General features: G+C 34.1%; 1 protein-coding gene across 1 annotated transcript; it reads right to left on the minus strand.

The window, feature by feature from the left end:
• Window positions 1-23,618: 23,618 nt before the first annotated feature.
• LOC143256068 (uncharacterized) lies at window positions 23,619-112,605 on the minus strand. The gene is made up of 7 exons (XM_076512743.1): window positions 111,365-112,605; window positions 107,749-108,430; window positions 31,597-31,722; window positions 30,627-30,825; window positions 29,701-29,908; window positions 29,039-29,218; window positions 23,619-25,309 (listed from the first exon to the last, which is right to left on the minus strand). Exons 1-7 carry the CDS (start codon window positions 111,965-111,967, stop codon window positions 25,025-25,027), a joined length of 2,283 nt encoding a protein of 760 aa, XP_076368858.1. The 5' UTR covers window positions 111,968-112,605; the 3' UTR covers window positions 23,619-25,024.
• Between the last annotated feature and the right edge of the window lie 31,574 nt (window positions 112,606-144,179).

Consider the following 144,179-nt stretch of genomic DNA (forward strand, 5'->3'; position numbering starts at 1 on the left):
AACTGTGTTTTCATTAGAGGTATATAAGTATCTATTAAGATCATCACCAAACAGCGTCTCCGTTACTCTGATATGTTCTTAAAATTTCAAGTGTCTGCTAAAAATATGTAAAAATAAGTTGTAATTATAATCAACGAAAATAATTTCGATTTATTGTGAGGTTAAACGGAATAATAACAATAAAATGAACAATGTAGGAATTAGTAGACGGTAATTTTATTCCACATTGTAGTCATTTATATTTGTTTGCAACGCAACACTAAGATTTGGGGTTCGATTCCCCTCGGTGGAGTCAGCAGATAGCCAGATGTGGCTTTGCTATAAAAAAACACACACACGCGCACATAAATGTTAAACTGTGTTAATTGTTTGGTCCAAGTTTTTCGAAAATTGTCAAAGGTATATTTCTGCAGAGGGCGTAAGACATAATAGTTATAATATTTTAGTACCACTTTGGTGTAATATAATTTCCACGCTTGAGTTGAATTCAACTTTATCCAGATTCGATGGAGAATTAAGAATCTTGGGTGCCAGATAACTTTTGAGATAAATGGAGAAAGGCAAAAAACTTTTAAGGTGTTACAGCTATCAGAACAGAACCATTGCTATATGGTGATAAGAATGTGGCCGATATTAAGCCTTATCTGAAAATAACGATCTAATTCTCGATGGACCAGCATATATCCCAATGTGGTTTTGCTATAAGAGAATAACACACACACACGATCTAAGTCTTCTATGCACTCATGTGTAGCTTTTAAATAACCCTAAGTCTAACTTTGACACAACACATAACACATATCAGTTTATACTTATATTTCAGTTTAAATTTCGGAAGCTCAATACAGGTTACAGTCAGTAAAAGGCATTAATAAATATAGATTAACGTCGGTAGGTTACGCATGTGTACGAGTGAAACTATGAACTAGCTGTAGAGTTTAACAACGTTGATGTAAGTAGAACGCCAAATGATAAAAACAACATTAAAGTGGGTGTTAACAGAACATATAATAATAAAACAGCAACAAAGTAGGTGTTAGTACAACATCTAATAATAAATAATTACTTATTATACAAAGAGGGAACTTTACTATTGGTTAGCCATAGTAAAATAATTTTCGTTGTTTTCCAAATGACTTTTACTCATTTCAATTAATTAGTGCAAAATTATCCTGTATGAACTTAAAGTTAAATTAAAGAGAGATTATGATATACTAAGAGTGTTGGAAATGCTAACATATAAGTGTAATACAACGTATTATCTGTGGTTGTTGTATAAGGTTACTTTAATACGTTTCATTCGAGATAAATTTTTTTGTTCTACAGTATTACGTTATTCTGTTTTGACTTCATTCTTATAATGTTGTATTAATTTGTTCGCAGCATAGAATGACAGCTAAAAGTAGAAAAACCTGATTGTAAAAGAAGTAAAACTGGAAACATCTAGTTGTAAAGAAACGAATTTGTTTTATATGATTATGTCGTACTGAAGAGATTTGAGTCTCGCATATCTAGTTCTTTTGATAGATGGCGTGTCTCATGATGAATGTGTATAATAGTTAGGGTTAGACTAGACTTTTTCAAGTCCACATAGTGTTGCCTCTCGTGAAGCACGACATTTTTAGTTTTTGTAGTGGTGGTTGAGTTTTGTTTTTCTCTTATGAGCGTGAACATTCATACATCATATTTGAAATATTACAAAACAGAAAAGTGTCATGAACAAGACTGCAAGTGTCATAAACAAGTTAGAAGAGTTTATTCATTACCAATCGAAGCGGTCTTTCATGCACTAATTTCGTCTGGCTAAATGGATTGCAACGCATAGAATTCTGGCTTAAATCATATCTATATCCATTATTTATAAAGTATTAAGTGATATAATAAATAACATGGAATTGTATTTTGTAAACTAGGGTTAAACACCACAAAACTTCCTTTCATAAGTAGGCTTAAGCGATATATTAACACGATCTTGAAAACACTGCTTAAACCATCTATGAAAAAATTTCATAGTTATTAAGTGGCTACTGCTTACTTCAAAGAAACAAATATAGAATTATCTTAAAGAACTAGGGGCTTCTAGTGGCCAAGCAGTATGTCTGTGGTTTCATACTTCTAGAACCGGGTCTCGTTACCCATAATGGATACAATATAGATCGCCCAATATTTAGCTAACTTTGAGCTTAATTCCAAACAAACAAACTTAAAGAACAAATCTACAAACGTACCTTCAGGCTAACCCGGTATGGCCAAGTGAGTTAAGGCGTTCGACTCGTAATCTGAGGGTCGCGGGTTCAAATCCTCGTCACACCAAACATACTCGCCCTTTCAGCAGTGAGAGTGTTGTAACGTGACTGTCATTTCCACTGTTTGTTGGTAAAAGAGTAGCGCAAGAGTTGAGGTGGGTGGCGATGACTGCAAAATTAGGGATGGCTAGCACAGATAGCCTTCAGGTAGCTTTGCGCGAAATTCCAAAACAAACAAAGCTTAGGGCATTCGAAACTTCATCCCTTTTACCAAGACTTTCTTCAGTTGGTTGTCCATTTTAACATTGTTTGTTTAATATAAATGAACTATTTTTGCCACAGCTTTCCCACTAAAATATAATTTTAAATCTTTATTATGTCAATTCTAAACTTCATCACCGATTTTTTTACATAATATTGTTTCTTGATTGATAAAGTCATTTTTCCACCAGAGGTGAATTCCAAAAGAGAATTTGACACATAGAGGCCTAATACATTTTTTGATTAGCCGTACCCTGTCCTATAGACAACTATTTCGCCTATTCAAAACTCATCAGCACAACTTGGATCACGAAACTAAAGAAACAACATTAGGTCTCACATTATAGTGAGTGTATATGAAATATATGGGGTTTCGACTCGGTTTAACTCAATAATTGGCTTCCTGTATAAGATCGAGTAATGAATTTAACAAAATACCATATCATTATTCACATTCTTAAATTAATAAAGGTTACTGTATAGTTAGGTAAAACCACGCCGATAGAAAATCCCTGAACTTTCAAACAATTATCTCGCGTGCCATTACACCAGTCATATAACAAAGGTAATTGCTGTAGCCACAGTTCTGATTCTGGGGTAATTTTGAGTTCACAGCACGCTGTGTTATTAACATGAGTGATAGTTTACCGGTGTTTCACCTTCTGTAGCTCAGACTGAGGTAATCAAAACTGTCGCATAGTTTCAGTGGATGTGCTATAACTTCACACACCAAATTTCAAGTCAATTCATTAAGAAATAAAATGAGACATAAAATCTCCAATCTTGAATTTCTTCCTATTTTTCTTTTCTATTCTTCTTCGCACCGAAAATACGGAAATTTTATTTTAAAGCATTCTTAACTTTCATGAACTGTTTTCTCAACTTTGGTACATTGATAAAACGTTACAATCTACAATTACGTATCAAATCTGGTCTAGCGACAAACCGCTCTATTTTAACCGCAAGTTTTCTGCACGCCCACGCAAGAAGTCACGTGTGATCTCATTATAAAAGTTTTAATACAACATCTCCTAAGAGAAACACTGGACCTTTTATAAGTTTTTTACAGTGGGATTAAAGACGGCTGAGAACAGCAAAACTATAGAGTGAAATGATGTGCAGATACTTAAGTATTGCTAAACTAAGCAAACTAGATTAACAATTTCTAGCTCAACTTTTCAAAATAATCTTACGGATGAACAGTAATTATTCATTACCTACTTTTAAGGACGGGTTTTCTAAATTTTATGATATTATCGTAATTAAAGAACGTTTAACGACACATGATATTACATTAAGCAATTAGCGTGAATAATGATGGTTGATACAGCTGTTCCGAGTACATGCGGGTGATGACATGAAACTGTTAATCTAGATTCCATGACGTTACTATAAATGAAGTTATTTACATTATTTTAGAAAGAAAAACTACCACCATATGTTTTGAAGAAACTAGTTAGTTCTGTAAGGTTTGCACACTCTCTTTCTTAACCTGAAGATGACCTAAGAAGGTGTAAATGCTGTTATGCACTTTATTTTAATTAAAGTTTTACCAGTCGGCTTGAGAATACAGTTGTTACTATTGTCTAACCAAATGTTTTTTCAACAATGCATAAATTAATGTTGTAGGTGTACAATATAATTGTCTAACGAAGTGTTTTGCCAACTATGTGTAACTTGAAATTGTAAGGGTAGAACATAATTGTTACTATTGTCTCAGTAAGTATTTTGCCAATAGCGTGTAAATTACAGTTGTAATGGTATAGTACAACGTAATTATTATATAAAGTTTCAACATGTACGATCCAAGATGGAAAACAAATGCTTAAAACGCCCTTTGTAAAAACTCAGATCTTCAAAAAATTTCTGGAAACTCTGACCATTTCTGGTAAATATTTAGAAGATTTTAAAGCTAATAGAACAGTGTGTAGGTGTTATACAAACAAGGTGAAAAAATATGTAGCTTTTATAGTAAGTAGAACAGTGTTTAGATGTTATACAGACACGGTGAGAAACCTATAAGTTTTATAGCTAACAGAACAGTGTGTAGATGTTATACAGACACGGTAAAAAAACCTGTAAGTTTTATAGCTAACAGAACAGTGTATAGATGTTATACAGACACGGTAAAGAAACCTGTAAGTTTTATAGCTAACAGAACAGTGTGTAGATGTTATACAGACACGGTAAAGAAACCTGTAAGTTTTATAGCTAACAGAACAGTGTTTAGATGTTATACAGACACGGTAAAGAAACCTGTAAGTTTTATAGCTAACAGAACAGTGTGTAGATGTTATACAGACACGGTAAAGAAACCTGTAAGTTTTATAGGTAACAGAACAGTGTTTAGATGTTATACAGAGACGGTGAGAAACCTGTAAGTTTTATAGCTAACAGAACAGTGTTTAGATGTTATACAGACACGGTAAAGAAACCTGCAAGTGTTATAGGTAATGGAACAATGTGTAGATGTCATTCAGGCACGTTGAAGAAATCTGTTAGCTTTGTAGCTAATAGAACAGTGTGTAGGTGTTATACAATCAAGGTGAAGAAACCTGTAAATTTGATAGCTAATAAAACAGTGTATAGATGTTATAAAAAGAAGGTGCAGGAACCTGTTTTAACTTTTACAGTTAATAGAACAGTGTGTAGATGTTATACTAACAAGGTGTAGGAACCTGTAACTTTTATAGCTAATAAACTATCCAGAATTTAGTTAATATTGCTGTAATAGGGCAGTTCATGTTTGTTTTCGTATTTTGTAATCGAAACTGCCACGCTGATAAAAATATTTTGACTAAATTCATAATTTCTATATATGGTTTAAATGTGACTTTTGTTTGTTTGTTTGTTTGTTTTGGAATTTCGCATGAAGCTACTCGAGGGCTATCTGTGCTAGCCGTCCCTAATTTAGCAGTGTAAGACTAGAGGGAAGGCAGCTAGTTATCACCACCCACCGCCAACTCTTGGGCTACTCTTTTACCAACGAATAGTAGGATTGACGGTCACATTATAACGCCTCCACGGCTGGGAGGGCGAGCATGTTTGGCGTGACTGAGATACGGACCCGCGACCCTCAGATTACGAGTCGCACGCCTTAACACGCTTGGCCATGCGGGACCATGTTTAAATGTGAAACGTATTATACTGTATTTCATTTTACTTGTGATAATAATAAGCTGCAGTCTTAAAACACATTTAAATGTTTTATATAACAATAACGATGGTAAACAGCTTTTATATATTTTGTTTTAAGAAAATCTAATGTTGCCAAATGGAAACACAACAACATTGTAAAATTAAAAATAAAACTGATCATGCTTATTTGAAAAAGAAAAGAAATATATATATAATAATATAAGTTCGACTACACAATAAAGTAAGATGTTGGAAGTGAGAACATTGCAACAGCTGCTCTGTAGTCAGCACTTATTTTCTTGGTAAGTTAGAACAAAACGCACAGAAATTTCAAGTAGATATTTTACGTTCCATTAAATATGGAACCACTAGGTTTAAATGTGATTACTTATTATTATTAAACTTCGTAGAGAACAATGCTTAAGCACTACAAGTAATGAAGACTTAATTTGATGTATGGTGTAGAATGGTTAGAAAGAAAGATCCAACAATCAGACATTGATTTTTTTAAAAAGAGAAAACCCCTGTGATTAAGGTAACGTTTTTAAGTGAACCATTTGTTTAAAATACTTGAATCGTCACAGAAAGAGTTCAGGCATTTGTAAGAATAAACGAAGAACTGTTGTAGAACTTTACGAGCAAATAATCAAAACGAGGAATTATTTCATATAAAACTATACTAAATAATTACTAACTTAACTCAAAATACAGGAATATAACACCACATCAGCATTGGTTGGAAACTTGTAACAGAAACATATCTAATATTCTTCATGTACAATCTTTTGAGACTACACAGACCATTTACAGGAGCTCTGAACTTTTCATCTCGCGATTATAGAAGTTGTATAAGTTAATACAGGGGGAAGGAGGCGGGGTAATGGAAAAGTGAAAGTTTCTGGGATCTGTAAGGACAAGAATATCCAAGAAACACAACATTAGAATTCCATGTTCACAGCTGAATAGTGAAATCTTGTAATGTTTTTTCAAATGAATACTATTAACTGGAATACATATATTTTAGTTCAAATATTTACTTGCCCACCTTGGTTCTTCGTAGATAAAACCACAATAGAACTCTTTAATTTTGATAAGAGTATTATTTGTCCCGGAATGTCCAAGCGTGTTTAGGCGTTCGACTCGTAATCCAAGAGTCGCGGGTTCGAATCCCAGTCGCACCAAAGATGCTCGCTCTTTCAGCCGTGGGGGCGTTATAATGTGACCGTCTATACCACTATTCGTTGGTAAAAGAGTAGCCCAAGAGTTGGCGATGAGTAGTGATGACTAGCTGCCTTCCCTCTAGTCTGACACTGCTAAATTAGGAACGGCTAGCGCAGATAGCCCTCGAGTAGCTTTGAGCGAAATTCAAAACAAACAAGAGCATTATTTTTACTGGAACTTCTTTCAGTGGAAAACATGGTTAACTAAAATCATGATTTAACCCTAAGAAACTCTAGCTAATTTTTAATGTTTCACATTGAAAACCGAACGGTATAGTGTTAATTTCTGACGTATTATTTACATTTAAACCATTAGAACATGTGTAATAGACTCACCTATTTCGGCCGAGATGCCCATTAAAACACCAGTCAAACAAACGAATACGTATATGAAGTTTTATCATTTCATCCGTCATGATAATGTTTGTTTATTTACATTATTAGTTTATCTTTTAACTCTATGTAATTATAATTACAATTTCTCATTTACTATTATGCTTTTGTTTTATTTTAGTTATATATATATATATATATGCATGTATGTGTTGTTAAGTTTTATAGATTAAGGTAATAGCAACGTCATTTGGATATTATTCTTTTTAACTTCACATATTACATATCTTATGCGCGTCTTGTTCTTTTCAGTTTTTATTATGAATACTTCATTCGTCGTCTCACTTAGCTCTAGTCTAGTTACAAACTCTCGAAAATCTAAAACTATTTGACGTGTGGAAACTCCAAAGAAACTAATGAAACTTTAGTAAACTTTTTCTACGCATATGTTAGAGTATATGTGCTTATTTACTATGAAGTAAAATTTAAGAAAAAATTTAGTGCAAGAAAATATTCTCAGCAGCCTTTTATAAAATGCTTACCTGAAAAGATTATTGAAGATTTAAAGTCAAAAACAATGCCAGTGCCTTCATTTATATTATAAAAGACTTGGATACGTGTAGCTTTAGAATAACGTGAGATCCATAGCGACGAGTCGCTCACGAACTAAACGTCTTCATCCAATTGTACTTCTATTTTATCACGGATCTATGGCAGATAGAAAAAAATCGATGAATTGAGAAGCCTTCATTTTTGACCAGTAAACGAATATTCGTCTGTGCTGCCCTCTAATAGCGACTATGGCATCTAATATAATTCACTAAACAAATCATGCTTTAGCTTCGAAATAGGAATTGTTTTTCTGTTATAAAAATAAAATAAAAACACTGCATAAAATATGAGAATTATATACTACAAAAGTTTAAAAATATTTATGTGTAATTACAAAAGATAACATTTGTTTTGTTTTGAAGTAGCTTTTCTAGTTTCTTCAGCGAATGACCCGGCGTAAAAATACTTCTTTATGAGAATGCACCCTTTGTCTTATCACAATGTCAATAATAACACTGTTACATTTTTCAAGCTACTAAATAATAAAAACGCCTTACTTATCCTTCGTAAAAAAGCTAATTATGGGAAGATTGTCAATTTGTTTTCCCTCGAAGAAACAAGATTTAGGGGGGACCTGATTGAGGTGTTTAAGATTCCAAAGGGAATTAATAGTGATGATACATTATCTTTCTTATGTTTAGCATAAACTGTGATATTAGTAGGACTAGAAGAATTGGCAGAGTAGAAGTCATCTTCAGCTAAGAGAGTTTCAGTTTTCTAACAAAGTGCTTGGAATTTGGAATTGGTTGCCTTCGGATATGTCGGATATGGTGGATTTAAGCAAGGTTAAGAAAAGGTTTAATAAGTAAAGGGATGACTTTGGGAGTTCTTTTAATTGTCGTCGTTTTAGTTTAGCCTAATGGATGGGACAGCCGAGATGGACGAAGAGGTTTAACGTTGTCCTCAAATATTACGTTATGTTATATACGTTTACAGATAATTAGTTAGTTCATCGTTTGATAATTTTAGGTTCTCTTCCTGTTTCTATAGAAATACGCTCCGCACTTTGAAGCCGTGGGTATGTTATAAGGGAGAAGCCGTCAAATCTTACCATTCAGTTAGATGAAAAGAATTAGGCCTTAGTTTTAGAATATTTTCCGCACTTTGAAGCCTTGGGTATGCTTATAAGGGGGAGGCCGTCAAATCTTATTATTCAGTTAGATGAAAAGGATTAGGTCATAGTTTTAGAATCTTTTCCCAAAGCTACACAGAGGTCATCTGCACCTACCTGTCTTTATTGTTTAGTTGGCAGACTAAAAGGAATGCAATGCATCTAGTCAACAGCAGTAATCACCGACTCTTCGGCTACTTTTTATCTCTCCGAATAGTGGGATTCGATAGTCTCCCTTGCAGCCCATCGACGGCTCCAAAGTATGGATCACGATCTTACGCTAACAGGAAACGAACCTTGGATTCACAGTCTGAGCACACTAACCATTTAACTACTCATGGTTACAAGTACTGATTAAAAAATGTAACCTAGAACACAAAATGTCTTATCTGACGGAGCAATCTTGAATAGGGTGTTAAAATAATTCAACATTAGACGAAAGGTTGACCTGTTTACGTAAATTTTGACCAAAATCATTATTTGTGCTTGCATGTCTTCTTTCGACATAGAAGCTCGTTTTGAATGTTAGGTGATTTCAAGATATAAATTCATCATCGAAGGTGTTTTCGGTGAAAACAAATGGCTTGTGGAAAGGATTTCATATTCCAAATGCAAATCCTTGCACCATCGTATGTCGTTTCGCCAACTCAACTAACAACCATTTTGTACCACTGTATGGAATACGCTAATAGTTTCGTATGCCTGCTTTCGCTTCGTCGTTATAATAACAAAGTTTGATTGATTTTAACATTTTACTCATTCCAAGTACCATTACCGGAAATTAGTTTGAAGTAATGAACGTTTCGACGTACATTTCACCATAATCACATTACTGATAAAAATAACGAATCTCTCTTTGTGTCAGAGCCTAATTACTTATTTCCTCTTCCGTAGCAAAACAGCTTTGAAAAAAAAAGTTTATAATGTTTATATTTGGAAGAAACAGAACAACATAGTCTAATATGCCACGAACTCAGTTTTCCTCTATTAATAATCTAATCTCCACATAAACTCTGTATACATAATCGTCAATCGACTAAGCTCTGTGTAAATATGGATTTAACTTTTATTAAAATATCGAACAGCTGTAAAATTCATAATTAAGGATGAACCACAGGAAATTGTTTGATGATTGAATTGTGTTGACGTGTTCCCTAAAACTTGTTAAATTAGCATTATAACAGTGTCTGTTTTAGCTTTTCTTAAATCGGGTTTGGTGGAGGTGGGGGGAAATGAACTATATACTGAGACCAAATGTAAAATTAATCTGACAACTGAGGCCAACGACATTTCAGGGGGCCTTGTTCCTCTTGACCCTACATTAAACATTTTTTATTCGTACCACGGTTATAAGAGCATGTATGATATGAAAATCCTTGTAACAGTCCCGTGAACTGAAAACTAGGGCCAGCATTATTTCAGGGGGAGGTCCAGGTCCATCTTGACCCTACATTAAACATTTTTTTTATGTGTACCACGGTTATAAGGTCATGTATGACGTGAAAGTCCTTGTAACAGTTCCCGTGAACTAAAGTACAATTCATATCCTTAATTAGTATTTGTATCAGTGGGGATTCGCTATAGCCACATGTGTACTAACTTATACGGAATATTTTTTGCTGCTAATGAGCTTATAATTAAAACACTTAGCTCAACCAAATTTTATAACGTCGCTATTATTACACATTGAAAGACATACATAAACGTGAACTGTTATTAAAATATGTTGATGATATTGAGGATTTTAAGACCGTTTTATGTTAAACGTGAACAAATTCTGAAAACCCACAAAATCTTCAACGTTTTGTCCCCCGCTGGTACAGCGGTAAGTCTACGGATTTACAATGCCTAAAATCAGGCGTTCAATTCCCCTCAGCGGACTCAGCAAATAGTCCCATGTGGCTTTGCTATTAAAAACACACATTCAACGTTTTAATTAACAGCGTAAATGAAATTTACATAAAAATTAATCCACAAACTATAATTAATTGCCACAAAACCAAGAACCGGTAAATACGTCAATGCATAAACTGTATTTGAAGGATTTTAACGAAATCGAGAGTCGCTATTGTTACGTTAACATATTAGAAATGTTATACAAAATATAAATTAGGAAGACCGAGTAATATTTATTTTTACGATCATATGACTGATGCCTTTTGTTGCAAATTGGGAATATGTTTCGAACATGAATCAAGAGTTGAAACGAATTTCAAACTTATTTCGTTTTATTTAGAGACATGAGAGGCTACATCACGACACATGGCGTTGTTAATGGATGAGTTACAAAATAACTTGTGTCAGTTTCATTCTTAACATGACTTCACAACAGAATTACCGCCCATCTCATTTGCCATACACACATATGGGTTAACTCAGCACTTCTTGTTTTCCTGCGTGGTAAATGTTATGGTTACGGTGGGAAAGAAGCTATTATTGTTTGTTTGTTTTTTGAATTTCGCGCAAAGCTACACGAGGGCTATCTGCGTTAGCCGTCCCTAATATTGCAGTGTAAGACTAGAGGGAAGGTAGTAAGTCATCACCACCCACCGTCAACTCTTAGACTACTCTTTTACCAAGGAATAGTGGAATTGACTGTTACTTTATAACGCCCTTACGGGTTAAAGGTAGAGCATGTTTGGTACGAGAGGGATTCGAACCCGCCACCCGCGGATTACGAGTCGAACGCCTTAACCCACCTGGCCATGACGGGCCGAAGCTATTATTAGTGACCATAATAGAGACTGCTATCTGGTTGGTGCTTATGATATTACGGTTAGGAAAGTGAACGAATAACTTCCACGCGTTAGCTTCAAGAGACAACAAAGAACTGTAATTCTTGATATATTTGCCTTACGAAGGCACCTTCTTTTCTTTGTTAGTATTATTCTATCTGGTCCGTTGCTGTGCGATCGTCTTTTGGAGTGTTCGTGAACTTCTCTGCTTCACTTACCACACTTCTAGAGGTATTGTGAAAAATAACTTTAACAAATTCCAGACCAAGAAGATGGTTTCTGTTAAATCGTGTTAACTGTATAAAATAGTTTTATAAAGTTCGTAAGTTTTAACGAAGAAAAGGTTTTGCTGGGGGAGATGACTGATGTATGAAATTAAAACAAATGAACCGCTGTTGTTTCTAAAGGATTTATCATTTTGTTAGAAACGGCACTTGAAAGTTGTAGTATTAACTTTACAGTAATAACACTAGAGACTAAGATACTGCGATAGAAAAAATAAATGAAATACTCAAAATTATATAACTTGTTTTTATATTTTATCGTGTTCTCGGCGTCCGTTATCTGTCATACCATTCTTTCACGAACAGTAAGCCTAACCCAAGAAAATGAGTAGATAGACTTCCGTATACGTTTGAAGAAAACACAATTATTTCTAGAATTCTCAACATTTCATAGGGAACGAATTTCAAAATGTATATAAATACATATTAGTATACCGCGTTCTAACATTATAGATTCTTTTTTAAGTTGGAGGCTAAAAGAGGCAAAAGTAAGATAAAAGAGTCGTATCTTTAACGAACATCCAATCATTGGTTAATTCAAGACATTATTTTACACATTTACTGAAAATGTTGATTGTGGTTGGCCTTGCAGGACTTGAACAACAACAACGAAAAGTTCAATCAATTAGCACATTTAACCGCACTCTTTAAATAATCAGCAATTATCTATAGCTAATAAAAGGCACTAATCCATTATTAGGTGAAAACGTTCTATGGAAGAAAACATGCATAGTACAGGCACTAATCCATTATTAGGTGAAAACGTTCTATGGAAGAAACATGCATAGTACAGCTAACTTTAAGATACTCAAGCTTATGGCCCGGCATGGCCAGGTGGGTTAAGGCGTTCGACTCGTAATCTGAGGGTCGCGAGTTCAAACCCTTGGGGGCTTATAATGTGACGGTCAATCCCACTTTTGGTTGGTAAAAGAGTAGCCCAAGAGTTGTTTGTGGGTAGTGGTGACTAGCTATTTTCCTTCTAGTCTTACACTGCTGAATTAGGGATGGTTTACGCAGATAGCCCTCGTGTACCTTTGCGTGAAATTCAAAAGAAACAATCCAAGCTTATTGTGAAATAAAATACGCGTGAAGTAGATAATTTTAGTACTTTACAATTCAGCTTATAGAACGTGCATATAGTAGATAACTAAATGCAATATACACAAGCTTATGAAAGAGATATTCGATTGTCTTCACTACAGCCAAGCTTATTGTGATATAGATTCAGGCAAAACGTAGTAATCTAGATAGCATGTAGTATATTTACAGCCAAGTAAATAAATAAGTAAATTAGTCGACAAAAAATTACACTACAAAGTTTATCATAGTGAAATACCCGATGTAGCTAACTGTTAAACCTTAAAAGTATATTGTTTGTAAAGTTAAAAGAAACGCAGTATAACTCATTAATTAGGTCAATTAAACAGATCCAAGTCTATAGGCAGTCTCAACAAGTAAATAGATCCAAGTCTATAGACAGTCTCGGCAATTAAACAGATCCAAGTCTATAGACAGTTTCAACAATTAAACAGATCCAAGTCTATAGACAGTCTCGGCAATTAAACAGATCCAAGTCTATAGACAGTCTCAACAATTAAACAGATCCAGTTCTATAGGCAGTCTCAGCAATTAAACAGATATAAGTACATAGGCAGTCTCGACAATTAAGCAGATTCGGGTCTCTAGGCAGTTTCGACAATTAAACAGATTCAAGTCTACAGGCAGTCTCGGCAATTAAACAAATCCAAGTACACGAGCAGTTTCGACAGTTAAACACATTCAAGTCTATAAACAGTCTCGACAATTAAACAGAACCAAGTACGCAGGCAGTCTCGACAATTAAACAGATCCAAGTACACAGGCAGTTTCGACAATTAAACAGATCCAAGTCTATAGGCAGTCAAGTATAGTATCGGTTATGAAATTTGTAATTCAAGTTTTCTTGGACTGCTTTAATGGGGAAGATCCTACCGTTATCGAAAACAAAGTCTCCGAAATCCAATTTCAGCTAAATTTGGAGCAACGTGCACATTAATAAAGTGAAGACTACGGTATCAAAAAAAGAGCCCTACAACCCATTAAGCCATTGCGAGAAGTTGGTAAAAATTAAGACAATGAACAAGGATTTCAAAAACTTTGGTGTCGATAACAATAGGATCTTCGTAATGTCCGTGCCCTTTGACTTTACATGATTTGATAACCTTCCCCGTAATTCCACAAAATAAATAATATGCATTATTATTGTACTGAAGAATGATCTGAAATCTGCTAAGAAACAAATACATAGGAATCAAACTCGTCGTATATGGTGTCATCGCTCTTACTTGTGAGATATAATATTAGCATACAGCTCTTCCCAAATGTGCTTACTATATACATTCTTTGGAATCACTTGTTGCTTATGAAGTATAAACAGGTATAAATATTATCCTAAATGAAGCAAACAAAAACAGTACTATAACAAGTAGGAAAATAAAACATACAAGTTAACAACAAAGAAAATAAAACTATTTTCTCTGAAAATCCTGTATTTGCAGCAACAGTATATTTACCTTTATTCACAACTTAGTGATCTAATACTCGAAATATTCCAAATTTGTAGGGAAATTAAGGAAGTAAGGCATGAATAAAAACTGTCATAGAAACTGAGGGGGTTAAAAAATTTGGAGGTCAAACCAGTTGATAAGAATAACTACTTAACATGAATTACGTATATGACTAATGAGCTGCGTGATTAACTGCTACTCAAATTGTGTGTTTAATATACTGAGTTTAAAGTTGTATTTTTATTTATATTACCATTATTCGAAACTGTTTAACTGTCTAATGAAGCGTGACGTTCTAACTTCAGATATATTTTCCTAGCTGTTTATGCAACCAATTCTCGTGGGTCTATGACTTTACTAGTTACAGGGCATCTACTAATATGTGAATTGCATTTACAAACTAAAACAAAAGTACCATTTACGTTCACCAAACATGCTCGCCCTTTTAGCCGTGGGGGCGTTACAATGTGACGGTCAATCCCATTATTAGTTGGTAAAAGAGTAGTCCAAGAGTTGGCGATGGGTGGTGATGACTAGCTGCCTTCTCTATAGTCTTACACTGCTAAATTAGGGACGGCTAGCGTGGATAACCCTCGTGTAGCTTTTCGTGAAATTCAAAAAACAAACCATTTACGTTGTAGTTAATGCCACTAATTCCTGTTGGGATTTCATAAACAATGATTGATTTAACCCATTGTCTGTGTCTGTTCATTACACTGAGCGTTGTGACAGACATACTACGCATATATATAGTCACATTGCACTTGTATTATAGGCTGTTACTTCTAGCGCGAAATTCATTTCAGTTTGAGCTTTCTCTAACAAGTTTGCAGCCAGAGAAACGAGTTACAGAGCCAAATGTATTGTTGATGACAGGTACTGACAATTCTGAAGGTGTCTTAATATTAGCGTTGATTATATGACAACAGGTAGTGAGAGTAAAGCTCATTTGTTTGTTGATGAGAACTCTGAAGTTTCAAACTCGGTTGAAAGTGAGGCTCACGGTGAAACATTCACAAGGAAATGGGAATGTATTGATGAAAAATAGATTCGATGTTGTGAGTCACAAAGCTATACAATGACCCATCCATCTGCTGTGTGCCCAACACGGGTATAGAAACATGATATTTAGCGTTATGAGCCTACAGATTTACAAATGAGTCACATGTGGGCGGTGCTATAAATACAGAATTGGTGAAGTGCAACAAAATACAGTAGCCAACTGAAAAATCTTCTACACATGATTGAAAATACATAACAGGTCTAACGAGCTAAGGAAATAAATAATGGGTCTATCTAGTTAAGGAAAAAATAATGGGTCTAGCTAATTAAGGAAATAAATAAGGGGTGTGACTACTTAAGAAAATAAATAACGAATTTAACTAGTTAAGGAAATAAGTAATGAGTGTAACTAGTTAAGGAAATAAATAATGGGTGTGACTACTTAAGAAAATAAATAACGGGTTTAACTAGTTAAGGAAATAAGTAATGGGTGTAAGTAGTTAAGGAAATAAATAATGGGTGTAATTAGTTAAGAAAATAAGTAATGGGTATAACTAGTTAAGGAAATAAATAATGAGTCTGTCAAGTTAAGGAAAAAATAATGGGTCTAGCTAATGAAGGAAATAAATAAGAGGTGTGACTACTTAAGAAAATAAATAACGGGTTTAATTAGTTAAGGAAATAAGTAATGGGTGTAACTAGCTAAAGAAATAAATAATGGGAATAACTAGTTAGGGAAATAAATAATAGGTGTAACTAGATACGCAGGAAGAAATACTCATGGAGAATTACCTGATTTCATGAATAAACTAACTATAACGGGATAAGAAACAAACAGTTTGGATTCTAACAAACCGCTATGTCTTTTCGGTGGTATGGTGTCAATAAATAAAAATATTAGCTTTACAATTTTCACAGATTTTTTTTGTTTTTCAAATTCAATGACATAAACAAAAGATATCATTAGACTTCAAGATGATTTAAATGTGGTACTTCTTCTTTATCTGGATTCTGTTCATATTTTGGTCCAAACGGTGACCTCTTACCCCCTCTAAAGGATTGTTAATTTGTTTGCGCCGTTTCTTCGAATCCGCGACCCTCAGATTGCAAGCAGAGCGCCCTAACCGCCGAGCCATGCCATGTGCAAAGAAAGCAAACAAAGGAAAGATTTATCCTTCAAAACGTGTATTCAGTGTTATGTACCATTACTAAATATAACCACTGATGAGTATCTAGCCGTATCTTATGGCATATGCTCTTTCATACTACAAATATCAAGCAAACTTGGGCTTGTTGTCGTATTGACACATCTTGTAACACGCAAATGTAAACAAGAAGACAAGAAAAGAAATCCAGATAAATGAATACAATTGAGGAGATACAGTATTGTCCTGGACATGATTAAAGGGTTCGAAAACGATATACACAATGTAACTAGTGATAGTATCTTGAAGATACGACGATGGTCATGAAATTAAAATAGAAGAGTCTGGCAATATATGATACAATAAGAAAAACTATGGTTTAAGGGTCATCTGAAATCGTGTCATAAAAAGGACGTGTTCGCCTTTCAATTAAATTAGCTTTCAATGAATTTTGCTGCCTTAACTCCGTATTGTCCGAAAAAGAAAAAAGTTGTTGTACTAAATTTTGTTGTACGTATTTTGGATGGCTGGTCAGAAATTGACATGACAGAAGTTATAGGTCAGAATCTCCCTAGATTACAGCGATATAAATAATAGAGTCGATACTTTTGACAAGGAGTTAAGGAGCTGTTTAGTGATACACCATTGACGTATGATGTGTAAACGTTTTGGTTTCCTTGATTCCTGATCCAGAATGGAACAGCAAAAAAGATTGCATTGGGACCCTACAGATAGTGGACGATATAAAACAAGTTGGTAATTTAGGAGTTAATAGGTTTACTATGGTTGATGCTGAATTTCCATTGTCCATGAGAATGTTTCTGTGAAACACAAAGATCTGATATATTTAGCATCTTTTTTTTTTTAATTTCGCGCAAAGCTGTAAGAAGGCCATCTGCGCAGTAAAATTGTGGTGATTAAATATTAATCTTAACATGATTAATAATCTATACGATTATTGAAGTGCAAGTGCTAAATTACAAGCCATCCTTTTATTATCATTTTGTTGGTGTCCTTTAGTTCACAGCTACACAATGGACTAACTGCATGATGTTCGCCATGGTGAATCGAACCTTGGATTTAAGCAACGTAAGTCTATAAGTCACTGGATGGGAGGCACACCCTGTATATCATTACCACTTAACTTACGTCATATGTTCAACGGCTAATTTACTGCTGTTTTCAGATAAATTTTTCAAGGAAACTTATGTGGTGTAAGTAAGCCGGTATTCGATCCCTAGTCTTCTCCTTAAAAAGGGCAGATCTGTTATTCATCAGCCAGGGCTCTCATCTCGTATCTTCAGATTAGCTAACTCTATGAATTGTTTCAAGAGCTGTGCCCAGCTCGAGCGGACCTCTTAGTCAGGCTAGCTGAGTTTTCTGTGAGTTAGACAAACACTGAATGCTTCTGCTATCTTTTTTTTTGCCCTCATGTGTAGCTCATGCCTCATTATTTCATTATTATTCAATTTTAATATGTGATCTTCTCCGACATGACGAGCTATGTGAGTTTTAACATAAATTCCACAATGCTGCTTAGCTTCAGAAGGGTAAATTCCTATAATTAATGCCTTTGAGAATAGTGAAATCCATTTTAACTATATATTTTATTTAGGTGAAAAAAACATATCCATTCAGTCAAACAAAAGGTAGAGAGCCTTAGATCTTAAAAAAATTGAGAAACATAGTAGATAGAATATGTCTTTCACAACAACCAATCTGCAAACTCAGTTTAACAGAAGAACGCAGAGAAACAAATTTAAAGCTCCATCTGTAACTTGATTTATCGCTTGTGACTGAATTATGTAGATTTTTGGGAATTACGCCTCTTACCTTTATTTCTTCAAATAAAAACGCAATAAATATAACATTCATTCCACTTATGTATAAAGTTTGGTCTTATTCTTTCGCTGTGCCCTTGTAGAAAAACTCAATAAAATATATATGGTGTGTATACCATAGGTATCAAAACCCAATTAGATATCTAGCTTTAAAAGCTCTCAACTTACTGAGGAGCCAGCAGGGCACTACTGCCTCTCTGCATATGCTTATCATGGTTTTAAGGGTGAAAATGGTGTAGCTATTTCAAGAAGTTTCGTGTGTTTTATCCTATTGGACATTACTGTGTCTGTTTTTGGTTTTAAATACGCTTTGGTTATGCATTAGGTGGATTCTAAGCTGGTTGGCACAGTTTAAGCAAACAGTGATTTTTGAGAGATTTTTGTAACGAGGAAAGGAATATTCCTCAGTACATTACGGCTTATTTGCTATGCTAATAATTTCCCAGTCAATAAGTAGCTTTGCGTCACTATTTACTACACCCAATTTTCAGATGGCGCTGCTTATATATTTATTTAGCTCTACAAGTAATTAGATTGGTCAATGAGTACGACATGCTCAAGTGAAGTTTTGTAAAACATGTTTAAAATTAAAGTTAAAATTACTTTCCTAAGAATCACTCTTTGAGTAATTTCAGATACCAAACATTATCAGTTTTTATTTATGTTGATAAATTGATTTTTAGATAATAAAAAGAAAATCACAATTTTCTCGTATAATTTTTGTCGTTTATGACACAGAACTATTTAGCATGTTCTCAGACATAGATTTAACCAAAACTTCCCTAAAACTGAGTATACTGGTTGGTCTTATTAGAGCAAATTTGAGCGTGATCAGAGCTTTATCTTTTAGCACTGATGAAACTGTTTGAAGTCAACATAAGATCGTGAATATCTTGCTATTTGGGAAAACCTTTTTTCGAATGTTAATAAACATTTTGTTATGGAAAAATTGACGATTAAGTTACTAAACATTATCATAATATTTCTGCAAAAGTCTGTGTTGAATTTTAAGTGTTTGTTCTGACAGTTCTATGAACATCTGTGACAACAATTTTTCGTTTATATCTTGTGAATAATATGGTGACAAACGCCTGTCACTTGTTTAAATAATTCAGTCTTTCTTTCAGAATGTTTGGAGCTGAATATTGGAAATATTCAGAAACATGACAGTTAAGTTTACTTTTTAATGAAACCAGACTAAATAAGATTCAGTTTATTCGTGTGAGACCAAGAGTAAATAATCCTAAGGAAGTAACTAAACCTTTAAGTGCAATTGCTTCAGTGCTACATTAGAAGCACTTATTATACGGTACCAGTAGGATCAACTTGGTGGATAGGGAACTTGATTCGCAATCTACGAGTCGCAGGTTCTAAACCCATCAACGAACATGCTCACCATTTCATCCGTAGGATCCGTATAATATAACGGTAATTCCATTTCTCGTTGGTAAATAGTAACCCAGTGTTGACTACCTGCTTTCTATCTAGTTTATCACTTCAAAACTAGGGAAGGATAGTTATCGACAGCTTTGCGCAAATTTCAACAACTACAGTAGTGAAAACTGTTTGTGTAAATTCAGTAGTTTTAGTCGAGATGTAATGTCTAAGGTGTCTCCCTTGAACATACTATCTTTCTTAAAGAATTTTGTAGTTTTAGGTTATATATATATTATTTTTCTATAGTTTAAAACACCATCTGTGATTTAAAAATTAATTAATTTTTTCAACTTTAATCACGTTTCAGAAGCGAGCATTCTTCATCGTCAAGAGAAATCAACTGATTCAGTGTTTTATTCACATAAAATCGTGTTTCTTATTATGCCAATAGCAACTAACATGTTTCGATAAATAATATGACATCTACAAATGAAACAGACTCTGCATAAAATGATTCGTCAGAAAATGACAAGAGAATGATAATATTACTGTTGCATTGAATTTATTGGCTACATGTCCTGTTGCTTTAAACCAATTAGAGAATAATATATTTTAATAGCTTTCCAGAAGTCCGGAAATTTACTGACTTACATCGCTAGAAACTAGGTTTCGATACTCGTGATATGCAGAGCCCAGATAGTCCATTATGTAGCTCTGTGCTTAACTACACAATGGACTATCTGTGCTTTATCCACCACGAGTATCGAAACCCGGTTTTTAGCGATGTAAGTTAGTAGACATGCTTTTAGGAAGTAATAACACCGGATATAGAAAAAAATAATTGTTAAATTTTAACCGAGAGTATGGGTAAAAATCCAAGACTTTTCTATCAGACTAACTTGTGAGAATTTTCTGGTGAACATCCACTAGTCTATCAGACTAACTTGTGAGAATTTTCTGGTGAACATCCACTAGTCTATCAGACTTGTGAGAAGTTTCTGGTGAACATCCACTTAGTCTATCAGACTAACTTGTGAGAATTTTCTGGTGAACATCCACTAGTCTATCAGACTAACTTGTGAGAATTTTCTGGTGAACATCCACTAGTCTATCAGACTAACTTGTGAGAATTTTCTGGTGAACATCCACTAGTCTATCAGACTAACTTGTGAGAATTTTCTGGTGAACATCCACTAGTCTATCAGACTAACTTGTGAGAATTTTCTGGTGAACATCCACTAGTCTATTAGACTAACTTGTGAGAATTTTCTGGTGAACATCCACTAGTCTATCAGACTAACTTGTGAGAATTTTCTGGTGAACATCCACTAGTCTATGCAAACTGAACGTAAAACATCCAGTGAAACTAAACACCATCGAAAAATTACTTTAAAAGAATTATCGAATGATTATCGCTATAGCTACGCGTTATGTCAGATGTACGGAGCCTTTATGAACTAAGTGAAGCTCGAGTTCAATATAGAAACCTCTAAGGAATTTGAGAAGATAAAGAATTCCTCCCCGTCAATCACATATATTTAACTTCGTATTATCTTCTTTAAGGCTTATGCACTTTTACGTCAATTACGTTTTTTCTCGTGTTTTCGAAAAAGCTCGTGAAGTTTAGTACCGTTTTATGAGGAAGTTATTATTCCAGTTATTTTACTCAAATGATATCCTCATAAATTCTTGGCACATTTAAACTTTCGGTCTATTGAGCTGAAATATAGGTAGTCCATGAAGAGGAGAACGGTATAGTTTACTTCATTTCTTGTTGTAAATAAGATTAGGTAAAAATGTATATAGTTATGTGTAAAATTTAAAGGGAAAGTTGCAGTGATAAGGTTGGGTAATAATTAAAAATACACCATCCTAGTTTTGAATATATTCCTTTTCATACTTTTTAAATACGTAGTAATGAAATTACAAAATATTATAAATGAGACATACATTAAGTAGCTTATAAACACAACTACCACTTGTAGACATCAAGATTAAACACAAACAGTTATTTGACAAAAGTTTGTGTGCGTCCGCTTAGAAATGGCTAACCGCTGTACCGATTCTCACCAATCCTGGAATGTGTCCTTAGCTCCCAGTGGCTCAGCGGTATGCCTGCGGACTTACAACGCTAAAAACCGGGTTTCGATACTCGTGGTGGGCAGTGCACAGATAGCCCATTGTGTAGCTTTGTGCTTCATTCAAAACAACAACAATGTACCCTTAGGCTTCCGCAAAATGACATATCGGGAAGGGGAATCATTCGTTTAAAACATCCCTTGTCCCTCTCGGGGGCTTCTCGGTTTGCTTACAACTGACAGTTTACTAAACCGATTGTCAACAAACTTGCCATATAGTCATATAAATAAAATTTAAGATTGTTCGTTTCATTATAATGCCCCAGGGCTGAAAGGAGAGCATGTTTGTTGGAAGAGAGATTCGAAATTGCAACCTTCAGATTGCGAGTCAAGCGCCTTAACCCACTGCCCAAAATGCACCAAACGTGTTCCCCTTTCAGCCGTGGGGCGTTGTAATGCGTTTGTCAATCTCACTATTCGTTGGTAAAGAATAGCCCAAGAAATGGCGGTGAGTAGTGATGACTAGCTGCCCTCCCTCTAGTGTTACACTGCTAAATTAGGGACAGATAGCGCAGATAGCCCTCGTGTAGCTTTGCGCGAAATTCAAAACAAACCAAACTTCCTCTTACACATCAAGTGGAATTTCAAAGTTAGAAAACAAACATAGAAATCACTGTTAGAACAAAATTTATTTGTGAAACGCATAGGTATACATTAATTACCTTTAACTTAACTAACAGAGCAGTAAAAAGTTAAAAGTAAAAAAGATAATATTCAAAGATATGTAAACATCACCTCAAAACTTTGTAAAATATTCACCCGATACCTCTTGCTCACCATTACAAATATAAAATCAACTCGTTTGTGTCCAGTACTTTAAATGTATGTGCATAGAAAAAAATTAATTCTAAAAATATATATATATTACGTTTGTTATATACACAAATAATAGATTACAGTAAATCGGTGGGACGCAGATTACATATAGTGCTGCACTCTTTAAGCATCATTTCGAACAACTCACGAGCTAAAAACACAAATCGGTCCTGCTATGGTGTTACACCTATATAAACCAATTTTCCTATATATATATATGTGTGTGTGTGTGTGTGTGTATGACGCCAAGTAAACATATTTTCTTATAACGGAAAATACCACTCACACAAAATATATATAAACATAATAAATAAATTTAAATACGATATGGTCGATATATCTACTTTCATTATTTTAATCTCCAAACCGGGTGAAACTCAATATCTCATGTTAACATATATTTGTTACATTTGATTAGCACAACATAGGGGACCAGCCAATATTCAATCTTGGAAATAAATATATACATTCATATAACAAAATAGTATTATGCAAAACATTAAATTGTTAGATTTTATCTTTAAATCTACAACTAAGCAAATGTTAATAGTTGAAATGCATAAGTTAGAAATCTTAAGTATATGAAGACGAAAGAAGAGTATTATTTGGACTATTTATAAATAGGTGTCATTTCTTAAACTCTAAGAGAGAGGGCGCTTATTTTAGTGTCTGTCGTTAGTGTTGCAACTAAATATTAAAATTAGCGGAATTACGTTTTAGTATCAAAACAACAACAGAGCGTTCTTGTAACACAAACAAAATATTTAACAATATATATATGATATGTATATATATTTGATTATATAAGATTTCATAAATAAATAAAACAGGACATATGACACTATATATATCTGTCACCAATTGAGGAAACTGCGAAATGAATAATTTCCTCAAAAGTCTTAATTTTTGAAAATACTATGTGGAAAAATTAGTGTATAATAAATCATTTTTGTAAATATTTCAAACTTCTAAGATACAGTGTTGAACAATTAAAGTGCGTAGTAGACAATTACCGTAAACATTCAAAACGTTTAAAACACAAAGTCGAGTAAATAGAATTTGAAATGAACAGTTTTCGTATACATTTAAAACTTCTCAAATATAGTGTTAAACAATTAATGTGAGTGTGAAATGAACAGTTTTCGTACACATTTAGCAAGTCTAAAATACTGTGTTGGACAGTTAGGGTGTGAAATGAACAGTTTTCGTACACATTTAGCAAGTCTAAAATACTGTGTTGGACAGTTAGGGTGTGAAATGAACAGTTATCGTACACATTTAGCAAGTCTAAAATACTGTGTTGGACAGTTAGGGTGTGAAATGAACAGTTTTCGTACACATTTAGCAAGTCTAAAATACTGTGTTGGACAGTTAGGGTGTGAAATGAACAGTTTTCGTACACATTTAGCAAGTCTAAAATACTGTGTTGGACAGTTAGGGTGTGAAATGACAGTTTGCATAGATATTTGGAACCTCTAGAATATGTTTGACAAACAAAATGTGAAATTCGCAATTTCCATAGTAATAGTGTGGACAACAGGCACAATCTTGTAACAAACATAATGATGTACTTATGATGTGTATGAATGCTTCATATGTTATATAAATTAATGAACCATTCGCTACTTTATTTCACTCTCTGTTTAGCTATCAAAGGCCAGATTGTTTTAAATAGATTGCTAATATTTTATTAAAAATATATGTCATTCAATGGTCTTCAGCATTTTGTTCGGTGACAGCTTAAAACTTTTTATGTGTTTTAGTGGAAAATGTTTCGTTTTTCTCCACATGATCAGGTGAATTTTGTTACATCCTGTAAAAGATAAAGTTATGAAAGTCGGGAAATAAGTTATAATATTTACTTTTGTGACTTTTCTCGAAAACTTCTGACTGTGTGTAAACAAATATCTGTTTCTAGTTTGTTGTTGAGAAATGGTTTAAAGAAGAAACAAACAAACAAAAGGATAGATGTCATAGGTGAATGTCCAACTGTTTGCTTTGATAAGAAGATACTTTTATGGCTTGTGTTTTTAATAACTATACATCGTTTACTAGCTTCACCAGACTACAAATTCACAAAGTGCACTATTCTCAGATTATGTGTCACTGTATTTATGCTAGAACGAAACTCTGATATTATCTAAATGTTAATCGGTAACAACCTCTGTCTCCAATTAGACGTGAATACAACTAGCAAACTATTTATACAATATGCTTGATCAAGTGATAACCACTCCTTTATGAACACATGGCCCACTAACGCCTTCTAAGAGGGATGGCCATAGGTAGGTCTTCACCTGGTTTGATTCTTGGTTAGATGAATGAAATCTCACGTGCATATCCCTTCGGAATACTCTGCTTTCGTAGTCAATGACGAAAGGTGGTGACTGGGTACTCAAGCCCCATGCTAGCCGGATACAGTCCCGGATGTACTGCATGAGGCCCTCACAGTTCTTCAGACACGGGTAATCGTACAGCGTAGCCCAGATCTGAGAGCAGACTTCCTGAAGACAAGCAAAAAACCGAAATGTTAGTCGTGATTAAGAACAGCTACGATTACACTGAAAAATAAATTGATTTATAAACATTATTTTAGGTCTTATTAGGTTGGTATTGTTGTCATATTTCGGAAGAACAAAGAGAGTCTTTGTCAGTTTAGTCAAGTGAAATTTCAAAAGCATGTTACATAGTGTTTGACATGTTCACGAACATTTGCTCAATACTACAGTTACATACTCTCAAACACATGCATGGAAAACACGTATACCACAAGAAAGTTAAGTCATTTTATAGGTATATGTAAGCTGAGGATAATAAAAAACTAGCTTATTTAAAGTTTTGCGTAATTTAAATGTTAATGGAATATAATCGATACTTGAAACCGTCATTGTTTGGGGAATATCCTTAGTTAAAGAACTGAGGAAAACAATACAATTGTACGTTTCGTAAACACACCATTTATCATGGCCACGTTTTTGCCAGTAAAAACATTATCGGATTCAGACTGAAATAATTACATCTTGCTACAAAACGTATCAGTCTGTACCTCATGATGCCTTTACTGGCAGAAGCGTGGCCGTGATAAATGGTGTATTTGTGAAATGTACAGCTGTACTGTTTTCTTCAATTCCGATAATAGGATTACGGCCCAAAAGGTCGCTAGTTATTATGAGTTTTTCCTTTATGACATCACAATCTTATAATTATGCCGGTATATCAAATTAGTTGTGTTGATTATAACATTATTTGCTTGGTTCTGGTTTACATAGTAGCTAGCTTTGATTAGGAGATATGTATATATATATATAACGTGAATCTAGTTTCAAATGGGAGCATACCCTACGTTAACTTATGACCTACATGAAATTCATTCCTATCAGGAATAATTATATGACTAATTACATTGTGCATCAGACCTTAGAAGCAGTTTAATTATTAGGTTAGTATCAAAGTGCCCAATACAATTATAAGTGGCCACTGTTCAATGTCTTAGTGAAAGCCGTATTTGATTACATATGAAGTAAAAAAATAACTACTTTACGATGGTCTATTTAAAGCTAATAGGTCAACCAAAAATTAAGAGCATGAGAAGATTCATCCCACACTAAGTTAATATGTTTCAATAATTGTTTGTTTTTGCGGTGAAGTACAATGTAGTAAACTATAAGTTATCTGTGACACACTGTTTTGAATGAAAACATAACATTCAGTTTTAAAGTAGTGCAACTAACCCGACTCATCATCAGGTTACTTCGTTCTTGTTAATCTACAGAACACAGATTATTGTTAATCTACAGAACACAGATTACAGAGGTTGGGTAGGTTATATTAAAATTACTTAGGCTTGGCACGGCCTGGTGCTTTGGGCGATCAATTCGTAATCAACTTGTCGCTGTTTCGAATCCCTATTACAGAACATGGTCGTCGTTTCAACTGTTGGGAGTTATAATGTACTGATCAATCTCATTGTTCGTTGGCAAAAGAGTAGCTCAAGAACTGGCAGTAGGTGGTATTGACTAGATGCCGACCTGCTCGTCTATCACTGCTAAATCAGGGACGGCTACCGCAGATAGCTCTCGAGTAGCTTTGAAAAAAAATTCAAAACAAACCAAACCTTAAAGGATATTGAAATCTCTCCTTATAGTTACGTCTGGCAAAACTCTATGATGATCTTGTGTCTTGAATATGGTCCAGAGCGTATTTTCTATGACAAAAGGCTCCGTATTAGGTTGTCATGTTTCAAACAACATCTCTTAAACGCTGCTTTCTCATAGGATGACGGTTTTCTTTAGCTCTTTTCAACAGTTTTGTCGCGCAGAAGTCCATAGGCCAGATGTAATGCCAACTGAGTGTATACAAGCTAGGACACATCTATTCTTGTCGCTTTTACAGGTGAAAATCTTTTTTGATTATGTTATGTTCTATTTGAACGGCTTTCGTCATTGACTTTTGTGCTTGTAAATTCTCACCTGTTGTAAGATATGTCTCTTTGCTTACCACGGTTGGGGTACGACTTGTTGCAGATATCTCTCTGGTTAGTCTTGTTACCCCAATTTGATCCATATTCCTTTGCTTTTTTATTTTTAAACGCATGATCTGAAGAGACCTTTCTAGTCTGAAAATATGAATATTTTGCGTTGGAAACGGCTGATACATACCATCCCCAAGATCTGGAGCACTTGTACTCTGTCTTCGAAACACCGAACAATATCGGTTTGTAGTTTTCATGCAGGAAATTAACTGCGACTTTAGATCAGATATGGTTGTTACGTGACTTGCTTATTTTCACATTCAAAATCGTTTGAATATAACATATTCAACCCTTTGTATACTTCAGTGGAAAAAAAACTTAGAAATAAAAAACATGTACTGAAGTCACGATGGAAAATACACAGAACTTCCGTATTACTTTTACTACGAAGTTGAAAAGCACAAAGGTTTATACTGTGGACGACAAATAGAAAGTTAACAAATACTTAAGAGCTACAAATTAATGTTAAAATGTGAAGTGGAAAGAAAAAGTTAACACAGGTGTTTGAGTTATAAGTGGGAGAAAAAAGTTAAACACAAACATCTAAGTCAAACATTGGATGATAGTTGTTAACACGTACGCCTAAAATACGTGTGGGAGATATTTTATTGTACAAATAAATCACAACACATTCGTGCTATTAATAACTAATTTAACCGTATTTGACTTGTGCTATTAATCACTAATTTAACCGTATTTGACTCGTGCTATTAATCACTAAGTTAACCGTATTTGACTTGTGCTATTAATCACTAATTTAACCGTATTTGACTCGTGCTATTAATCACTAATTTAACCGTATTTGAAGATGAGCGTTACTTTAAAGCTGGAACGTGGTAACATTATATATATATTCGAAAATCTGCAGTGAAGTGTATTGCTATTCACTGGAAGAATAGATACGTGAATTTTAACAGTGGGCATGCATCATTTATGTAAAAATTACAGATAGATTAGACCTATCTTTTGTAACCATTGGTATATAGGGTTTTACAAAGTTATTGAACACAAAACAAAACACTGTAAAACATAAAAGATGAAAACAACGACACCGAAACTTTCGATGGTTGTAACTAATGACATCAGGTTATCACAGGCTTATTTAATTCTCCAAACGTCTACCGTTTCGAACATAATAAAGGACAAAGCGACAAAACAACACACGAAATTGTCGTAGAGAATCACAATCTTCCTTTTTTCATGCATGGACGCCATGTTTTGGTTAACACCAACGACGTGCCACCTGGCGATAAGAAATCCAATACCGTTGACTACAGCTATGCAAAGTTTTGCTGGATTATTAAGTTTGGTGCGTACTGTATAACTTTATATGTAGTAGCGAGCTGATGTACATATATATGTATGCATTAGATATCTTACTACTTATAGTTATTAAATGTTTTATCCATCATCTGTTCATCCAATTTCATTCTTGACCTAATATCAGATAAGAAGGTTTTTAAGTAAACTCAATGTACTAACCATGGGTTTCAGCCCATTATAACTACAAAATTAAAATATTACATTGCTTTAAACAAAAAGCATATTGGTAATTAATACTTGATGCGCCATAAAGTGTGAAGTTATTCTTTTGCTGGACAAACTGGATGTAATTGCTGACATATGGAGGGATTCTTTAAATTACTACGTAATCGTCTTATGTTGAAGCTTTCAAAGGTATCAGGTAAAAGCAAATTCATACCTCGACATGTTTTCTTAAGTCAAACCTGTCACTTGAACTTCGGAGATAATTACTGATGCTCATTTCTACGTCGTCTGATTCCCTGTTTCCATCGTGGCTTATCAGTTCTGGGATTTGTAGAATATGACGAATGCTGGCTTTAATTTCCAGCAGTGTCTTTTGAACTGAGCGAAACGACAGCTGCAAGAAAAATGGAAATATTTTTGTACATATATACAAAAATCAAGTGATGTGAAAAATATTGCAATTAATGTTTCAACTACAATCTGTAAAATGTCTTTCCAGTATGGAATTTTATTTGAACGAATACCAACAGTAAACACTGCAGTAAACAAATCGATTCGCAACAAATATTTAATAAAAGTAACAAGAAAGTCAATTTGGTTTTGCTTAATTATTTGATCTAAATTAATTTTCTTATCCCACGTTTTTAGCCTGCAAACAATAAGTTTCTTAAATAACTGGGTTTTTAGCATGTAATCAGAGAATAGGATTAGTAATAGATTAATGTTGTCTTAACATCAATGCACAATTATGGGACAAAGAGAAGAATCATCTTGTTGAATCAACTAAATACGTCTCGAACCATGAGACTAAACCTATTAAGTTCTGCTTACTGTTTCAAGTGTTAAGACTATTCCTCAGTTTGATTAACTTCTTACCACAACAACTGAGAATAACAACTTCGACTTCAGTTCGTCGCCATCTCGCAGCTCTGGTAAACTGTCCAAGGCGTCCAGTGTGTCTACTCTAGCTTGAGCATAAAGGTTACCATAACGACGAACCAAGGCCACAGGTCGATTCTCCTTCAGACATACTTCTTCAAATCTGACACCTCTGTCCAACAGCTTCTGGGCTTGCTCTGTTAGTCTGTTTCAGAAGAAATACCAAGTATTGTATGACGTCACGCTCATCCATAAATAGTTGCACTAGAAGATAATTAAGCAGATGCACCTTAAACTAATAAAACTTGTAGAATATTACTAATGGTAAAATGTATTAATATTTGAAAAACTTCTACAAATTGGTCTCTCCAGTAGGACGTTGAAAGATTGATTGGTTTGAATTTCGCGCAAAACAACACAAGGGCTATCTGCGCTAGCCGTCCCTTTTAGCAGTGTAAGGCTAGAGGGAATGGAGATAGTCATCACCACCCACCGCCAACTCTTCAGCTACTCTTTTACCAACGAATAGTGGAATTGACTGCCACATTATAACGCTTCCACGGCTGAAAAAACGAGCATGTTTGGTGTGTCGGGGATTCGAGCCCGTCACCCTCAGATTACCAGTCGAGTGCCTTAACCACTTGGCTTAGAAGGACGTTGAAAGCTTCTTAGAGAATAGATGACTATTTTTTTAAGATGTACTAATTAAGAACTGTTCATCTATCGTGTTTTCAGATACATATTTATATTTTCTCTAAGCCTTTTGTGCAATAAATAATGATCATTTAGAAATTTTTAAGATTTTGAGTTCATACTTTGTATTTTAGAGATTGACAGGTTTCAAAGTCATCATCAAAACGCATAATAACCAAGTGAATAAGTTGATACTTATGAACAATGAGGTTTAGAAAACTTGGAATTACCTTTCCTTCATATTTTTTTCACGCTCCTCCAGTGCAGCGATGGTTTGTCTGGCTTTGCTCAATTCAGAACGGAGGAAATCCACTTCTTTCCTAAGGGAGTGCACTTCCCATGGATCACCAAGGTTTTGGATGCTGTTTTCCACCTCCGAATTGATGACGCTTGTCGTGGATATGTTGGTTTTGGTCGATTCTTGAGATCCTAGTGTGTAAGACAATTAAAATAATGAACAATCGTCCCATTTTAAGTTACAGATTACACTACACAGCCCTTAAAAATAGCTTTTACAATACAGTCATTCAATATTATTTTAAGTTACTTCAAAGTTCATAAAATAATTATTCCAATACAATCGTTCAATGTTTAAGTTACAGACTTCAAAGTCCATTAAAAATAGTTCTTGCAATACACTGTTAAAAAGGATTTCACAAGATATAACGTTTATTTTATTGGCAATGATCTTTAGATTTTTTTTTCTGTCATTATGACAGTACGACTGACAATAAATCTGAGTATATTTTACTTTACTGTCCCTATACAGACTTCCGGTAAAAATAACATATCATCTCGGCTGCTCATCTAGTATGTTGCTTTCCGTAGTTGACGAGGCGTTTCATTCGATAACAGAGTTTATCTGGTCGGTTATGTGTGACCAATGCTTTTTTGCGTTCCATATACCGACGGTTTGATGAGCACTGGTATTTAGCTAAACGCATCGGAGGTGACTGGTATGCTTTTATGTTCATCTTACTAGAAATCGGTATGGGGTCAGCAAATAAAAAATTCGTCGTACATTTGTTTTGCAAAATCCTCTAAAGAAAGTTCGAAGCATTTTGGAATAAAATCATAAGACATCTTGAAAACTTTAATATTATTGGAAGTAACACACTGTCAGAAAATATAGAATTGGTAAGCCTATTAAACTACTGGGGAAAGAAACTGGCTTAGGAAGAATAATGGATTACACTTAACCATTAGAGACTGTTTCCCTGATCTCTGCTTTCTTGTGTTTATTTCTTCGGCTTCGATCGGATTTCTCCTCTAGGTATATGCTGTCTGTGCTGCTACTTTCACTACGAGAAGTTCTACTGGTTCGAGCTGATGAAATAAACATGTTTTAGTTCCTTTTCTGTAGATCAAAGCTTATAACAAGATTGTTTCTCGAATCAATGCTTTCTACTCTGATCAAATGCATTTCAAGGTTGTTTCCCGAATAATTTCCTTCTACTAGAGATTAAAGAGCATTACAGAATCGATACATTTTCAAGGTTGATATTGATATTAATATCAAAATCCTTCCAAAGCTTTTAATACTGCACTGCTTTGCAGGCTACAAAGTAAATAATAGCTAAAAACAGGAATGAATTCCAGCATAGTGAATAGAAATAGATGATAGATGTTATAGATTTCTTCTAGCTAACAGTTTTGAGAACATTTTTACAGTTATGCCTTTCGTATGTTTATACTTTACATAATAGGTACATCAGGGTGACTGTGTTGCACCCATAGAAGAAAGAAAATACATAAAACAGATCGTTTAAAATTCCACAGTCTTGAACAATTTGTTAGCTATTGAACATGGGCTTACTTAAATATCCTACATGTTGTCAAATGGGCTTAGTTACTGTAAACAGCAGATGTACAACTTTACCAGATTGTTTAATTTTGGGGAGAAAAGATGATTAATCGTCTGTTTATTTTTATTTTCTTAAGTGGTGATTTAGAAAACTCAGAATGTTTGACTTAACAAGTCAGCTGGGACAGACATGCCAGGCTTTAGATTATTCCTGGATACGCGATACAGGCTTCAATTGTTGTTGCTGTTGTTTTTTCAAGTCATGAATACCAAAACTAAATGAAAAAGCGAGAATATAACAGTAAAACTACAGCTGTTAATTGGATGCTTGAAAGAACACAAAATACGACACAGAAATCATGAGGGGAAGAGAAGAAAACATGAATTTTGAGGGGATAGCCTAATAACAAACAAATAAAAGAGAAAAAAGTAAACAAATTTGAGAAAAATGAAATAGAGCTGCAAAAGTTAGCGATATAAAACTGGAAAATACGAAGTATTAAAAAAAAAAAAGCTTGAGAATAAATGTGATAAAATAGTATAAGAAATAACAAGATCACAAGAAAATAACAGCTAAAATGATAAATAAAACACAAGGATTATTTGACAATAACAAGAGATGCAGATAGATGTTACAAGAAAAAGTTGTTAGCAAAGAAGAAGATGCAATGAAAAAATTTGTTTTGAATTTCGCGCAAAGCTACTCAAGGGCAATCTGTGCTAGCCGACCCTAATTTAGTAGTGTAAGACTAGAGGGAAGCAGCTAGTCATCACCACCCACCGCCAACTCTTAGGCTACTCTTTTACCAATGAATAGCGGTATTGACCGTCACATTATAACGCTCCCACAGCTGAAATGGCGAGCATGTTTGGTGCGACAGGGAATTTAACCCGCGACCGTCAGATTACGAGTCGAACCCTTAACCCGCCTGGCCATGCCGGGCCCAATGAAAAAGACGAGACGGAAAAATATAAACGTAATTTTACATGATAAATTTGTCAAAAGAAATAAAAAGGTGTGCGGAAAATAAAGGTATGATGGAAAATAATAGTAATAAGAAAACGGATCCAAAATTAAAGGACGCAGAAGTGGTAAAATAAAAGTAAATATGAAAACGGATCAAGCAAGTTCTGGAGATTTGTTTTTTCTGAATAGAGAGCAAGAAGCTTAAAAGAAAAAAAATAAAACTGAGCTAATTAAAGAAAACAAGTGTACAACGAAACGACAAACCTTTAAACATACCCCTTACAAACTAAAAAAATCGTTAACCGTTTAACTTGTTTGTTAACAGATATTTTATCATACCTTTTTCGCAGATCCGGATTCTCTTTTTTTACTAATTAAAATATTTCTTAATAACTTCAAACTTTAAATACTAGATGGCATTAAAAACTTTCAAAATACTTCTTTTTTTTTCGTTATAAGGAAAATTCACAACAGATATCTGCGCTAGACGTTCCTAATATAGCAGTGTAAGACTAGCGGGAAGGCAGCTAATCATCACTACCCACCGCCAAATTTTGGACTACTATTTTACGCAAGAAATAGTGGAATTGATTGCACATAATAACACAACCCACCCTCACCACTGCTGAAAGGGCGAGCATGTTTCTTGTGACAGGAATTCGAATCCGCGACCCTCAGGTTACCCGCAGTCGAGTGCTCTAACCACCTGGCTATGCTGGGCCCAGAAATATTTTTAGTTCTGTGCACGATTCATTGTACCATCGTCTAATTACTTTTGTTCTTTCCCGAAGAAAATGTTAGGTCAGTGCGAAAAACAGACACCCAAGGAAAAATATAAAGCTAGAGGGCGTCTAATGCTACTCACTCTTCTTTATTAAAGTAATAAAATAGAAAACAAGAGGGCGTCTTCTGCTACTCGTACTTCTTTATTAAAGTAATAAAATAGAAAACTAGAGGGCGTCTACTGCTACTCGTACTTCTTTATTAAAGTAATAAAATAGAAAACTAGAGGGAGTCTTCTGCTACTCGTACTTCTTTATTAAAGTAATAAAATAGAAAACTAGAGGGAGTATTCTGCTACTCGTACTTCTTTATTAAAGTAATAAAATAGAAAACTAGAGGGCGTCTTCTGCTACTCGTTCTACTTTATTAAAGTAATAAAATAGAAAACTAGAGGGAGTATTCTGCTACTCGTACTTCTTTATTAAAGTAATAAAATAGAAAACTAGAGGGCGTCTACTGCTACTCGTACTTCTTTATTAAAGTAATAAAATAGAAAACTAGAGGGAGTCTTCTGCTACTCGTATTTCTTTATTAAAGTAATAAAATAGAAAACTAGAGGGCGTCTACTGCTACTCGTTCTACTTTATTAAAGTAATAAAATAGAAAACTAGAGGGCGTTTACTGGTACTTAAACTTCTTTACTGCAGTGACAAACAGAATGAGTTTGTTTTAAGAAAAGGTTGAATGGGTGACTAAGCACCGTTAATACTTTACTTTTAGAACGTCGAAACGAAACGTTATAAACATATGTAATGTTCAGAAAATAACTATACTAACAAAACGCTAAGTGGATGCTCAAAATAACACAAAATATGACACAGAAATCATGAAGGAGAGAGAAGAAAATACGAATTATAAAGGAGATAGGCTACTAACATACAAATAAAAGAGGGAAAAGTAAAAAAAATTGAGAAAAATTAAATAGAGCTGCGAAAAGTTAGCGAAATAAAAACTGAAAAATATAAAGTCAAACAAGTTACTATTCCAACGTCAGTCATATTTAAATTGCAGGAGTCACTACCTTAGGGATACTGGCTGTAATTAATCTTGTGGGGCTAACTATCTACCCATTCCCTGACAATGACGTCTATTCTTCATGTTATAAAGGGTCGAGGTCGTTATATTTAACATAATTCCACTCTAATACACATTGTAGCGTTTAATTTAAGTTGCAGGAACTAATTGTAACCACAAGTAATTGGACAAACTTACAATCGTACGTACACAAAGTCAGTCATTATTTATAGATTGCTAGGTCACAATAGTAATAGTAATAAGCGGAAATACGACGTATAAAAAGAAACAGAATTTCAATTAATATGAACAGCAGTAAAGTGTTGAAGACGGACCACTAATCTGTGTTTTACATGGAGCAGTAAAGTGTTGAAGACGGATCGCTAGTTTTACATGGATCGTTAGCTACAAGTGAAACACAGGGACTAACTACAAACGCGCCGCTTTGTCTAAAGGGACCGGCCTGATCTGGTGGTTAGGGCACTCGACTCGTAATCTGTGGGTTGCAGGTTTGAATCCCGTCATCGAATATACTTTCCTTTTCAGGAGTGTGACGCTGAATCCTACTGTTCGTTAGTAAAGAGTATTCTAAGAATTGGCAGTACGTGGTGATGAGTAGCTGCTTTCCATCTAGTCTATCACTTCAAAATTTAGGACAGCAACCATTGATAACCCTTGAATAACTTTATGTCAAATACGATAAATAAATAAAAATTCAGGGAACTTGTTACTACAAACTCAACATCTGGACTGGCAGAGCTGACTATAAACGTAACCTTGTAATTAAAAGAGTTGGTTACTACAAACACAACACCTGGACTGGCAGAGCTGACTATAAACGTAACCTTGTTATTAAAAGAGTTGGTTACTACAAACACAACATCTGGACTGGTAGAGCTGACTATAAACGTAACCTTGTTATTAAAAGAGTTGGTTACTACAAACACAACATCTTGACTGGCAGAGTTGACTATAAACGTAACCTTGTTATTAAAAGAGTTGGTTACTACAAACACAACATCTGGACTGGCAAAGCTGACTATAAACGTAACCTTGTTATTAAAAGAGTTGGTTACTACAAACACAACATCTGGACTGGTAGAGCTGACTATAAACGTAACCTTGTTATTAAAAGAGTTGGTTACTACAAACACAACATCTGGACTGGTAAAGCTGACTATAAACGTAACCTTGTTATTAAAAGAGTTGGTTACTACAAACACAACATCTTGACTGGCAGAGTTGACTATAAACGTAACCTTGTTATTAAAAGAGTTGGTTACTACAAACACAACATCTGGACTGGCAAAGCTGACTATAAACGTAACCTTGTTATTAAAAGAGTTGGTTACTACAAACACAACATCTGGACTGGTAGAGCTGACTATAAACGTAACCTTGTTATTAAAAGAGTTGGTTACTACAAACACAACATCTGGACTGGTAAAGCTGACTATAAACTTAACCTTGTTATTAAAAGAGTTGGTTACTACAAACACAACATCTTGACTGGCAGAGTTGACTATAAACGTAACCTTGTTATTAAAAGAGTTGGTTACTACAAACACAACATCTTGACTGGCAAAGCTGAATATAAACGTAACCTTGTTATTAAAAGAGTTGGTTACTACAAACACAACATCTTGACTGGCAGAGTTGACTATAAACGTAACCTTGTTATTAAAAGAGTTGGTTACTACAAATACAACATCTGGACTGGCAGAGCTGATTATAAACGTAACCTTGTTATTAAAAGAGTTGGTTACTACAAACACAACATCTGGACTGGCAGAGTTGACTATAAACGTAACCTTGTTACTGAAAGAGTTAGTTATTACAAACACAACACCTGGACTGGCAGAGCTGACTATAAACGTAACCTTATTATTAAAAGAGTTGGTTACTACAAACACAACATCTGGACTGGCAGAGCTGACTATAAACGTAACCTTGTTATTAAAAGAGTTGGTTACTACAAACACAACATCTTGACTGGCAGAGCTGACTATAAACGTAACCTTGTTATTAAAACAGTTGGTTACTACAAACACAACATCTGGATTGGCAGAGCTGACTATAAACGTAACCTTGTTATTAAAAGAGTTGGTTACTACAAACACAAGATCTGGACTGGTAGAGCTGACTATAAACGTAACCTTGTTATTAAAAGAGTTGGTTACTACAAACACAACATCTGGACTGGTAAAGCTGACTATAAACGTAACCTTGTTATTAAAAGAGTTGGTTACTACAAACACAATATCTTGACTGGCAGAGTTGACTATAAACGTAACCTTGTTATTAAAAGAGTTGGTTACTACAAACACAACACCTGGACTGGCAGAGCTGACTATAAACGTAACCTTGTTATTAAAAGAGTTGGTTACTACAAACACAACATCTGGACTGGTAGAGCTGACTATAAACGTAACCTTGTTATTAAAAGAGTTGGTTACTACAAACACAACATCTGGACTGGTAAAGCTGACTATAAACTTAACCTTGTTATTAAAAGAGTTGGTTACTACAAACACAACATCTTGACTGGCAGAGTTGACTATAAACGTAACCTTGTTATTAAAAGAGTTGGTTACTACAAACACAACATCTGGACTGGCAAAGCTGACTATAAACGTAACCTTGTTATTAAAAGAGTTGGTTACTACAAACACAACATCTTGACTGGCAGAGTTGACTATAAACGTAACCTTGTTATTAAAAGAGTTGGTTACTACAAATACAACATCTGGACTGGCAGAGCTGATTATAAACGTGACCTTGTTATTAAAAGAGTTGGTTACTACAAACACAACATCTGGACTGGCAGAGTTGACTATAAACGTAACCTTGTTACTGAAAGAGTTAGTTATTACAAACACAACACCTGGACTGGCAGAGCTGACTATAAACGTAACCTTGTTATTAAAAGAGTTGGTTACTACAAACACAACATCTGGACTGGCAGAGCTGACTATAAACGTAACCTTGTTATTAAAAGAGTTGGTTACTACAAACACAACATCTTGACTGGCAGAGCTGACTATAAACGTAACCTTGTTATTAAAACAGTTGGTTACTACAAACACAACATCTGGACTGGCAGAGCTGACTATAAACGTAACCTTGTTATTAAAAGAGTTGGTTACTACAAACACAAGATCTGGACTGGTAGAGCTGACTATAAACGTAACCTTGTTATTAAAGAGTTGGTTACTACAAACACAACACCTGGACTGGCAGAGCTAACTATAAACGTAACCTTGTTATTAAAAGAGTTGGTTACTACAAACACAACATCTGGACTGGTAAAGCTTACTATAAACGTAACCTTGTTATTAAAAGAGTTGGTTACTACAAACACAATATCTTGACTGGCAGAGTTGACTATAAACGTAACCTTGTTATTAAAAGAGTTGGTTACTACAAACACAACATCTGGACTGGCAAAGCTGACTATAAACGTAACCTTGTTATTAAAAGAGTTGGTTACTACAAACACAACATCTGGACTGGTAGAGCTGACTATAAACGTAACCTTGTTATTAAAAGAGTTGGTTACTACAAACACAACATCTTGACTGGCAGAGTTGACTATAAACGTAACCTTGTTATTAAAAGAGTTGGTTACTACAAACACAACATCTGGACTGGCAAAGCTGACTATAAACGTAACCTTGTTATTAAAAGAGTTGGTTACTACAAACACAACATCTGGACTGGTAAAGCTGACTATAAACGTAACCTTGTTATTAAAAGAGTTGGTTACTACAAACACAACATCTTGACTGGCAGAGTTGACTATAAACGTAACCTTGTTATTAAAAGAGTTGGTTACTACAAATACAACATCTCGACTGGCAGAGCTGACTATAAACGTAACCTTGTTATTAAAAGAGTTGGTTACTACAAACACAACATTTGGACTGGCAGAGTTGACTATAAACGTAACCTTGTTATTAAAAGAGTTGGTTACTACAAACACAACATCTTGACTGGCAGAGCTGACTATAAACGTAACCTTGTTATTAAAACAGTTGGTTACTACAAACACAACATCTGGACTGGCAGAGCTGACTATAAACGTAACCTTGTTACTAAAACAGTTGGTTACTACAAACACAACATCTGGACTGGTAAAGCTGACTATAAACGTAACCTTGTTATTAAAAGAGTTGGTTACTACAAACACAACATCTGGACTGGTAGAGCTGACTATAAACGTAACCTTGTTATTAAAAGAGTTGGTTACTACAAACACAACACCTGGACTGGCAGAGCTAACTATAAACTTAACCTTGTTATTAAAAGAGTTGGTTACTACAAACACAACATCTGGACTGGTAAAGCTGACTATAAACGTATCCTTGTTATTAAAACAGCTGGTTACTACAAACACAACATCTGGACTAGAAGAGTTGACTATAAACGTAACCTTGTTACTGAAAGAGTTAGTTACTACAAACACAACACCTGGACTGGTAGAGCTGACTATAAACGTAACCTTGTTATTAAAAGAGTTGGTTACTACAAACGCAACATCTTGACTGGCAGAGTTGACTATAAACGTAACCTTGTTATTAAAAGAGTTGGTTACTACAAACACAACATCTGGACTGGCAGAGCTGACTATAAACGTAACCTTGTTATTAAAAGAGTTGGTTACTACAAACACAACATCTGGACTGGTAGAGCTGACTATAAACGTAACCTTGTTATTAAAAGTGTTGGTTACTACAAACACAACATCTGGACTGGTAGAGCTGACTATAAACGTAACCTTGTTATTAAAAGAGTTGGTTACTACAAACACAACATCTGGACTGGTAGAGCTGACTATAAACGTAACCTTGTTATTAAAAGCGTTGGTTACTACAAACACAACATCTTGACTGGCAGAGTTGACTATAAACGTAACCTTGTTACTGAAAGAGTTAGTTACTACAAACACAACACCTGGACTGGCAGAGCTGACTATAAACGTAACCTTGTTATTAAAAGAGTTGGTTACTACAAACACAACATCTGGACTGGCAGAGCTGACTATAAACGTAACCTTGTTATTAAAAGAGTTGGTTACTACAAACACAACATCTGGACTGGTAGAGCTGACTATAAACGTAACCTTGTTATTAAAAGAGTTGGTTACTACAAACACTACACCTGGACTGGCAGAGCTGACTATAAACGTAACCTTGTTATTAAAAGAGTTGGTTACTACAAACACAACATCTGGACTGGTAAAGCTGACTATAAACGTAACCTTGTTATTAAAAGAGTTGGTTACTACAAACACAACATCTGGACTGTTAAAGCTGACTATAAACGTAACCTTGTTATTAAAAGAGTTGGTTACTACAAACACAACACCTGGACTGGCAGAGCTGACTATAAACGTAACCTTGTTATTAAAAGAGTTGGTTACTATAAACACAACATCTGGACTGGTAAAGCTGACTATAAACGTAACCTTGTTATTAAAAGAGTTGGTTACTACAAACACAACATCTGGACTGGTAGAGCTGACTATAAACGTAACCTTGTTATTAAAAGAGTTGGTTACTACAAACACAACATCGGGACTGGCAGAGTTGACTATAAACGTAAACTTGTTACTGAAAGAGTTAGTTACTACAAACACAACACCTGGACTTGCAGAACTGACTACAAACGAAACATTTTTACTAAAAGAGTTAGTTACTACAATCACATTTACTAACTATTAATACAACGTTTACACCAGAGGATATAACTTTTAACATGAACCTAATTAGACTGGATAAGAAAACTACAAACACAACGCCTAAGTTAGGAATAATAATAACTAATACAACATTTGAAGTATATAAAAAAGTTATATTTCCTTTTTAGTTGTTTTTATCCGAAAGCAATTATTCTTTAAAAACGAATCTTAAAATAATTTATACAAACTTGAACAAAATTCAAGTTGGATTACGGTTTCATTACTGATATTTACTTTAAATGTTGTTTTATAGTGAACATTATATTCAGTGAAGTTTACATCAGTTCAAAGTACTTGATGAATCTCTTCACGGTGACTATATTTCACCATATTTTTAAATATTTAACGAGCACACACTGAGTGCTAATTATTATAAATAATTTTTGGACACTTATGATTTTGTTTGTTTCGTTTCAGATATTCGGACAAAATTGCCCAAAAGATATTTACACTAGTCATTCCTAATGTAAGGAGGGCAGAAATTCAACAGCACCCGCCACCAACCTTTGAGCTGCTTTGACTGAGCAGCGAGATTTGACCGTATAATGTACTCACAGCCACCAAACGTGAAGCGTGATTTTACGTCAACAAAAAGCGGCTCCCTACCAGTGGTGCAGTGGTTTGTCTGCGGACTCACACCTTTAGAAACCGGGTTTCGATACTCGTGCTGGGCAGAGCACAGAGAAGCCATTTCTCAACTTTGCGCTTAATCCAAAAACAAATAAACAACCCAAACAAACAAAAAAGCGAACCATGAACCTTTGGATTCACAGTCCAACACACCTAACCTCACCCGGTTCAAGTTATGCCTTACACGTGTAAGATTAACAGAATTACACAGTTGAATCTAAAATGTGGTATGGACATAATGCGATTGTAATATAAATAAACCAAATGACAGAAAACGAAAAATAAGGCGAATGACTCCTTATTTTTATATCTTCATAATGGTTTTAACTGAAATAGCAAAATATTTTCACCCAACTTTGAGATTTGGGTTTGGAAACTTAAGATGCACAGAGTGTGAACAAAAGGTGCCCACCTCTGGAAATGTTGTTAATTTTTTATATATTTTATTAGATAACAGAAAAACATGTGAAACTATATGTTACTAAAACGTACTCGAAGAAATCTGCTGAAATATGATCTCAAATCCTAATTTTAACACTGACTTTCCTAAACACCTGAACTTTTCATGAATTTAGTTACATTTTATCATAATAAATGTACACGTGCTGTAGTTTATTAGATATTTTGATTCCAGTTAGCCTACAAAATAATCAAACAAGTTTTTCCATTGTTGTGGAGTCGTTAAAAGATATCGTAGAAGTAAGAGAATTGATATTATGGAATGGCCAGGTCAATCACCTGATATCAATCAGATTGAAAACTCACGAGCTGAGTTAAACCGATTAACAAAAGATCACAAGTCAAATATGGAAGATTAATTTTTTGAAGTACTCAAAGAAGTATGGCAGTCAGTCATTCAGGAATATCTGTACAAACTTACTGAAAGCATGCCGTGTTGATGTGAAGCAATACTAGAATCCAAGAGAATGCTGACTAAATATTAACTTGTGAAACTGGTTTGTGTTATTTTGAGTGTTTCATTTTTACGTTCGATTATTGGAGAGAAACTTGTTTTTGATCATTTTGTAGGCTAACTGAAATAGGAACATCTAAGAAACTACAGCACGTGCACAACACTTTGTTATGATAAAATGTAATTGAAATCATGAAAAGTTCAGGTGTTTACTAAAGCCAGTGTTAAAATTAGGATTTCAGATCGCATTTGAACAGATCTTGTCGAGTATATTCTAAAGACATATAGTTTGTTTGTTTGTTTGTTGAATTTCGCACAAAGCTACTCGAGGGCTATATGTGCTAGCCGTCCCTAATTTAGCAGTGTAAGACTAGAGGGAAGGCAGCTAGTCATCACCACCCACCGCCAACTCTTGGGCTACTCTTTTACCAACGAATAGTGGGATTGACCGTAACATTATAACGCCCCCACGGCTGGGAGGGCGAGCATGTTTGGCGCCACGGGGATGCGATCCCGCGACCCTCAGATTACGAGTCGCACGCCTTAACTTGCTTGGCCATGCCGGGCCTAACATATAGTTTTACATGTTTTTCTGCTTTCTAATAAAAGATATAACAAATTGATAACATCTTCAAGAAGCCAGTTTCTTTATTTCCACCCCCTGTATATATATGTATAACGTCCAATTAACATGCATAAATAAGAAAGATATTAACATTTCAGATTTACTGAGGGTGGAAGAGTTTCAGTCACTTTTACAATCGTTAAATAAAAGAAACTGTTCATAACGAAAGGCTCTTTCAGCAGTGGGGGAGTTCTGATGTGACGGTCAGTTCCACTATTCGTGTGCAAAAGAGTAGTCCCAGAGTTGGTTGGCGGTGGGTGGTGACGGCTAGTTTCCTCTCCTTCTACTCTTACACTACTAAATTAGGGATGGCTAGTGCAGATAGCCCTCATATGGCTTTACGCGAAAATTCAAAACAAACAAACAAACCATAACGAACTTTCTAAAATAGAATAAAATATATGATTGTGATTTTTTTGAAAAAATGTCATCCAGACTATATGTCATTTTAAGTTTTACAAGAAGTAACCAGAGTTATTTCAAATCGATTTACATTTAATATCACCATTGGAATGGGCAGAAAACTTTGGACGATAAAAATTAAGAACTTGATTTTTTAACCTAAAAATATTATTCTGTTATTCAATAGAAATCAGACAATAAACGTTAAACAACAAAAAACGTGTGTGAATTTTCATATTCAAAACCGTGATTGATCGGCGGCCATGTTTAGGTGTTATTATTCGGCACCGCAATTTTAAACGTAGGAAATTTCTACGAAAGGTGGCAGTATCAACATAAGATAAAACGTTTTGATACTTTTCCCCACAGACCAGGAAACATTCTTATGTGTTGTCTTCCAATACAACTTTAAAATTAAACAAACAAAGTCGTGGGAACTTGATAGATGTGCTTTTATTTGAGTTTATTCTGCTATCTTTCTCATGAAGACCCTATTTTAATTAATTGCTCGGCCGCAAGCTTGTAAGCTTGTATGTCTTTGTAATCTATAATTGTCATCTATTATCGTATTAATGATACAGCCGTCTCTATTGCAATAGTAATGAGTAGGAGGATTCTCTTTCGTAACAATAGCTCTCACTTGGAAGATGAGGGTGTTGTTTAGGGTTGGTATAGATTTAGAGTCTGCTATTGTTCGAAGTGTTCTGTTTCACAAATTATTCTGATTTTGTGAATATTGAAAGTTGCTGACTTCGAAACCTTATGGTATTTGTTTATAACAATATTTTTATAAAAAAAAACATTTTTTTTATTTGAATGAGGTGTGATGTATTATTTAGAAGCAAAAAGCAACAAAAGTCAAACTCTGTAAGACAAAAAAATGACTACATAATGTTGATTTTTCAACTTCCCATCGATTAGGCTATCAGAAACCGTTCTGTCGACTAATAAAGAATCTGGTCATTGACGCATCAAACTTTACACTGTAGAAAAGATTGAGAAATTTATATTAAAATGACCTTGACATGTACTTCAGCAGCAACGTGACAACAAAACTGACATAAGATACAGTGAAATGTATCAGAACTACATTTTGACATTGTTTGGCATTTCGTAGGTAGTTAAATGGCACTGAAAATAATCGCTTTTGAGAAGTTTATGTAATTGTCCTTTGCAATGAAAAATATTTATATGCTCAGATCAAAAAAGAATACATTGGAGATATAGCATATTCAAAGCTATTTCTTTCACTTCATGACATGAAATAAAAACAAAGACATTTAGATCAGTCTGGAGTACCAGGACCATTCAGAAAGCTGTAACAATTCGTACCAATCTATGGCAAACAAAGTGCGAAAGGAGATTGACCAAAGCTTTCCAGGTGTTCAGGCAGCCCCCCGCTAGTACAGCGGTATGTCTCCGGATTTACAACGCTAAAATCAGGGGTTCGATTCCCCTCGGTGGGCTGAGCAGATAGCCCGATGTGGCTTTGCTATAAGAAAAACACAAACACACACAAGTGTTCAGGCAATAGTACACAACATAAACGGAAAGGATATATGTATATCTATTAAAGCAATACAAGTCAAATGTACACAAATCACTTTTATAACATTTGTTCAACTGCATACCTTGATCAGTTATGGAATGTAACAGGTATTCCATGAGAGGACATATCAGTCAAGTCGTCTGATGCAGTACCTGTGAATTTCTTTGTTATCGGACAACAAAAACAGGTTCTGGGAAATTGTTGTTTCAATGCACAAGACGGATTATGGAAATTACAAGGAGCAATGGTGTGCTTTGAACATGAGAATCTAACGACGGGGCCTTTTTGCACGAACGTCATATAAAGCAGGTTCGAATGTGGCGACATGGACTATAAAAATGTGAGAAAGCCCTCAAATATTCTACATATTGGTTGATGTACCTTATTTTTCACCTAAGTTTTGAAGTCATGGTTATTATTATTATATGTACATAATAATAAATTTCAAGTTAATTATCATGAACTTTAGAAGAGTGTTATCAGAAGCGTTATTTCTAACAGTTTGAATTCAGCTGTTATTTGAAACGATGCTGTTTCAAGGTCGTAACTGTATCAAGCTAATACTTCAAGCTATTCATTTAAGTAACCAACGGATACGTGATGCCAGAGAATCAAGCCACTATTCTACAGAGTATTTTAGAAATACTTCTCTGATATACGGAGTAAAAACAAAGGAACTTATATGACTATCTGACTAAGTTAGTTGGATTACCAAACGTTGACTACAGTACTGCTTTCAAAACAACTTCAAGGTGTAAGCGATCTATTGTACTGGTATGTAGAATGGAAAGTCCAAGGTTCAAGTCTGTTATATGCCATTGTATACAATTTGCACTTTCAGTTGTGGGTGAAGCATAGAAGTGTCAGTCAATCACGCTGTTCACTTAAGAGTGATTGCGAAAAAAAGAAACGCTTCTAGTGGATGCCCTCTGGTGGGGTCAGTGGTTTTAAATTATAAATAGCTATACCTTAACTTTGGGATCACTAAATATGGCCGTTTTGCTCATGAAAATTATTGTTTGATGTTAAGCAGTGTTTAAAGTTACACAGTGAGCTATCTGTGCTATGTTCACCACAGGTATCAAAACTCGATTGTTAGCGTTATGAACCTTCAGATTTACTCTGAACCATCTGAGGGGGGAACGAAAAGTGTTGTTCAGATTGAGAATATCCAATACCATTACAGTTTTAAATCATAAATACTTTAGTTCAATGTCATCTCTCCTACATTATTTTTGAAGCTTTTAATTTTATTCTCAGATGGTTTAATTTTCTCTCATATCAATATTTATATACAATTATATTTTACAAAACCACGACTTAGTCATGTCCAGTTGACCATTACAGCTAAGTTCAATGAGTCTTACATCAGTTTCGACATACAAACTTCTTTCAAAAATGAAAATAAAAGAAAGGTTTCAAATTAAATTTAAAGTTTTCGCACGGGACTGTGACGTTTCGTATTATACCCCGTTAGCTCGTAAACTGACTTTAGATAATACTTTCTACACGAAAACAGTAATTATTCCAGACTACAATTTCCAAAGGCAGTTAAGTAGACAAATATCTAATTGCTTTCTAAGGTACGTACACCTGTCGAATTCCTTCCTAAGTTACTAATTTATATATTTTTTTACTGACTCCGACAGTTCTAATAACCACTTCATGATAATACACGTGAAACAACGCAATCACAAGATGGTGTCAATTCCGCTTTGCATTGGCACGAAGCCAGTGACGAGTTCTGGATACGCTCTGGTTATTTGGCTATCTATTGAACTTGAAATTATGCTACTAATCGGCTATAAAGAATTCTGATTGCGTCTTATCAACAGCGTATTATGAGACACTAAAATAACAAAACGAAATGATATATGATACTATTGCTACATGTAGCTTGTGATATATACTTTTAAACCTGCTACAAGACTCTATCTAGTCCATTTGATTTTGATATTATTCATTCTTAGCTGTTAGACTGAAAAAGCTATTTTCATTTTTTGTGAAAAACGTCTCGATAAAATTCGTCACAAGTTCCCGGATATTGTTAATCTGTTAGCTTGAAATAAAAAATAAAACAAAAAGGAGGTGTGTTTTTTTCTTTACAGAGTGCGTTGATCTTGAAATATTATTACAGTAATTTGATGTAATTCTCGCCTGTTCACGTATTTAATTTCATCTCAACGCTTTATCTTTTTCTAACGTTCATTTTGCGTATATCAACAAGATGTTGTATCTACACCTTTTTACAATAGTCGCACCCCTCATATTACATAAGTTCTTCAAATTTTAGGATCACGTTTCGTTGGTGTTTGTTTACCAGGTCACGCGGTGTAACGTCTCGCGCTATTCACGAAGTCTCATACGCGTGTGTAACAGAGGGGGCGATGCTCGTGACTAACACTAAATATATTCTTGCATCAAACTGTGTTAAAAGGCTCACCTGACAACAGACCTGTTTATGCGTTAAACGACGAATACCGTGGATTTGTAATTTTAAAATATATGTTCACTCCTTTTCTTACGTCAAATTCAAGATTACTCACCGTATAGCTAATGAGATGTTCCACTGAAAAACATTATAACCAGTTTATAAAACCTAACTAGTGCTAAAGGTACAATGAACACTATTTTAGTTTATAAAACCTAACTAGTGCTAAAGGTACAATGAACACTATTTTAGTTTATAAAACCTAACTAGTGCTAAAGGTACAATGAACACTATTTTAGTTATAAAACCTAACTAGTGCTAAAGGTACAATGAACACTATTTTAGTTTATAAAACCTAACTAGTGCTAAAGGTACAATGAACACTATTTTAGTTTATAAAACCTAACTAGCACAAATGATACAAAACAACAACATTATCCTAGTTTATAGAACTTAACTAGCAGTAATGGTACCGATAAATATTATTCTAGTTTGTAAAACCTAAAGCACTAATGGTACCAATAAACACATTTCAAGTTTATAAAACGTAACTAGCATTAATGGGTTATTTATGTAAATCCAAAACAGCGAGTTTTGTAAAAACATATTGCGTTTATCAGAAAGTTTATTTTGAAAGAGTTTGTTTCGCTATTAAATGTTTTAAATTTATCAACAAATTTAGAGTAACCTCTAAGAGAAGAACACGAGAAACTATTGGAACATTTTGACAGTGTGCTTTATTCCTGAGGCTGAAAATAGTTAAAAGGTGTATCTAGTAATTTCAGCATTCTGTTCAAAATGAATCTTAGTTAGTTAAGATGACTTCGTTTACGAACTTTGCATATTAAGCACATTCTCCATTTAAGAAACTCTTTAAACAACTAAATCAAAATAATATTAAAATATAAATGCGAACCCCAATTTATCAATGGAATTACTAATTATTACTGAATTATGCCGATTATAGGGAATTTCCCCTCTCAGTAGTAGCCATGGACAAATACAAATACTCAAACTAACGTGGCAGGGGTTTAGTTTAGAGAGAGAGAAATCAGAAGAGTTCTCTCTCCAACTGGGGTGTTCAGGAACGTTGTGGTTCCTCTTCGTCCCCTTTCGTGAATTGTTATTAGGAATAAGTTGTTTTTTTTTAAATTAATTATTATTATTATTTTTAACTCTTTGGGTGGAGGCAAAGGCAGCACCGGTAAAAAAGGCCGAGACCTGTCCCGAAAGGAAGAAGTCAAGCAAATGTGAACATGAATACAATTGATGAATAGAATTCAAATCAAATTAAACGGCGCAATTCAGGGTCTGGCAATAAAGTTGCCTGGGATCTAGAAATCCAATGCCTAAGTTTTTTGCTGTGGGGGGAAACCGTAGTGCCCCGAGAAAACCCACTTTCACAGGACAGGCGCCGAAAGTTTTGCCTGTCGTGTGCCCAAAATACAAATTGGCAAAGACTAAATATCATATACTTTTGGAGTGTATATTACATGTATGGTGTTTTGAAATGTCTTTCACTTGTACAATAATCCTGTATTTATTTAGGAGTTTCTGGAATATGCAGCACTGATATCGATTATATATTTTGATAGACTGTTTAGTCAGACAAACTATTTAAAATACTGAAATGTAATTATGAAGACCAACATATCATTCGATTTACCACTTGCCACTGAGTTATACAGTTCACAAGAATAAACAGTAACATCAGTGCTGCATATTCTTGATAATTCCTGAATAACTATAGTTTTACTGTGTGGTCTGAATAACTATAGTTTTACTCTGTGGTCTGAATAACTGCAGTTTTACTGTGTGGTCTGAATTACTATAGTTTTCACTGTGGGGTCTGAATAATTATAGTTTTAATGTACAACACTACGAATGTAATAATGACGACGACGCTTTCAAATAATAGGATCAATACGATTGTAGAGCCTAGACATCTTCTGTTCGTAGGTCCTAACAGTTGTCTGAATTAAAACAACGATTAACTTTTAAGGAAAAGTTTCATGGACCCATAGTTTTCGAAGGCCTAAGACGCTGTGCCTAATAAATAATCCGGTCCAAGTAACTGAATATTTTCATTTGTAAACTATTTTTAGTAGTGAACTAGTACAAAATTTTCCCTTGTTAAAATATACATGAACAATATATTTTTGTTTGTCTGTCTGGAAGTCTTCTTTTAAATTTCTCAACGAAACGCTACAACTTTCATATCGTCAGAAGGGACTTTGTTCTAGGAGTTTGGATTAGATATTGACTTTTCAGTTCAGTACCACTTTAACTGTATTTTTGCTAAGTCAAACGTTTCAGTGTAACAAGTTTCGTACAAGATAGCAGAATGTCGTTATTATCACGTGACGACTGGCTTCGATTTCAACTTTAGTTTTTCATTTTTAAAGTATTTCACACAAACAACACCCACATGTAATTTTCTAAAAAAAATAAATAATAAAATACACTAAATGCGATGTCTAGAGATTTTCTCGTCTTATTTAGGTCTAAAATACTCATGCAAAATTCGTTCAAAACCATATACTTATCACTTTGTAAACACGCTTTCAGACGTTTGTATATATTCAGCTACGTTTGCCTTCATTACAAGCATACGCTTTACAATAATTTGGCTTAAATTTGTTTCATAAACTGCTAAAAGCACCTTTTAACTACTTTCTGCCCCCCGCTGGTACAGCGGTATGTTTCCGGATTTACAACGCTAAAATTAGGGGTTCGATTCCCCTCGGTGGGCTGAGCAGATAGCCCGATGTGGCTTTGCTATAAGAAAAACACACACACACATATTTTTAACTACTTTCTTTCTTCCCTACGATTTCATTCTTTGTTTTTGTGGGTGTCTTTGCTTCAACTCGTAAATCTGTATCAGAAACTGGACACCCATAATTATTTCTCACTTTATACAGTATTATAAATACCATTAACTTACTTTATTACTTACTTTACCAGTAGTTTTATGGAATAAAGTTACGTCTACGTGAATTTGTTTTTGTGGTCACGTAAACATTTTTCAAGCATACCAGGATTTATCTATATAACACAATGCTTGTAAAAAAAAAAAAAAAGTAGCCTGTATCACGTTTGAGGAAATGATAGAACGAGGAAAATTGAACAGAAGGGTATGAATAACTACCGCAACTGTTTTGAGGGTTGTGGCTGGTACATAGAATAATAAGTTAACAGTGCTTGCAGTCAGCTACCGTAGATGGACGACTTGAAATAAGGAAATCTGGAAATTATTAAGTTAATACGAAAGACCATTACTCTTATTATAGAATGGGTTTTCCTTTACCTTTTCAAACTGCTCTAATACCGATCCAATTTCAATAATATATAGAAATAAACATTCACTGGAATGAACATGGTTCGCTAATCCTTTGTATAGTCTACGGCGTCGTTCAGGTGAACAAACACCCAGCTATTCCTGGGTTACATGGTTTCATACATTAAGTTCAGTTGATAAAAAAACCAACAGACATGTTGCCAAAGTTTACTTTAACGGCGGAGTTATGATGGTTAACAATTATTTCAGAAGTTACACCAGACATAATTTACTAACTTCCATTGTTCTGCGATGTTGACGGAATTTTACTTTTGTTACTTGTCCTCGTGGCCTGGCATGGCCAGGTGGTTAAGGCACTCAGCTCGTAATCCGAGGGTCGCGGATTCGAATCCTTATCACACCAAACGTGCTTGCCTTTTCACCCGTGGGGTCGTTATAATGTGACCGTCAATCCCACTATTCGTTGGTAAAAGAGTAGCCCAAGAGTTGGCGGTGGGTGGTGATGACTAGCTGCCTTCCCTCTAATTTTACATTGCTAAATTATGGACGGATAGCTTGTGTAGCTTTGCGCGAAAAATTCAAAACAAACAAACAAACAAACTCGTCTTCGTCAAGCTATGTTCCAAGCCTACAAGTTTTGTCGTTCCCAAAATAATGTTAGCGATTTTGGTGTAAACAATGTAAAATTATGAAACTTTTTAGATCTGTCATTTTCAAGCTACAACTGATTCAGTGGTATGGGTTTGAAGTGGAAAATGCTATAAGCTTTATTCGATTTTTTTTTTTTGTAGTGATGTCCAGTTTCTCTTCATTTTTCAGTATATTTATTTTTCATACCGAGGAGCACCCTTTATTATATTTTATTTTCAAATCACAGAACAAAACTCGCCTCATATAAACTTACCCATGTCAGTTTTACAAGTTGCTAGTTTGATATAAAATGATCTATGTCAATTTTACTAGTTGCTAGTTTGATATAAAATCGTGTGTGTCAGTTTTACAAGTTGCTAGTTTAAAATAAAATGATCTATATTAGTTTTACAGAGTTGGCTTCAAACAGAGACCAAACCTAAAAATGCTATCACAGCGACAGTTTGACTAGTCTTCATTTTACGTTTATTTGTTTTATCCTAAAATTACACAATGGAGCTTGGTTACCTGTAAACACTGATTTCTGGGCTCTACCGTGTGGTAGAGCCCAGAAATCAGTGTTTACACACTTTTATTGATGTAAGTGACGTAACTATTTCACCGATAAAACTGATGTAATTATTTTACAAATGTAAGTGATGTAACTACTCTACTGATGTAAGTGATGTAACTCAGTGATGTCGAGAAACCCACTTGTTGAGAAATTTATATGCAAAAACGGCTCGTTTTGGTTGAGAAAATATTTTACATAGAAGAGCGAACAACGTTTCGACCTTTCGACGTTAGACGTTTCGAACGTTGTTCGCTCTTCTATGTAAAATATTTTCTCAACCCAAACGAGCCGATTTTGCATATAAAATGATGTAACTATTCTATTGATGAAAGTGATGTATTTATTCGGGTGAATAATAATGGATAAGTACATATTGGTTTCATAATTTCATCCCTACCAACTCTCCCTTGACAGAAGACCATGTTTTGTACACATACAAATAAACAAACACATATATATGACACTAGTGTTTTCTAGATCACATCTTCAACCATTTGTTTTTCAATTGGACTCTTTGTTCTGGATCATCTTAAATTTTTGTGTCGATTTCAATAGATGTTTCTAAATTCAGACAGTGAGAAAAACAACAGCAGGTGTTCGACAGAGTAAAAAAGAAGTGAATGATCCAAAGTTTAAAAGTGAAGTTACGGTCGTTCGTTTTAAAACAATGTTTAAAGTGAAGTTACGGTCGTTTGTTTTAAAACAGTGTTAAAACTGAATTTACAGTCGTTTGTTTTAAAACAATGTTAAAAGTGAAGCTACGGTCGTTTGTTTTAAAACAATGTTAAAAGTGAAGTTACGGTCGTTTGTTTTAAAACAATGTTAAAAGTGAAGCTACGGTCGTTTGTTTTAAAACAATGTTAAAAGTGAAGCTACGGTCGTTTGTTTTAAAACAATGTTAAAAGTGAAGTAACGGTCGTTTGTTTTAAAGCAATGTTAAAAGTGAGGCTACGGTCGTTTGTTTTAAAACAATGTTAAAAGTGAAGTTACGGTCGTTTGTTTTAAAACAATGTTAAAAGTGAAGCTACGGTCGTTTGTTTTAAAACAATGTTAAAAGTGAAGTTACGGTCGTTTGTTTTAAAACAATGTTAAAAGTGAAGCTACGGTCGTTTGTTTTAAAACAATGTTAAAGTGAAGCTACGGTCGTTTGTTTTAAAACAATGTTAAAAGTGAAGCTACGGTCGTTTGTTTTAAAACAATGTTAAAAGTGAAGTAACGGTCGTTTGTTTTAAAGCAATGTTAAAAGTGAGGCTACGGTCGTTTGTTTTAAAACAATGTTAAAAGTGAAGTTACGGTCGTTTGTTTTAAAACAATGTTAAAAGTGAAGCTACGGTCGTTTGTTTTAAAACAATGTTAAAAGTGAAGTTACGGTCGTTTGTTTTAAAACAATGTTAAAAGTGAAGCTACGGTCGTTTGTTTTAAAACAATGTTAAAAGTGAAGTTACGGTCGTTTGTTTTAAAACAGTGTTAAAACTGAATTTACAGTCGTTTGTTTTAAAACAATGTTAAAAGTGAAGTTACGGTCGTTTGTTTTAAAACAATGTTAAAAGTGAAGTCACGGTCGTTTGTTTTAAAACAATGTTAAAAGTGAAGTCACGGTCGTTTGTTTTAAAACAATGTTAAAAGTGAAGCTACGGTCGTTTGTTTTAAAACAATGTTAAAAGTGAAGCTACGGTCGTTTGTTTTAAAACAGTGTTAAAACTGAATTTACGGTCGTTTGTTTTAAAACAATGTTAAAAGTGAAGTTACGGTCGTTTGTTTTAAAACAATGTTAAAAGTGAAGCTACGGTCGTTTGTTTTAAAACAATGTTAAAAGTGAAGTTACGGTCGTTTGTTTTAAAACAGTGTTAAAACTGAATTTACAGTCGTTTGTTTTAAAACAATGTTAAAAGTGAAGTTACGGTCGTTTGTTTTAAAACAATGTTAAAAGTGAAGTCACGGTCGTTTGTTTTAAAACAATGTTAAAAGTGAAGTCACGGTCGTTTGTTTTAAAACAATGTTAAAAGTGAAGCTACGGTCGTTTATTTTAAAACAATGTTAAAAGTGAAGCTACGGTCGTTTGTTTTAAAACAATGTTAAAAGTCAAGTTACGGTTGTTTGTTTTAAAACAATGTTAAAAGTGAAGCTACGGTCGTTTGTTTTAAAACAATGTTAAAAGTGAAGCTACGGTCGTTTGTTTTAAAACAATGTTAAAAGTGAAGTTACGGTCGTTTGTTTTAAAACAATGTTAAAAGTGAAGCTACGGTCGTTTGTTTTAAAACAATGTTAAAAGTGAAGTTACGGTCGTTTGTTTTAAAACAATGTTAAAAGTGAAGTTACGGTCGTTCGTTTTAAAACAATGTTAAAAGTGAAGTTACGGTCGTTTATTTTAAAACAATGTTAAAAGTGAAGCTACGGTCGTTTGTTTTAAAACAATGTTAAAAGTGAAGTTACGGTCGTTTGTTTTAAAACAATGTTAAAAGTGAAGCTACGGTCGTTTGTTTTAAAACAATGTTGAAAATGAAGTTACGGTCGTTTGTTTTAAAACAATGTTAAAAGTGAAGCTACGGTCGTTTGTTTTAAAACAATGTTAAGCACCAGAAATTGTCTCCGTTATTTTAAAAACATGTGTCGAATGTGTAACGTGAATGCGTAGGTCTTGTAACTACTTATTTCACACTAGTGCATATTTCTATGTGTGTGTATTTAAGACAATGTCTATTACCTAGTATATATTCTTAAGGGTCACTGTTTAAATTAGATTTCGCAGGAGAGAAAAATTATTAATTAAATAACACTGGTCTACTACTTAAAGTTCATAAAAGTTGTTTTAGTTTTAATAACTGATTTTTCATAACCTATCTACATAGAATTCGAAAATTATATTCATTTTTCTATCACCTAAAACAGTACTTTCTTTTTTTATATTTGTGTTCTAGAATGATGGATAATACTGTTACGTCGCGATTGTTCTAGAGAAATCTATAGCCAGTGGTTGTCAACATTTTAAGCATAACAAAATATGACCCGATTTTAATGAAAATTATTCAGTTATGTAAAAGTACATGCAACGTTTTGTGAAAAACCTGTACGTGATGGAGAAAAAAAATGGATTTCATTTTAGGATTCAACGTACAGGAATTACTGCACAACGTGTAAACATTTGAAGACAATAAAACCATCGTAAGCCTGTGTTATTAGATGCAGAATCGTGTTATGGCTTCATAAGTAAACTGAAAGGAAAACTTACATACCACAGATACACTCTTAGTTATTTTCAACTTACACTTCACATACAAACTCAGACATAATTCATCCAACTTTTGAACTGCTGGCCAGAAAGAGAAAAAGAGAGGGCAATCTATCAGTAGCACCGGTTTCTCATGTGGTTACTTTTAAACGTTTTAAATCTGGACTTTATCAGTTTTCTTACAAATACAATTTTCTGTGCACATCTGGTTGTCCATAACGTTGTTTGTTACAAGATATTTGATAACATTTGGACCACACACAAAAGGCAGAGAACAGTTAATCCCACTATCCCTGATTGTCCGTGTGTCTTTAATAGAAATATAAATGTTTTTTTCCAACAGTTTTAGTCAATTATTTATATTGAGTACTGTAATAGGTATATAGAAATATCAAATTATACAATAAGTTACGGTATACAGCCAACATCGAGTTTAGTCCAATATGAAAACAAGCAGGTAATTTGGAGATTAATAGAATAGCTGAATGACTATGTATCTCAGAACGGCTGGTATGGGTATTAACAATTGACCGTTGCAAACTTTCTTTGTTAACCTCAAGATGACCTAGGAAGGTCGAAACGTTGTTCTTTGTTTATCAATAAAAGTGTTAATACCCATATCAGGCGTTAAGAGACACATTTTTATTTCAAGTGGGTTTATCGTCATCAAGAGCTGAATTGACTGTTACATTTATTGCACGCCAACAGCTGGAAATGAATGAGCAGTGTTCAATAGCATACAGCAGATATGAACTTTGTAGCTTTCGACCCGCAGCTCAGCACGCAGACCTATCGTTTGCATTTGATAAACAATTGCATATAACACTTCTTATCTTAGACAACTATTTTTAGCAGATGAAAACGAAGTAACATTATTGATCCTAGAATTTTTTCTAAAGAAATATATTTCACGAAACTGTCTATTTATTATTAACGAAAATGAGGCCTTTTTCTGAAATTATTTATTTTCATTAAAGGTATAGAGTCGTTTATAAAAGTTTCTAAATTGTAAAGCTTGTTTGTTTGGAATTTCGCGCAAAGCTACACGATGGCTATCTGCGCCAGCCAAACTTAATTTAGCAGAGGAAGACTAGAGGGTAGGCAGCTAGTTATCACCACCCAATGCCAAATCTTAGGCTATTCTTTTGTCAACGAATAGTGGGATTAACCGTCACATTATAACGCAACCACGGCTGAAAGGGCGAGCATGTTTGGTGTGACGGGGATACGAGCCCTTGGATTGCGAACTTAGCTCCCTAACCATCTGATCATGTGGAGCTGAGTTTTCGGAGGGAGGGGTGTTCTAAATGTTTTACTTCATTATAAAGGATCTCCAACTGGTACAGCGGTAAGTCTACGGATTTACAACGCTAAAATCAGGGGTTCGATTCCCCTCGGTGGACTTAACAGATAGTCTGATGTGGCTTTGTTATAAGAAAGCACAACACAGTATAAAGGCCTTATTGGTTAACCACTGTCTTTTCAATGCCCTTCAGTACATATACTATCCGCTTCTTTGTTTTTGTCTTATCTGGTCAAAACTTCCACAATAATAACAGAAAAAAACAAACAAAATCCATCAACTTAAAATGGCTCTTTCTGTGCGTGTAAGTTTTATTCTTTCTCTTATAGAAAACCGACCTCAGTAAACCTCGAATCAGAAATTACTTGAGCGACAACCTGTAACCAGATGTGTATGAGCTTATAATGTAACATAAGGCCACGTGCTTCTGGGGAAAGAGCATTTATCAACCAAGCACGCGCCTCACGATCGCTCAGTTGATTCAAAGATACGTAATTATTTGAGTAAAACCACTACCTACCAATAACCTGCAAAAAACTTGCCAACGCCCCTTTAACATTGAAACACACGTTATGTGTTCACGATAATTTCCATAGCGTGAACATACCCACACAGATATAGCCTATTATAGGAAACCGTGACTCTCAACATATGGTTCTGAGAATGCTAGGGGTACGTGAGGGTAGAGATTAAATGTCCACGTTGTAGTTAAAACAACAACAACAAGAAACAATGATTAAATAAGAATGGCGTCTTATTTCATACTATATTAATTCAGTCATGTCCATGTTACTTTTATAAACCGTAGTTTCAACTTCTACAGATATAATTATCTTTGTGTGAAAGGCTTGTGAAGTAACCAATGAGAGTTAAAAGTGTGTTTAATCATTGTGCAATTTTTACTTGTAGGACGAAGTTAAGGTTAAAAGCAATTAAAACTTAAGTTATTTTTAAGTAAACTCTACATAATACATTTTAACCTGTAGATTTAAGGGTTAACATATAAATTAAACATTATCTTGATATTTTTATGATGAGGCTTTTCATACAAGTCAACTCTTTAAAAGTAGATAAAGCTCATAAGGTAATTTCTCAAACATCTGAAAACCTCTAGCTGCAATTAAAGCTACTAAGAACACATAAACTAGCTTATACAGCTGGAGATATCCCAAAAGGAGCTTAAGTAACTAAGAACACATAAACTAGCTTATACAGCTGGAAATATCCCAAAAGGAGCTTAAGTAACTAAGAACACATAAACTAGCTTATATAGCTGGAGATATCCCAAAAGGAGCTTAAGTAACTAAGAACACATAAACTAGCTTATACAGCTGGAGATATCTCAAAAGGAGCTTAAGTAACTAAGAACACATAAACTAACTTATACAGCTGGAGATATCCCAAAAGGAGCTTAAGTAACTAAGAACACATAAACTAGCTTATACAGCTGGAGATATCCCAAAAGGAGCTTAAGTAACTAAGAACACATAAACTAGCTTATACAGCTGGAGATATCCCAAAAGGAGCTTAAGTAACTAAGAACACATAAACTAGCTTATACAGCTGGAAATATCCCAAAAGGAGCTTAAGTAACTAAGAACACATAAACTAGCTTATATAGCTGGAGATATCCCAAAAGGAGCTTAAGTAACTAAGAACACATAAACTAGCTTATACAGCTGGAGATATCCCAAAAGGAGCTTAAGTAACTAAGAACACATAAACTAACTTATACAGCTGGAGATATCCCAAAAGGAGCTTAAGTAACTAAGAACACATAAACTAGCTTATACAGCTGGGGATATCCCAAAAGGAGCTTAAGTAACTAAGAACACATAAACTAGCTTATACAGCTGGAGATATCCCAAAAGGAGCTTAAGTAACTAAGAACACATAAACTAGCTTATACAGCTGGAGATATCCCAAAAGGAGCTTAAGTAACTAAGAACACATAAACTAGCTTATACAGCTGGAGATATCCCAAAAGGAGCTTAAGTAACTAAGAACACATAAACTAGCTTATACAGCTGGAGATATCCCAAAAGGAGCTTAAGTAACTAAGAACACATAAACTAACTTATACAGCTGGAGATATCCCAAAGGAGCTTAAGTAACTAAGAACACATAAACTAGCTTATACAGCTGGAGATATCCCAAAAGGAGCTTAAGTAACTAAGAACACATAAACTAACTTATACAGCTGGAGATATCCCAAAAGGAGCTTAAGTAACTAAGAACACATAAACTAGCTTATACAGCTGGAGATATCCCAAAAGGAGCTTAAGTAACTAAGAACACATAAACTAACTTATACAGCTGGAGATATCCCAAAAGGAGCTTAAGTAACTAAGAACACATAAACAAGCTTATACAGCTGGAGATATTTCAAAAGGAGCTTAAGTAACTAGGAACTTATAAACTAGTTGAATAATTCTACCTGTTCCCAATTTAGAAATAATATACTAAACAGAAGGCAGGAGCAGTCAATATCAACCACCTCTAACCCTTGGGTTATCGTTTTATCGACGAAAAGTGAGATTGGCCGACACTATATAACACTCCAACGGCTGAAAGGGCAAGCATAACATATTCGATGACTTGATTCAATCTCGCGACCAAGTCATGAGTCGAGCACCATAACCACAAGGTCATGGTAAACTTTACGGCAGCTGAAAAGACATGCAGTCTTTTGAAGTAGTTTACAATATAATAAACTATGATGACCACGATAGTTGGAGCGATAGAGTGATAAAAGCTCTTTAAAATATAATATCAATAGATAACTGGTCAATGACGTCTGAAGCGATATATTAGTAAAGACTGTTTACCATATAGTAGACAAAAGGTCAATTACATCTGAAACCATAGAGAGTCCAGTATTATTTATAATATATTAAGTAACAAGGCCTAGGGGGGCTGAAGTGTTAATAGCTATTTATAATATAGTAAACAATCAGCCAACGGCAGCTACATTTTTATATAGTGTATAATACATCTGGCACTGCTAGCAGCTACGATTTTTATACAGTTTATAATACAGCTGGCAATGCTAGCAGCTACGTGTTTAATGTAGTTTATCATACAACTGGCACTGCTAGCAGTAACGTGTTTAATATAGTTTATAATACAGCTGGCACTGCTAGCAGCTACGTGTTTAATGTAGTTTATCATACAACTGGCACTGCTAGTAGCTACGTGTTTAATTTTGTTTGTAATACAGCTGGCACTCTGTAGCCAGCAAATACAATTACCGCGCACAAAAGAATACCTAAAGCGTCTGCAATTAAACTAGTATCTTTGGTCTTAACTTCTTAGATGACATCTCTTGAGTTTGCAAGCTTGAACTTACACGATGTTACTAAAAAAAATCATAACGGAAAATTGTTATCTCGGAGAACACGTTCAATGGTTTTAGCTTCATTCATTTATTTTCTGACGTATTAAATTAAAGCCTCTGTAAGTTAATTTTTAATTTTATTTTATGACAGCTTAAAAGCTCCATAAGATAAAAGTTAAAATAAATTGGCTCCAGCACTAGAAGGCTGTAAAGTCGCATTAAGAAAAACTGTTACTTGGTATTTCGACCCATTGTCTGAGAGTATTGAGGTTTGTTTTTTTTAATACCATTACGTGGACGTGGAAATATTTTCTAATACACTGCCAGCAATCTGTTGTAATCAAAATTCAAAATCCAATAGTGTGGAAGACCTTGAAACTATTAGTCTGAGTTAGGTTTCAACGATTGTAATACATAGCGTGTTGTGAACAATTCTCTCCACAGTAAAAGGAATTATTGAATTTGGTTGTTGTTATGGGTAAAGATACACAATGAACTTTCTATTTTTGCTCCGCCCATCACGGGTATCGAAACCCGCCTTTTAGCGTTGTTAGGCTGTAGACTTATCGTTGTGCCACAGATGTGAAAAGTAACAGTTCACCAGTTTTAGGAAGAAATAGAAGGGATTAAATCATTTCTTGTACAATAAGATGTATCCACTTATAATGTCAGAATATTATTATTTTAAGGAACGTTCAACTCTATTCTAAATGTCGCTTACGTGATACAAGTTGTATCGATAAGCATTTTACAAGTTGTACCGATAAGCATTTTTCCCGGAAATATGATTTTATTGCTTGTCCTCAATTCACCACTGACCTAGGTGAGTTCCAACTAAGCATGCGCATAGATGCTAGACAATCCCGGATGCTCGAGCTGCCACCCGCCAACAAAAGACAGATGATGAGAAGGGGTCTAGAATAATATCTTGAACCGGTCGAAACATGCCGCCGGCTAGGGTTTATATTCAGGACGCATTCTTTAAAAATGTTATTTTGTGTACTTTGTCTTGTAAACCCCAACATGTTTTAAATAAACATAAATTTATAATTCCCGAGTTTGAACTTAACAGTTTTTAAATGTTAACCGTAAAGCTGGTAGTCTTAGCTAGAACGTTGTAGCTGTAAACATTTAATTATCTAGTACTTTAATTTAGAGTTCTAGTAATCCACGAACTTTGCATCAGAACTACATAAGATTTAACGCAATACATATAAAGTTATTATAAATTTTGGTAAGTGTAAACCAGTTAACACTCGTGGGAAACCACCCAGAATTAAATCGTAGTAATTACATGTGAGTTTGATAGAAACGTTTCTTGAACGAATTCTGTAAATATAGCAAGTTAATAATATAGCAGTGATTGTGTTATACAGTAAGATAATATTCTTACTTCTTCTGTTGCTGCTAATTAATAATATGGACTGAAAATCCAATTCCTAGAATTTTAACTTATTATATTATTACTTAAATCTAGTTTAGAAGGTAAGACTAAAGGATGACAATAGACCGATGGTTACAAGCTTGTCACTTTACTTCGTTGGAACTAAACTACCAGTTAAAGTCACATTGCTAATTTGGCAATAAATCTTGTACTCCTAGTTACTAGTTTAGTGCTAAATTAATACCCCACTAAACAATAGATTAGTAGTTATTAGTGTAGTGTTTATATCCACTAGATCTTAGACTGTTAGTTACTAACGTATTACTAATCACTCAACGATATCTTAAATTGCTAGGTACCAGTGTAATGCTCATCTCCCACTAAATCGTAGACTGCTAGTTAATAATATAGCACTTGACACCTATTAAATAGTAGACTGCTAGTTGAAATATTACTTAAGTCCCGTTAAGTCGTAAACTGTTAGTTCCAATTGTAATGCTCATCTCTTAATAAATATTAGACTGCTATTAATAAATGTAGTGTCAATTTCTCACTAAATCTTAGGCTGCTAATTGCACTTATAGTATTCATAACCCAACAACTCTTAGACTTTTAGTTACTAGTATAGTTTTATCTCTCGCAGATTCTGTAGGTTAAATATGTAATACTTATAACCTTGGAGTTTCAGTTAATTTTTCATTATGCGTTCTGAATCAGTGGCACTTAGTTACTCTTATACTATTGGTTAGTCCTAGTGTAATTAGAAATATCATAGCAATCAGTGATAATAATTTCACTCAATATATGTATAGCTGCTACAAGCAATATAAATTAATTTGCAGATATTAATTAGATTATAAATCAATGGGTTCTACTAATAAATATAAAATTATAGAATCGTATATTCAAGTAAAGTTTTCTTTTTGTTTTTTTATAACCTCTTTTGGACTAAAATTAATCTTAATTATAACTAAATTAAAGACCATAAGGTATTATTTATTTGGTGTTTTGAATACAAAATGTGTAACAAGTAAGAAGTTAAACATCCGGGTGTGTGCCAGGTATCTCCAGTTTGTGTACATAACAATGAGTAGATGTTATTTAATGTAATGTGCCACATAGGATCCACGTAACAATAAGCGGTTAAGTGTCGTAAACGCAGTTCACACTATTCTATAATATTCACCTACTTATTAGGATGGTAATTATTACTATCAAATATATTGAACCGAATGTTAATTTATGCTATAATTATTATGCAATTAACTTAAGAACTCTTATCTACTAGAGTATGTATATATATCAATTTCAGAACTTTTATCCATCAGAGTATGCTTACGTTTTAACTTCAGAACTCTTATCCACAAAAGTGTGTGTATATATCAACTTCAGAACTCTTATCTACTAGAGTATGTGTATATATTAATTTCTTGACTTTTATCCATCAGAGTATGCTTATGTTCTAACTTCAGAACTCTTATCCACAAAAGTGTGTATATATATTAACTACAAAACTCTTATCTACTAGAGTATTTGTATATATTAATTTCTGAACTCTTTTCTACTAGAGTATGTGTATATATCAACTTCAGAACTCTTATCTACTAGAGTATGTATATATATTAATTTCAGAACTCTTATCTACTAGAGTATGTGTATATATTAATTTCAGAACTCTTATCTACTAGAGTATGTGTATATATTAATTTCTGAGCTCTTATCTACTAGAGTATATGTATATATCAGCTTCAGAACTCTTATCTACTAGAGTATGTGTATATATTAATTTCAGAGCTCTTACCTACTAGAGTATGTGTATATATCAACTTCAGAACTCTTATCTACTAGAGTATGTGTATATATCAACTTCAGAACTGTTGTCTACCAGAGTATGTGTATATATCAACTTCAGAGCTCATACCTACTAGAGTATGTGTATATATCAACTTCAGAACTCTTATCTACTAGAGTATGTATATATATCAACTTCAGAACTCTTATCTACTAGAGTATGTGTATATATTAATTTCTGAATCTTATCCACTAGAGTATGTATATATATAAATTTCTGAAGTCTTACCCGCTAGAGTATGTATATGTATTAACTTCAGAACTCTTATCTACTGGAGTATGTATATATATCAATTTCAGAACTTTTATCCATCAGAGTATGCTTACGTTTTAACTTCAGAACTCTTATCCACAAAAGTGTGTATATATATTAACTTCAAAACTCTTACCTACTAGAGTATGTGTATATATCAACTTCAGAACTCTTATCTACTAGAGTATGTGTATATATCAACTTCAGAGCTCATACCTACTAGAGTATGTATATATATCAACTTCAGAACTCTTATCTACTAGAGTATGTGTATATATCAACTTCAGAACTCTTATCTAGTAGAGTATGTGTATATATCAACTTCAGAACTCTTATCTACTAGAGTATGTGTATATATCAACTTCAGAACTCTTATCTACTAGAGTATGTATATATATCAACTTCAGAACTCTTATCTACTAGAGTATGTGTATATATCAACTTCAGAACTCTTATCTAGTAGAGTATGTGTATATATCAACTTCAGAACTCTTATCTACAAGAGTATGTGTATATATCAACTTCAGAACTGTTGTCTACTAGAGTATGTGTATATATCAACTTCAGAACTCTTATCTACTAGAGTATGTGTATATATCAACTTCAGAACTCTTATCTAGTAGAGTATGTGTATATATCAACTTCAGAACTCTTATCTACTAGAGTATGTGTATATATCAACTTCAGAACTGTTGTCTACTAGAGTATGTGTATATATCAACTTCTGAACTCTTATCTACAAGAGTATGTATATATATCAACTTCAGAACTCTTATCTACTAGAGTATGTGTATATATCAACTTCAGAACTCTTATCTACTAGAGTATGTGTATATATCAACTTCAGAACTCTTATCTACTAGAGTATGTGTATATATCAACTTCAGAACTGTTGTCTACTAGAGTATGTGTATATATCAACTTCAGAGCTCATACCTACTAGAGTATGTGTATATATCAACTTCAGAACTCTTATCTACTAGAGTATGTATATATATCAACTTCAGAACTCTTATCTACTAGAGTATGTGTATATATCAACTTCAGAACTCTTATCTAGTAGAGTATGTGTATATATCAACTTCAGAACTCTTATCTACTAGAGTATGTGTATATATCAACTTCAGAACTGTTGTCTACTAGAGTATGTGTATATATCAACTTCTGAACTCTTATCTACAAGAGTATGTGTATATATCAACTTCAGAACTGTTGTCTACTAGAGTATGTGTATATATCAACTTCTGAACTCATATCTACTAGAGTATGTGAATATATCAACTTCAGAACTCTTATCTACTAGAGTATGGGTATATATTAATTTCTGAACTCTTATCAACTAGAGTATGTGTATATATCAACTTCAGAACTCTTATCTACTAGAATATGTATATATATTAATTTCAGAACTCTTATCTACTAGAGTATGTACATACATTAATTTCAGAACTCTTATCTACTAGAGTATATATATATTTTAGAACTGTTATCTATTAGAGTATGTATATATATTAACTTCAGAACTCTTAGCAACAAGAGAATGTATATGTATTAATTTCAGAACTCTTATGTTCTACAGTATGTATATATATGAATTTCAGAATTGTTATCTACTAAACTATGTATATATATTAATTTTAGAACTCTTATCTATTAGAGTATGTGTATATATTATTTTTAAAACTGTATCTATTAGAGCATGTATATATATTAATTTTAGAACTGTTTTCTACCAGAGGATATGTATATATTTATTTTAGAACTGTTATCTACTAGAGAGTGTATATATATATATTAATTCTATAACTGTTATCTATTAGAGTATGTATATACATAAATTTCAGAACTCTTATCCACTAGAGTATGTATATACATATGTCTGTGTATGTGGGTGTCTGTTCGTTTTTTTCAATCACATTATTTTACAACTTAGTTCTTATTGGTGCGTTGCTAAAACAGAATTGAGAAAAACGAAGACAGTGACACCTTTCACAAATGTGGTCTTATACCGTTGGAAATAGGATTTCAATACTCGTGGCAGGCAGAGTTTGTGCTTAGTGAAAACATCTGTCACTTCCATGGTTTTGTCAGAGTTTGTGCTTAATGAAAACATGTGTCACTTCCATGGTTTCGTCAGCCAGATACAGCTTTACGGGTGAAGACATTTTTGTAATTAATGAAATACTTATGAAAAGTACAGTTGTCTTTGTTTTGTTTTATCACTGGGTGAGTCGAAATGCATGAATCACCAGTTTATTCACAGTCATCATGAGGTTACAATAATATATAGGTGTTTCTTTTGTTGCTGTAATCTTGAACTGTTAAACGTAGTTAGCAAAATCTAATGAAAGAAAGGGTTATTTCTTATCTTGACACATCAGGTTATATAAGCTATACTAATGCCATATAAATGTGGGTGGTTATCGCAAAATGACAACGTGAACCAGCAACGCCCTCATAAAATAAGAAATAATAATTAACTTGTAATTCAGTAGCTCACGAGATGTCGCTTCTTGAAGTAAAAGGCTTTTTTTTTCAACAACACAGCCGTTGTTCTGTATGTACGTCTTTGTTACAAGATGCACAAGACTCGGAAAAAAAAATGAGAGAGAGAAAAACATTTTAATAACCTCTTATCTGTCTCCTCACAATCAGTTCATCACATAAAGACTTACACGTTGGTCGCCACAGATATTGTACTGTAGGCAAGTGCTACATCAATTCGCGATTCTCTGGTGTCACGTGCAGAAAGCATCCGATAGTCATAATTTTAAAGACGTTGTAGATTTCAGAAAATGTAAACGGATAATAGGTATAATTAAACTTTTAGCAAATGTGTGTGGGTGTGACATGTAATATTGTAATATCATTATTTTTTTAAAACAAGAATAAAGTCGTAAATCATAAGATGTTGATCCATCCCTGCGTTTCGCGGTTTTTGTATTTCCAAGGAATGATTTTGGTATGTGTTTTGGTGTAAAATTAGTTTTATTGCTTAACTGTATATTCTATCTCTATGAACAGTAACTGTACGTTGTGATAACACAGGCCTGCTATGGTTTTACACGTTCTACAGTAATTTCTGTAGGCTGAATTCGAAAATGATTTCCAGTTTTCTCCATCACATACAGATTTTTTCACAAAACGTTACATGTACTTTCACTTTACATAAGTGAATCATTTTCATCGAAATCGAGTCATATTTTATGATGCTTATAATGTTGACAACCATTGGTTATAGATTTCTCCAGACCAATGTCAACGTGAAACTCTGATCAATCTTTCTCGAACCCAAACATGACAAAAAAAGAAAACGTTCATTATGGTAAATGAAATAATAAGTAAGAATTTTTCCTAGATTTGTAAAAACCTTCTTACGTGATAGAAAAAAAAGTATTTTTTTAACCTGCGTAGCTGAATTATGGGACATTCGTTATTAAAAGGAAAATAAACTTTTATGAAGTTTAAATTCGGAATACTCAATTTTAACAATTGTGAAAATTATGCTTAAAGAAAATAATTTTCTTTTTTTAAAGTTCATTCTAGTGTGGTACTAATACTTCAATCGAGCAACTTACAATCAAAATCTTAACACCTTGATACTGGTCTCTGTGGTGTGAATGAAATAAGGTAAGAGTAGTTGATCACTATGTCAATAACACAAGTAACCGCTGGAAAATCAGTGTCGTTTAAGTTTTCAATGTCTTTACGTTGAATACTTTATTTCTTTAGGCGTAGTATTCTACATTGGTTTATTTTGAATTTCGCGCAAAGCTAAACGAGGGCCATCTGTGCTCGCCGTCCCTAATTTAGCACTGTAAGACTAGAGGGAAGACAACTAGTCATCACCACCCATCACCAACTCTTGTGATACTCTTTTACCAAAATAGTGGGATTACTTTTCACACTATAATGCTCCTAAAACTGTATAGGCGAGCAGGTTTGGTGTGATGGGTATTCGAACCTGCGACCTTAAGAGTGCGAGTCGCGCGCCCTAACCACGTGGTCATTTAGCTGAATAGATAAAGTAGATCGAATTAGTATCATGTTTGTGATTTTGTAAATGTTGATAAAGAGTTCTGAAAACCATTGAAGCCAATGTTTTACACTAAATATAGTCGTACTCAGCAAGTAAGCTCTAACATAATAAAAAATAAATTATTAAAGACACTTTGAAGAGTAAAAAATAGCCACGGTATCGTCTGTAATTTAAAAAAATAATAATTATATTCCACGAAGTATTAAGAGAAAATAGAACCAAAAATAAAATGTAAAACAATATAACCAACATATAATACACTGTATTTCTACCATATTTAAAACATACTCTATCGAGGTTATTAAACTAGTTCTTATTTTATGAGGGTTTCCTCTGTTCAGGGGAGATTAAACTAGACTTAATTTGAATTTGTAGACAAACCTCTAGTAATTATGTTAAGAAATTAGAATTAAAAATTATTCATTTTTTTTATTTACTTCCTACCGTCATAAATAGAGAGGGGGAAATATGGTTTATAGTGTGACTTCAAGAGTAAACAAAGGTGGAGTAATTCAACTGTGACTCTGCGTAACAACAACAACTTAGGGCCAGGTTTAGCGTATTGCCACAACTGTTCCAAGTGCTTGAATGCCACTATTTTTATGCTACTAGACAGATCTAAACGTTGTTGTATCCCGTTGGAAACAACAGTTTGAGATCTGCTGTAAATTGAGAAAAGTAAACAGTAATAAAATATTATCGTTGTTGTTTCCCTTGTTGAAGGGGCGAAACATGAACTAACGAAAGGATGACACAAAATATATTGGTAGATATTAACGTGAGCTAAAGTTTGACGTATAGATATTAATATTTTTGAAACTAGCTGTTAAGATTGATAACAAAAGCTTAGAGGAACGAAGAAACAGTATTGAGGTCTGAGACGCGACGTCCATTTTGAAAGTTTTGCCTGGAAACTGGGCTCTGGATCCCTCTTCGAGTAAAGTATTGATTGTAAAATAATAATTGAAACAAAAAAAGGAGTGATATCTAACCAAACTAGTTCACGTGTATAAAAACGAACCAAGTTAGAAAGAGAAATTAGCCATTCAAATATAACGACCATTCTGTATAAAGGAACAATATTTGTAAATGTGCAATGTAAAAGTGGGTAATTTAAAGAAAAAAAATCTTAGCTCCTGTTTTTTATTGCAACTGAAACAAACAACAACATGAATATAAAAATGTGGAAGGACAACATTTTCCACAAGGTTTTCTTGTTCAGATTACATATTTTTACACTACTCTTTACAGAGTTTACCTTTTTGTATTATTTGGCTCTTAACATTTGTATAAGGATGAGCCCCTCTTTATAACTTGGCTGATTTTATACGTGTGAAATGTTTTAATCTGTTTAATATTACGAACGTATATATTTAAGATTACACAATACATAAGTTTTACACAGTCAACATAGTTAAAGATTCTTTTTCCATCTCAGTCTTTAAGTCAAACCTGGAAAATATTTGAAAAGGCTGTTGTAACGTAGCTCACCTGTAACTCTGAAAAACCAATGTAAGGAGGACATGATTTAATGGCAAGTATGAGATGGAAACCAATGTTAGAAGAACCCGATTTACTGGTAAGTCTGAGGATGAAAAACCGACGTCAGGAGGACCTGGTTTACAGAGTATTCCGAAACTTTCTCTGCTTTATTTTGGTTTGTTGTAAAGCACATAGCAACACAATGGGCTATCTGTGTTGTGCCAACCACCGGTATCGAAATCCGGTTTTTAAAGTTATAAGTTTTGAGGCTCTCTGCTGTGCCTCTGAGGAAAATTTTCTGTACTAGGAAGAGTGTTTAGTACTTTCCAATTTGCTAAACTAATTTATCGCAAAGAGATAAAGTTATAAGTAATAATCGATTTTTGATTACTGGTGGCCATATTCCTGTACTTGCGTGCTTTCTTTTAAATACCTATCAATCACTGTAATTTATAGTCAGGATGGGTAATTCATATCCATCCTAAATTACAACCACGAAACTTAAAACTGCTGACTGTTCCACAACATTGAATAATTTAGTTCGATGTGTCAATACGCTGCCTCACTTATTACCAAGACTGACTAAACAACACACGTTAAGTACACGTATAAAAACGCCTAGAAAAAGTAGTTTTAGGTTTAGCACTGAAATGTTTTTTTTTCCTTTGCTTCTTATTACAAATGTGAAACTATGATACCATTTAGCATTGTTTAATATATGTATTTTGATCATGTGCTTTTAAACCAAAGCTGTTCCAAAAACAGAACAGCTTCATATCTACTGGTTATATAATATCCTAAATCCGGAGTGTTCAAGTTCAATTAATGTCGGAAAATTTTCACCAAGAAAACTGCTGAGCCACTTTGCTTGTTCTTTTAGAAGTTTCGTGCGAATACACGTAAGAGATAACTGCGCATGCTCTTTCGTTATTTTGAAATTATAAACTAGAGGGAAGGCAACGCGTTAAATGGATCTTCTGTCACGTCTTGGGGTACGCTTGTCAAACAGTAGCACTTTATTGTCGTTCCTATATAACCTTCCTAATATGTGAATTGTTATGACAAAGGAACGCAAATCATGAACCATTTTATTTCTAATCCGGCACACAAAGCAACGCCCGTGCTCTGCTCAAACAAAAGTAAAATAGAGTGACACATAACATTTGGTTATACATATATATTAATTTTTATGTATATTTTTAAAGTTACAATGGAAAATTATAATTATAATCCCGGATAAATCTCGGGCTCATTGTTTAACTTCCAAAGCACAATAACAAATTCTTTTTGTTGGAAAAATCAGTAATCAGGTCACAATGTATTATTATGTTTGTTTCTAAATTTCGCGCAAAGCTACACGAGAGCTACCTGTGCTAGTCGTCCCTAAATTAGCAGTGTAAGACAAGAGGGAAGGCAGCTATTCATCACCATCAACCGGCAACTCTTGGGCTACTCTTTTACCAACGAATAGTGGGATTGATCACCACATTATAACCCACCTACGGCTGAAAGGACGAGCATGTTTGATGTGACGAGGATTTGAACCCGCGACCTTCAGATTACGAGTCGAGTGCCTGGCTTTGTAGGGTGTGAGGAGGTAGTTCAGTAAATAAATTTATGTGATGACCGCAGCGTTTGAACTGTTGGTAGCTTTCAAATGAAAAACGTTTCTGTTTCTTTTATTTGTTTTATAACAAAACCACATTGGACTATCCATTATTTGTGCCCACCATGAGAAATCTAACCCTTTATTTTAGCGTTGTAAGTCCATAGACTTATCGCTATCCCACCGGGGGACGTCTTCGAAACAAATTATATACATACTGTAATTACTTATTTTATAAACGTTAAATTGAATTGTTTTACAGTTTTGCGAAATCAATCGAAAAAGAAGAAAACAGTTATTCTTTTTAATTATTAAATATTTCATTTGATATAATACATGGTGTTGTAACTTCATTCTGAGTTCTCGAAATAAGTGAAAAAGTCAACAAACCAACCACGTTAAAAGTGACACCTTTGCTGGTGCATGTGAAGTAAATTTTTTGATTAGCAGTTCTTTGCTTTCCATCGTCATGGTGATGCAAGAGTTTCTCACACTGCCATCACCTTGGTGATAGAATGTGTTCACATCCGGGAACGAAGGTCAGGGTTACTAGAAGCTGCATAACAAGAAATACCAAGTGGAGGTACAAACCATTGTTTTTAAAGGTTGAATGACTGGATATCGGAAGTAGCAGTTCAAGTAAGAAAAAAAATAATAATTTGTTAGACATTTATGGTTTTGGACCTGTTCGACAGCTCTTCACCGAATAAAACTTCTAGTTTAATTCACTTTGCTTGTTTTACTATCTTAAATGTTTACAAAAAAATATAATAAAAGAAACTAGGGCTGGAAAATGTAATTATTTACATAACTTTTACTAATGTAAACACTTGTTCTGTGTCCATAAAGATGAAGAATGGTGAACGAGTTGTGACTGAAAGGTTGACCAACTCTGGAAGGGCCTAAAGAGAGATGGTATATCAAACTGCGAGATCTATAACGAATTCCACTGATTTGTTTTGATCGTCGACATGTTTACTTGATCGCCTGATATTAAACAGGATATCAAAACCTTCCTCTTTTAAATTCAAAAATTTCAAAGGACAAAAATAGGTGCGCTTCTATTTTGAAAGTAATTTTAGTTCTCATATACCTCGCAAAAGTGTATTATCTGTAAGGTTGAAGTCACCAAACTGTTTCTAAACACATCAGAAATTGAACATTTAACATTTCTTGTGCGAATAAAGTTAGGTTTGGTTATTTTATAACACATCAATGATATGGTATTATTAGATATTTAAGATGACATTACAAATGCCACACATCTGGTGGTCATTTGAGTGTAAACAATATCTCGCCCTGGCATGGCCTGGTGTTTAAAGCACTCGATTCATGATTTGAGGATCGAGAATTCAAATTATCCTCTCCCTTTTCACCGTGGTGGCATTATAATGTAACGGTCAATCCCTTTACTTCAGTAAAATAGTAGATCAAGAAATGGCAGTTGATGGTGTTGGTTAGCTGTTTTCCTTCTAGCCTTTCCCTGCTAAATTAAGGATAATTAGTGCAGATAACGTTCGTGTAGCTTTGCGCGATATTCAAAATAAACCAAATTAATAGTTTCTCACAAGGAATCAAATTGTTTGTTTGTTTTTGAATTTCGCGCAAAACTAATCGAGGGCTATTTGCACTAGCCGTCACTAATTTAGCAGTGTTAAACTAGAGGAAAGGCAGCTAGTCATCACCACCCACCACCAACTCTTGGGCTACTCTTTTATCAACGAATAGTGGGATTGACCGTCATATTATAACGCCCCCATGGCTGAAAGAGCGAGCATGTTTGATGCGACGGGGATTTGAACCCGCAACCCTCATATTACGTTTGTTTGTTTGTTTTTTGAATTTCGCACAAAGCTACTCGAGGGCTATCTGTGCTAGCCGTCCCTAATTTAGTAGCGTAAGACTAGAGGAAAGGCAGTTAGTCATCACCACCCACCGCCAACTCTTGGGCTACTCTTTTACCAACGAATAGTGGGATTGACCGTCATATTATAACGCCTCCACGGCTGAAAGAGCGAGCATGTTTGGTGCGACGGGGATTCGGGCCCACAACTTTCATATTACGAGTCGAACGCCTTAACCCACCTGGTCTGTACCATACGTTTAGTTAGTTTCCTTGTAAATGAATTAAAATACGGGTTGTAGTTCTAAAAATTTTGAAGAAAGATCAACGCATCTTATTTACTTTTTGTATTGGCTCAATATGAACAATAGTTCGCCTATGTAAATGATTCATTGATCAGTTTTGTTTGTTTGTTCTGAATGTACTGCTAGAGCTGATTTAGTGTCACACGTTTATATAATGGCCCGGCATGGCCAGATGCTTAGGGCGCTTGACTCGCAATCTGAGGGTATCGAGATCGAATCCTCATCACACCAAGCATGCTCGCTCTTTCTACCGTGTGGGCGTTACAATATAACGGTGAATCCCACTATTCTTGGGCAATAGATTAGTCCAAGAGTTGGCGATGGGTGGTGATAACTAGTTACCTTCTCTCTACTCTTACACTGCTAAACTAGGGAAGGCTAGCGCAGGTAGCCCTTGTGTAGCTTTGCGAGGAATTCAAAAACAAACAAACATTTATATACTGATCGCTGAAAAATAATTCCCGGGTAGGAAAATTGGTGAAATTAGATATTCGGAAATTTGGTGATATTTAGGAAAGTGGTTGAGTGGTTGAGAAAATAATAAAGATAAGAATAACATGTAAGCACTTTATAACTAAGTAAGACGTACAAATCAACTGTTTAGTTATTGTGCAGTTAAGTAACAAAAACTGGTTATTTGAAGAAGTTTAGGTTTCAGATATGTTTCTGCCTAAAATAGAAGTGTCTATAATTTATGAACATTTTATAAGTTACTGAGTTAATTCACCAGTCGGATAATTACTTTAATGTTTTTACTTTCGCAGTTCCTTATATAGAAAGTTCAAGACACTTTTGAACTTTTGGTTCATCATTCGATTAAAAACTTTAAAGTGTTTAGATTCAAAATTTGGGTAAAACATTTCCTGACTGCGTTTGTTTGCTTTAACGAAAAGCTGCACTGGACTAGCTTCTGTGTTTATTGTGGGGAATCGAATCGCGGTTTCAAGCGTTGTAGGTCCGGTCAGCGGTATTCAAAATGGTGAAAAATGTAACTTACTTATTGAAATAACAATTAGATCTTGTTTGTACTGACACTGCTCGCGCATTTAATTAATAATCGTGGATATAAATAAAAGGCGAATTTAAATATACTTTAGTGGACATTTTCTAAAAGAACAAATTTTAAAACTTCATCGAAATTTTTGAAGAAACCTAACGTTAGCTTGTAAAATAACATTATAAGTGTATTCACTGACTGTGTTAAGAAAGGTAATGTTTAGGCTTTACTAAAGTTAAGCAAAAAACGTACACAAGTTAGAGTGTTACTTTATCTCTTTATGGAATATACGTAGTACTAGGCCTAAGACAAGTGAATTTATAGATTTTGATGTCCTGGATTTGGAATAATAATTCTAGAAGTCATATATTTAAACAAATACTGTTGCAAATGTTTTGCTAGAACAAAATAATCGTAACCTAAACACCAATATTAAAATTATAAGAATGTAAAAGTAATCTAAGACTTTTCGTATTGTCTTAATAAACTTAATCTATACAGCTTCAATGAGTTTTGAACTATTTACACAACTGATATTAAGCACCTCGGACAAACCTGCCAATTTAAGAACTATTTCCGTCAACCTTTTAAAGTAACAAATAAAACTCTGATATAAACATGTTATGTATTCCTATCTTTATTTCAGATATCCCTTGGTAACTCTAAAACACTGGTATAAGTATATTACATAGTTTTAAATCTATCGTAGTTATTCATCGGTAGCTCTAACTAAAAACATTCCCATAAACACACTACGTAGTTTCAGATTTGTCTCAGCAATCTCTTAGTAACTTTAATTAAAACTTAAATATAAACAGCAACTACAATAAGAGTTTAAAATTAAGCAACCTGCATACTCTGAGAATGTGTTCAAGGTTTGTTTTAAGCGCAACGCTATACAATGGACAGTCTGTGATGCATCCACCTGGTGAATAGAGTCTGGAATTTTAGCGTTATAAGCCCTCAACCTCACCGGCATTCTGGAGGAATATTGTTAAAAACAACAACAACAGATAATTGGTTCAGGTTAAAGACTGTTTACGTCATTTAACAGCAAATACAGGTTTGACTTTCCAGTCTGAAATAGAAAGAAAATTACAACATTCGAAGTTTCCCCTGACTGACTAATTCTCAAAGTTAGCAGCAAGCAATAACAAATTTTGATATATCATTTACACACACAACCGACACAAAGCTACACATATTTTCAATCCACGTATTCGTAGTAAAGAACGGAATCCATTTCTTTACATTTTGCTACCGAAATGTCTTATGAATAAGCATTTTTAAAAGAGCACAAGGAAGAATTATATTCTTAAAGTTCATAGAAAAAAACAGTGCATTGCATTCTTGAAATCCTCTTCCAATCACATACAACGATACTGAAAAGAACAAAAAGGAGGGAATTTTGTGAGCACTAATTAGACAAACAGGATTCCTCATACCTTCTATTTAAGAAGTTACCGAATCCAGTTTCTAGTTCATAAACAAAAAGAGTGTCTCAACGAAGAAGGTTCAGAAGGAGCTCTGGTATTTAGCGCTGTATTAAAATCTTATTTTTTGCAACAGCAGATCATTACATTAAGACTTGACAAGGAAGATTGTTATCCTCCAGGCAAACAATATCTTGTTTGTTTGTTTGTTTTTGAATTTCGCGCAAAGCCACACGAGAGCTATCTGCGCTAGCCGTCCCTAATTTAACAATGTAAGGACAGAGGAAAGGCAGTTAGTCATCACCACCCACCGCCAACTCTTGAACTACTCTTTTACCAACGAATAGTGGGATTGAGTGTAACATTATTCCGTCCCCACAGCTGAAAGGGCGAGCATGTTTAGTGTAACGAGGATTCCCACTCGAGACTCTTAGATAACGAGTCGATAGTCCCTAACTATCTAACCATGCCGGGCGTATCTTATGATGGAATTCATTTGTTTGTTTGTTTTGAATTAAGCACAATGGGCTATCTGTGCTCTGCCCACCACGGGTATCGAAACCCGGTGTTTAGCGTGTAAGTCCGCAGACATACCACTAGGGGCGATGAAATCCATATATTTTGTTCCAGTATTTACTTCACATTGCAGATTCTTTGAAACGAAAATTTCGTTTTGTTTCCAAATATTTATAACATCACTCAAAGTATTTACGATCAAATGTGATTAGATGAGTTACCATATCATCACGTTATTTTATAACAGAAAATATTGGCGAAAGTTTATAAAGCCCTTGCAGATTGCCTGTAATTTTACTTTTTTACATGGCATACAATATATTTCACAGTTTTTTTTATTATTACAATGAACTCTTAAAGCTAACGTTTTTATTGTATCATGTATGTGTGTTTTTCTTATAGCAAAGACACATCAGGTTATCTGCTAAGCCTACCAAGAGGAATCGACCCCCTGATTTTAGTGTTATAAATCCGTAGACAAACTGTACTGCTGTACTGGCGGGGGGCGATTTTTTTTTTTTTTTACCAATATACACAGTTAGCACAAATTAAATTATGTGTAAATAAATACTCCTTTATTCGGAAGGCTGAAATTGTAGATAATTATAAATAATAGAGTCTCTATATCTCTGAAATAGACTCTTAGTTTAAATCTTTATTGATGGCATTTAAAATGGGTTGAGCGTGGCCTAGTCCATAACGTACCAGAGAATGTATCTCAGAACTGTTGGTATGGGTATTAACGTTGTTCTTATAAAAAAATGTGTTAATTCTCATACCAGCCGTTTCGAGATACATTTTCATTTCAAGTGGGTTTCTCGTCATCAAGAATTACCAGAGAATGAATTCGACGATGCATGGTTCGAGTCCCTTTGCCCCAAAACGTGCTGTACATTTTGAGGCAATGAATGTATTATATAATTGATGATCGACTCTCATTATTTGAACAGATTAATTCAAGAGTTGACAGTAATTACAGTTGACTAGTTGACTTCCTTCTGTTCTGTCGCTTCAAAAGTAGTGATGACTAGAGCAGTTAGCCTTTGTGTAGCTTTGAGTGAATAAAAAACAAAACAAAAGAATGAACTAAAACAAACCGGCACAAAACAAGGAATGTCTAGAAATAAAATTTGAAATTGTTACCTCAGTGTATTTCCTTTATCATGAAATTACTTCAAAAAATTAAATAATTAAACCTAGTCTCGCTACAAATGTACCAATATAAAATCATTAACTTTTATAAACATTTTTTATTTGAGGTATAATTAAATTAATCAGTTAAGAATTTTAAGATATACGAGAGGAAGCCACCTGTCTGCTACTAGTCGACGTGAGTACTTACTAGTGTAAGTAAAAAAATATAATTCATTCATTCAACGATTTGCACATTCTTAGGTTTTGCCGACTTATGAGCTAGATTGACTGAGTGGATGTTATGAATTAGTTACGTGTAGAATAGCCTAACACAGATAGATCAATATTACTGTTTTAAACTTCTAAATGTTTTACATGGATATTTATTTGTCATAACCTCACCCTGTTTCTCTTTTGTTTGCGCAAAGCTACAGCGTTTTGTCTACCATGGAGAACAGAACCTCGAATTTTAGAGTTCAAGGTCCGTAAAGACACTATTGACTTAATGAGAGACTTTCATTTGCATAGATCTGGTGTTCGACTCGCAATTTGTGGGTCACAGGTTCAAATCCTACCATAGGACATGTCTTTCCTTTCAGACGTGATAGCGTTATATAAATCACAAGATGTTGACAAACTGCATTACCTATAGTCTTATATTTTTCTTTGTTTTAAAATTAGGTATGGCTAGCGCAAAGAGCCAGCCATCTAGTGGCTTCGCGCGAAATTCAACAGTCAACAATCAAACTCCTTTGTATGAAGCAATTACGCTTATATATTGTTCCAGAATTCTAATTCATGTTGATGTCTCATCCCTTACAACAATGGAGTCCATATTCACATGTCATACGTTTCTGGTGCTTTGGCTTTGCACAAGATATCCAGGCGGTTTGATGTGTACTATCTAAGATTAGCGGGTGTGTTCTGACTTGTAAATATCACACCGACTTTATATTAATTGAGAATCTTCTATTTTATTAAATACTTTAATAATTTGATTTAGGTGATGGTATAGAACATCAACGCTTGGTTTACGTCACGTGTACTTCTGGCTGTCGTAGTCCAACACATTTGACGAGTTTTTTAGTGTACAATAGACATATGTTATATCTAGTTTTATCTAGGGTTAATTCGAAATTTGTAACTAAGTCACTGTGGGGAATGTACGAAAATAAACGTTAAATTTAAAATTACTGAGGCTTGTATGATTTTTCTTGCTTACCACCGAAACAAAATTTCATTTTTCACGTAAAGATGAAAAATATCTCATCTTTTTAACTCAGATACTTAAAGAACGTTTGAACGGCCATAGATTTATCAAGACCAGGAAAAATTCTAGATCGAATAAATTTTAGCATTAAAAATAAAAAATAAAATGGAGAAAGTGTAGGGGAAACAGTCAGAGGAAGTGGTTCAGGGTTACATTGCAACTTTTAAGACCAACTTTTGATTAACATTCCTAAAACTCGCTATGCAGAGCACACACAGAATATCATAAAACTCATATTCATTTTCATTAATATTAATTATAATTATCATTGTTTCCCAGCGGTTTAACAATAAGCTTGAACGCTTAAAATAATTAAAACCAGACTTCGATGCCCGTTGTGGGCGCAGTGCAGGCAACACGTTATGTGGATTTGCGCTTAAGAATAAATACCCCTTCCACAGAAGTGCGGCGGTTACTATAAGGGCTTATAAAGCTACCTAACTGTTTTTTTGGTTTTGTTTTTTGGAATTTCGCACATAGCAACTCGAGGGCTATCTGTGCTAGCCGTCCCTAATTTAGCAGTGTAAGACTAGAGGGAAGGCAGCTAGTCATCACCACCCACCGCCCACTCTTGGGCTACTCTTTTACCAACGAATAGTGGGATTGACCGTCATATTATAACGCCCCACGGCTTGAGGGCGAGCATGTTTTGACGCGACTCGGGCGCGAACCCGCGACCCTCAGATTACGAAGCGCACGCCTTAACGCGCTAGGCCATGCCAGACCTGTAGCTACCTAATATAACAGGGGTTTGATACCCGTAGTGAACGCACAACAGGTAACACCCGGTGTAGCTTTGTGCTTAAAACTAACACTAGACATGCTATATAAGTTTACCAAATACTTTTACTTGCCACACTCGCATTCTACTGTTAAAACTTGATATCTGTTTTAATTTAAAATGTTATATATATTTCCTCAAACAAAAACCGCTAAGCTAGCAACAGTTTCTAGTAAAAATAAGCGTCTATTCTTTAATTAAAAATCTTGTATGATCCCAGAAACAACTATTAAGTCCTCAACAGTCTCCTGTTAAAAGCATCCGTTCGTTAATTAGATATTCTGTATATTCCCATAAACAAAAACTACTAATATTTATGTTAAGTTTTTTTGTTAAAACCTAAGTTTCTTTATTCGTTAATAAAAGTATCTAGTCAAGGTTATTCACCGTTAACACTTGTTATGCTTGTATTACCAAATCGCTGGATTTGTTTGTTTGTTTTGAATATCGCGCAAAGCTACGCGATGTCGATATGTGCTAGCCGTCTCTAATTTAGCAGTGTAAGAATAGAGGGAAGTCTGCTATTATCAGCACTCGCTGGGTTTGTTTGTTTAGAATTAAGCACAAAGCTACACAAAGCACTACCTGTGCTCTACCCACCATGGGAGTCCAAACTTTTGGTTTATTCTTTTACCAACGAATAGTTGGATTAACCGTAACATTATAACGACCCCACGCTGAAAGGACAAGCATGTTTGGTGTCAGAGGGTAGCTGAGTTACAGCTTTTATCAACACTTCTGTGTATGTTTATGTGTTTTCTTATGGCAAAGCCACATCGGGCTATCTGCTGAGTCCGCCGAGGAGAATCGAACCACTGATTTTAGCATGGTAACTCCGTATACTTACCGCTGTACCAACGGGGAACCCATACTTCTGAAGACGAAGCGATTTTTACTTATTTCTGTGGCAGGACTCGAACTATGAACCATCTGAGTCTTATTTCGCAATGCTGACCACTCAGTCACGCCAAGCCCAACAGGCATCTTCCGGAGTTCAAGATGGATAAATACAGTTAACGCGTCGCCTTAGTGACCATTTATGACGATACATAAAAATAACAAGCTTTTATATGCTTCACTTAGTATAAAGGTAATAACCTAGAAATACACCTTTCTATCTTACTTTGATACTTTGACAGAGTGGGCAATGCATTTTGAACTGAATACAAACAAGTATAGGTGACACCAATTATGTCCTCCAATGTTTATGCAACACAATTCCGTTCAACGCAACAACCTAAACACTGCTGACTGACCCATTAACTCCCAGTCAAAACCAACTCTTCTATGTTTCCGGAAACGATGTTATGAGGATATCAAACATCAGAGTGAAAAAGAGGAATCTAATATTTCAGGGACTCCTCCTTTTGCACTTGTAAATTAAATAACCTACAAACCCAAGCCGCTCTCCTGTTCAGTTTAACTGTTATCCTTGTTTACGGAAGTCAGGTTTGGTTTTGACTCTTCCAACATGCCGAAGGAATTTGTGTCAGCGAGGCAACGGGGTCAGGGTTGTGCCTTTGGAAAATCCTGATAACGATCTTCAAACATTTCCAATCAGATTTGAAGATAAAGTAGGTGCCAATAAGATTTGAAGATAAAATAAGTGTCAAATTGGTGCAATTTGGTGCAAATGTAAAATATAAGCCATTTACTAATTCTCTATATTTTTTTTTTTTTGTAATTTGACTACAAGAAGTACATCTTGCAAACCTATTAGTAACACTGAAGACACTGTATAAACCTTATCAATAACTCTGAAGACATCGTATACGACTATTAGTGGCACTGAAGACACAGTATAAATTCCAGTTGTGACATTTGAGACACTGTATAAACGCCATCAGTAACTTTGAAGACACCATATAAAAGTTTTAGTGATACTAAAGACGACATGGTACAAGCGATATCAGTGACACTAAAGACACAACATAAATGCTATCAGTGACAGTAAAAATATATAAACGCTCTCCGTGACACAGAAGACACTATTAAACGTTATCATTGGCACAAAAGACAGCATATAAACTCTATCAGTGATACTAAAAGCACAGAAAAAATATTTTATTTTAAATTTCTTACTTAAATAAGTCGATGTAAATGAGTATGTTACCCTAACATTGTTTAACTGATGAACCAACAAAAAATCCATGGTTTATTGAGACTGTTACCTGGAAATAAACGTACTCAACAACAGAACTTAAGCTACATAGATAAGATCTGTTACGTGTTAGAAATTGCAACAAAGAGTTAAAACACAACTATCCAATCTCATTAATTATTTTCCATTAGTATTCACTGGCGAAGAAACAATATCTATATACGTAAGTTTTTTTGTAACAGTTGCTCAAGTTGTATAACTGGAAGCTACTTTCTCTTTATTTGTCTACGTCAAAAGGTAGATTTATTGGCTTCTCGTACTTAACAACCTTACAAAATGCAAAAGTGAATGCAAGAGCATTTACCACAGTATATTGAGTAACGACCCCGATTCCTTGGTAAACAACGTTACCCACAATATGTAATAAATACGCACTTTAGAGAAATATCAGATATTCTTAAACACTGAACGTGTCGAGGTAAGCCTGCATGAGATATATTACCAGAATACTAGCAATACCGTCGAGTAGCCGAAATACTAAATGTTTCGTTTCATCAGGTGGTAAAGAAAGAGACATAGAACAGAATGTTCGTTAGTTTAAATTATTTAAATAAAAGTCAAATATGATAGAGAGCGATCAATGAGGCTAAAGGGGACATTCTTTATAACTATTTATGTTAAGTTTTCACAGTTCAAATTATTGTAACAATTTACATGGGCAGACGTTAAACACTTTGGTAGAAGAAAATGATGTTGGTATTGTGATTGAAACATCAGTTAAACCATCTTAACCGTGTATTGTAGCAAGTAGAATCTTGAGTAGTATCTATAGAAATATTGGATACAAGACAATGGATATTATTGTTTTAATGTGTGGATAGGTCACTTGTAATACCCATTTGTTTGTTTATGAATTTCCCGCAAAGCTACACAAGGGCTATCTGTGCTAGCCGTCCCTAATTTAGCAGTGTAAGACAAAAGTAAGTGTAAGTCATCACCATCCACCGCCAACTCTGGGTCTACTCTTTTACCAATGAATAGTGTGATTGACCATCACATTATAACGCCCCCACAGCTAAAAATGTTTAGTATGACAAAGATTCGAACGCGCGACCCTCAGGCCTTAACTACCTGCCAATCCTGGACCTCATGTAAAACTTCATTTACAATAATGTGTACATGTTTGGATTCTCTTCCTCAAAATAAACATTGAATCGTTGTAAAGGGTTCAGAGAAGAGCCACTAGGAGATACCTGGAGTGAGGGGATTGTCCTATGAGAAGAGATTAAGATCTCTAAACTTGTTTTTTCCGGAGAAGAGGGCCAAAGGGAATTTGATTGAAATGTTTAAGATGATTAAAGGTATTGATAATATAAATCCATCAAACTTCTTGTGTTTAGCAGCTAAAACAATAGGACAAGGAGTCATAATTTCAAATTTTGGCAACATGAAAGTTCTTTGCAGTTTAGACGGTATTATTATTCAAGTAGGGCAGTTGGCATTTGGAATGAGCTGCATTCAAGGAAGGTAGAGGCAGAAAAATAAACTGAGTTCAAGAAAAAAACAGGATAAATATATGAGTACTAAGGGATGGTTATAGTTGGGAGCTGGAAGGGACATCATAGATGAGCTGATAATCTCCTTTTTGTCCCTCTAAAAATTTTATGAATTTTACGAAAAAAATCTTAATAATTCTTCATTATTTTCCCTCTTGTGTACAACTTATTCTTACCTTAATACCTTCGTGTTTACGCATAAATTTTATGATTTAGCTCATTTTAGCTATTCAATAAAGTTTCGTTTTTAGTCGTGTGTTTAAAATATATATTTACAATTCTACATTTAATTTAATAAAAGCATTAATTTGTGTTTTCATTACTGTAAGGCTTGTTTTGCCAGTCCATTATTTATTTATTTTTGGTCCATGTGATATGTATATCTTTTCTTATAGCAAAGTCACATTGAGCTATCTGCTGAGTCTATCGTGGGGATATCAGATTTTTGTACAAATTTTGTGAGTTTGTTCCATATTTTTATAAGATGTTTTCTCTGTTTAAAATGTGTGAAATAGTGCTTCATATTGGTTATTTTTTTCTTTTTATCTCTTTATTATCTTGTGGACTTTGAACCATATTGGCGTTGTTTTAGCGATTTATGAATGACTTGTTTTTCTGGAAAATTAGTTAAACATTAAAAGCAAGTTGAAATGTAAATTTTTATCTTCTATTTTTCTATGTGAAAAAAAACAACTGAAATAAATGTTACATAAATATATTTTGATGCAGGATGATACTGATTACCAACAGGCATATGTTCCGTCATGTGACGGCCTGGCCAGGTGGTTGTAAGACTCGACTCGTAATCTGAGAGTCACGGGGTCGAATCCCAATCCCACCAAACATGCTTTCCTTTTCAGCCGTAGGGGCGTTATATGTGGCGGTCGGTCATTAATAAAAGAGAAGCCCCAGAGTTGGCGGTGAGTGATGATGACTAGTTGCCTTCTCTCTAGTCTTACACTAGTAAACTAGAGACGGCTAGCTCAGATAGCCCTCGTGTAGCTTTGCGCGAAATTAAAACAAACAAGATTTTGTGTGCTTGTTCTTTGTGCGTTATTTAACTGTTTGTTTATTGATGTTGTGTAGTAGTTGCTAATTGATGTATGATCCGTTAATTGTGTTATGGATGCGTATTTTATGTTGAATATGTCATGAAGTCAGGTAACATCTAACTTTAAGAGTTAATGTGTCTAAAGAACTTTTTTTCATGTTTCTCATCAAAACATCTACCCATCAAGTGCACGAGAGGATAAAGGTGTTTGTGTTTTTGAATTTCGCACTAAGCTACACGAGGGCTATCTGCGCTAGCCGTCCCTAATTTAGCAATGTAAGACTAAAGGGAAGGAAACTAATCATCACCACCAACCTCCAACTCTTGGGCTTCTCTTTTTACAATGAATAGTGGGATTCACCGTCACATTATAACACCCCCACGGCTGAAAGAGCGAGCATGTTTGGCGTGACAGGGATTCGAACCCACGACCCTCGCATTACAAGTCAAGTGTCATAATCACCTGTTCATGGCGGGCTAAAGCTGTTTATATTGCTTTTATTTGTTTGCAGTTAAGCATAAAACCACAAAGTGTGTTATCCGTGATGTACCTACCACGAGTGTCAAAACCAAATTTTTAGCTTTATAAGCCCTCGAACGTACTGCTGGCTGAGCCAAGTATATGTGTGGGGAAGTATTCTAAATCCATTTTTCGTGTCAAAATTTATCCTAAAAATTTAAAACGGTTTATTACGGTAAAATCAATTGTAGGATTACATTAAAATTTGTTTCTCGGTTTTTATTTAGACAGTCAATTGGTATGCTAACGGCTTCATTGCGCGGTCACTATTTGTGGAAACATTAATATTACGTCGAAGATACATAATTAGTTTTTAGTGCTAGTTTGTGTAGTTTTTATGACTTCATAAGAACATTTCACTATTATGTCTATTTTGTTTATCAATTCTGAAAACAGCCGAGAGACGTTTATCTAGTTCATGGTTGAATGAACCGTAGATAGAGATAATTGGTCTAACGTTAATCAGGGTTTTATCTGTTTTAAAACTGCCATAGTTATTTGTTGTTCTAAAATCCGTGTACTTGAATGGTATAATGATTTCTTTGGGAGATTTTGGTTTGTATGTGATTTTTGATGGGAAATTATTTAGATTGTTTTCAGGTTTTTTTCATTGGTTATTGGTTATTGACCGTTTAATACATCAGTTATATATTGTATTTTACTCTATCTATTATTACAATTGTTTTACCCTTATTTGCTTTTGTCATTAAATGCGTTGTTGTTTCCTTAGGGCAGAATTATACAATGGTTTGTCTGCACTGTGTCCGCCGTGGTTTAACAAACTCTATAGTTTTTAGTTGTAAGTCACAGGCCACTAAGATATGTATTCATGTTTCTTTAATTATGTCAATGCCGTTTCGTTGTTCTGAAGTTATATACTTTGCTACTTTAGAAACGTCTAAAAATGATTTGAAAGCACATTCAGTTGGTTTTGAGGAGAAACCAGTTGGTTTATGTTGAAAAAAATTCCTTGTGTAAGAACACGTTTTTAGTCTGTAGTTAAGTCTGAGTTTGTTATTCGCGTTGTTTTTCGGTTGTTTGATGTTCGTTTTTGTTATTGTATTATCAAAGCTAGGTTTGATGCTTTGGTAGGAAAACAGATTGTAAAGGTGATTATATTAGATTTTGAATATTATCTCTACCTATTAGTAGACTGTGAATATTGAAAGATTATAGAACTTTGTGATGTATCTAAATACGTCGTTATAATATGCCCAAACACAAGAAATGCGTTAAAAACAGAGCAAACAATAACAACAAGAAACAAACAAACGATATTTCGCTGGATTTCTCAACTGTTAAAACAAAACAATATCAAACTTCATTTTCTTTCAACAGACACGTGACCAAACCTTTCTTTGAAATATAATAGATTCATACGGAGTTAGACCTGGCACGACCAGGTGGTTTTGGTATTCGACTCTTAATCTGAGAGTCGCGTGTTCGATTCCCCGTCACACCAAACATGCTCGACATTTCAGCCGTGGAGACGTTATAACGTGTCGGTCAATTCTACTACTCGTTGCTAAAAGAGTAGCCCAAGAGTTGGCGGTGGGTGGTGATGATTAGCTGCCTTACCTCGAGTCTTACACTGCTAAATCAGGGACGGCTAGCGAAGATAGCCCTCGTGTAGCTTTGCCCGAAATTCAAAAACAAACAAACAAATATACGAAGTTGGTGTTTCATATTACATGTAGGAGACGAATATAAAAGTTGGAAAACATTTTATGGTGTAGTTCTTCGTTCTTCCTAAGTTAATGGCTTCAGTATTTGAAGTGTAGGTTAGTGTTGGTTTTTTCAGTTTGAAAGGCAACGTATACGTACATGAGTTAAACGGCTTGAAACTTCCTAAAAATAAGTATAGCTGTTCTTAATTTTGACCTGTTCAGTAGAGGAAAGGGAAACAGTCAGAAGCCCCTGCTGCCATAAAAACTTTGTACGAGCTGTGAAATCAAATCTTTTATAACACAGCAACATCTAAAATTGTGAAGCGTATTCAATGGCTTCGCGCTTCAAACCTTATCTCTTCAGCTCTGTAGCCCGACACTCCAGCCACTAGGCCGATAGAAATAGAACTGAAGGTTAAACTGAATATTTTTAACATAATTCATTACATCAAAAAAGCCAAAGTTAAGCACACATTAGATCTGATAATTATGCAACCTACATGGCAAACGTATATATGTAATACGGGCAGTGAAGGTTTGGTTTGTTTTGAATTTCGAGCAAAGCTACACGAGGGCTATCTACGCTAGCCGTCTTTAATTTAGTAGTGTAAGACTAGAGAGAAAGCAGCTAGTCATCACCACACACCGCCAACTCTTGGGCTACTCTTATTACCAACGAAAAGTGGGATTGAATATCACATTATAACGTTCCAACGGCTGAAAGGACGCGCATGTTTGGTGTGACGGGGATTTGGGAGTTTATTACTGCAATGTTCATTGAGTTAAAACGAAATAAGGTAAATTTATAATACCAAAACTAGAAAGTCATGAAAATAATAAACTTTGTATATTTGTAAACATTTACACATAACAGAGGAAGTAGCTGTGTAAACATTTACATTTAAACAGATGAAACAGTTGGCTGGGGCAGCAAATTTAAGAAACAGCAAACGAAATCGGGAACAAAAATTTTTTTGAATTGTTTTTATTATATTTTGTAATGTCGAGGGAAGAGCACCAGATTGATGTACCAATCAAGAACGCCGACGTAACTGATAATGAACTCAGATTAACTTGTTAGCACACAAGATCTTGTATACAAGTTGTAATATTTTTAAAACGAGACCAAAAACTCGAGTGCTTTCTTCTTCAGGAAAAAGAAACAAACTGATGATACAAAGGCTTCATTTCTGAAGGTGGGGGCGGCAAAAAATATCTGCCTAGAGCGGCACTGAACCTGAACGTAGCCATAGCTAGGAAAATTGTGACAATTATAATAAAAGAGATAAAGATATTTAAGTTAGCCTAAACTTTCAAACTTAGTCTGGACTAATAATATACCAATCATTCCATAATCTAGGACAGTTTAAGATGTTGTTTTTCTACAAACTAAAGAATTCGGGGAAGCCAACGGAATACTATCAGTTAGAGACCGTCTAACTGTCTTTACAATTTAACGATTCGATGACTTTCGCCCTTAAAGTAAGTTCCTTTCCATTAAATGTAAATTACAAACCTATCTATTCTTCAACACCATATATTATTGTTCAACAATCCGTGTTATCAGAAATAAACGCTCATAAAACCGGTAATGTCAGTTTTCGTCGCAAAGAGTTTCTGCAGTTTCACCGTGACAAAGAACTTAGGTTATCACTAAATGGATCAAATTGATTCAAAATTCACGCGCGCTTCATTCTAAACGTTTCTGAAAGCTTTTAACACAGTAATAGGGCTTGTTCATTTTGATGGAAATGTTCAAGTATTACTTCAGAATTTACACACATGCAAATTCGTATGAAGTGTGCTCGCATTGTTTGTATAATACAACTCATGTAAGAGTTATTAAAATGGACTTGTGTACAACAAACTTTAGTTGTTTCGTGATGCCTTGAAGTAAAAAATGTATCACAAGACTGCTGGTATGGGTATTAAAACTTTTATTAAAATAAAGTAGAGAACAACGTTTCGACCTTCTTAGGTTATCTTCAGGTTTGGTTTCTTTTTAATTTCGCGCAAAGCTACACGAGGGCTATCTGCGCTAGTCGTCCATAATTTAGCTGTGTAAGACTAGAGGGAAGACAGCTAGTCATCACCACCCACCGCCAACTCTTGGGCTACACTTTTACCAACGAATAGTGGGATTGACCGTCACGTTATAATGCCCCCACGGCTGAAAGGGCGAGAATGTTCGGTGTAACGGAGATTCGAATCCGGGATTTTCAGGTTACGAGTAGAGTGCCTTAACCAACTGTCTATGCCAGACCATCTTCAGGTTAACAAAGAAATTTGCAAACTCTCTCTTTGTTAACCTGAACATGACCTAAGAAGGTCAAAACTTTGTTCTCTAATACCCATAGCAGACATCTTTATAAACATTTTAGTTGTTTCTTTTGCTTTCGCTTCATAGGCTAATTTTTATATCTCACAAGAAAAACAACATTATTTTGGCATATTCATTTCATCGAAGGAGAACAATTTACTTTGTGAAATATATTATTTAAAATTAGTGTATTTATTTCGAAAATATTTTTCTGTAAATATTTAAGTTAATGTATTTGAATAAATTAGGTGTTTAAAGATGCTTTCGCGACTTTAACTAGGGTGAGTGAAGTCGATTCACTCCGTCGTTTTTTATTTCAGTGCCTGTCTCCGAATCTATTGAGGCAATCAACGTTTTTGACAGAGTTATCGAATTTCTTTCTGAAAACATCATAATCACAGTTGTATTTTAGTTCACGATTTAAATTCTTTGAAATGTAGACAAGTATTAAAAGTAAGTTTGGGAAAAGTTCTATTCACATAATTTTTAATTAAATTAGTAATTATCTTCATTACTAAAGACGCTATGATCATTAACAAAGTTTTGTTTGTTTGTTGTTAAACAAAAAGTACACAATTCGCTATCTGAGCTCTGCCCATCTCAGATATCGATACCCGATTCTTAGCATTATAAGCCACAGACCTATTATTTCTGAACCACCAGGTGGGGTTAATAAAGAAGGCATGTATTGGATTACTGTATGAAGAATTGCATAAATTTGTCTGTTATCGAAAATTAAACGTCCAAACAAGAATTTCGAAAATGAAGAAATAACAAGATATGGTGTATAAAACCATATATAACATCAGTGACTTGTTATTTAAAACAAACTTATGATGAATATATTCAGAATTAATTATCCAAACGAAAGCGATTAGAATTCCTTATCAAGATCTAAGATAAACTAATGTTAACATTCAAAACTATAATATGAAAATACATACGCAGGTAGGAAAAAAATCATACACTGTTTAAAGAACCGCGGTGGTGACACGCACGTGTTTGGTGGAAAGCGAAAAAATACAAGATGTGTGCTTAATTCTCTGTCAACAAATCTGCCTTTACTGAACGTAGACAAATAAATATTACACATTTTTTTTTCATCTAAAGAAAGCTGAGGCACGAATACTGTTTTCCATCCTTGGCAGATTGTTAAACCATATACGAATTTCATATTCATAAAACATATCGGATGAATATTTTGTTCATTGTCACGTAACACGAGCTCTTTATAGATAAATTCGTATATTGCTTAAAATTAACTGAAACTTTAATAGATGTATAATTAATTATTATGCCTCAAACTTCCTAAATAAGCTATACTGGAGGTTTCATAAAAAAAGAAATAATAATTATTTTGTTATGCAACACCTTAAACTCTAAGCCCGTTTTCTCCCTTTCTCTCTCTCTTTGATGATAAATATATATTTTAGAAAAATCGACAAAATATTATGTTTAGTTTCTGAGCTCTCCAACACCTAGCTTCAAACACCAACTATTTTTTCCAACCTGGTGCTTGTAAATATGATAATATTCTCTCAGTTCCGGTACTCAGTTCCGAGCTGAAACATGGAGTGTTCGTAAATGTGTTAATATTCTGATTAAAATACAAATAAAAGCGAGGGTATTCAACTAATCTTTCATTTTTACTCACTGTGCGTTTTAGTTTTGTTATGTTTTAATTAGGATACTAAATTCGTTAATCGGTTTATTATATAGGATTGAGTTCATTAACGTATGAGTTACTTGTTGGTTCTGATGTATATAGACAGGTCACTTGTTGGTTCTGATCTATATAGACAGGTCACTTGTTTGTTCTGATTTATATAGACTACTTACATGATCCGTATAGAGGTTACTTGTAAGTTATTATCTATAGAGACAGGTTATTTGCGGGTTTTGATCTCTACAGAAATATTATTTGTAGGTTTTATCTATATAGACAGGTTATTTGTAAGTTTTATCTATATAGACAGGCTACTTGTGGGTTTTGATCTTTATTAGGTGGTTTCTTATTGGTTTTTATTTATATAAATAAATTACTTATTTATTCTGATCTATATAGATAGTTTACTTGTGGGTTCTTATCTATATAGAAAGAATATCTGCTTAGCTTTTATCTATATTGGCAGATTACTTGTTAATTCATAAGTCGGCATGATCAGATAGTTAGGGCTCTCGACTCATAATCTGAGAGTCATGTTACATTAAACATACTCGTCCCTTTAGTCGTGGTGGTGTTATAATGTGAAAATAAATCCCAGTATTTGTTGGTAAAAGAGTACCCCCAGAGTTGGCGGTGGTGTTGATGACAAGCTGCCTTCTCTGTAGTTTTACACTGCTAAAGTATGGACCGCTAGCGCAGATAGCCTTTGTGTAGCTTTGGCGAAATTCAAAACTAACCAAACCAGACTTGTTGGTTCAGACCTATGTAGCTAGGTTATTTAGTTGTTGGTTTCTAATCTATATCGATAGATTACATACGGATTCTAATCTATATAGACATATTACGCGTTGATTCCGATCTATGTAGATAGGTTATTTGTTTGGTTCATATCTCTATGGATATGCACTTGTAGATGTGTTATTTTTTTGTTTTTATCCATATAGATAGGTTATTTCTTAGTTTTTGTCTATATAGAGGAGTTACGTTTTGGTTCTGATCTATATAGACAGGTTATTTCTTGGTTTTTATCCATATAGAGAAGTTACTTTTTGGTTCTGATCTATATAGACAGGTTATTTCTTGTTTTTTGTCCATATAGAGAAGTTCTTCTATTCTTCAAAAGTTGAGAATGGATTATTCTGGGGATATTTTAACACATGTGCAATATTTTTTTTTTTTTTCAAATTCCGCGGATGATAATAAACTTACGGACATTTCGAAAATGGCTGATTATTTTCCGACTTTGATGAGTAAGAAAAAAAAATAACACATATTAATAGATCATAATTTGGTATCATTCTGTTATCGAAGCGTCCTGCTATAGAGCAGGTACCAAAAACCTTACCTGTTCACTATGGCTGCGTGACATGTTTATTCTTAACACAAAATATTAGCATGTCGTCTTCTCTTCCTGATTGTTAAGTTTAACAAGTTGCTTAACAATAAAATACAGTGCCCCACTAATAGATGCTAGGCCTAATCCGCCGGCGGGGAGTTCTGAATAATAAAGACTCGCGCCTCTTTGAGTCACACCGCGCCGGCGGTTCAACCGGCCCTAAGCTTGTCTGGCTGGATATCTAAGGGACTATCCACTAAATATGATGAAACCTCTTCAGTTAAAATAGCATTACGACAAAGGATGTTCCGGCTAGAGAACTGTAGTGTCAGCAGGTACCTGGTTCTAGAGTTCGTATTAGTACTGGATTTGACGGCTGGGGGCGCGGGCGTTAGAGTTCACTTGGTTGTTAGGGTGGGGGAGCGGCTTGAAAATTCCGTTTCAACCTTGGACAGCACATTGACTTGACATAGCTTGGTTATAAAGGTGTGGTTAGTCAATCAGGTAGAGTGTAAGCTAATATGTAATTATTAGAGTCTGCTGCAGAAAAAAAAAAGGCATCCTGTTGTCTGTAGTTAGTCGCCATGACCTGATATAAGTAAAACTAAAGCAGTCATGTCGCATTCAGGGAAGACATTATTTTCACGTACAGAGTAAACCAAAGGATAAATGTATGATACAACAACACACATAAATATTCCGAAGTGTGTATTATGATTGGTTTTTTTCTGTTGATCTAAACGATAATAGTTGTTTTATTTCGCTTTTTTTCCTTTTATTTTTTTTAGCGCAAAGCTGTAAAATGGACTAATCGAACGCCACATGTAAGTTCGTAAACTTACCGGTAGGCCGCAAGAAGTAACAAATCTGTTTGACATGAAAAAAGATTTCTCTAACTTCTGCTTCATCAAACTTTTCCGTTTTAGTTAGCAAACATCCCCACACACATATTACGTATAGAAATTTAGAATCCAATGCAATTTTAAGCTCAAACTTTAAATTGTAGCGCCATCTAAGGTTAGGCTTAAACGTTTTAAAATATGCACGTCTAAAAGAGAGAGATAGAGAGAAAAAAGAAAAAACAAGAACGCCTCCTAACGACACTGACATCCCTTTACGTTTTGAGTCCCGTGCCAGTTGTTCTTAGCGGAAATAAATACACGAAGGTTAAAAATGCATATCAACCTCGAACCCAATTTTCTTAGTGTCCTGTTTTAAATATGACAGGAAACAGCTGGCCGTGACATCATTGTAATGCAGTTCACTGACATCTTGACTATACATACATATAAAGGAACTTGGTAATTGGATGGTAGATAATTATCGTTAGATGGTTTCTACTTCTTGAATAACTAAGTGACTTGAAACTATTTCCCTCAACACGGGAAAGTACACGAGTCCTTAGCTTAAACAAAGCCCTTTTCATTTATATATCCGTGCAACCGTTTAAGAAAATGCTTAGAGTTTTTGTTCTCTATCTATATTTAACGTGTAATCCAACGTCCTACATCAGCTACTAACGATAAATTACGACCATAAAGCCTACCGTCAAGTGGCTTGGCGATAAGTGTGAGGGCTAAAATTCGGGGCTCAATCACTTCGGTGGTCATGGCACAGATGATCTACTGTGCATGTAGATTTATGTTTAATAACAACAGAAATTACATAATACACGCGTATAATCACATTCTACAACCCCATTGCGATGTTTGATGGGTGACACAGTCTAACAGCAGAGCTAGCTCAACCTTGGCCCCAAAAAGTTGATCCTACGAGTATCTGAAAAAAAATCACAATATGTAAGCCCCTTACAAGTGTTTTATAAAGATTGTTCTGATTTATTGTTAAGTACAAAGTTGCACAATGGCAACCTGTGCTAAGCCAACCACGGGTATCGAAGCCACGTATTAGGACTATAAACCTTTAGACTTGCCTCAAAGCCACAAGGATGGGGCGTGGATTTAAATTTTATTTAAGCTGTCATTTGTGTCGCATCTTCTTGACTGTACGCATATTTCTGCGCATCCTTTATCGAGCAGAGATAAATTAAAAGTTAGGAGCTTTTAATTGTTAAGACTTTGCATTACTCGGATTTACATTGTCAATATTTAAGTTGTTATTATAACATACCTTAACTATAAGTCAAATGAATAGCCATTCTTAATTTTGTAATTAATGCTGTATAAGCTGTTAAAATCCAATAATTAACTTTATTATAGAAAGATATGAAACATGCAAAATACATAGAGTGTGTTATTGTGCAATTTACAAATATTATGCACACACTCACATACATATATATAATTGGGATAAATCATTTGGAAATGAAATGAGACCTAAATTAATGTTTCTCAATCCAGAATCAAAATTAAACTAACGAACTTTCACCTTATATATGTATAAACGGCTCGTTTGGGTTGAGAACATATTTTAGATATATATTTTTCTCTACAAGTGGGTTTTCTCAACATCACTGAACTTTCATCTTCAGCGATGTTTATATAATGTAATTTTTACCAAATATTTGTAAAACTAAATTTCAGACCTGGCATGTTCAGATGGTTAAGGCACTCGACTGCTCATTTGAGGGTTGCAGCTTCAAATCCCAGTCTCACCAAAAATGCTTGCCCTTTCAGCCGTGGGAGCGTTATAAAGTTAGAGTCAATCCCAATATTCGTTGGCGGTGAGTGGGAATGACTAGCTGCCGTTCCTCTGGTTTTACACTGCTAAATTAGGGACGGTTAGCGCAGATAGCCCACGAGTAGGTTTGCGCGAAATGAAAAAGAAACCAAACACTGTCTTTCAGAATCCAAGACCAATGTTGAACTAGATTCTCTATCACATCCAGCAACAACGATTGGTGTAAAAGTAATGTAATGTAGTGTTAAGCTGGCATCGTTTTATGTCTGAACGTAATATATTTATACTTATGTAAATAGTTTCTGTTAGAATATTTGACGTGTTTTTTTTTTTGTTTCAAGTTCCTTGTTTTTTTACAAGAGACGTATAAGTCAATCTCAAAACGTACGCATGTTGACCATGAGCTATGATTTATGAGATCAAAAAGTATTCTTTAAACTTTATGCAAAGAGTTTGTTTTTAATCGTGACACGATCTCTGATATCTGTGGTGTATGTTTGTATTATTTTTAAACTGTTTATTACAGCGTGAACCTTTCAGATCTGTAACAACCTCGAATTTTCACGCATCTTAAGATTTGTTTGTTTTAGAGCAATAATTTGTTTTAGGTGATGACTAGTTGCGTTCCCTCTAGTTTTACACTGCTAAATTAGGGACGGCTAGCGCAGATAGCCCACGAGTAGCTTTGCCCGAAATTAAAAAAAAAAAACTCTGCGCGAAATTAAAAACAAACAAACAAAATAATCCACGTATTTATTCCTCGTGTTTTTTTTTTTTCTTTATGAAACTTTGTGATAATACAATATTTACAAAATAATTACTTTATTCTTCGTGTATAACATTCTGCGCCCTTCGATTTGGAATGTTGGAAAAGGAATAATTTACATAAACGTGTTTTTAACTTTACAGAAATATATTTATCGTCTGTGATTATTATAATAAAATCAATGGTAAAATCCTTCGATTATTTTTTCGTCCTTTAGTTTGTTTGTTTGTTTTCTTATAGCAAAGCCACATCGGGCTATCTGCTGAGGGGAATCGAACCCCTAACTTTAGCGTTGTTAACCCGTAGATTTATCTCTGTACTCACGGGGAATTCTCAGAGAACGCTTCCTTGTTCTCGTCCAGACCAATAGCATTGGAAGCTTAGGTGACGTCAGAATTCGTTAAGGGTAGGTCGGTAGGTCAATGTAAAGTTCATCATAGGACCAGAGGCATATCACAGCTGGAGATATTTCACGGAGATTATAGACAAAATAAAATCACGCTCTGTTACATGAACGCATACTCTGTATTTACGCTAATGTGTATGTATCCATAAGGGAAAGGCGTTACAAAGTTGTCAGTGAGCCAACTGTGAATCTGAGGGTCTATGGCTCACAACCCATCGCCGCAAAATCGCGCTCTGCACTTTCGATCTGTTAATGCGTTACAAAAGTGACAATCAAATACCAATATTCTACTAGAGATAACAAAGTCGCTGTGATAGAGATAACTAGCTTCCTTCTCGATAACATGCCAGTTCAAGTTTAAGAGTGGCTAATTTAGATAAACCTTGTGCAGCGTGGCGCGAATATACAAAACGAACAATACCTATATATATATATATATATATACTGTGCGCATGTGTTTGTGTGCTCGCGCGTTTGTATTTGATTTTGTATATTAAAGCTAATGGAAAACTACCTGTTTTTTCTCTCTATTTATATATTTATTCCCTATGTTTTTTAAATAGAGTTATACATTTAGCAAAACATCGTTGACGTTACTGACTCCAGAGAAGATAATCAGGATAAGTAAGAGCACGTGCGATTACGTAACCATTAAATTAACGAATGAAGCTTCACATATTCTAAAAACACCATTATATTGAGAATCTATAATTTAGAGAGAGAAACACTTTTTTTACACAAAGTACGTACAATTTACGAACGCTACTAACGCAGTAGAGTTAGTATACGAGTGAAAATTACTCGTGAAACATGAGTATTAATTAGTACGTACGTATTATACAGTTTTATTTGGTTGGTAGATTTTGTTGGAGCACAAAGGTATTCTTGCAAAGGATTTTAAAACGATTAGCAACGTCCCTTGTTTCTGGCAATAATTACTAAGATTAGTTTGAAACATCCCTGGTTTCTGGCAATGATTACTAAGATTAATTTGAAACGTCCCTGGTTCCTGGATTAATTTGATAAATATTAGGAGTACTTGGCTTACATTTGCGTGTGTAATCCATAAGTTATTAGTGATTGTGTAAACAAACAGTTGCATGGTGTCCACAAATGGATTACAGAACTAAACAAGACATTCAGAGCGTTATACCTGTCTATGAATTTCTTTGACGTCAATAAAACTAGCTTTTCTCATCGTACGAAAAAGAAATATAAAAATAATAAATAAAAATTCCGTGATAACTGCTCCTCGGTGACACAGCCGTATGTTTGCGGATTCATAATGCTAGAAAACAGGTTTCGATACCTCTGATGGACGGTGCGAAGACAGCGCATTCTGTATCTTTGTGCTCAGCTATAAAAACAGTTTTAATAAAGGTGAAAATTAAATGTAATATGGTAACCCAGGAAAAATAAAACTGTTAAATTAAATTATTTTGGAAAAAAAAAATCATTCTCAAACAGAGATGTTTACTGAATAGTATTTAACAATGAGAAAGTTTTATTGTAAAGGTAAAATGATAATAATAATCAGAGATCACGAATGACTTCACAAGAACATTGACGAGAGAATAACTTGTTAAAAGTGTGAACAGTATTTATAGAATGGTTTTACTAGAACATTCACAATGTTTACAGAAGAAAGACAGGAGAAGAACAGTCACAACACTGAGAACTTTTGCAAAAATAATCTCAGTGACTACAGAGGTTGTCTGATTAGAAAATTCAAAATATTTACAGATTAGTGGTTTCACTAGAATGCTGATAACACTTACAGAGTGACGGCTTCACTAGAAAATTTAAATATTTACAGATTAGTGGCTTCACTAGGGAATTTAAAATATTTACAGATTAGTGGCTTCACTGGAATACTGATAACATTTACAGAATGATGGCTTTACTAGAGCATTAAGAATGTTTATAAAATACCAACTTCATAAGAACACTGAGAGCTTGCTCCGTAAATAGATTTCACAAAAAAATCCATAATTTTCATAGAGTGATAACTTCACAAGGACATTTGGAACAAAAAAAAAAAAGAAAGGACTAATCGTGTATTTGTTTCATAATACAGGGTGTTCGTAAAGTCACTGTGCACTTATACATTTATTAACAGACAAAACTGCACAGTGACTTTCCGTACACCCTGTGGTTGCGCAGTGAACTATCTACGCATATCAGTCCCTGATAAGACTAGAGAGAAGTTAGCTAATCATTGGCACTCGCCGTCAATTCTGCAACAGCTTCCGTCTGCGAAATAAAAACGACTGTCACTCCTAGAAATCATACAGGCCCCTAAAGTACAGAGGGCATTTTAGTAGTAACGGGGAGCGAGCAATAAATCTTCGGATGTACAATACGAGCACGTTAACCAAATGATCACACTTGACTCAGAATGATGTTTTAGTTACAAAAATATGAATAATGTTACAGAATGTTGAACTTATAAAATTATTACGAATTTTACAAAATGAATATAATGATGACGCATGAAAAATAAACAAATAAGAAGACACTTAATAAATATTCATAAGAGAATTATTAAATAAAAATATTGACAATGATCCGTTGGAAAATATTTAATGTTCAAAGAATATTGAGGACGAAAAACATTTACGTTTTTCACTTACTTTTTGCAACTACCGAATAAAAACGACCAACATTTGACAGTTGTTTTTCTGGCTTCATTGAAAAACAACAACAACAATTTTGAAGGGTGTGTCTCATAACGGTTGGGATGTGTAGTAACACTTTTACTGATGAGCAGAGAACAACGTTTCTACCTTCTTAGGTCATCTTCAGGTTAACAAAGAGGGTTTGCAATTGACCATTGACGGGCACATGTTTTAGGGACGAGAGTATAAACGGGCAGGGGATTGTAGGGGCGTTGCGGTGGGATGGTATGTGCTACGCTTTAGATGTCTTAGTTTGAGCCACACATAAAAAATGAAATCCTTGAAGTTTACACATAAGATGCATGCATATATATATAAATAGAAATGGTCTTAATATTTCGGATATCTGACCATCCTGTCAACAAAATAATCACCTGTCAAGAAGTGCCATAAAATTACAATAATCATGCACAATAATCAACAAAAATAAAATAATGCAAGTGTGTGTGGTTTCTTATAGTAAAGCCACATCGAGCTATCTGCTGAGTCCACCAAGGGGAAAATAAAATAGTGACAAATGTTTCAGCTAAAAATTAATTATTTTTCACAAAAGCATCGTTCAAAAACTAGACTACACCGGGATAGATATACAAAAGAAGTACCACCATCTCTTGCCCAAAAATAATACTACAGTAATTTACTGGCATTAGGAAAGAAATGAAAATGTAAATTTAAACCATAACCGTACATAGACTCTCTTCTTTAGTTATTTTGAGTGTATTACATAGGAACGAGCAGTTGTTTAAAAACCTGTTTCTATTTCTAAGTATTAACGTTGTTCTATTAGAAATCCAGAAGTCTTAAAGTATAACAGCATACAAAAAATGTATAAGTTGTTTCTTATGATTTAAAAACAAACAAACAGTTGCTCTTCCTGAAGTGCACGTTTTTATAATTATATATTCTGAAACGTTACGAAGAAACTCTTCTACGTTTCGTTTAAGTTATTACGATATGAGTTATATCCCAATGTAACGGTAAAATATATATGTAACGGTAATAATCTCCGGAAACCATTTTCCCGAAGTGGACACATTAAGTAGCTCAATAAGGCTTTGCTCTTAAGCGGATCATCTTAGATATCAGCATGTTACTTCTCAACGGATTATACTTCTATTAAAGCTTTGCTAAACTATGTGTTTTAGGTTAACACCTGTTGACGATATATTGTGCATTTTATACATTTAAATTCTGTCCTTTTTAATCATCGAAGATATGAAATTGTTAATTATGCATAAGTTTGAATAAGATTTCTGTATAGAAATGATTTTGTCCCGATTTATTTTGTTTTGTTTCGAATTTCGCGCAAAGCTACTCGAGGGCTATCTGTGCTAGCCGTCCCTAATTTAGTAGTGTAAGACTAGATGGAAGGCAGTTAGTCATCACCACCCACCACCAACTTTTGAGCTACTCTTTTACCAACGAATAATAAGATTGACCGTCACATTATAACGCCCCCACGGCTAAAAGGGAGAGCATCTTTGGTGTGACAAGGATTCGAAATTGTGATCCTCGGATTACAAGTCGAGCGCCGTAACCACCTGGCCACGATGGGCCCCCGATTTCTTCTAAACAAGTTTCTCATATTTACAGTATCAACCGTATTCATTTGGAACAGAAATTTGCTCTCCTATTTCTACACGTTTTGTATATGCTGCGTCAGCCGGTGGAGACATTTTTGGACCTTAAATATCAGTAATAAGTAGGATTCAGTCAACAACACAATATAAATAGCGCCGTCTGAAACACTGAATTATGATGAATATTATAAGAGTCGGTGACGAATTTCTCTAGAATATACCAACGAAAACAACAAAAACAGTGTATTATTACTATGAGATATTCACCGATGCCATTTTCTTTTCTTTTACACGCTGGCTACATAACTAGTGTTGCTTCCTAATCAGAGTGTGGCGCCACAAGCCTCAAGCAACATTCTGCAGTTTTATATGTATTGAATACAAGCTGACAAATCCGTTCAACGCACGGAGAAGACATAAAGGCCTCCAGAGAGTGACATAGAGGAGTCAGATCTGAGCACCGAATACTCAACCTTCCTATGTCACTTCAGGGAGGGTGCAAGTCACGTTTGGTGACAATCGTATTTTTTGTGTGTTTTTTTAAGCGGACACGAAGACACACACACACACACGATTCAAGATAGCTTCTAGCTCTTAAATTCTTTCTTAGTTCAAAGTAGCGATACTCTGAAAGATACTGTAGTGAGTACAAAATGCTAGTATTAATATTACTAGTTTGTTAGGACAAGGTGTTTACATTCATCAGCAATCAAAAGTATTCCATGAAGGGACAATGAACCTTGAAACGTAAAGTAGACGAAAAAAAAAAGAGTATAATTCTATCGATTTCCGTTTAACTAACTCCCAAGCATACGTAAGCAACGCTAAAATCCGGAGGTCGAAACTTCGTGATAGACAGAGCACAGAGAACTCATTTTTTTTGGCTTTGAAATAAAACAAACAAACAATCGACGATGTGTGGACAAAATATTAAAAAGGAACAGGCAAGCGTTACTTTTAAAAGAACGAAGATCGTTTTTAAGTTTAATCCAGATGGAATCACTGATCTCAAGTTACGCCTGACAAAAATAAGAAAATAATCGAAACCGTAATTTAAGTAGAAACAATATTTAGAAACGACAGCTCACAATTTTCTTTCATTATTTCTCGAAATATAATTGTGATTCTAGCTCACGCTGTATTAAAAAAAATATGTGAAACACTTCTATAAGTAGCTAATATTCAGGTAATTAAAATTTTTTCAAAGGTACTAGATGGTTTCTTGCAAAAAAAAAGGAATGCTAATGTTGAGATGCGCTGTTCTTATTATCTTGATTTGTTATTCATTATCAGGATAATCAGCTGGCTTCTTTGTTGTTATGCGTACAGCTACACAATGTTCTCTCTGTGCTTTGCCCACAACGGGCATCTTAACCCTTTGTTTTGAGCTTTATAAGCCCATTGACTTGCCGCCTAGCAACTGGGACGCAACTGTTACGTGTACGAGAATATTAACCCTGAAGAAGCAGCGAAGGGAAAACATTGATTTAAATAAAAATACATAATTTTTTTTATTTATCTGGAGTGCAAAGGTCGTTTTTTATTTAAGTTTTATAAAAATGAACTTTTAACAACGAACCTACTATCAGACTCTGATTTTCTTCACTCGATCTGCCCTTACATACTACCAAATAACTAAATCAATGTGGATCTACGATGAATCTTGGGGAAATCAAGAATCATTGGTTGTTTTTTTAGTTACATTTCTACATTTAACTTCGACTGAAAATTATAATAATACAAAAATCTAGGTTTTGTTTTTAAGATTTGGTTTGTCTTGAATTTCGCACAAAGTTACACGAAGGCTACCTGCGCTAGCTGTCCCATATGTAGCGGTGTAAGACTACAGGGAAGGCAGCTAGTCATCATCACCCACCGCCAACTCTTAGGCTACTCTTTTATCAACGAACAGTGGGATTGACCGTCATATTATAACGTCCCCATGGCTAAAATGGCGAGCATGTTTGGTGTGACAGGTATTTTTAAAGACGACACAAATAAACTGCAGACATCGTAAGAGGAGAGGTTGAGGTAAGGTGTGTATTCGGTAGCTGTGTCCAAGAATTTAATGAATTATTACAAGTTTATATATATATATATATATAAGAAAGTGGTGCTTACACTACAGTTATCGAATGATTGCGTTATTTTAGGTGTGATTGCTTTGGTTATTCTCTCAAAGCTACACAAGGGCTATCTGCGTTAGCCGCACCAAACATTGAAACTAGAGTGAAGATAATTAACCAGCAGCACCCACCGCTTTATCTTGGACTATTCTAATTGAACGGTTGGATTTGATTATAACTCTTATAATTCACACACAGCTCCTAAATGTAAGTAACAAGACGAGAAATATAGACTGTACTATCTGATTTAGAGTCCAGTAAGCTAAAAAACGTCCGGTCCCATTATTAATGACAACTATCATTCTGTATTATATGCCAGGATTTGCTAGATGATATGGTGCTCTTTTTATATGATTAATTTGACTTTGGTTTTTGGTTTATTTTGGCTGATGTTGGAAAACTATAAGGTCCTACGAGTTTCAATCAACTTCATAAAAAACAGTTACTTTGTTGTCTTTACTATTTCAACAGTTACTTTGTTGTCTTTACTATTTCAACAGTTACTTTGTTGTCTTTACTATTTCAACAGTTACTTTGTTGTCTTTACTATTTCAACAGTTACTTTGTTGTCTTTACTATTTCAACAGTTACTTTGTTGTCTTTACTATTTCATCAGTTACTTTGTTGTCTTTACTATTTCAACAGTTACTTTGTTGTCTTTACTATTTCAACAGTTACTTTGTTGTCTTTACTATTTCAACAGTTACTTTGTTGTCTTTACTATTTCAACAGTTACTTTGTTGTCTTTACTAATTCATCAGTTACTTTGTTGTCTTTACTATTTCATCATTTGTACACTAGAAATAATAATTATTCACATGATAATTATTCACATGTGATGCAAATGAAATTTTTAGGGCACTTTATAAACGAGCAATTTATAATTTTTTTATAATATCAACAAATATATTTATCTCTAAACATTGTGAATGTCCTTTCCACTTGATTGTGAATGCCCTTTCCACTTGTACGTTCACACAAATCCTGTACTGAGAAACGCTGAATTGCATGTCGTTGCCCTTCAAACACCCTGCTCAAAACGCTACTTTATTAGAATTCCTTCAACCTTTGCTCTAACCCTGTTGCATGACGCATGTTGCTCAACCATATTGAAATTAGAACGGACAAGTACCTTTGAGGAAGGTCACTTCTGTGATGTAAGGGCGTGACGTGATCGAGGCATTTCTCGAAAGCGGACGGACTAGGAGACCGAATTGGGACATTTAGGGACTACTCGCTTGAAACTTATTTTACCCAAAAGCATTGTGAAGAGGTTCAAGTGCCACGGAGAACTGATACAAACAGACAACGACATTGGCTAATTTCTGGTTCATCGTAACACTGCTGTTCTTTTAACAGCTTTTAATAATAGAGTTTTATTTCTATCTTTAAACTTTCTTTCTGTGCGACTTCTTGTTATCACTTCAGTTCAGAGTCAATTTGTCCCACAGAACTTATTTCTTAGAGGTTTTACCGTGACACTAATTCATGCACTTAAAGTAAATTATTTAGCATTGAAAACACAATTTCTATTACAAGTAGACCACAACATTAGAGAATTATGTATATTTATACATAATGCGTATTCGTGGGCTTAGTGGTATTTAGAACAAAGAGTATGATAATAGTATAATTACAGTATATATTATGTACTGTTCAGGGTTTCAAGGTTAGAATGAATTGTGTTCTCCAGGTTAAAACAGATCGTCGACTCTTACCCAAGTAGTAACCTGGTTGAATACAATTTTTTTAAATCTGTAGTATAACGAATTGTTTCAGTGACACACATAGCCTGGTTGAGCATGATTTTTAAATTTTGTTTATTATGTAGAAAATTTCTATCGATTAAAAAAAATGTTCCCAACCCAAGGTTTATAAGGTTTAGTTTACTTGTAACAAAGTCAGAAAATGTACCATACATTAATTTACTATCCAACGTTTTGAATAGTTTCTATTGTTGAGAAATACAACTAAAAACTATATCATTATTGAGCAATGTAACTGTTTTCTATGTTTGACATTTAGTTATACATAATTTCAGAGTTTTGAATAGTTTCTATTATTGAGAAAAACAACAACTGAAAACTAGATCGTTATTGAGCACTGCAACTATTTCATATGTTTGACATTTAGTTATACATAACTTCAGAGTTTTGAATAGTTTCTATTGTTGAGAAAAACAACAACTGAAAACTAGATCGTTATTGAGCACTGCAACTATTTCATATGTTTGACATTTAGTTATACATAACTTCAGAGTTTTGAATAGTTTCTATTGTTGAGAAAAACAACAACTGAAAACTAGATCGTTATTGAGCACTGCAACTATTTCATATGTTTGACATTTAGTTATACATAACTTCAGAGTTTTGAATAGTTTCTATTGTTGAGAAAAACAACAACTGAAAACTAGATCGTTATTGAGCACTGCAACTATTTCATATGTTTGACATTTAGTTATACATAACTTCAGAGTTTTGAATAGTTTCTATTGTTGAGAAAAACAACAACTGAAAACTAGATCGTTATTGAGCACTGCAACTATTTCATATGTTTGATATTTAGTTATACATAACTTCAGAGTTTTGAATAGTTTCTATTGTTGAGAAAAACAACAACTAAAAACTATATCATTATTGAGCACTGCAACTATTTCATATGTTTGACATTTAGTTATACATAACTTCAGAGTTTTGAATAGTTTCTATTATTGAGAAAAACAACAACTGAAAACTAGATCGTTATTGAGCACTGCAACTATTTCATATGTTTGACATTTAGTTATACATAACTTCAGAGTTTTGAATAGTTTCTATTGTTGAGAAAACAACAACTGAAAACTAGATCGTTATTGAGCACTGCAACTATTTTATATGTTTGACATTTAGTTATACATAACTTCAGAGTTTTGAATAGTTTCTATTGTTGAGAAAAACAACAACTGAAAACTAGATCGTTATTGAGCACTGCAACTATTTCATATGTTTGACATTTAGTTATACATAACTTCAGAGTTTTGAATAGTTTCTATTGTTGAGAAAAACAACAACTGAAAACTAGATCGTTATTGAGCACTGCAACTATTTCATATGTTTGACATTTAGTTATACATAACTTCAGAGTTTTGAATAGTTTCTATTGTTGAGAAAACAACAACTGAAAACTAGATCGTTATTGAGCACTGCAACTATTTCATATGTTTGACATTTAGTTATACATAACTTCAGAGTTTTGAATAGTTTCTATTGTTGAGAAAAACAACAACTAAAAACTATATCATTATTGAGCACTGCAACTATTTCATATGTTTGACATTTAGTTATACATAACTTCAGAGTTTTGAATAGTTTCTATTGTTGAGAAAAACAACAACTGAAAACTAGATCGTTATTGAGCACTGCAACTATTTCATATGTTTGACATTTAGTTATAATAACTTCAGAGTTTTGAATAGTTTCTATTGTTGAGAAAAACAACAACTAAAAACTAGATCGTTATTGAGCACTGCAACTATTTCATATGTTTGACATTTAGTTATACATAACTTCAGAGTTTTGAATAGTTTCTATTATTGAGAATAATATAAACAAAAATTATATCATTATAGAGCAGTAACTGTTTTGTATGTTTGACATTTAGTTATACATAACTTCAGAGTTTTGAATAGTTTCTATTGTTGAGAAAAACAACAACTGAAAACTAGATCGTTATTGAGCACTGCAACTATTTCATATGTTTGACATTTAGTTATACATAACTTCAGAGTTTTGAATAGTTTCTATTGTTGAGAAAAACAACAACTAAAAACTAGATCGTTATTGAGCACTGCAACTATTTCATATGTTTGACATTTAGTTATACATAACTTCAGAGTTTTGAATAGTTTCTATTGTTGAGAAAAACAACAACTAAAAACTAGATCGTTATTGAGCACTGCAACTATTTCATATGTTTGACATTTAGTTATACATAACTTCAGAGTTTTGAATAGTTTCTATTGTTGAGAAAAACAACAACTGAAAACTAGATCGTTATTGAGCACTGCAACTATTTCATATGTTTGACATTTAGTTATACATAACTTCAGAGTTTTGAATAGTTTCTATTGTTGAGAAAAACAACAACTGAAAACTAGATCGTTATTGAGCACTGCAACTATTTCATATGTTTGACATTTAGTTATACATAACTTCAGAGTTTTGAATAGTTTCTATTGTTGAGAAAAACAACAACTAAAAACTATATCATTATTGAGCACTGCAACTATTTCATATGTTTGACATTTAGTTATACATAACTTCAGAGTTTTGAATAGTTTCTATTGTTGAGAAAAACAACAACTGAAAACTAGATCGTTATTGAGCACTGCAACTATTTCATATGTTTGACATTTAGTTATAATAACTTCAGAGTTTTGAATAGTTTCTATTGTTGAGAAAAACAACAACTAAAAACTAGATCGTTATTGAGCACTGCAACTATTTCATATGTTTGACATTTAGTTATACATAACTTCAGAGTTTTGAATAGTTTCTATTGTTGAGAAAACAACAACTAAAAACTAGATCGTTATTGAGCACTGCAACTATTTCATATGTTTGACATTTAGTTATACATAACTTCAGAGTTTTGAATAGTTTCTATTGTTGAGAAAAACAACAACTGAAAACTAGATCGTTATTGAGCACTGCAACTATTTCATATGTTTGACATTTAGTTATACATAACTTCAGAGTTTTGAATAGTTTCTATTGTTGAGAAAAACAACAACTAAAACTAGATCGTTATTGAGCGCTGCAACTATTTCATATGTTTGACATTTAGTTATACATAACTTCAGAGTTTTGAATAGTTTCTATTGTTGAGAAAAACAACAACTAAAAACTAGATCGTTATTGAGCACTGCAACTATTTCATATGTTTGACATTTAGTTATACATAACTTCAGAGTTTTGAATAGTTTCTATTGTTGAGAAAAACAACAACTAAAAACTAGATCGTTATTGAGCACTGCAACTATTTCATATGTTTGACATTTAGTTATACATAACTTCAGAGTTTTGAATAGTTTCTATTGTTGAGAAAAACAACAACTGAAAACTAGATCGTTATTGAGCACTGCAACTATTTCATATGTTTGACATTTAGTTATACATAACTTCAGAGTTTTGAATAGTTTCTATTGTTGAGAAAAACAACAACTGAAAACTATATCATTATTGAGCACTGCAACTATTTCATATGTTTGACATTTAGTTATACATAACTTCAGAGTTTTGAATAGTTTCTATTGTTGAGAAAAACAACAACTGAAAACTAGATCGTTATTGAGCACTGCAACTATTTCATATGTTTGACATTTAGTTATACATAACTTCAGAGTTTTGAATAGTTTCTATTATTGAGAATAATATAAACAAAAATTATATCATTATAGAGCAGTAACTGTTTTGTATGTTTGACATTTAGTTATTTGTAACTGTAGAGTTTTAAAAATAAAAAACTTTACGAAATCAAAGCGTACATGCGATTACAGTAGTGTTCACTGATTACAAGGATAATTCCGAAATGTTTCATTTACTGTTCAAAATCATGGCTCTTCAAACAATAGCACGGAGCAGTTGTGTTTTTCTTTTCATTTTTAAATAAGAGACTTTATTAAAAATGCCATATCTTAAACTTAAACAGATTGTGATGTACGTTTGATTCGGAAGTGGCTAAAACAGCAAGAGCACCACAGTCCTGCCTAGGTTCTTATTAGTAACAATTGTGAATTTTAAATAACACAAATATGTTTTGTTATCCTGATACAAACGAATGTCATAAATATTTACGAAACAAATGATGTTTTCACCCCAAAACGATGAAGGTTCCATCTATAACAATAAGAAAACTGTTTCAAAAAAGTAAGATGTGGTTCTGCGGTATCTCATGTGTGTTCTTGAGGGTTCATAATGAGAGCATTCAAGGTTTTATCTCCGCGGCGGACACAACGCAAATAGTGCCCTTTGTGCTACTTTGCTCTACGACAATAACTTATTTGATTAAAAAACAAGAAATATGGACCATTGTTGAGTAACGTTATTGTTTGTTTTTGATATTTCGCATAAAGTTACAAAAAGGAAAACCTTTGTGGTTAGCTGTTCCTTATACAAAAGTCCTGCCTGGTTAGCTCTCCTTCGTTTTGACCTAATATACTAGAAAGAGAGAAAGAGAGAGACAGTCAATAGCGCCCTCTACTTACTCTTAGTATTTGACTGTGACTGACCGTTACCACGTAGTACCTACGGCTTCAGAGTGTGGAACGCATCTTTGCTCTAACGGTACACATACCATAGATCATAAGATTCACAGTTTGTCAAACTGGCCTCTAGGTTGATAGTTCCACACTTCCATTGTCCTTGTACTAATATTTGTTTTTAATTAAAGGTACACCTATCATTTACAGTCGTAATTATTGCACTCCTTTCATTTAAAGTCCCAGTTATTGCAAGCTTTTGCTTGATATGTTCCAAATACAGATTCACTTTACCTGCTTGTCCGTCATTAGCGTCATGTTACTTACATCGAGTGTTTTCCTGTGTGATATAATTTTTTTTTTCCTACAACTATATAACATGTGTATCCCATGAATGGATTTTGTTAGATTTGTCTCCTCGTAAAATAAAACTTTTTCTATATCAACCTTGAAAATTTAGATTTGGGTAATGAACTTCCAGACGTAGTTAATTAATTATAAGAAAATAATGTAATCTCTAATTACATTTTTACACAGTAGAAAATGGTAATGTACTAACAATGGGAAAGTCTTACTTGAGTGGTACAGGATGTTGTACTGCCTGTTCCCAGAAGCATAGGGTGAGTTTCCACTCATCATCACAATGGCTGAGTCCGAGTCACTGTGGTAGCCAGAGATGTCGCTACTGTCATCATCATCATCTTCCGCCACTTCTTTCATTAAATCCAAGACTTCTTTGCAACCGTGGGAGAACCTCATCAACACTGGAGCAACAATGGAGCTGAGATTGACATCTTTAATTTCTTTACGTAGTTGGGTGAACTGGAAAAGAACGTCTTTGTCGAACTCGATACGTTTCTGTAGTACGTTCAACAGCATTTCCAAGGAGTGGTTCGTGAGAGTGGGCTCGATGACATTCAGAAGGGATTTGTTTTTGATCAGTCGTTCTTGGATTTCGTCTTGCCTAAGACTAAGCTGTCGTTGGTGACTGGCTTTGGTTGGGGCTGGGCCATGTGAGAGAGACCTTGCTATGGGCTGTTTGGGGGCTAGGCTTAACTCGTCCAACTTCTGCACTGCAATCTTATATTGGTGAATAACGCGTTCAAACTCCATTTTCAGGGCATCATGAAGGTTCATCAGCGTATCATCTGAGGTACCTACCATGCCGTGTTGCCCTAGGCCAGCAATAGCCTTGTCCAGTGCCTTCTTGCGGCCATGCAACTGTTTTTTTGTATGAGGTTCTGATAGCACAATAACCTGGGCGTATATAAAAAAAAGAAATCAGAGTACCGTCAATTTTGCACAAAAAGTTCTTATTTACAAGATAAATGAGATTATAAATAAAGAAAATGACTGATAGGCGTATTAATCTACTTACTGATTTGAACATAAAATAGTTCTGCTTTACATGCTGTGTTGAACTTACTGTTTTACATCAACTGTACTTATAATATTACATTAGACTTAATATATTCGTAACACTGCATTCTTGATGAAGTCTTTTTAGAGAGTTTCAAGAATTGAAAAAAATTAAAATAATTGTATTTTAATCACACTATATTTGCCATAACCAATGCCTACGACAAGTTTCGCTCAATTAAAAGCTCTTCAAGTTGAGCCCGGCATGGCCAGGTGGTTAAGGCACTCGGCTCATTCTCTGAGGATCGCGGGTTTGACTCCCCGTCACATCAAACATGTTCGCCCTTTCAGTCGTAAGGGCGTTATAATGTGATGGTCAATCCCAAGAGTTGGCGGTGGGTGGTGATGAACTAGCTGCCTTCCTTGTTGTCTTACACTGCTAAATTAGAGACGGCTAGCGCAGATAGCTCTGGTATAGCTTTGCGCGAAATTCAACGAATTTTACCAACGAAAAGTGGGATTTACCGACACATTTTAACGCCCTCACGGCTGAAAATGCGAGCATGTTTGGTATGACGGGAATTAGAACCCACGACCCTCAGAGTAGGATTCGAGTGCCTTAACCACCTGGCCATACCGGGCATCCTTATAATAGACTTTTTTTAAAACGTTAATATGCTGTTGTACACAATGTCTACTAAAGTATACTCACACCCACCTTTTGTTTGCATCTGATGAAATGAAGTGCGCACGTATGCGCACTTAGATGTGGAAATTTTTAGTTGTCAGATCAGAACAAAATTCTGAGTTTATACCGAATAACATGTGTAAAAAAAGACGATGTACTCTTAGCTTCTATTTTATTGGACAAGATTAGCCTATTGGGTTTAAATACGAATTACTGGAATTCCGTTTCATCGGTATCAGTTTACGAAGGTTATATTTACTTTTTGCATATTTTAATCTGGATATCATTACACGGTATAATAATGGCACATGTATGTATATATATATATATATATATACACGTTATATACTGATATAGAGTTATTTTATTTATTGATATGAATTATATATAAAGATCCGTAATAAAACTTCTTACAAGTCATCATGAGGATCTAATTTACTTGAGCGACCTTTTGCTATCATCAAGTTTCACACCTTACAGACGAGAAGTTTTACATGATATATTAAGTTTCACACCTTAAAGACGAGAAGTTTTACATAATATACCAACTTTCACACCTTACAGACGAGAAGTTTTACATAATGTATTAAGTTTCACATCTTATAGACGAGACACTTTACAAAACATATGGCAGTCATAATTATGGGGAATAAGTCACAGTGTTATCTATGTAAAGTGATGAAATTATTCGCCCCTCCCTAGTACAGCGGTATGTCTCCGGATTTATAACGCTAAAGTAAAGGGTTCGATCCCCTCGCTGAGCTCAGCAGATAGTCCGATGTGGCTTTGTTATAAGAAAAGACATGAAATTATTTTATTACACATTTCAAAAACAAGTTTTCGAGTAAAACAAAATCTGAACATTTATCAGTTTTTGCTGATGAGTTATTCGATCCTCCAAACAGAACGAAAGACTGTCATTTGGGCTCGGCATGGCCAGATGGTTAGAGTGCGTGCTCGACTTGCAATCTAAGAGTCGTAGGTTCGAATCTCCGTCACACCAAAATATGTTCGTCTTTTTTCAGCCGTGAGGCTGTTATAATGTGACGGTCAATCCCACTATTCGTTGGTAAAAGAGTAGCCCAAGTGTTGGCGATGGGTGGTAATGACTAGCTGCCTTTCGTCTAGTCTTACACTGCTAAATTAAACACAGCTAGCGCAGATAGCCCTCATGTAGCTTTGTGCGAAATTCCACTACAAACAAACAAACAACTTCGAAATTTTAAAGCTAAATGCAGATAAGCTTGACATGAAACAGAAAGATGTTTTAAAAACGACTTTTTCGTTTCGCATTTTCTAAAGATTTTTAAAACTCGTAGAATAATATTTAAAAAAAAGTGTGTGTATTTGAAGAAATGCTTGTTTGTTTCAGAGCAAAGCCACATTAGGCTATCTGCTGTATCTGCCCTGGATTTTAGCGTTGCAAATATGTAAATTTACCGTCGTCCCTCTGGTATTCGCTGGACGATTTGTCATAAAACGAAAGAAAGAGTACTACGATCGCAAAGCATAAAACAGACAGAGCTGAATATAATCTTAATTAATTAAAATCACACAGTTTGAAGTTTTTTCAACTAAACATTTTTTCTCTTATTATAATCTGAAATTATAAAACTAAATGTAGGGGAACTTGATTTGAGACAATCTGAATATAATCTCAATTAATTAAAACCGGTCTAAATTTCTTGCAACTGAGCATTTTTTTCCATTATTATAAACCGAAATTATAAAACTAAATGTAGGGGAACTTAAGACAATCTGAATATAATCTTAATTAATTAATACCGGTCTAAATTTCTTGGAACTGAATATTTTTTTCCCATTATATTTCGAAATTGTAAAGCTTATCTGAAGTGGTCTGAATACGATTTTAATTAATTAATACTACGCAATATGAAACTCTTCGTACTAAATAACCGTGTACGGTTTCTTGAAGCAAGAACTGCTAATTAACAAACTAAACACTATTTATAGACCTTTTCAGTTACTGCCCACTTTCCGGTTATCTTTTTACGATATGAGGTGTATTTTTTACGAAACCTAAAAATTCCTTTCTCGAAAACTCTTACCCTAAAAACTGGCGTTGAATTATCTATTATTTAGTTTGTTTTTTTTTAAAGAGGCTGGAAGAGAAAGCGACCTACCTTCAGAAGTTTCTTACAGGAAGATACGTAAGGATGAGCTGAGTCTAATTCCGCAGGAACACTGCTGGGGTTCTGGGTGTCCTCGTGCTGAGCAAAAAGTTTCACCATCTGCATGACAACTCCTTGTGGCCGAAGAAGCTTTACAGTAAAGTTCAAGCCATCAGACAAAAACACCTTTGCGTACAGAGCTTCTAGAACTGGTAAACTGTGAGGTACTGTGTCCACAAAAACATCGATTGGAAGTTCTGCTAAGATGGCTTTAAAGGTGGAATAGTTTAAGCGATTGATGAAATTAGCAGCCTCGCGATATTGGAAATTATCGTAGAGAAAGATGACCCTTTGTATGGCAACTCCCGGACTGACATCGGCTATCGTCATACTGGCTACCCGACTGTCCATGTCCTTTGGAAACCCTTTTACCCAGTCTGAGTTTCGCCATGTAAGTTTTTGGACATTACGACGATTCGATCTTTCTGGTCTAATGCGGCTTCTTCTCTCTATGACAGACCATCCTCCTTGTTTATTGTAGGCCCATGCAGTGTGACTGGATACCTTGTCCATCAGTGGCGGTGGCACGTGCAGCATTGCGCGTGCGTTGGTCATAAATTTTCAGAGTTAGGTGTTTTGTCTTCTTATTTTGAAATATTTTAGAAATTAACGACTTATTTGTTACAAAAGATGGATACGGTGCTTCAGTTCCTCGTATTTCAGATTATCGAAGTTAACTCTTTTTCTCTCTCTTTACTGTTCTCTTAAGTCTTGGTGCTACTGTCTTCTTGTTCAAAGGTAGCGTCCGACATAAGTTAAGTTTGGACCAGAAATGCTCGATAGCGAGCTAGTGTGTCAGTAAGTCTAACTGGCCATCAATGCAGGCTACATGCAATAAGAGGTCGGCGGCCAGACGGGTTAGTGGCAGCGCCTCGGGCTTCAAACTGTAGGTACTAGTGCCAGTAGGCCAGGGTTACTCGTGCCTCCCCCTGTGCTGACTGACTGACCTGATAAAACTTTTTAACCTGGATGATCTTCCCTACCTTCCCGGCACACAGGAATGCGATGATGATGGGTGAACGAGTCTCGGTGATCACGTGCTCGAAAGCGGTCGAACCGGGCCGTGTTGTGGCGGATCCCGCAGGCTGCCGTTCTCAATGACTGGGATACCCGACGAAGCTAAAGCCACACTATTAATGACAGCAAGGTGGTTTGTGTGCTTTGTATCTTGCCGCCAAACCTGTTCCACCAACTCAGAACGCATGTGCGCATTAGCACGTTAATAGTATTCATTCTTATAGCTGTCGTAGTTCGCCCCGTTCTACCCCACCTGGTGCCGTGACTTAGAAGATGTGGACCTTTCCTCTTTATTCTAAAGCATTCTCGATAGATAATAAATAACAACTTCTATTGAAGTGATGATACAATCACAAAGACAGTGGTATGGGTTCTAACAACTCTCTAGTGTCTTTGTTTTATAGACAGGCGTGAACTAATAGCCCAAAGGTAAACTTTATATATCAGTTGTGGATGATTCAAGTTCAGTCAACTTATTATACAGTGCTATCTATCTATCTACGTGTAATATTTTCAAGTGACTAGTAACAGAATATACGAACAAACAGTGGAAGGTCGATTATTTTTTAAACAACGAAAACATTTTTATAATACACATGTCAATCATGTAACAAACGTATAGTTTTAAAACTCCGAAGTCTCCAACCAAAATTAACAAAACAAAAATATTTGCTGTATTCAGGTTTTAGACACATTGTTTCTTATGTCATTTACTAAGAAATAAAAGTTGTTTCATATACGACTTTTTGGTTTCACATTTTATAAAATTCTGGGAAAATGGTGAAATATGTTTTTTTTTTTAAATTATAAACATTTGAGGAAACGCTCGTTTGTTTTAGAGAAAAGATACGTTAGGCTATCTTCTGTGTTCTCCCTGGACTTTAGTATTAAAAATTCGTAGATTTACCCTCGTCCCATCAGTATTCGCTAGAGAATTTGTACATATCTTGAGCAAGACGATGTGGTAAAACGAGAGAAAGTGTATTACGTTCGTAAAGCGAAAAAAAAAAAGAACACGGATGAATAAAAACCCAAAACAGAATCTTTTGGGCCTGAATATTGTCAGGTATAAACTACCATCATGTCATGATCTTCACTACCAAGGATTTGTCTGAAACATTTTTACTAAACAGTCGATACGACAAACATTTATAAAATGCGTGTATGTGTATTTCTTTATAGCAAAGCCACATCGGGCTATCTGCTGAGTTCACCGAGGGGAATCGAATCCCCTGATTTTAGCGTTGTAAATCCGAAGACTTACTGCTGTATCAGCAGGAGACACGTTTAAAAGACTCCGAAACTTTGAAAATAAGGCTGTTTCCAAACATAAGGCAAAAATATTAAGTCATAGAGATTACCACAACGTGAACTGTAAATTAAAGGTAAAATTACTAAAGTATACGAAAAGAAGAAAAAAAAATTAAATTATCGGAAATCGAATACAAATATTTACCAAGCAGGAAAGAATGTAAGACCAAGAGAACGTAAGAGGAATTATTAAATAGTATAAAAGAGGGTTTAACGTTTGCAAAACCCCAAAATCACAACGACTCAAAGAGCAGTATATTATTTTACGGGAACAAAACGTGAATGAAGGACCCTATCAACGAGAGTAAATATGCTTAAATACTAGTGTTAGGCTCTCATGGCCAGATGGTTCGAATCCCTTTCACACCAAACATGTTCGCCCTCTCAGCCGTGGGGGCGTTATAATGTTTTCGATCAATCACATTATTCGTTGGTAAAAGAGTAGCCCAAGAGTTGGCGGTTGATGGTGATGAATAGTTGCCTTCCCTCTAGTCTTACACTGTTAAATTAAGGGCGGCTAGCACAGATGGCTTTCGTGTAGCTTTGCGCGAAATTCAAAAATAATAACCTAGTGTTTACCATGAAAAGGAAAAAAGAATTACGAAGTCTTAGGGATAGAACCTTTTTTTTTCCTTTTTAAAGACCATGACAAGTATTACAATGACTGTTATGAAGATGAAGAAAGGTCAAATGCTGTTACAAAAATTTCTATAATTAACCCAGGGGATTTTTTTTACAAGATTCTTGTATTGCTATGGCAATATGTAAGAAGTAATAGGGCTGATAGAAATGACCCATGTACTGTCCGAACAGAAATGTTACCTTGTAGATGAAAGAAAGAAAGTAAGGCCTAACTTTAATAAGAGTTTTAAATTGCTACAATGTGACTATCACAATGTGAAGACATTTGAGGTCCTCCAAGTTGCTAGAAAGAAATGATCAAAATGACCAACAGGGAAACGAAAGTTGGTAATAATCCAGAAAGTGTTTAAAACAAGGTTGTTATACAGTAGAAAATAAAGCTCCTAAAGAAATGAATAAACAGCATGTAACTCTTAAAGATGGGCGCTTTGTTTAATGTGGACATATATATAACATTATTCATCAAACATGAAATATAGCTGTATACGATCTGCACATAAGAATATCTTGACCACTTATAACTGAAAAAAAAAGGCCAAATCTGTTTGGCCTGTCGATAGTTAGAACGGATGATGGCCAACAGAAAAGATGGGTTTAATATTAGTTAAAATAAATACAAGTAACAATAACAGGTACCACTGACGCAAATAAGATAGAGATACCAATAATAAGTACCACTAACGTAAGTAAAATAGAAACACTAATACCATGTACTACTGACTTAAACAAAATACGAACACTAATAACAGATACCACAAACTCAAACAAAATACAAATACCAAAAACAGATATCACTTATTCAAACAAAATACAAACACCAATAACAGATACCACTGATTCAAAGAAAATACAAATACCAAAAACAGATATCACTGACTCAAACAAAATACAAACACCAATAACAGATACCACTGACTCAAACAAAATACAAACACCAATAACAGGTACCACTGGCGCAAACAACGTTTTTTTTTTTTTTATCAGAATAGAATATACTTAAGACCCGTTTACAGTTGATATGTTTAATTAGCACAACAAAAGTCATGTATGACATATAAAAGTTCGTCATCTATAAATAAGAATAAAAAAAACAACATTTAGACTCTTTAAATATTTTCTACCTTCTGGCATCTTAGTTAACAAATAGTTGGATTATTTCGTGTAATCAACAGTGATAATTGCTTGTTTGTTTTTGAATTTCGCGTAAAGCTACTCGAGGGCTATCTGGGCTAACATTCCCTAATTTAGCAGTGTAAGACTAGAGGGAAGGCAGCTGGTCATCACCACCCACCACTAACTCTTGGGCTACTCTTTTACCAACGAATAATGGAATTGACCGTAACATTTTAACGTCCCAACGGCTGAAAAGGTGATCATGTTTGGTGCAACGTGGATTCGAACCCGCCACTCTTGGATTACAAGTCGAACTCACATGGACACGCCGGGCCAACAATGATAATGCCGTGAGTCACAGGACAACAGTAAGTTGAGAGATCGTATCTTGGACTTGTTTGTGATATAATTATTGTTTACTTGCAGTTTACTTAATCGTAAGAATAATGTGCGGAATCCCAAATGAAAGAATCACAGTTTTGATTTGAACCAGACAAGCGTTTAAAAAAACGGCCAACTTTACTTATAAATTGTTCTCAGTGGTTGAAGAAAACGGTCTTGTGAACGACAATAGTTTATCAGCTGTGACAAGGAATTCAGGACCTCGAATATCGGTCATATTTACATATGATAGACTATCAGCAATACCTTTGTACTTGAAAGAATGCTAAACCATATTTCTATCATTCGTTTATATGGTAGTTCTTCACTGTTTCAAGTTTTTTTCCTTTTAGACTTTCGTTTACGTTAGACCAGAAAATCTTATTTTCAACCACAAGAAAATTTTTATTTTACGAGACGACAAATGTAAAGTAAAATTAGTTAAAGTCTTCTAAAAAAAAATGTACATTTTAATGCCTTATCAGAAGGATTCGCAGAATCGCTACACCTTTTGTTTTATTACACTTTTATAACTTTAACTGAATTAACGAGGCAGAGACACTGGGCAAAACGCCCTTCTGTAGAATGTTGACCTCATACCCAGTTAAGTAGAGCTGGTCGGGCACTTTTTTTATGGTGTGAAGATTATAATATATTCAACATAAGTACGGGGAAGGAGAGGAATGGAAGAGACAGGGAAGGGGATCTGTAATTATTAAAATGATGCTATTGTTCTGTTTTAACTTTGCTGTTGAGGCTAGTATTAACCAAACATCTTTTAACTTGCTCAGATTAGGAGGCGATCATTCAGAACTTAAACGTTGCGAAATATTTTCATAAAGTTTGTGCAGTCATGACTACGTATTCAGAGTATCAAAAGTAAAAGGGGTGAATAAATACAAGTAACACCTCTGTTACGCATGTTTTCTACTAAAAGATTGACGATCCGTGAATGTGATGTTTTAAATTACTCAGTATGGAACAAATAGAAGCGTTGCGTAACAACGGTTGTCAGTGTGATAACACATAAACAGCCTGTGTTTAGTTCTGCTTGCTCACCTCTTACAATTTCTAGAGAGATCAATGGAGTCAATAAATATTTTTTTGGTTTGTCGAGAGGAGAACCACATACTTTTTAAGATGTTTAAAAGCATAATAACACTAGTTTTTAAAGCTATTTCTCTTAGAAAGGTATTATAATAAAGTAGCAACTTTCCGTGATGGGCTGTGTGATAGATTCGAGTCTGAAGCATCTGCCACACGAATTTTTTCAACACCAATGAACAATAGTATGCTGTTCTGGAATTTTCGATGGCTCAACGGCGGGTCTGAGGGCTTATAACGCTGAAAATAGCGTTTTGATAAGCGTTGTGGGAATATGACTGATATAGCTCATTATGTGGCGTTGTGCTTAACGAAAAACACATGAAATCATTGCACCTGTTTACAGTTTCTGTATAAATAGATCAAACTTCCCCACAGTCTATTTCTTCTTTGTTAAAAATATCTTAATCTCATGGATGTTGTCAGCAGGAGTCATATGAAATATATTTGACTCCCGAACTAGTTGACCAAAGTATGTCTCATCCCAGTTTAGATGTCACAAACCCAATATGTAGTTTTCATTAATTATCATTTGTTTCCTGTTTTGAATATGTTACTTTAGGTATTGTTTATTTTTTCAAATGGTCTAAGATGGCACGCTTTACCACCTTTTTAAATCTTGGTATGTAATGTAAGTGCCAGCTACCATAATTCAGGACCACTGAAAGTGGAAAAAAAAAAGAAGGTAAAATTCATCCATGTGAGCCATACATTAACCCCAGGAACAAAACTTTTTTTTCACGCATTGATAATTTTGAGAAATCTCTAACTTATTCTCGTACCACATTTAGGTATTATCCACATCTTTCATTATTATAGTATCATGAGAAAATATTTTTTCTTAAGTTTTATCAATAAGAACAATTATTCATTCGTCTACTGTTGAAAACAAAAACAATTGTTTGTTCGTATACTGATAAAAACAAGAACAGTTATTTTGTTCCTATACTGCTAGAAACAAGAACAGTTATTTTGTTCCTATACTGCTAGAAACAAGAACAATTATTTGTTCATATACTTTTTAAAATAAAAACAATTATTCATTCGTCTACTGTTGAAAACAAGAACAATTATTTGTTTGTCCACCATTCACTTGCTTCCCATTTTAAGACACATTGTAATTAATGTTATTTTTACATATATAATACCTAATATTTCAACAATACAACCTTCGTATTTGTTTGTGTGTATTTAAGTAGAAAGCTATAGTTTCTCTGTATCCACCACTGGTATCAAAACTCAGTTTGTGGCGCTTTAAGCCATCTGGTTTAACCGCTGAGCCACTGGAGAGACAACTATATATGGTTAATATTATCTTTAATTATTTGAAGGTTTGTAATACGAAATTTATTGCTATTTTTTTTTATAATTTGTGACAAGTCCTTACACTCAAGAGGAATTGAGTACATTCAATATTTTTATATTTTGTTAAATAGAAAGGAATTAAAAGTAAGATATAGTTTATGTTTATTTCGTTAGCATGTTGAGCATGACACTTTGGTAACACAGTATGATCATGTGGTTTATTTCACTCAAAGTACCTTGAGTTTCTTTAAATCCAAGAACGATATATTCTTAGCATATGAAATCCAAACTCTCTAATCTAATTGGTTAATCTAAATGGACATTCCACGGTTTGTACACCTGTCTATATGTTTTGCAATGGAAAGTGCACTGCTCTTAATAGGCGGAGCGGGTCCTAATAACTGACTAACCAACCGTAACATGTATAAAAAAAAAAGTTCACCGACTTTTACCTGAAAACAAACTATTACGGGTTTCGTCAGATACAATTGTATATTTGGTCTTGTTTTACTTAAATGCATCGCATTACACCATCTGTACAATATGAATTTATATATGCGTAGTTACAGCAAACTTAAAAATGTAAACACATTTAAGCCTAAAACACTATGCAAAACATATTTTCTCTGGCAAAGCCACAATAGCTTAAAGATACATCCACATCTAAATTAGCAGTACATCTGAGTGCAAAATGACGCATTAGGGGAAGTGATCACAAGTTTGGTCATGATGTATGTTGGGTAAAATTTGTTAAATAACTGCTTCCTAGTAGGGTTAAGTTTTTTTTACAAACATGGATATTTAAAACGACATAGCTTCTTCCTGTCTCTCACACGTTGGTTATCTTGTAGGCGACATAGCTTCTCTCTTCTCACAGACTTTGGTTGTTAGGTAGACGACACAGCTTTTCTCTTTTTTCGTACTTTGTTGACTAGTATACGATAAAGCTTCTATCTGCTCATAAACTTTGGTTGTTAGGTAGACGACATAGCTTCTCTCTTCTCACAGACTTTGGTTGTTGAGTAGACGACATAGCTTCTCTCTTCTCACAGACTTTGGTTGTTAGGTAGACGACATAGCTTCTCTCTTCTCACAGACTTTGGTTGTTAGGTAGACGACATAGCTTCTCTCTTCTCACAGACTTTGGTTGTTAGGTAGACGACATAGCTTCTCTCTTCTCACAGACTTTGGTTGTTAGGTAGACGACATAGCTTCTCTCTTCTCACAGACTTTGGTTGTTAGGTAGACGACATAGCTTCTCTCTTTTCTCACACTGGTTGTCTAGTAGGCGATATAGCTTCTCTTTTCTTACACACTTTAATTGTTCAGTAAACGACATACATAGCTCCTCTCACTCCCTGGTTGTCTATTGTCACGTAAATAGTGTAACTACATAACTAGATGCATGTAACAGAGTTTTATTTATCACCAGCGAACATTTCTGGAGTTTCATCAAACGTTTTAAGTATTACAAAACTACTGAACTAAACTATATCCATAGAGTCTCTTAGGACATCCTGTAACCGCTAGTTGATATATCACAGTTTTTAGGGAGATTTACTGCGACCATACGGACTGCACAGAATTTACTGAGATCAAATAGAGAAATATTATTTATTTCAACGTACTGTCCTTGTGAGACGTGTGATAGTACCCTCAACCCTGAAAACAGGTTATTGCACATCTAAACAAGGTGAATTAACCATTAGACCCTACAGATTTTAACCTATTTTTTGCTTAATTGCGGTTTATAAGGGTTATATTGATATAACTATGGATTTAAACTAACTTATAAATAAACACCAAATTTTATCGGTGTTTTAATATTTTTAGCTGAAATTTTGGTCATTTCGCTCCTTTTCTCTTTTGTGAAAATTTTATAGCGTTACTGCTTAAAGTAATCTACCAATCGCGAAGATCTTGGCTTTTAGCAAGTAGTTTCGTAACTAAAACTGATATAGATTGTCCTGTTTAACAAAAAAAAGACACATTTCAGACACAGCAAGTATTAGTTTTAAAGATTACTTCTATCATATAACACGAGTTGTCACTGAAAAGCTCTTTCGAATTTCTACGGTAATCTCACTCCAGGCAGGGTGTGGCCTTATGATTAGCATACAGGACTGCGGTTAGAAGGCCCAAGATTCGAGCCACAATGTGTGACTGAAAACACCTTATACTTTCATTCTATGACGTCATGATTAATATGCTAGCGAAACGATGAATGCGGCTAATTAATTTACTTCCCTTTAATTAGGGACGTCTGAAACTGGCCTTTAATCAGTAATTTTTAATTATGGATGGATGTACATGAATCTAGGAATTTCTGAAACTGGCCGATAATCCTATGTGTTTTATGTGGTGTTCAGGTTAAAGATGAATAATACATATTTAGACCTAGCTGACAACTGAATTGATTTGTTTCAATAATAATGACCGCAACTACTCAAATTTATTTGTTTCACTTAAAAGATAAAACAAGTGTTTTTTTTTTAAACGAAGGTCAGACACGAAACTATCATTTTCCCAATGTTTCTAGAGCGAATGAACTACTAAAACTTAAGAATCTATTACCACAAATTCAAGTTAGATCATTATGGACTGTGAAACCGAAATTCCTTAGTTCCAATCTAGCTACACTATAAAAAGAGCACTTCACACTTTGAGGTTGCGGTGCGTTATAAGTGTGACGGTAAAATCCTATATTAAGTCACTTTAGAGTATCCCAAGAGCTGCCAGTATGTGATGTTAGCTAGGTGCTTTTCCACTAGACTGGTCTTTTACTGGGATAGTGGTAAGCATACAACGCTAAAATTCGATGTTTAACTCACCGCGGTGGACACAATAAATAACCTTTGTGTAGCTTTGCGCAAATCCTAACGTTGAGGCATATTAATTTCAGACTTTCAGTTCACATGAACGTTGTATTATATCATGCATACAGCCGTAAGAGGTTTGCATTTCACGCCTGTAGGTGTCCCATGAAATGTTAGTGTGTTTGTTTTATGTATTTTCCTTATCGAACGTCAGTGTTTTCGTACGTGCACAATTATTTAACAAGACCATTTGTCACCAAGTAAAGTGTTGTTATTATACGTATTTTTGGCATATTCATTTCGAACCCAAACATGACATCTCATAATTTTTAAGGTTAAATAATGCAGTTAACAACACCAGATTCCTCGTATTGTCGCTGTTTAAAATCTAAATATCCGTATCTTTAAAACTAGTGTTATTTTTTTAAAAGTGAAAGATATTTTTTCTGTATTTTTGACAAACATCACGAGAGGGACTCGAACACAATCAACGCAAAATACACTACTAAACGAAAGTTAGGTATTTACAGGCTGGACTTTATGAAGATGCGACGTTTATAAGCCTCATATACTAGTGCATCATGGGATTCCCACCGTTTTGAAGAAGCTCATCCGAGCAGGTATCTTCCCCAACCTCTCATCTAAATCTATTTTAAAATTATATATATCAGTTCAGTTTGTTATCTGACCACTGTAGCATGGACATTGATCAAACAGCGCTCACACAAAGTTTCAACGAACTTAATAAGCTACGTGAGATTATAATTTAAGGACACGAAAGAATGTGATATAAGCAGTCGTATTCAAAGCTGAGAAATAAGACCAAAAACATAAATTGCCCCTTAAAATGTGAAGTCTGCTCTATTTTCAATTAAAAAAGTAAAAAAAAAGGAAATCAGTTCATACATTACAAAGAGACATTCGACAGATTAAGTATCTCACCTTGTGAGACCATGGAAATTGTCCGCCATGTTCAGACAGCTAAATAAAGTAATTCGAACTATTCATGTATTTCTATCGAATTATTTTTTCTGGACGTGCATGACTGGCATTCATTCTACAAGGTGGAAACAAGAAAAATGGTTGTATTAGTCAGTTGTGAGGAACGTGAACACACACACTAAACAAAACATTGTTCAATGCTCCAGTGCACTTAATGAAAATTTTCTACATGCTTAAGGGAATACGAAAACAATAGAAACAGTGATATATTTCGAGAACTGCAACACCTACTCGAACACTGGATCCATTTTTTCTTCATTCATTTCTTAAACTCGTTACAGACATGTATGCTAAACACTGATGTCGTGTATTATTTAATAAATAACAATAAAGCCAATTCTTCTTTAATATTTTGCCTGTATCGATGATGCATGGGTATTTGCGACAACTAATGTGGTTCTGATGTGTAGAAGGACCGAACAGAACACGTTGTTTCTATATTTTCTAGTTACCACTTAACAACCAGTAACTAGAGTTAAATTTGTGATAACATTCATGTAAAGTGTAGTTATTTATGTACTTATATTTCTCTTAATGTTTGTTTTTAAATGTGGACAAATTAAAAGAAGTGTGGATTGGTTTGTTTTGAATTTCGCGAAAAGTTGTACGAAGGCTACCTGCGCTAACCGTTCCTAATTTAGCGGTGTAAGTTTGTAAGGAAGGCAGCTGGTCATCACCACCCACCGCCAACTCTTGGGCTACTCTTTTAGCAACGAATAGTGGGATTGACCGTATTATTATAACGCCTTCACAGCTGAGAAGGCGAGCGTGTTTGATGTGATGGGGATTTCAACTTGGGACCCTCGGATTACGAGTTGAGTGCCTTAACCACCTGGCCATGCCGGGCCCGAGAAATGTGGAAAAGCAATCTACAAAATTTCGTGAATTTTATCAGAAATTATAGGCCTACAAACAAACAAAAATTCTAGCATTTATACTTCCTTAAGTATACGAGTTTTCGATGCACACCGAGAAACCCTAAGTTTGGAACAAAGTTACTTTTAGAACACGTTGAAAAACATATAAATGGAGATATCCAATTGGTGTTAATTTTCTTTCTCACACGATGTGTCGAAATATAAAAATTTAAACTTCGTTAGTTTTTGCCAACAACTTTAATCTTGAACCACCGGAAGCTTATTTGTAATCTCAGACGTTGAACTCGATTAGTTTAGCACATGCATGTGACCTCAAAGTACCGGTATCTGGCTTTGTAGCGCAGAATATTCAAATGCATTGGTGTTCCTCTCAAATAATTAATACCTAGATCATAATTGCTTTCAGTGTTAAGAAAGTGAGAACTAAGAAGTTATTTTACAGGTACTAAATTACATTTTAGTGTAAAATTTATTTTTTTATATTCTTTTTAATCATTTACTTTTGTTACGCATCAAGAAAATATGATTCTAAGAAAAGTAAGACACCATATAGTCTCGTTACCAGGATGCAGTGTAACTTTTTAAATGTTTTATTTTTTTTAAATTTCGTGCAGAGCTAGTTGAGGGCTATCTGCGAAAGAGGACCCATACTTTTGAAATAACAGATCATAAGTACGGGAGCTAATACTGGCCAACACCAATCTGTGCAGGTTCTTTTCAGACCCAACGATGGGATTTGATCATCACTCTTTTAACGCATCCATGATCCCAAAATGTTAAACACCATTAATTTATAATTTTAACAGGAATGAGACGTAATCCACAGGTCTTCAAAAGCACAGGAAATTTCACATTCAGAAAATTTACAAGTTACATCCAAGCTTCGCCCGGCATGGTCAGGTGACTAGGGCACTCGACCAACAATTTGAGGGTCGGGGATTCGAATCTCCGTCACACTAAACATGCTCGCCTTTTCAGCTATGGAGGTGTTATGATGTTACGGTAAATTTCACTATTCGTCGGTGAAAGAGTAGCCCAAGAGTTGGCAGTGAGTGGTGATGATTAGCTGCCTTCCCTTTAGTCTTACACTGCTAAATTAGGGACGGCTAGGGAAGATAGCTCTCGTGTAGCTTTTTGCTTAATTACAAACAAACTTAGAGCCTTTTCATTGCTATACCTATAAGCTCTTACAAAGTATTCTTTATGCAGACGCACGTATGATAATTGGTAAACACAATCGAACGAAAAAAAGCAACAGATACATTGAAAATAAAGTTCGGTTATATGAACTATTTAGAATGAACATCGGTCCACCCAATTTCTATCAACTAGAAAGTAGTCAAGGATTGAAAAGTAGGTCTATTTCCTCCTTTTTTCTTCTGACAACCCGAAGGTTTCGGGTTCGAATCCCCGTCACACTAAACATTCTCGCCCTTTCAGCCGTGGGGTGTTATATGTGACGGTCAATCCCACTATTCGTTGGTAAAAGAGTAGCTCAAGAGTTGGCGGTGGGTGGTAACGACTAGCTACTTTTCCTCTAGTCTTACACTGCTAAATTAGGGAAAGCTAGTGCAGATAGCCCTTGTGTAGCTTTGCTCGAAATTCTAAAAACAAACAAACATTTCTCATTGGCTAAGCGCTAAGCTTAAGAGAGTAGAACAAGTGGTTCTTTGTGAAGCTTTATGTGTAGAGAAGACCAAAAGAGTTAAACCTACCTTCTTTGAAATTAACTTTACTCTAACTTATTTCCAGCAAGTGTAGATAGCATCTGAAATGGGGGTCAGTTTCCCAGATTTAAGGTCTAGGTCCTCCTTATTTAAACAGCTCCGAGACTACAACAAGGACTGTCACACAACCACGTTCATATTAGGTTATTCCAACGCATGAGTTCTTGTGGTGAGACAGCTGTAAGTCTACGGACTTGCAATGTTAAAATCCGGGTTTTGATTCCCTGCGTTAGACACAGCAGACAGCTCAATAGAATAAAGATAAGATGAGATAATAACACGCAGTAAGACTTATATCTAGATATACATTAGCTAAACTTGTTTCTGAAACGTAGCATTGCATCTGATACGAGCGCATAATATATATTTATCTTAGCTTACATGTGTAACTACACATCTGTCTTAATGGAACCTTCTGCTGAAATTGTGTTCATTTTATAATACCATATGGCTGACAAAGACATAAAAAAATATGCACATTTAATGTCTGTTATCCTGTAATGCAATTATTGATTGCTTGTCCCAGTATAAAATATTTTAACAAATTTAACCTTACTCTTTTGTTGCTTTCACATCTATGTCTATTTTAACAGAACATTTTTATATAAAATCCTTTACGGTTTTTATAGATAAATTGTAATAATAAAAAATCTACAAAAAAGTCCTTTACAAATCCACCGTCTATAAAAAATTCCGATGGCTCTTCAAACGTTAGATGCCCATGATACTTATCTTACCCTCTCGCTCTAAGTATTTTTATTGATGTGCGCACCCACTTGTCGCCCTAGGCACGAGAGACGCTTACGACTAGGGTTGTTTTTTTCTGTTCTGAACCCTAAAGTTGCCTCTTTGCCCCATGTGGTTACCTTGTTAACCGTAAAAGAAAGAAAAAAAAATAGCATCGACTTACAAATGTCTCAGATATTAAGAATGAACGAAGACCTGAATCGTTTCGGGTGATCTATAAATAAGTTTAAGCACCCTAAGCCCTATGTCAATTTTCATGCCTATTCCTAAGATACACCAGAAATCTCATCAGATTTAGTTATAGCTCTACAAATGTTAGAAGTAGCATTTCAAGTATTTAATAATATAACAAATGTGTCAGAAAATGAAATCTTAAAAAGCGGAAGTCTTTGTAAATATGTAAACGTTTTAATTAAAACGAGTTATTTCAAAGTTATACGCACGAGAGTTCCACGTGTACAGTTTCATTCTATTAAATTAGTATTGGTATTATGAACATGAACCATACTTGAATAAAATGACCAGATTAGAGAAACCCCATGGTAGCTAATCAGTAGTCCTAGTTACCTCTTGTGTAGTTGCAGTCAACAGCCCTTCAAACCTATTATGTAGTCAGCACCTCTCGCTACCTGTTATCTAGTTTAGTCAGCACCCCTCGCTACCTGTTATGTAGTTGCAGTTAGCACCCCTCGCTGTTATCTAGTTACAGTCAGCAGCTCTTGCTACCTGCTATGAAATAACAGTTAATTGAAGAGCGTAACAGCCTCACATAGTTATAACATTCCCACAGATGAAAGTGTGGAAAATGTTCAGCGCTCTATGTAACTTCAGTTCTGGACCTTCTGGTACGTAGCCCAGTATGTATTCTAGGCAATGCCCGATTCATTCAACAGAAGTCGACTTAAGCAGCTTTTAAAGAACTTTCTGGAAACCAAGTTCTGTGTTGAAGATGGCATCAGCTTGTTTACAGAACTTTTGCACATAACGGACTGTTATCACAAACCATCCCTAATTTTAAATTGACAAGGCTAAAAGGAAGGCAGCTATTCAATAGCATTTCCATCAACCCTTTGGCAACCATTTGATTGAATAGTGGAAGTTGAATCATAGCAGCAAAAAAGTGCGCATGTTTTTGTGGCAATGGGTCGTAAACCATGAATCCACAGGTTTACCTTTAGGCCATAACCGGCCATATTATAACATCGTAACATTTGAAAATTAAGTAAAATGGAAAGTATTACCATAACTTCAGTTTTGTGTTAATTGTAATATTATTAACATTATTCTAAAGCGATAGAACCATAAAAACTGTTTATTCCTGAAGAAGAAATGTCCGCTTTTCAAAATCGTCCTTGTTATATGTTTTTTGTGTCTTTATATTAAGACTTTTCGAACTTTCATGCTTTTCTAACATAATTAACTTTATTCTGAGATTACTTTTTGCTTAAGAAGAACAGACTTAAAAAAGACGCTTTCGCTCTTTTTCTGGTTCCGATTAACAAAGGAACAGTATTACTGTTCAGTTCAGTGTGAACAAAAGAACCATAGACTTTATTTAGACTTACAGTGTATTAACAAAAGAGCCATAACTTTTGTTTAGACTTGTAGTATGTTAAGAAAAGAAGTATAACTCTTATTTAGACATACACTGTGTTAACAAAAGGACCATAGACTTTATTTAGACTTACAATGTATTAACAAAAGAGTCACAACTTTTGTTTAGACTTGCAGTATGTTAAGAAAAGGACCATGACTCTTTTTTTTTTTTTTTTTTTTTTAGATTTAGAGTGTGTGACAAAATGACCACAACTCTTGTTTGGACTTACAGCATGTTAACGAAATAACTATAACTCCCGTTTAGACTTGTAGTGTGTTAACATAAGGGCCATAACTATTAGTTAGACATGTAGTGTATTAACAGAAAAACCATAGATATTATTTAGATTTACAGTGTGTTAACAAAAGGACCACAGCTTTTGTTTAGACTTGCAGTGTATCAACAAACGTATCATAACTCTTGTTTAGACTTACAGTGCGGTAACAAAAGGGCCACAGCTCTTGTTTAGACTTGCAGCATCTTAACAAAAGGATCGTAACTGTTATTTAAACTGTCCAAAATATCCAAGAACAAAGCATATCGAAATATTTGTTATCACTAATCCATTTCGTAAGAATTGGACAAGAAGTTATTTAACCTGTATAAACTTGATTATAACATCCGTTTCAAACCAATTTCAGTGATAATATTTCAAAAATTTTACAACAATGTTAAATATTAGATATTTTTTTAATTCTGCTCAGGGTTGTAACAGATCATACAATAATTCTGGTAACAAAACTTAAAATAAACACTACGGATAAAAAAGACGTAGACAGATAATATAAAACAGGATTTAAATCAGATAGTAGAGATGTTGTTAATAAAACAGGATTTAAATTACAAACTAGAAATGGTGTTTTTATTACAGGATTTATATTAGAAACTAGAGATGGTGTTATGTGTCACAATCATAGAAAAAAAAGAAAGTAAACCTTGTATAGGGATAGATCGTTGCTGAAATAGTGTGGCCATAAGACTGGAAAATCTAGAAACGCCGAGGAATTTGAGAAAGGAATCTGAAAGCCAGGGAAAAAGATAAGTAATATTTATCTCGAAACCTTAAAAGTTCAGGGAAAATTATAACTCCCTTCTTTTTATCTTAAAACTTACAAGTGTACATAAACTATAATGCTTATCTATACCAGTTACTGTATATTTAAAAGAAATATCGTTAGTCACTCTCTGTTATTTTATTTAGCTATATTTATTTACATATTTTACAAAACTAAAACATTTTATTATGTTTTATTAAGTGTCCTTGCAGTGTCCTTGTTGGAATATGTTTTTATTTTATGATACCTAGTGACAAGATAACAAGTTAAAGTTATGTTAATAAGATAGAAGTGTCAGAAAAGGTTGTAATATTAGCGTCGTGCGAGCGAGCATGCGTGCGGGTTTACAAAAAAGGTGGGCCCAACATATTCAGCTGGTTAGGGCACTCGATCATCAATCTAAGAGCTACGGTTTTGAATCTCCGTCACACCAAATATACTCGCCCTATCAACCATAAAGGCGTTATAATGTTACGCTCAATCCCACTATTCATTGGTAAAAGAGTTGCCAAAGAGTTGGCGGTGAGTGATGTTAACTTGCTTTCTTCACCTCTAGTCTTACACTGTTAAATTATGGACGGCTAATTCAAATAGCCCTCGTATAGCTTTGAGCGAAAGTCAACAAATAAGCATTTTTAAAAGGTATGGACTTTGTTTGGAAAGGAAGTGGATGTACTACAAATGAAGAGAATAGACTTGTCCATTAAAATTAACTTAAGAAACTTTAGCCAAGCATTCGATTTTTCTGCAGACAAGAAATAAAATAACGGACAATAACCTAGTTAGATTAAAAATACAAACTTTGAAAAGCGTGTTCTACAATAACCTAGTTAGATTAAAAATGCAAACGTTGAAAAGCGTGTTCTACAATAATCTAGTTAGATTAAAAATACAAACTTTGAAAAGCGTGTTCTACAATAATCTAGTTAGATTAAAAATACAAACTTTAAAAAGCGTGTTCTACAATAACCTCTTTAGATTAAAAATACAAACTTTAAAAAGCGTGTTCTACAATAACCCAGTTACATCAAAAATACAAACTTTGAAAAGCGTGTTCTACAATAATCTAGTTAGATTAAAAATACAAATTTTGAAAAGCGTGTTCTACAATAACCTAGTTAGATTAAAAATACAAACTTTGAAAAGCGTGTTCTACAATAATCTAGTTAGATTAAAAATACAAACTTTGAAAAGCGTGTTCTACAATAATCTGGTTAGATTAAAAATACAAACTTTGAAAAGCGTGTTCTTTAATAGCCTAGTTAGATTAAAAATACAAACTTTGAAAAGCGTGTTCTACAATAATCTAGTTAGATTAAAAATGCAAACGTTGTAAAGCGTGTTCTACAATAATCTAGTTAGATTAAAAATACAAACTTTGAAAAGCGTGTTCTACAATAGTCTAGTTAGATTAAAAATACAAACTTTGAAAAGCGTGTTCTACAATAATCTAGTTAGATTAAAAATACAAACTTTGAAAAGCGTGTTCTACAATAACCAAGTTAGATTAAAAATACAAACGTTGAAAAGCCTGTTCTACAATAACCTCTTTAGATTAAAAATACAAACTATAAAAAGCGTGTTCTATAATAATTTAGTTAGATTAAAAATACAAATATTGAAAAGCGTGTTCTACAATAACCTAGTTAGATTAAAAATACAAACTTTGAAAAGCGTGTTCTACAATAATCTAGTTAGATTAAAAATACAAACTTTGAAAAGCGTGTTCTACAATAATCTAGTTAGATTAAAAATACAAGCTTTGAAAAGCGTGTTCCAATTTATTTCATGATTATAAGTATTTATTTACTTTTGTTTATATTTATTTGTTCAAAGATACAACTGCTCATCTGCAATGTGCCCAGTGCAAGAATCAAATCTGAATTACAAACTGCTGAGTCGCTCAATGGCTTTATTTGAAAAGAGTTTACCCAATAAAAATGTGCATAACCTGCAAACATTGTTGAAAGGTTTGTTATCAAAACATTTTACGTAATTTCTGAAAACAAAAGTTGGCATATCTTTATTTTGTCATCCAAAGAGTAACTTTCTATCCAAAGACTTTAAACTTTTGCATTAATTATTTTTTATTTTATCTTTAATACTATATTACAACTGTGTTTTTGTTGTTTAAGGTTGAATTACAGTTTCTTAAAAATATCCACTACTCTTTAAATTAAAGCGCTGTATAAACATAAGCAATTAGATTTTAAAAAATAAAATACGGGGTTCGAATTTCCACAGGGCAGACAAGGGCAGACAACCTATTCTACAGCTTTGTGATAAAACAACCATAATAAATGTTATAAAAACAAGTTAGCTAAAGCTGTTAGTTTCCCAATAGCAGCTTTAGAAGGCCGGGCATAGCCAAGTGGGTTAAGACGTTCGACTCGTAATTTTAGAGTGTCGGGTTCAAATCCGCGTCGCAACGAAAATGGTTGCCCTTTCAGCCGTTATAATGTTATGGTCAATCCCATTATTCGTTGGTAAAAGAGCAGCTCAAGAGTTGGTGATGGGTGGTGATGATCAGCTGCCTTCCTTGTAGTCTTACACTGCTAAATTAGAGACGGCTAACGCAGATAACCCTCGTACAGCTTTTCACGAAATTAAAAAAACAACTATAAATAGCTTCTATTTTTTACAATCATTGTTATTTCACACTTTATTTTCACACCACCTTTTGACGTTTAAACTTTTAAATCGTAACACTGACGATTGGATTTCATCTAATATTGGCCGCCATCTAGTGGCTAAACGTTAACCAATGTATTAAATGTCTTCTCGATGATTACCTAACAAAATATTGTCTTACACACAAATGTAACTTAAGGAACATTTTTCACAGAGTAACTACAATTTTTTTCTTACAGAAGCTCAAAACATCACACAGAACCAAGTAATAATTAATATTAAATTACATTTATTTAAATCTCGCGTATTATTATTATAATTATTAAAATTGTGACAGCTTAATTAAAGCCGATCTAGAAACGTTGCTTTACTATCCAGTAAATAGTCAAAACGTCTTGGATTTATATACTTAAATATTAATTACATGTTTCAATGACGTTTGACTCCATGCTCTTTCAAACTGATCAAAGCATTTTAAATGTACAAAACTGTCATTTAAAAATAACATTTCCAACACGAACCAAGTTATATATCTTTATACAGTAAAAAGTTATTGCTGAAGTGGATTCAGTATATACTGGTTTAATAATAGTCGAATTTTTGCGACCAATTTTCTTAGGCTACAATTTACGGGTAAACTTTTACACGAGTAATAGTTTCAAGAGGTTGAAATACACATTTAGTAGAGTCCACAAAACATGAAACAAAACCGTACTTGATATAAAAGACAATAAATAACAAAAACGACATTTTAAATTTTTTTATTTACAGAATAGTTAAGCATGAAAACTGACATTTCTTGATGACATAGTAATTAGTTTTTCAGATAACGTGTTACATATCTATCAACTAGTAACATTAGCACCATTATCTTAAATTACATTATGATAATATTGTGGTTGCAATTAAGATATGAGAAGATATGACATTAAAATTATAGTAAAACAGTCACTGGACGGTCCCTAGGACCGTGCCGGTGTTTGTGGAATTAAATATATTCGTTTGTTTCACAAATTTTTGGTAAAAAGGTGTGACCTGGTTTCAGGTGAACGGTTGATCCCTTAGGTTTCCGAAAAGCGACGTGAACTTTCACACGAGATATGTGGAAAATTAAGATTTTAGTCAAAAATCATGGGTCATTTATTACACGAGTATATACAGTAAGTTAAACATAATAAAATTGGAGAAAATGTGTCCCCCTTCTTTATTGAATCTGTAAGAAACAGCAACTCCAATGTAAAGTAAAAGATAAGTTATTTTTAGTTTATTTCTTGTTTAACTCATCTATTTTAGCATTACATTTTTACAGGGTTTGCTCTTTTATATAACATGGTTTTTTTTTGACACTATATCTTTATATGGGTGACCCTTTTATCCTAAGCTGTCCATTTTTGAACAATTAAAATAACACTATGTAACAAAATTTTTACTTTTTCTTGTTCCTGGGCAGAAAGTGTTATTTCCCAATTGCTTATGCTTTAAGTAAATGGAAAAGACCTATTTTTCTCTTCAAATTTTGCTTTTGTTTCCTGGGTAATGAAATTTTTAAATTTACTCATTTTCCAGAACATTCCAGGTAGATAAAGTGCTGAGTAGCTGACAGAATTTTCAAGAACTTTTTAAAGTGTTATAGAACTTACAACAGTTTTCAAGAATGTTGTAGAACTTACAAGAATTTTTAGAAATTTTCTGAAATGTTGAAGAACTTACGAGAATTTTCAAGAACCTTTTAGATTTTTTCTTGGACTTTGCATAGTAATATATATACAGAGGCTTACGACTCACCACTTCAGTTTAGTTGTAGCTGCCTAAGTGAATACATAGATCTATCTGATTTTATCAGAGACGGCATCAAGAAGCTGCAAGCATTCTCCAAACGCATTCTGCTATGTATGTGGCCAATTTATCAAGACAAGAGCGAAAAAGTACTCTGTGACAGCATCTGCTAAAATATGTGAAGCCTACAAGGCATATTTCGGCATGCCTGTCGGAGATCAAGACAAACTCTGGGCACCTCATTTTACTTGCGAGCACTGCAGAAAAACTCTAGAAAGTAAGACGGACAAATTTTGCTTGCTTGAATAGTAAGATTTTATATTATACAAATTTTAGACCTTTTAAAATCTAAATATCTTTTAATTTTTTGTAAATTTCCAATAGTATAGAAAAAATATTATATACAAAATATTTTTCATGAACCTCTTACACATTAGTTGTGGATGAAATAAATTTATTCTTCATAATAACAATTTTATTTTGTTATTTTGCAGGGTGGTACAGAGGGGGAAAAGAGAGCCATGAAGTTCGGTATACCAAGAATTTGGCGTGAATCCACTGACTATTCAAGCAATTTCTACTTCTGAATGGTGGACCCTTCCAAACGTCGGGCTGGCAATAATGCATCTGCTATCATGTATTCGGACCTTCCATCATCCATCGCCCCAGTGTTACACTGCCCTGAGCTCCATGTACCAACTCCACTAGAGAGAAAGCAGCCATTCTCAGAAGAGAGCAGTAAATCAGAAGAGGAGGTTGAAGTTGAAGATCCAGGTTACAATTTCAGAGGTGCAGCTGGTGAGAGAAACCCATACTACCCCAACCAAAGAGATCTCAATGACTTGATCAGAGATCTTGGTCTAACAGAGTCGAATGCCGAGACTATATCTGGGGACTGATACGTGAAAGTGATTATTTACAATACAGTCGCAAATCTAGACAAAGTACTCACTTCTAAACATTTTTGTATTACTTTAGTATAAATACATGTAAATCTTGATTCGTATGCTGCTTTATTCAGATCTTATGTAAATGAAAATGTGCAAATTCGCCCGTTTTTACATAGAAAATAGGTTAATTTCTAGATTTCATTACCCAGGTCACAAAAGCAAAATTTGAAGGGAATAGTGGCTATTTTCTGTACTTTTACAACATAAGCAATTAAGAAATAACGTATACTATTCAGGAACAGAATCTGTGTTACAAAGTGTAATTTTATCACAACTCATTACTTTTTTTATTATTATTTTAACATTAGCTAAGAAATAAAATTTTGGTCTTAATATAATTCGAACACTAGGTGTCAGGAAATATCGACACAGGGTCTTAAACCACTATCCAACAATTCTGTCATTTGAAATTTTCCACTACTGCTAGGCCAAAGTCATCAGTTATAACCTAGTGATCGTGTAACATAATTTACACTTCACATTCTGAAGAAAATATTAAAAAAAAAGATACTATGTGCTAACTTATAAAATCAGCGGCATTTTTTACTTAATGCAGATTAATGTCTATCAGTAGAATTTGTTCATTCTTTTTTTTTTTTTACTTTTTCTCTTCAACAAGGTTGTTGGTTTGTGTTTTATTATGGCATCGGAATATCTGCTGAGTTTGGTAGGTTTATTGTTTTTAGAGTAAAGCTACATTGGAAACCTGGATTTTAACGTTGTAAGTCCGTGAACTTGTCATCATTCCACCAGGGGACTATTCAATATGGAGAAAAAGAAAAGAATAACACTAATTTGACTACTCTGTTTTTTACTTTGTTTATTTCTATTGATTTAAAACCGATAAAAAGTTGCTGTTTTTAATGTGACTGGGGGGTTTTAAAGTCTGTTTAAAACGATGGGAATAGTGCCTCCAGCTATTAGAACTACTGCAGCTGGAGTCACTGTGGTGCCTTTAGAGAGTAATGATAAATTTTTCTTAAGGTCATCAGCAAAAGTAACTTTTAAACAAATAGGCTTAGCAGTTAGCAAGCTTACTTGTACACAGATTTAGTAATCAAATAATAAATGCAGATACATAAATAGTATTCTTCAAAGGGGAAAAAATGTAAGTTAAAAAGGCTTTTTATTGTCCTTTGAACAATTCTTCACAGATAATCGTTCATGGAAAAATAATATCATGAAACCAAGCTGTATCTAGTTAAAATAATTGTTTTACTTTTTGGAGTTTGGTTTGAGCAAAACCAAAAGGTTATGCGTCCTGAAAGTGCAAAGAAAAAGGGTTATTAATTCAAATAATTTTGAAGCGAGAAATCAGTATATTTCTTCACTCATAAGATAAAAATATGCTTTCCTGCAGTTTTCACTTGTGTGACCATAAACATTTTATTCACGCGAAGCAACACAAATAAAAAAATCCAGTTTAACAAAATAAAAAAAAAAGATAATACATCTATTAAATTAAGTTCACCTGTCATTCAATTTGAACTCGACCAACTCTTAGAATACTCTTTAAGCAATGAATAGTGGGAATTTACCATAATATTATAATGTCCCCACGGCTGAAAGGGCGAGTATGTTTGGTATGATAGGGATTCAAACCTCTGACTGTCCGATTACGACTCACGTGCCTTAACCATTTTGCCATGAACTTTGAAGGTAAATTTGGAAATATTTATTTATATTATAAAAATCATTTGAAAACTGATTTAATATATTTTTTATAATTCCTATGATGCAAATGATACATTAAGCATCAAAATTCAAGTAGGTTCAATCGTTTGTACATTGTTACTCAACATCATATATGAATGGTTAATCTTATTTTTGTTTTGGTTTTACGATGTAATATCTTTTAGTCAGTGATGTCGAGAAACCCACTTGTTGAGAAATTTATATGCAAAATCGGCTCGTTTGGGTTGAGAAAATATTTTACATAGAAGAGCGAATAACGTTTCGACCTTCTTCGGTCATCGTCAGGTTCAAAAAGATAGAGGTAACTGACCGGAAGCTGACCACATGTTTGAAAAGGGTTGTGTAACTGAGTGTCGGAATGTAGAGGGCGGTGTTAGATGTTTGAATATATAATTTTATTTATTTTATTATATTAATATAGGTATAAAGGCGTTCCTTTATATTGGTTTATTTTGGGTTTATGTTGTTGTATAAGTAAGGCTTCTTTAATTTTGCGTTTGTTTATGTTTGTTTCTTTATTTAGTATTTGAGTGTTTTCTATGGTTATGTTGTGTTTATTTGACTTGCAGTGTTCGAAAACGTGTGAAGGTGACTTTTTATGTTCTTTGAATCTGGTTTCCATTTTTCTACTTGTTTCTCCAATATAGAAGTCGTGGCAGTTATCACATTGTATTTTGTAAATAATGTTGGTGTGGTGTTTGTCAGTGTAGTTTTTACATAGTATAGACCTCAGTTTTGTGCCGGGTTTTTGAATAAAGTTGGTATTAACCGGAATGTCATATTTGTTACTAATTTTTGCCAATCGTTGATTATTTGTTTGCTGATGTCAGGAATATATGGTATACAGCAGTATATGGTTTCGTGATTTTTTGATTCGTGAGATATATTTACTTTAGTTGGTTGATTTTGCTTTCTGTCTAGGTGTGTGCGTATAATGTTTTCTACGGTTTGTGGGGGGAAACTTATTGATGTTGATGAAGTATTGTTTTATTTAGTCTAATTCATCGTTAATTTTATCTGGTGAGCATAGTTTTATGTCTGTGTTTATTTCGTTTTTTAGTATGTTGAGTTTTTGTTTTATTTCATGTGCTGAGTCTCAAGGAATGTATAGTCCAGTATGGGTGATTTTTCGGTGAATTTCTGTTTTGAATTGTGTGTCGGTTCTTATAATTTTGAGGTTAAGAAATGATATTTGATTGCTTTCTTCCTGTTCACATGTGAAGTTAATGTTGGGATGTATAGAGTTAATGTGATTGAAAAAATTAAGTATTACTTATACAACAACTTAAGCCCAAAATAAACCAATATAAAGGAACGCCTTTATACCTATATTAATATAATAAAATAAATAAAATTATATATTCAAACATCTAACACCGCCCTCTACGTTCCGACACTCAGTTGCACAACCCCTTTCAAACATGTTGTCAGCTTCCGGTCAGTTACCTCTTTCTTTGTGAACCTGACGATGACCGAAGAAGGTCGAAACATTGTTCGGTCTTTTATGTAAAATATTTTCCAACCCAAACGAGCCGTTTTTGCATATAAATATTTTTTAGTGTTTTTTTAATGTAAATATACAATTTTGTAATAATTTTAAGATGCCACAAAATAAAACCAGTCGCAAGTAGACTCACATCTACAAGGTTAACCACTTCACTTACGTTTATGATTTACTCTTGAAATGATAAATCTCTTTAAATGATAAAAGTTTCCGTGAGAGAGATCAACTAAAAAAATGCCCACAGAGAATGCAATAACGCTTAGTTCACATAAACTCTCATAGATGGCAGACAGTTCGAAATTTGCAGTCTGTTGTTGGTTTGGTTTTTGGAATTTCGCACGAAGCTACTCGAGGGCTATCTGTGCTAGCCGACCTAATTTAGCAGTGTAAGACTAGAGGGAAGGCAGCTAGTCATCACCACCTACCGCCAACTCTTGGACTACTCTTTTACCAACGAATAGTGGGATTGACCGTCACATAATAACGCCCCCACGGCTGGGAGGGCGAGCATGTTTGGCGCGACTCGGGCGCGAACCCGCGACCCTCAGATTACGAAGCGTACGTCTTAACGCGCTAGGCCATGCCAGACCCACAGTCTCTTGTTAATTGCATTGATTTGGTCTGATCTCTCCACTAATAAAGAGTTCTGCACATCTACCTGGTATCATAACAGGGATAGATAGCTTATATGTTTACTTTTCATATAATTTTGTATTGATTCAGTTTTACGCATTTAGCTCAATAAGGATAGATATTGTCCAATAAGTTATTTTTATAATGCCTTGAAAGAAACAAAATACATTATTGTAATGATTATCTGCTGTACAAGACTAGTCATGGTTTTGCCATGTATTCACATACATAAACATAAGGAATGAATATTGATTGACTTTAGTAACCAATGACATTGAATGTTAGTTTAAAATATAAAATCATGTTTCTTTGTTGATTACGGTAAAAAAAAAACCAAAAGTAATGATTTAGTTTTAAAAGTTTGGTATTTCATGTGACAACGTAATATAAATTCGAATTTTAATAAATATTTTTTATATATCATCTTATAAATATTCACGTGGGCATAAACATAAACATAAAATTTTGTGAGTGTTTATATAAACTTTCTGTAAAATATGCAAAGATTTTACAGATCCCTACAATCGCTCATTGATAGAATACCTATGGAATACAAACTGTCATACAAGATCCAGAAAAATGCTAATTCTTTCATTGTCATAATCCTTCGTGAAATTCTACAGAGTAAGGGATATACAAATCTCAGTTTGTGAAACGTGATTCAGAATATGAAAGTTGTTTTTTTCTTGGGGGGGGCACAGGCTCCTTCCTACTTTTTTTATTCTTTTGTTATTCGTTTTTATATGTACCCAGTTTTCCCGTCTCTTTGTTGAGACTAACTAGTCAACTCTATTTGTATTATTGTACGACCTCTTTACTTCCTATTTTCTGACCATTGACCTGCCCTTTACCTTGTAGCTATTCACGTAGGCCTGCCCTTTTCCTTGTAGCTATTTACGTAGGCCTGCCCTTTACCTTGTAGCTATTCACGTAGGCCTGCTCTTTACCTTGTAGCTATTCACGTAGGCCTGCCCTTTTCCTTGTAGCTATTCACGTAGGCCTGCCCTTTACGTTGTAGCTATTCACGTAGGCCTGCCCTTTACCTTGTAGCTATTCACGTAGGCCTACCCTTTTCCTTGTAGCTATTCACGTAGGCCTGCCCTTTACGTTGTAGCTATTCACGTAGGCCTGCCCTTTACCTTGTAGCTATTCACGTAGGCCTGCTCTTTACCTTGTAGCTATTCACGTAGGCCTGCTCTTTTCCTTGTAGCTATTCACGTAGGCCTGCCTTTTACCTTGTAGCTATTCACGTAGGCCTGCCCTTTACCTTGTAGCTATTCACGCCATGCTATCTTTTTTAAAGACTTAGGTGAAAGCTAGACAGTTACTCTTTCTTTTCAAATACTCATATTTTAATTTTGTATCAACAAAGTATAAAAAAGTGCCATCTATAGTTTCATTTTTAAGTGATAGCTCGTTCATATTTTTCACGTTTCTTCCCACTGTACTAGAGAGATGGACAATTCTTGGTATTGATTAAGGTAATAGTAATTCAGGCAGCACAATGGCCACTTGTCCCCAACTGTGCACGTTGCCTGCAGCTAAAAAGACATTTTATTGTGACAGTTTTCACTTGACACACGTGTTGGAAAAAATGACTATAACAGAAGGAAATTTCACAAGTCGAAAACAAAGTACTTGTTTGTTTGTTTGTAATTAAGCACAAAGCTTTACGATGTCTGTGCTCTGCTTATCAGGGGTATCGAAACCAGAATTATTGAATTATATATTCGCATACATACCGTTGTGTTACTTGGGGGCGAAAACGAAATAACTGTGGATGTAATTTAAAAATTACTAAAACATTACAAGAAAACAAAGGTAGGCGAGCCACAATACCTTTATGAGAGCATCATAAAAGAAAGCTTTCGATCAGATGAAGCAGATGGACTTTCATTTAGTGTTAAACCTGACGACCCACGAATTTCAGACTTCACTTCAAAACGGTACGTTTATGTGAATCAATGTGTAAATTAATATACACATTGACGTAAAACTTTGTTGTTGCATGCAACAAATATTGTGGAGTAAGCTGTGTCAGTTCCACAGTAAGCTGTGTCAGTTCCATACGTCTTTATTGTGGAAGGTTGGACTTCTGTGTTCATCATTACGTAGTGAATTTATGGAACTAGTTGTGCCAGTTCTATATATCTCCATATCATTTACGTGGATTATAAGCATTCTGAACAATCAGGAAACAAATGCGAATAGACTTCAAAATTTTTATATTTTCGCAAACATATCAATCCTTAGAATTTTCTAGTGTTCCATAATTATATTCATTTCGTAAAAACAATTATTACCTCTAATAATGATATTTCATACCATAGTTCTAATGTTTTCATAAATACATGAAATAACATGGCACACAAATGTAGGTTTCAACTGGAAAGTAGTCAAGCATTGAAAAGTAAATCTGTTTCCTTCTTTTTTTTTCTTCTAAAAATTAAAGTTTGTTACCGAATTACGGGGGGGGGAAGTGAAATTTTGTGTATCATCTCATAAAACTACTGTTTTTGTTTTTTCGTAGAGGAAAGCCACAACTGGCGACCTGCTGTGTTCACCGAGAGGAATAGAATCTCTGATTGTAACTTTGTAAATACGTTCACTTAACGCTGTACCAGCATAGGTCATTATTATGTAACTAGGTAGATATGTTAACAAGTAGAGTAGACATTTATTACGTTTTTAGAGGTTAAAATATTGATAAAAAAGTGTGTGAATTCATTTTGTCTAAATAGATTTATACAAGACCTACAGAGACCAGAAAATGAAGTGTTGTGATATAGATTATAAGTTTCAAGTAATTAGTTATTTGTTATTAAGCTAAAATCTACACAAAGGGCTATCTGTCCACCACGGTTATCGAAACCCGGCTTCTACCAGTGTAAGTCCGCTAACTTACGGAGTATATAGATATATGTGAATATGTTACAATATTATAACTTACTCCTGACAGAACTTTTGTAAGAGTGAACCAATACATATTCCAAGCACATAGCTTGCTCTGATCAAAAGTTTATGTTAATTATTCAATATTAAATTAAAGAGCTGATGTAAAATGTTAGAAATAGATGATTGTTTATATTTAATGGTAGTATTAGGATTTAGGTAGTTTGTATAACGCGATTGTTAAATTTACTTATATTTAGAAGGAATATTTTATCACAAATTTGTTTACATAACTGTTTTCAAAGTATATGTTGTGTGGCTCACTAGTTACGAATTGTTTATTATTATATTATTGCATCAATTTACTAAAACCTCATAATTTTTTCTCGTTGTTTTAATGGAGTATAATCTCATCATAAAGCGTGTGGAAAGTTCTACGCCTCTCGTAGGCCATATATACATAAATATGTGAACAGATAGATAGATCTACAATGCGTGATTTTGAGTTTAGTCGTAAAGAACATATAGTGTCAATTTCTAAAATGAAATTATAACAGCTTGTATTGTGATATCAGAGTAGAGAACAATATTTCGTCTTTTCAAATTATGTTCTAAAGTAACTGAACCAGCCTAAGTGGACTTTGATGAAAAAGAGAAATTATTGAAAGCTCTATGTACAACTGTGATAACTATTAGTGTAACGAATATATGTATGTACGTTTGACATGTTTGAATATATCATTTTAAATAAGCAGACTGTGTGTTTATTGTTCATTGTGGAAACTTATCGCAACAACTCACCTGCGTAAAACCTGACAGTAGCGAATCAGCCAGGATGTACATTGTAAATGACGATAGAAATAGAAGTGATCAGCTGGCTAATAGATCTGCATGCATACAGCTCTAATGGTGGCAAAATTATTGTAGAGGTCACAATCACGCTATGTAACCAGGTCAGAAGAGTGAGCAGCTTGGGCTTAAAGGTGGCAATCTATAAGATATTTTTTTTACAAAATAAAAACTCTTAGAGAGGAAAGAGTGTAGGCAGAGAAGACAAGAAGAAAGATTGAAAGAAGAAAGTGAAGCGTAAAATATAAATAGAGAAAATAAAAGTAGACATTGAGAAAGAAGAAAACAAGAGAGAGGAAAATCTGGAAATAGACTGAACAATAATATATAATCACAAAAGTGTTGGTGTAGTGGAGGACTCTAAGCTGCATTAAGAGGAATTCTATTTTGGATATCTACGAATCTCTACGTTATATGAAGCTTTCGTATACGATGAAATAAAAGCGTACAGGAATGAAAAAAATCGCGACAGCTTGTTCAGAATATATTTAAACATAATTTGTTTTTCTAGTCGAACACCAGCAGTTAAAACTGATGCTATGATACTGAAAATAGAAGGAATGTATAGATGTAAGTTAATAATATCAGTGTTACTGATTGTATATTCACCATAGTTAGGCTTACTCCTTTAGTAACCCTCATTAACCATAATGTAATGAATAATGACTATTGATTTGTTCTGATGGTGCTATTTATTTAGAACTATATGACAATAATGAAATTTATACAAATAAACGTCAAAACATATACAATGACAATTTTAATTTGAAAGAAAACTCTCTATCCTTATAGTTTAAAATTGGATAATCAAAACAAAAATGTAAAATCTTTAATTACAAATTTTTGTATTAGATGTCTATTTCATATTGATATTTATAAAATTGAACAAAATAGAAAAACGACGTAACGATATATATATATATATATATATAAAGAATTAATTTTCAAAACTTTTGTAAAAATTTAGATATTGGTTTTCACAATTTTGTTAATATTTTGAAATGTATAATAAAATAATTGTTTCAATTAGAGAACATAAAACATGTATTCAATTTCGATTTAATTATACATTTAATTATCTTCTGTTACACTGGTAAGTCTACGAGCTTACAACTCTAAAATCAGGGATTCGATTCCCTCGGTGGGCTCAGCAGATAGCGCGATGTGGCTTTTCTATAAGAAAACAAACAAATCAATTAAAATTGGATGAATTTACTACAAACAACATTCCCGTAAATAATAAAAACTAGAAATCATAAATGATGATAGTTTTGAAACATAAAATATTTGATGATTTATCTTTATCATATCTAATTCACAAAAGTGTTCAAGGAGAAAAATTTCCAATTAAATCATTACAACTTACTGTTAGTTCTAAATACAATGAACTAATGATACCTCTCATTTTTAATGATATAAAATCATTCAAGAACTTAAACCCAATGAAATCGGTAATTCATCTTGTGGCTATATCAATACAGATTTTATAAATTCTTTTCACAGTCAAATTGTCATAATTCTTGCAGACAATTTAGAGGTTATTACATATAAGGACTTGAAAGTAATTTTATAAAAAGTTACTAAGTTTAAAATTTTAAGAAAGACAAAAAGTAAAATATTAAAAGATTTAGAAAAACAAATCTCAATGATTATATTAACAAAAATATTAAAAATAAACCTCATAATCATCCATGTTTCTTTTTAAATAAAATAATAATAAAAATATTTATTACTGAAACTTTGAATTCAGAAAAAAACATAAAATAGATATTTCTTTTAATATTGTTAAAAATAAAAACGTGAGAAGTTTAAGAACAACCTGTTATTTCCTTTATTGATGAAGCAGGTTATTTTGGTTATGTATGTAAAATATTATATGCACAAAATTTAATTAATGAAATTAATACTAACCAAACTATTGAACATAAGTACATTAAAATAAAATACGGTTATCACTAATTTGAAGGAAAAACCATTAAAAATGAAATATGAATATAGATTTTACTTGTTTAAATTTGCAATTTTTTATCCAATTCTGAAACTGCACACAAGGTTTGTCATGTTTAGATTTCTTTAAACGTCCTCACTACATCATATATATTACATTTAATAACATTCTAGATGTTTTATTTGAAAAACCTAAATTGTTATTATTAAATGGTTCAAGTTATATTTTTATCATTAACAATAGCATTTCAGTTTTTAAATGTTCACCTAATTTAGATTTTCTAAAAGCAGCTAATTTTCTTACTGTTTATGATTTTACTGCATTATATACCAAAATATATTTGAAATATTTAATTAGTTTTAATAATTTTAATAATCAATCTATATATATTGAAAACTCATTCCAAAATTCGCATTCACTCTATATATGAATAAATAATATACTTAATTTATGTATGTATAACAATTACATTACCTTTAATGAAAAGTATTCAAACAAATTGTGGAGGGTCCGGCATGATCACGTGGTTAAGGCGCTGACTAGTAATCTGGTGGACACATGTTTGATTGTTTTTTTTTTAATTTTGCACAAAGCTACTCGAGGGCTATCTGTGCTAGCCGTCCCTAATTTAGCAGCGTAAGACTACAGGGGAAGGCAGCTAGTCATCACCATCCACCGCCAACTCTTGGGTTACTCTTTTATTAACGAATAGTGGGATTGACCGTCACATTATAACGCCCACACGACTGAAAGGGCGAGCATGTTTTGGCACGAAGGGGATGCAAACCCGCGACCCTCAGATTACGAGTCGCACGCCTTAACACGCTTGGCCATGCCAGGCCCCGCATGTTTGAATTCCCGTATCTTTTTCCGAACATCCTGTATCACTGAAACTAAGTTATGTAGTTTAAAATAAAAACAAAACTGAAAGAAAATTATTTAGCAACTTACCAACCAGTGTGGTAACTTTTGAACGTATCTTGGATAAAGTGACACAGCTTACTTAATTTCAAACTACAATAAACTATGTTTTCATTATAACCATGACATAATGACAGGAGGTTAATTATTTATTTGAACATGATATTGTGATTGAATTGAGGCCTATCAAATGTGTTATTAAATAGAATAATTCATAGAATATAAAGTCGTATGTAAAGAAAATAATTTGAAACAAAACACAATAACGCTGTT

The sequence above is a fragment of the Tachypleus tridentatus genome, chromosome 7, assembly GCF_004210375.1.
Source record: "Tachypleus tridentatus isolate NWPU-2018 chromosome 7, ASM421037v1, whole genome shotgun sequence".
Taxonomy (NCBI): domain Eukaryota; kingdom Metazoa; phylum Arthropoda; class Merostomata; order Xiphosura; family Limulidae; genus Tachypleus; species Tachypleus tridentatus.

Excerpts from the sequence above, each read along its gene's own strand:
- LOC143256068 (XM_076512743.1), bottom strand. The coding sequence starts at position 111,967 with ATGACCAACGCACGCGCAATGCTGCACGTGCCACCGCCACTGATGGAC. Across the intron at positions 30,826-31,596 it reads CAGGGAAACAGTCTCTAATG|GATCTCAAGAATCGACCAAA; the intron begins GTTAAGTGTAAT and ends CTTACACACTAG. Across the intron at positions 25,310-29,038 it reads ACTTAAGAAAACATGTCGAG|GAAGTCTGCTCTCAGATCTG; the intron begins GTATGAATTTGC and ends GCTTGTCTTCAG.